Below are 121896 nucleotides of genomic sequence, written 5' to 3' on the forward strand. Positions count from 1 at the left end.
TTCAGGCACCTACTACAGGGACTGATGCTGGTATTTTGTGATTAGCTACAAAACAACGGAGGGGGCAGCAGAAAGAAAAGGTTGAAATACAACTAAGCAAGCAAGGAAAAATCAATTCTTGTATCCCTTCCAACTCTCCTCATGACCAAGTATTTGTCTGTTCAGATGTAATGAGCTGAATAATTAATGATATCAGGAAAGAATTCCAATTTTCCTGCATTCCCTGCTCCACATTCAGATCTGTGTGGCTTAAAATATACCCTGTAGAATCAACTAAAACTTTACCATTATTTCTATACGTTTGCTCCTGTAAAATATAAAAGAAAACTGAATCCAAATATTGTCTAAAAAACTGGCATATGCAGATATTGTTTGTTTGTCATGTTATATTGATTTTCAAAGAGAAGAACTTGAATTTCCATTCACCGCCTGTTTATTCTATTCTTGTTATCTTGTGAAATTAGCAGCTTGTGAGCGGCAAGGGAGTGTCTCTTATCATATAACCAACTAACCTTCCTTCCATCCACACACCTTTTTCTATGTTATCAACTGGAGATTATATTGTACTACGTGAAATACACAAATTAAATTTCTGAACTTAAACCAAACAGCATTTTCATCAACACTGAGCACCAAAGAGAGCAAAACTGGTGTGTAGAGGCGATCTGCAGCTGCCCCAGTGGTGGGTGCTTTATACCCAGTTTGTGAATTTTACCCTATATCATAGTCCATGAAAATGTTACATTTAAGAGTAATACTGGGTTTCCTTATCAATGTCTTTTTGCTTTGCAAACAAATGAGTGGGTCTCCTTACTCTAAATGCTTTTGTGTGGCATTACCTATGTCAAACATTCCATTATACAAGCACTGCCATAAATCCACAGGGTGAGGCATGGAGCACCTAATAAAATGCAGCCTTAGCTTATATCATCTGAGACCCTCAGAGGTGATTCGAACCTGCTGAAAATGACCTGTGGGAGTCCCTTCGAAGTTACCCACTCCTCTGTATATTTCTCCCACAGACCCAGTGTATCTATGCTAAACTGGAACTCATTGAGAACTACAGTAAGGCCCAGACTGGCAATTTGTGGATTCTGGCAAATGCCAGAGGGGCTGCTGTAGGAAGCGATAGTAAGTCATTATGAGTGTGCTGGGGGGCTGTTTGGGCCTCTTATGGTAATTAATTTAAAATGTGGATTTGAAAGCTAGAAGGATGTAAAAGATGCAGGCAAATTATTTAAAACTAATAAAAAAATTGAGACCAATTGCAAAGTTGCTAGGAATAGCACATTCTGTAACATATTTACAGTTAACCTAACCTCCCCCCCCTTATGGGTGCATTATTCTCTGAAATATGAACAAAATATAAACATTTAATATCGGGCAGATTTAAGTCAATGAGAAAAATATACTTTTATTGAGATGAACCATGAGAAAAGTTTGTCACGTCATACTGATTCTGGCCGAAATTTTTTTTTTACAAAGAAAATAGCGCAAGTCTGAAAAATGCTATTATCCAGGCTGCTTAGCACTTGGGATTTTACTGATTTTTTTGCCATGCCTTCAGTAAATAATAAAACATATGAATCAATATAGTTTTATGCAAGCTTAGTTATTATCAAGTACAAGGTACAGTCTAATTATTACAGAGTTAGGAAGTGCTTTGTGTGGGGGAAATGGACTTTGTGGGAAATGGTAATGTCTTTTGGAGTTTTCTGGATAATGGGTTTCCAGTAGTGATGAGCGAATGTCTCCCATTCGCTCATCATTTTTGCAAAAAATTAGCAAACTGTGAAAAAAACAACAAAAAATTGTCGCCTGCAGCAAATTTTGTCACCCATTTCCCAAAACAATCTGCCAACGGTGAAATGCGGAAATTCGCCTCAAATCCATGCCAGCCAAATTATTTCACCCATCACTAGTTTCCAGATAATGGACCAGATTTAATTAAATGAGAAAAGATTATCTTAAGGTTATTAAGTGAAAACTTAGTTCAAGTTATGGCCGATACCACTTGGGGCTGATGTTTGGCCTGCAGAAAACCGTAAGCCCCTCCATTGGCATCAGCCTCCTACCTTGCCTGCACCGGGACCATTGTGCTGGCCCAGGGGCAGGCACACCCAGCAGATATCAGAGAAGAAATGCGTGCCCTTGTGTTTCTTCAGCAATATATGCCGATAATCTTTGCCAGTATCCGTTGTGTGTGCCTGCACCCAGGCCAACACAATATTTCTGGGTGCAGACAAGGTAGGAGGAGGCTGATACCTGCATTTTCCCACAGCCCACGCACCCTATGAGGAACCTGAAACTGAATTAGAAGGTTTTTTTCCCCCTAACTGGATCAAATGAATTAGGAGGTTAGAAGATTTTTCCACAGCATGCTTTATTACATCACATGGAAAGATTTTCAATCTTTCAATGACCAACAATGGAACAAGTGCTGGCTTTTAGCAACTACTTTTGGTTTTTAGTACCTTGGGGAACAACAGGAGGATGGTATGAAAGAAATTGTACATTAAACCCACCTCTAGCCATGCAGTAACCAGGAACATAATGGCAATAAGTATGAGATATTTATTAACTACCTCGGACCTTTGATCTCCCAAAATATATTTGTGAGAAGACACAGGAGAATTTGATAAAGATCTGCTAGAGAAAGGGTTATATTAGTTGAGACCAAGGTAAGGAGAAATCTGAATCCCTGATAAATTATCCCCTGGTTTTCCTTAATCATTATTGTCTCTTTCTGTGCTTTTCAACCTTTTTTTTTTATTTGCTACAGTTGTAGCTAAGTGAGCAGCCATAACAATTTAAGAGGTGATTATTGGGAGGCTTTGATAGCTGTAGATTTGCTTTATGACTTTTAAATAATTAAAATTCCCTTGGGTTTGCTTCTTTAGGATTGACAGGAATGATCATCTATAAAAATAGGGAAGGCGCTGGGAAATGAAGATATTCCCCACAGTGTGAAAAAATTAAAAGAATGCTAAGTAGCAATTTAAACTGAGTGAAGCGTTATGAGAAAGTTAATCCTACAGGGGATAACTGTATCAGAAAGGCTGGGGTTTGGCACAGATTTTAACTAAAGTCTGCATACAGAAAGTCTCTATGTAAATTGAAGCAGGAAAAAGAAGATAAATGAGTTCTGACAAGATACTGCATGCTGGTAACAGGCAATTATCAATAGCAATATCACTTTACAGCCATCATTAAAATAAGGTTGCAAAATGGTGGTGAAATTATACAACACTACATTTTAATATAATTAGATTCCCCACTTAGTAAATAAAATGCAAACTACAAATGTATTAGGCTGCAGGCAATCCTACATTTGTATAGATATGATGTATGTATGTATATCTTTATTTATTTATGATGTATCCCAAATGTTCAGAGAAAAACATTAAACTATATCAAAGGGTGCTTAGCTCATTTTAGCCTTGAACGCTTGGGTACAAATCATTGAAAGTCCAAAAGTTTGCACTGTCTAGTTACCCATAGCAGCCAATTAGATGTTTGCTTTTTGCTGATTGGTAACATAGTTACCGTGGATTTCAGTTTAATTATAATAATAATATATTATAATTATAATATGCATTTTTGATATCTGTAGGTGGAAAAATATCTGGAAATTTTGTTTAGAGATCATATGAGGGAATATATTTGGCATAAATCTACTGCATGTTTAATAAGTTGTATGCAGTTAGCCTTTAAACAAGTCTTGAGATGCAGGATGCAGTGTTTTTTCCCAGAATGCTAGCGTTACTGTGGTCTCAAGGGGGCAGTGTATCAATTGCATCCAATTCGCCAAAGTTAACGCAACTTCAAGCACAATTAGATGCAGTTGCGCAGAATTTTGTCTGGCATTATGTCCAGTGTTTGGCATGCAAGGGGTGTCTGAGCACTATTCTTTTTTCTTAAGTACAAGGGGAGCCTAGGGCTACTGCCTGGTCAGGAGGTTAAAGTAGCTACAGGCTTCCCCTGCATCAATGGGCACAACAGCAATCGTTTTGGAATGGAAGGCAGGAAAGACTGAGCAGAACTAAGTGCAACTAAATGGTGCAAAGAATGCATTTTGACTCAAGTTTCCTTAAAGGAAAAATAAAGTCAAAGTCACTTGGGGGTGCCAAAATGTTAGGCACCCCCAAGTGACTTTGACCGCCTACCTTTTACCCCGGGCTGGTGCCCCTGTGAGGAAGGAACAGCACCAGCCCGGGGTAGCTGCCGGCGCTTCCTTTTCCTGATTCGCTGCGCGCGCATGCGCAGTAGAGTGAAAAGCCGAACTTTAAATGTTAAAGTCGGCTTTTCACTCTACTGCGCATGCGCCCACCGCTGGCACTCAGGAAAAGGAAGCGAGGAAGACGGAAGCGCTGCGCTCCAGGTGCCCCGGGCTGGTGCTGTTTTCTCCTAACAGGGGCACCAGCCCGGGGTACGAGGTAAGCGGTTAAAGTCACTTGGGGGTGCCTAACATTTTGGCACCCCCAAGTGACTTTGACTTTCGTTTCCCTTTAATGAATGGGGTCGCACACGCACAACTTTCTGCAAAGTACAGAAACAAAGCTGTGTTTGTGGTCATAAATGACCCCTAACTAATCTTCTAATTCAATTAAACATTTTCCTATAGACTACAGTGGAGTTTTCACGTTAAAAAACATGGTGTACGTCTTTCTCTCCAAATTGAACCTAGCCCATGTCATCAACTCTTTCCCCGTGTGTAATAAAAGATACTAAGTTTTTCCAGGGGAAGTAACCAATAGCAGGTAACCAGTAAATTCTACCTGCTGATTGGTTGCTATGAGTAATTGCTCCTGGGCAAACATAGGGGATGATTTATCAAAGTCCGAATTTTGGACTTTAAAAAGTACAAGGGGGGAAAAATCGTATTAGATCCAAAAATTTCAGATCGCATTGTGGTCGTATGAAAATATTGTGGTACGATCCGAAAGTTCCGAAATTTTTGTATCAGAACGATCGTAAACGGCGCAAAAACCTTTCTGGCTTTGATCCTTCAGTGCATGATTTTGGAAGCCTCCCATAGGGCTCAATGGCACTCTGCAGCTCCAACCTGGCCCAAGGAAAGTCTCCCATAGGGCTCAATGGCACTCTGCAGCTCCAACCTGGCCCAAGGAAAGTCTCCCATAGGACTCAATGGCACTCTGCAGCTCCAACCCGGCCCAAGGAAAGTCTCCCATAGGGCTCAATGGCACCCTGCAGCTCCAACCTGGCCCAAGGAAAGTCTCCCATAGGACTCAATGGCACTCTGCAGCTCCAACCTGGCCCAAGGAAAGTCTCCCATAGGACTCAATGGCACTCTGCAGCTCCAACCTGGCCCAAGGGAAGTCTCCCATAGGATTCAATGGCACTCTGCAGCTCCAACCTGGCCCAAGGAAAGTCTCCCATAGGACTCAATGGCACCCTGCAGCTCCAACCTGGCCCAAGGAAAGTCTCCCATAGGATTCAATGGCACTCTGCAGCTCCAACCTGGCCCAAGGAAAGTCTCCCATAGGACTCAATGGCACTCTGCAGCTCCAACCTGGCCCAAGGAAAGTCTCCCATAGGACTCAATGGCACTCTGCAGCTCCAACCTGGCCCAAGGAAAGTCACGATACCGAAGCTTGAATGAATCCGAAACATTCGTACTCGGCGCAACAAATACGATTTTGTTGCACAAATTGTCGCACGACAAGTACGAAACAGTTGCGCAAATTAACAAAATATTGTAGAAAACATGCACAGTTCTAAAACTTTTAGAATATTTAGTATTTGGACTCAATCGTACATTGATGAATAGGCCCCTTAGTGTCTTTTATTACATAACCCATTTTAATCCTCTTACCGGGCTATTAATGTTCTGTAACGGTGCCATATAAATTTATTTACTAACTGCATACAAAGAAATACGAAGCAATATCCATGCTGACACAGAGACTACAACAGAGACTACGACAGCTTTTGAATTCTTCGGGTAAATTTCTTTGTAAAGGAATTTACATGTTTTGAAAGAAAAATGTAACCAACAGATAATTTATATTGTAAATATTGGTAATTGGTTTATACTTTTGGAGGAAAAGACATGAGTCTGGCCAGTCATAGCATGAATGTATATCTTTGCATGTGAGCATGGTGTCTCATATGTTTTTAAAATTCCATTGGCAATCTGCACTGCCTTATATACATCATTCAGCAAGGGAATAATATTTCTTTATCAGAAATGTACTGTTTATAAAGTTTTGTATTAAAAACTGGCTATTTTAACACATTTTTTATTACAAAATCTTTTGTGCATTGTTTTCAAATAAAATTAAGTTTGTATTGAAAATGTAAAGGTATCCATGAGACATCCAAATTGCACAATCTTTTGCCATGAAATGTATTATTTTGTGCTACGGGTGGGTTGATGGTTCTTACTGTGACTTAATTAAGTTAAAAAATTGTGTTAAATTATTGTTCAAATAAAAGTAGCAAGCACCTTCTTATATTTAATCATCATCAGTCTGAGAGATAGCACTATGGCATACATTCATTAATTCTATGAATCAGGCAGCAAGTAAAGGGAAAGTATCAAACATAATTCTCTTTTATCTTTCTTGCTCTTTCTGTTTTTTACTGGGTTCTTTATTCTTTTTACTACTGTATACTAAATTATAATAAAACATAGTCTTGATTCACTGAACATCACAGAAATCTGCTATAAAAAATAACAATCAAATCCAAGTCCAATAAAGTAATTCTGGTTGTCTGTCGTATCCTAACATCTTCAAAGTGAAGTACCCTCTGCAAAGAGCAAAAAAATCCAGCACAAACTGTCATGTTTTAGTCACTTAGCACCCTGCCCGTGCTTAGCACCTATAGGTGAAGGCCTTTGGAATCTCAAAAACCTGCAACAAATACAACGCTGCATGTGTTTGGCAGAAGTGTATTTATAAGGCCAGGTGGCACATAGGCATCCCCGGGAGCACCCATGGGCATAAGACGTAGCTGGGAATTGTACTTACTGTCAAGGCAGGTGTTAAATACAGGGCTGTGTTGCGCCACACTGCTGCACCTTGCACTGGGTTCAGCGCATGGAGCACAGCACATGCTGCATTTAAATTCCTGCTACAAGTGCTCTGTAAATTAACAATTAGTAGATTTTATCAAAATGTGAGTTTAGAGCTTAACATGAAAACTCACCCACATACTATTCATTCCTATGGGATTTTAAGCGTATTTATCAATGGGTGAATGTTAGAGTTCACCATTTGATAATACACTTCTAAAAATCCCATAGGAATGAACAGAACGTGGGTAAGTTTTTATGTATTAAGCTCTAAACAAATTTTGACAAATGTGCCCCTATGGCTATTGCCACACGTGGGTGATTCTATCTGACCCTATGCTCAGGGTGAAGGCCAATGGAGCAGATATCAGCACAGAACTGCTCTAGTATGCAGTTTCACGCCAAAATCCACTCTGTGCCTGCACTCCGGCCAACACAATGGCTCCAGGTGCAGGCACATAAAGAAACTTTTAGGAGCATAGGGATGATTTGGCAGCTCTTAGTGCACTAGCACTTAGGGCAGAGGATTTAATAAAACGTCCCTAAAATGTCCATTTAAGATAGCACTAACTAGACTGGACTGCATTGTGGCTCAGCTCTAAGACAAAGGGCAGCACTTTTATACATAACATTAGTGCAGGGATTTATTTATACTGCACCCCTCAGATTAATGATCCTTGAATACAATGTTAAATTGCCTATCAAGTACTTATTGTATATCTGAAACTCAACATAGTGTTCTTTCTTTAAACAGTAAAAATCCACATGAATTTCTTGTCAATCCTCCACATGTACTCCACAAGTACTGTAACTTAAAATTATAAAGTATCTGCTTTGTCAGATACATAAAGAAATATGTGACTAGCCTTCTGAATTCCAGATCATTTTCATTGAAATGTGTGATCTTCTACTAAACTCACATGATTGAGGAAAACCTAAATAGGCTCTTATTTTATTATCCAGTTAACTTGAGATTTCTGTAAGGGCCCTTAACTCATAAATATGCCATTTGGCACAGAGAACTGATCATTGTCCCTTTGTTGATACAGTATAATACATTCTGATTACAGCACAGCCTCATACAGATCAGAAGGCAGTAAGACATAGTAAAGGTGGCCATACACAGGAAGATTCACTCATTTGGTGAGGTTGCCAAGCGAGCAGATCTTCTCCCGATATGCCCAGCTAAAGGTGGGTGATATCAGGCTAGGGCTAAACGATCAAATTACAATGACGTGCATAGGTGCTGTTGGATCAAGGACCGCATCAACGAGCCAATGTGATCCCCGATCTGACGGAAAATCAAACCTGCCCAATCAAAATCTCAGTAGGGTAGGCCTGTCGGGGGTGACCATACACGGGCAGATAAAATCAGCACGTGTATGGCCACCTTTATTCTGGCGTGCTTGCTCACTGCATGCACAAAACATTGCTTCTCGATTGGTCCTTTTTGGCTTGAGCAGTCATTAAGGAAACTCCGTGTGAGTTAACGAACTTAACAAAGTTAACCTGATACACCAAAACATAACCTCTAACTCCTCTTGTGCCATTCTATCTATTAATACTAAGTTCCCTCAAGCATCATTTTATTCCTTCCTCACTTTCAGTGAACATGGAGTGTTAAACATGCTCTCTTCCTTCTAAGCCACCACTTGCTCTCTCGACCCCAATCCATCACACGCTCTAAAAAAACTGTAATGCACTGTTGTTCCTACAGTAACTCACATATTCAATTTATCCCTCTTAGCTAGTATATTTCAGTCCAATTTCAAGCATTCCCTTGTCACATCAATACTTAAAAAAACCTTCTTTCAATCCAATTTTCCTCAATAACTATAGGCCTTTTTTACTCCTGCCCTTCACAACCATTTACTGGACTTCCTGCACACCAACCATCTTTTTGACCCCTTACAGTCAGGTTTTGCACAGATCCCTGAAATGGCTCTAACTGAAGTCTATTATGATATTCATGCTGCTAGGGAAAGGTACACTATTCCATACTTAATCTCTCAGCAGCATTTGATACCTGCAAATGCTTGGTACCAGTGGTTCTTCTTTGCCATGATTCTCATTATATCTATCTATGTGCACCTTCAGTGTAACAGTTTCACAGAGTAACAGGACCTCTTCACCTGCTGATCTCTGTGTCAGTGCCATTTCTTTTGTCTCTTTAAATTCTCTCTCTTGGTGACCTCATTGCATCCTTTAGTATCTATCACTTTTATGCAGATGACACACAGATCCTCCTTTCCTGCCCTGATCTTAACCCTGCTATTTGTGGAAAATCACACAATGCTTCACTGCCATAGCATCTTGAATGGCTGCTTGCTACCTGAACTTAATGTGTCCAAGACTGAACTGCTCATATTCCCACCTAAACCAGAACCCCCCCCCCCCAACCGTACAGTCAACAATGTGACCCTACATACAGTTTCCCAATTCTATTCCATAGACTTAAGTCAGTGACTAAAATAAGTTGTGACCTCATTGCCCCCGTGTCAGATGGTACTAACAGTTGGAGGGGTCGAAATCACAATTTACACATTCTGCACAATTGGATCCAACCCCTAACAAACTGCTAAATATGCCCCTACAAATGCTGATGACTGCATTTTGTTAAGGTGAGAAATGTTTTTTCCTTCCAGTGTAATGTATGTATGTATGTATATTTTTATTTATAAAGCGCTACTTATGTACACAGCACTGTACAGTAGAATACATTAATACAAACAGGGGGTTAATAAGATAATAGATAAATACAAAGTATAACAATAAATACAAATAATTACAAGATACAGTAACAGTTGTAATAAGTTAAGAGTCAAAGACACAAGAGGATGGAGGTCCCTGCCCCGTAGAGCTTACAAATGTCAAAACAGTGTATCTACAGTAGAAAGTATTTTGGAAAATTGTTGGTATTTATCAGAAAAAATCATTGTATTGCTTTAAATTAGATAGACCTGCGAGGCCAAAGAGACAAGGGCAAGAGGTCATCTGCACTCTCCCAATATTTTAAGTTAATAAAAAAATACCCCCCCCCCCAAACAAAACAAATAATGGTTTGTTCATGTATTACAATTTACTTACTAAGCTGGCCAACTATGTCAGAGTCATCCTTGGTCTGGCCAGTCGGCTACTTCATTATACATTTTTTACAGGGACTGGGTTTTACCTGCAGAATTATGTAACCCCTATTTGGCTATAAAAGACAAAAGTCCAGCTAGTGATAGAGCACAGGGTACACAAAACTCTCTTTCCACAGGATGGGCCTTCGCTAGGTGGAAGCAACTTGATGGAGGGTGTTGTTCAACTACACCTCCCACTGCCAACTGTAAGTACAAAAATTAAAGAAGTAGATGGACTCCAGAAGCTCTTGCAACTAAACAACTGATTTATTTGGCAGAAATAACAAATGATGTGATTGTGCAGGGTTCAAAGAATATACTCAAAGCCAATGAGGTGATAAAACAAGGCAGACTCAATAGACAACAAAAGTAGAACAGTAAGTAGGGAAAATAGTCTCTTGCCCTTAGGATGTCCACCTTATTGGACAGAATCCCAAACAGCTAACGGTGGTTTAGGAATAAGCACTAGCCTGATACCTGTGTCTTAACTGCGGTCCCTACAAAAAGGCTGCAGTGCCTGTAAATGAAACTAATCCTCTAACCTCCTAGTTGCAGCCACAAACTGCACTTTCTAAATAAGTATAACTGACACACATTCATGAAAGTACTACAACATGAGATACAGTATGCTCACTACTACATTCTAAACCATTAGGTGAAGCTGTAACCACAAAATGAGGCTGTAACCACAAAATTCAAACAGACAGAGGCAAGAGGTCCTCTGCACTCTCCCAGGTCACAGGCCAGATTCAACCCTCCACAGGACCTTCCCCAAGTTCCACAGACCTTATTGCATGACATAATTTAATTAGAATTTAACCCCAGACATTGGGTATGTTATATATTTATCCCATTATTAGTATTTTCTATCTGTCTGGTATTTTACTGTCTTGATGCCAATGTTTTAAGTTTAATAGGGAAGGCAGTTGCAATAGATTGGATGGCCAGTATTTTTTTGCCAACCCTACACACTATAAAAAGAAATTTGGTCAGCATTGCTTCAACTGAGGGTGAATACATCTCAAAAGAGTATTTACATATTAATATATTTCCAAAACATAACTGAGCAAAACATTTATGAAACTGCAGATGTGACTGTCAGCTGGGCAGCAAAACCTGTTTTCCTAAACCATTTGTGCTGAAATGGTACATTGTGTAATGTTTAATTCTAAAAAGGTCTAGCAAAATAGTTTTTAGAGAAAAAAAAATCCAACACTGCAACTTCTCTCTTCCAAGCAATGGGCCTATTCATAAGTACAGTATTAATGAGAATGGCATAACCACTGCATTTATATACAGTAAAAGGGCTTGTAATTACTTTTTTACCATTCCATTAACAGTGTGATATAATGTGTTAGATCCTATTGAAACCTTTTAAAAAAAAATAATCAGTCATTATATTCCTTTTATTGCAAAAAAGCAATGATATTTTCTTAGAAAGGGCGTGCACGTAATGAATTCTGCATAATGAATGATGCCTTTGTGTGCAGGGAGCTGTTGGCTGGCGCAGCAGCTGTTAGTGGGTGTCCCGGGGCTGAGCAAGGCCTGAGATCTTACGGAGTTCAGCATGCTCCAATATAACAAGCACAGCATCGCTTTTAAAGTAATATACCCTAGAAACTTCAAGAGTGAATTTACTGATTTGATTGCATTATTAGAAATCAGGCTTAATAATACCATGATGTAGACAGAGACCTCAGTCACAGAATACATTTCTAATTCCCTGCTGCAGCTCAGGGGAAATAATTCTGCAAGCAGCTTTCAGGTCTTTCTCATTTCTAGATTTTTCTTTTCACATATAAAGCATGGTGGATTAGCCACCCTTGGAAATGCTTTGACAGAGTACTTTATCACACATTCCATGCATCCCTTTGCAACAGAGCCCAAAGGATCAGTATATATCATCCTTTATAGAGACAACTCCAGTAACACTTAGGCTGATGTCCAACGGAGCGGTTCAGTCGCCTGCGATAGATCTCTGGGAACTTCTCCGAAATGCCTTTCCACCGGCAACAATAGTATTCAGAAGTCAGGTAAAGTTTCCTCCTGCAGGCAAGTTTGTACAACTTCGGAAAACCGAAGCAATGCAAAGGCCTTTCCACCGGCGACTCCTATTGTTGCTGTACAATAGAAGGGCATATAAAACAAACTTACAAGTGACATACAAACACTGACCACTACAAAAAGATAAAGGTCCCTGCTTACTATTGAGCTTACTATTGGTGTGCTACATTAATGCATTAACATTTCCTTAACAAAATATAACTTCTAGGTTGCATAGAATGTGGCTGAACAGTCAAACCATTTCTATGTAATTCCAAAATTCTATGGACAAAAAATGTTATCCCAGCAGCAGAAGCAGACCAGGGAAGCACAAGTTCAGCCAGCGTTAGAAGCACAAACTACTAGTTTGTCTTAAATCAAGGAGGAAAAATAACTGCATAAAATCCTTTTCGATGTTTTGTGTTCTTGTTATAATAAGCAATTGTAAATAGAAATCCCCACCAGTTCCAGAACGGCCTGAAAATGTATCATGCAAAGGGCCATTGGTGTAGAAAAGGAGAGTATCATAACATCTGGGGAACATTTTATTTTGGTGGAACTAGTAAAAAAGGATCAAGAAACTAAAAATATAGACATGTGGTGCTTGTGTCCTTAGGTACTAACTAAAATTAGACACACACAACCCTTCTGTTAACCCTGCTGCATCTGTTTATGTGTTCTGCTTGCTCTATAAGTAGGTAGTCTTAAACAGATTGTTCTAAACAGCAATAAATCACTACTTTGGTGCTTCCAAAAGTGTCCATGTGACCCATGTCATGTGACTGGGGTTCAAAATAGCCCATAACACAAAAAGGGAAAGTTGTGCTCAACCACTAAATTGTAAACCATTAAGCGGGGGTGCAATGAGGCTGTGACCATAAAATACATATAAACAACCGCAAAAAATCCTCTGCACTCACCCATTATCAATATGTAGAAATTGGACACTAGGGCATTTCACTACTAAGAAATGCCTTCCCTCCCCACCTCAAAAAGAGGGATTGTTTGTCCGTACATTGCAATATACTTCAAGCTGGCCAACTACGTCAAAGTCATCCCTTCTGGCCAGTCCTACCCTAACTGACCTATATAAGTAATTTAAGATTAGTACTGAGCAAAGGGACTAAGTTTTACCTGCAACATGCTTGCGTATAAGGTTAAAACTCCCATATGGTTGCCCTTTTATTAGCTCCATTGGGATCACCTGACTGTAGCTGGGAATAGTGGGGGCTACAACATGGAGCTGGCCACTGCTCCTGTATAAACAATAACACAAAAAGGGAAAGTTGTGCTCAACCACTAAATTGTAAACCATTAAGCGGGGGTGCAATGAGGCTGTGACCATAAAATACATATAAACAACCGCAAAAAATCCTCTGCACTCACCCATTATCAATATGTAGAAATTGGACACTAGGGCATTTCACTACTAAGAAATGCCTTCCCTCCCCACCTCAAAAAGAGGGATTGTTTGTCCGTACATTGCAATATACTTCAAGCTGGCCAACTACGTCAAAGTCATCCCTTCTGGCCAGTCCTACCCTAACTGACCTATATAAGTAATTTAAGATTAGTACTGAGCAAAGGGACTAAGTTTTACCTGCAACATGCTTGCGTATAAGGTTAAAACTCCCATATGGTTGCCCTTTTATTAGCTCCATTGGGATCACCTGACTGTAGCTGGGAATAGTGGGGGCTACAACATGGAGCTGGCCACTGCTCCTGTATAAACAATAACACAAAAAGGGAAAGTTGTGCTCAACCACTAAATTGTAAACCATTAAGCGGGGGTGCAATGAGGCTGTGACCATAAAATACATATAAACAACCGCAAAAAATCCTCTGCACTCACCCATTATCAATATGTAGAAATTGGACACTAGGGCATTTCACTACTAAGAAATGCCTTCCCTCCCCACCTCAAAAAGAGGGATTGTTTGTCCGTACATTGCAATATACTTCAAGCTGGCCAACTACGTCAAAGTCATCCCTTCTGGCCAGTCCTACCCTAACTGACCTATATAAGTAATTTAAGATTAGTACTGAGCAAAGGGACTAAGTTTTACCTGCAACATGCTTGCGTATAAGGTTAAAACTCCCATATGGTTGCCCTTTTATTAGCTCCATTGGGATCACCTGACTGTAGCTGGGAATAGTGGGGGCTACAACATGGAGCTGGCCACTGCTCCTGTATAAACAATAACACAAAAAGGGAAAGTTGTGCTCAACCACTAAATTGTAAACCATTAAGCGGGGGTGCAATGAGGCTGTGACCATAAAATACATATAAACAACCGCAAAAAATCCTCTGCACTCACCCATTATCAATATGTAGAAATTGGACACTAGGGCATTTCACTACTAAGAAATGCCTTCCCTCCCCACCTCAAAAAGAGGGATTGTTTGTCCGTACATTGCAATATACTTCAAGCTGGCCAACTACGTCAAAGTCATCCCTTCTGGCCAGTCCTACCCTAACTGACCTATATAAGTAATTTAAGATTAGTACTGAGCAAAGGGACTAAGTTTTACCTGCAACATGCTTGCGTATAAGGTTAAAACTCCCATATGGTTGCCCTTTTATTAGCTCCATTGGGATCACCTGACTGTAGCTGGGAATAGTGGGGGCTACAACATGGAGCTGGCCACTGCTCCTGTATAAACAATAACACAAAAAGGGAAAGTTGTGCTCAACCACTAAATTGTAAACCATTAAGCGGGGGTGCAATGAGGCTGTGACCATAAAATACATATAAACAACCGCAAAAAATCCTCTGCACTCACCCATTATCAATATGTAGAAATTGGACACTAGGGCATTTCACTACTAAGAAATGCCTTCCCTCCCCACCTCAAAAAGAGGGATTGTTTGTCCGTACATTGCAATATACTTCAAGCTGGCCAACTACGTCAAAGTCATCCCTTCTGGCCAGTCCTACCCTAACTGACCTATATAAGTAATTTAAGATTAGTACTGAGCAAAGGGACTAAGTTTTACCTGCAACATGCTTGCGTATAAGGTTAAAACTCCCATATGGTTGCCCTTTTATTAGCTCCATTGGGATCACCTGACTGTAGCTGGGAATAGTGGGGGCTACAACATGGAGCTGGCCACTGCTCCTGTATAAACAATAACACAAAAAGGGAAAGTTGTGCTCAACCACTAAATTGTAAACCATTAAGCGGGGGTGCAATGAGGCTGCTATTCCCAGCTACAGTCAGGTGATCCCAATGGAGCTAATAAAAGGGCAACCATATGGGAGTTTTAACCTTATACGCAAGCATGTTGCAGGTAAAACTTAGTCCCTTTGCTCAGTACTAATCTTAAATTACTTATATAGGTCAGTTAGGGTAGGACTGGCCAGAAGGGATGACTTTGACGTAGTTGGCCAGCTTGAAGTATATTGCAATGTACGGACAAACAATCCCTCTTTTTGAGGTGGGGAGGGAAGGCATTTCTTAGTAGTGAAATGCCCTAGTGTCCAATTTCTACATATTGATAATGGGTGAGTGCAGAGGATTTTTTGCGGTTGTTCAAAATAGCCCCCCTGGCATTTCAGTGACACAGAGGCCGAAACAAGCTTAAAATCTTATTAAGCAGTTTACACTACAACCATTTTGCACGGGGCATGGATATTTAATATGATGATGAAGCTCTGGTGTCATGCCCTAGCCTAGAAAGTGCACTGTTGACAAGGATGGTATAAATCTATGATTTGTATTGGATATCTATGGGTTTGGATGACGGCTGACATTGAATGTCCATCTCCACACACACTCTCACACACATACACTTACAGTTGCTATTTATTCATTCAGTGGTGCAGCCAAACTGAGAAACACATCCCTCACCCATACAAAAATAGCTACAGGTTAAACAATTTCAGGGCACTATTTTTGTACTTGTTATTTTTTCCTTTTACACTTTAAGAACAACAGCTTAGTTATCATAGCTGAAGTATTTCCCATATAGATTTGTTCCTGCTTTTAATATATGTGGGGAAACAGATGGACCTAAGTCCAGTCTAACAAGACCTCTTATGCATTTACATTATTACACATACAGGATCTATTATCCAGAATGCTTAGAACCTGGGGTTCTCTGGATAAATGATCTTTCTGTAATTTGGATTTCCATAACTTGTCTTCGAAAAATCATTTGAACATTAAATAAACCCAGTAGGCTTGTTTTGCGTCAAATAAAAGTTAATTATATTTTAGTTAGAATCAAGTACAAGGTACTGTTTTAAATTTTTTAAAAAAAAATAGAATTATTTGTTTAAAATAAAGTCGATAGGAGATGGCCTTTCCGTAATTTGGAGCTTTCTGGATAACAGATTTCCGGATAATGGATCCTATACTTGTAGGATGTTAATCAATGCTTTCTTCCTGTTATGCTAAATATGATACCAGGGAATCAAGTGAGGACATCTATTTTTAAGTAACTAAAACTATTTCAATATCTTCACTATTAACAGCAATGTAATCAGCTTTGATGATGTCTTGTCATGCCTTTACTGCTAATGCATATTTCATAGATGTCCCCTTGAACTCACAGCACTTGTACAACTATATGGCCTGTACAGAATATATTGCCAGTAGTATTCATACAGCACTTTTTAAATCACATCAGTTGGAACACTTACTGCCAGGCCAAGACTGGGATTCAAAACAGGTCCTGATGCTTCAACTACAAAGGTCCAAAAAGCCCCCCACCAACCCAATACATAATGACTGTCTATGGCATCTTACAGCAGCCCCTTCGGCATTTCCCAGAATTCACAGATTGCTAGTCCAGGCCGGCTAACTGCCTCCAGAAGCAACATCTGCAAATAACTATTGCTTGGGGGCACAGTGTTTTTATCTGAGCAGCAGCTGGAGTGCTATAAATGTAGCTGGCTCTATAGACTGTAGGGCAGTGCAAATGCATTCACTGAAGAGCTTGCACTGCTCCATCTGGTGAAAGATATGTACAATGTACAGTGTATAATGACATACTTGACAATTCTATGGTTCCTACTCTGTGGCAGCTATTTTGGGAAGGCCCTTTACAGTGTCAGCATGATAATGCCCTTATGCACAAAGTGACATCTGAACAGAACTGATTTGCTGAATCTGGAGTGGAAGAGCACAACGAGCCTGTGCAGAGCCCTCGCCTCAACCTCCAACACTGAATTCTTGTGTCTTAATGGAATCCAGACAACAATATTCCAGCATCTAGTATAAAAAGGGTGTACCAACTTTATATTAATACCCTTGGTTTTTGTGTGCAGTAACTACTAGTTACACCATTGGAGAAGGACTGCATTTGCAGGTTATGTAGGTCCTTTCACACACTCAGGATTTAAACATTAAAGCAATTTAAATTGTTAATGACTACCCTCCCAGCAGTCACAGCTGCAAAGCACTGATGTTCTACCATCGCCTATAGCAGAAGCAGGGTTATAACTTGGATAACCTTTCAATCAATCAGGGGAGTATGGTGAAAACATTGATTTCCTCCCTCTCTGATGGCAGCAGCACGTTCCAGATATTGACCACCATTTGCAGGCAATTTAGCAATGTGCTACATCTTGCCGAGTAATGCCATTGTATAAATTGCACAATGCACAACTGCATTTACTCACATAGAGAACAAAAGAACAAAAATATGGCTGCTTTCCAACTACACTCAGTATGTATAGCTGGATCTGTGAAGCGGTTCCCAGTTGGCCTGCAATGTGCCCATAACTTATTTGTGTCATCATCAGTTCACAAGGATCTGGGGTGCAATATACTGTATTTGGCAGCACTGTTTCAAATAACACCCAAACAAAGGCTGTAGTAGAATTAAACCTATCCATTCTGCATGGAGGAGACCACCTTGGGTTTTTGCCTTTGAGACAAATGCAACCTCTATTATACTGTATGGTTGCAAAGATGAAAGAGATTTACTTATATAATAAGGTGCCTTATTACAGAGACTAAACCTTAACATTTATAAAACATTGTACAGTAATAAGATGCATATGCTTTTGTACACTGGATCAAGATCAGACAACCATAAGCACAGGCTATTTTGGGATGTCCTGTACATAGAATAGGCTGCTATTTTAAAACAGAAAAAAGATTAACATGCACCCTCTTACAAGCCTGCCCTGGACTCAGGGTCGATTTAAGGAGGCAGCAGGCCCTGGGCAAAGATTTAATTTTTGGGCCACCACCCAAATAAATGCCAACGCCCCAATAAATTTGTGATGGTACTACCCTCAAGTAGAAAAACTTTAATACAATAAGGCATGCAAAAAAGAAATGCTCTGAGTTTACCAAAGTAAAAGTATGCACTATCCTTGACCAACACTCATGGTAATGGATGAACCATAATTACAGATGGGAAAAAAACAAAACAAAAAGTGAAAAGTCTGAATTTCTTTTAAATACATCTTTCTTTTAAGTCTGGTTATGGGCTCCCTGTCTGAGTGGTCTCTGGGCAAATACCCCTTTAGCCCATTTATTAAAATCTCCAAGCCTGGGCTCTTTGCAAATTTCTTTACAAATACATAGATATTTGCTCACATAAAGGAATAATCCATAATAATACTTTGAAGGTGACCTGCATTGTGATCAGGAATTTAAAAATGATCACATGCTTTGGGGACACTGAGAGCATCTTCCAAGAGGCTGGTGAGCAACATGATGCCCCTGAGTCACTGGTTGGGGATCGCTGCTGTATATGGTGGTAGTTCCAGGGCTCCACTATGGGGCTGTGTCAGTAGTCACTAACTAATCAGTGACTAATGCTGTTACTAACACAATGTGCATCAGCTAGCCAGAAGTGACACCATCCCCAGGGCCGGATTTCTCTTCTGGGTGCCCCGAGGCCACCCCTGTTGATCGCCCCCCCTCCACCCGTGCGCAACCCCCCCAGTGCGCGACCCCCCCAGTGCGCATGCGTGAACGCGCGACAACCCCCCTGCAGCCGCGAGTGCGCATGCACTCCTTTAAACTCCCATACAGAGCAGTGGGGAGAGGTCCCGACTGCTCCGTATGGGAGCCAAATTTAAAAATTTTCTTGCGGCGGGGCGGCATGCCGCCCCTAAACTTCTGCCGCCCTAGGCCCGGGCCTTTGTGGCCTCTCCACAAATCCGGCCATGACCATCCCCACTCTGAAAATGTAGGATCCAACTAATGCATGCTAACAGGCAAACATATTGTACTTTGAACTGCGCAAACAAGTATGTTGGGAGATATGGGCCACTTGACTAGCCTAGCAATAACCCTAAATAGTATAAAACTTTCTGGATAAAAAAAAAATAAGCATACAGTTTTATACTACAGTCATGGGACCTGTTAAGCAGACTGCTCGAGACCTGGGGTTTTCTGGATAAAGGGCCTTTCCATAACTTGCCTCACCATACCTTAAGGGGGCCATTTACTAAAGGTTGGATAATTTTTATTTCCTACTCTGGTTTTTTAGTGCTAAAAGACACTGAAAAAAAAGATTTACTATGCTACAAAACTGCAAATCCGCAGAATAGTCCATCTAAAACTTGAAGAGATCATGCAGAAGTCCAAAAAGTCTTCATGACATTTCCTTGACTTTTTCCTGCACATGTTTTTTAAGTTCAGATTTTCTGATTAATGCCAGGCATTCATTGAAATGAGTTTACTCAAATGTTATTTATTTTATTTAGTAAGAAAAGTTTTAGTAAATTGTTATAAGTACAAGGTACTGTTTATTATTTGATATTATTTGATTATAATGGAGTCAATGGGAGCTTTCTGGATAGCAGGTTTCCAGATAATGGATCACATACACATGTACAGTTGTGATGTTTTATTGCTTCTGAATAAAATCCATGCCCTGTGCCCTGCCAGCCCTATAGGCCATGATGGGAGGAATCCATGGTGGGAAGGTGGGATGGCAGCAGGGATCCTGAGATGTTATAATGACCTCCTTGTAGGCCCAAAACAATTGTTTGCTCAACATATTAAGCAAGTATCTAACTGTAATAAATAGCTTATAGGCAGTAAACCATATTTAGCAGACGGATCTTCCAGGCAACATTATTTTCTAAGAATATAATGCTACCTGCATTCACAAGCTTTGCTTTTCATTGGTAATTTCTCATCTTGGTCAGCATCTCCCTGCATTTAATCAGCACCCTGGCCCAGTGGGAAATCACTCTAAAGGAGCTAATGATGGGATGTGGGATGCTGTAACAGTGCAGAAAATACAGGAGCGACCAGGAGTGTTATTTTATATGAATATGATTATGAACCACAGAAACAAGATTATTATATATATTACTTCCAGAGAAAAATATTATTTCTTTCTTTCTTTTAATAGCTTTCACCACAGGACAATGCTTAAACTGTTTTACATAAATGGCATATTGAATATTGCTTTCAGTTGTGGATCTACTCAGCCCATTAAGCTGCACAGTTTGTGTTTGTGTGCACACTTCACACTTCTTTAAAGATCTGGAGAAAAAAGCACAAGCTGGGACAGGTATCCCCTTTTTCTATTGTGAGTTATCATTGCTGTTGAATCATTATATCCTAAAAATGTTCTATTGAATTGTGTTTGTACAACGGCACATTACTGCCTCATGAAAACCGTGTCTCAGAGATGCTCAGCTCATTGGCGACTGCAAGTACAGTGTGCAAAGTGCAATTTTGCCTGCAAATGATGATTTTTTTACCCCACATTTTCAGTGTAATTGAAGCAGCATATTGGCGATGTGTAAGGCACAATTGCGCCAGTGTTCTAATATGCACAGTTGCACTGATAATCCTCGGTGTCTAAACCACATGTCAAAATGATGTCTACACTGGTTCTTTGACACAGGCTGATGTGGGAACATATTTCTATGCATATAATGAATGTGTGCAATGATAATTCATACACGTCAGAAATAATTAATGACAAAAAAAGAATTTGGTTTTCCTGAAAAAAAAGTATTGAGACATGAAAAGACCTGGTGGTAATAACTCGGTATTCACAAAACTTAATTGCCGGTAATTAGAAACTATGAGAGCAGAACTATCCCTACAGTGTCAACAACATGCAGTGAAAGTCACAATGAAAACTTGCTAATTGAGTACAATAAGTGAATAAGCTGGTTTAACTAATTATGATAAGCGAATGAATACTAGGGAAAGAGAAAATGGCAAAATAGCTAAAGCAATGGCTTCTACGAGCCTGCAAAGCATACCTTACATGGCTAGAACATAGGTAAATGAGCATATTGATAAGTAACTGACTGGCCTGTGCTACTCATTAAAGTTTGCTCCTGTGAGGATACTATGAAAGTATTTAATGTTCTGAACCCTAGGACACATTTCTAAATTACAAATAAATAGATTCCACTGGACAAGCTCATAATTATGCATTATGTATAGCGCACAACAACCCAATTCTAGCCTTTGCCAGGGATGGAATAGTGACTTCATAGCATTCATGTAATGTCTCAATATTAGCTTACTACAGTATTTGGGCCTTGCTTGGGAACCCACCTGTCCCATTTCTCAAGCTCATATTCTATCTGGCGTGATGGAGAATCCATCCACCTTTTCCCTATATAAATGCTTCCAAAGATGTTCAGTGTGGTTGAAGACTGGCAGGAAATCATGCAGGTCAGTGCACCTTGATGTTCCTTGGAATAAATGTGCTTGGTGCAGCTTTAGGACTATTGTCCTGCTAGAAAATGTATTGTGTGCTACACAACTTTAAGCTAGATAGGATGTCATGCCTCTGCAGACAGAGTGTGCTATTTTTTGCTCCCCTGTTCCCCTTTGATCCTGTGCAATTTACCAACTTCAAAATAGTAATGGTTTAGCCATTAGGAAAGGTGAGAACCTTGCCTCAGACTGCACTTTACTGGGAAGGGCAAAACGCTACCTCTGGTAATTGTAAGGGCTGTTTCTTAAAACAGAAATTCAAACCTGCCAGAAGGCACAATTTCGCCCTCTGCACTAGAGATGCAGCCCGCCCCTTAGAGTGTGGTATTAGGGCCAACCCTGCTCCAGACTGGCAAAACAGTCCCACACCTCAATAATTTCACCACCATATCTGACTGCAGGTTTCATGCAGCGGCCATCTTCTCATGAAACTGCAATCATAAGCTTTAACTTTTGATTCACAAATGTCTGTATTATATGGCACACACTAACATTTAGACTTATTTTGTTGTTGAAAAAGTGGTTTGGAAATAGCTATTTTCCCATAAAGCACTCATTTCTTGTTGTAGTATTCACTGGATGCTGTGGTCACTTTAGGTCTGCCTGGTCTTCCAGTCAGTGTATGTTGTTTCAGTTTAGCTTCAAACTGGTGCTGGGATAGATTTTTAGCACTTAGGTCCTGAGCTAATTATTGCTAAGCAACTACAACAAGGTTACATACAAACTGTAATCAGCATTTTAACGTTTTCTAGTAGCTGCAACAATAAGGCTAAGAGGGGCCATGTTAATTTAGTGAAATTAGGGAAAATGTTCAGTATTTATTGTGAAAGACCAACATAATTCATATGTTACCATTTGAAATAATCATGTGTGTAAACAACAAGTAGCGATATTTACTGAGGGATGATAATGTGTTGCCCCCTCCCACCCGGTGACCATAACAGCTAACCTTAGACTGACCTGGGGTACTATTTCTGCTGCACCCTGCCACCAGCTGTGCCAGTGCCCCAGAGACCCTCTTTGGTATCAGCACACACTTGTAGAAGAGTAAAGATACTGTGCATGCCCCATATCAGAACAGCGCAGAGAATCTCTGAGCATCAGGAAATGATTGTGGCACAGCGTAGCAGGAATAGTACCCTGGCCTGGAGCAGGGCTCTACATTTAATTATATGTACATGTAATTATATTTACTGGTACAGGGGTGCCTAACACACTGGCACCTCCTAAGAAATTATCACTTTACGTGCCCTTTAATCCTATGAACAAGCTAGATGTCTGTTTCATAAAAAAACTATGAAACAGGGTGGGTGTTAGTACATTTCATTTCTGGCTTTTTTTTTTTTTTTTTTTAAATAATGCACTCTTTTTAAAATACTTTTTGAGTCAAATTTTGCATGTTTTGTGTAGGATGTTCTTGGCAATGGAATCAGATTTTTCAACAGTGCTGTACAAACACACACATATGTATAATATATACATGATGAAGCCTAGTTCCTATACCATGTTGACGCATTAAGTTTCTTCCAGTTCTCTTAATTCTTAAGTTTCGTCCAGTTCTCTTAATCCTGCTTGACCTTTCTGCAGCTTTTGACATTGTCGATCATTCTCTCTTGCTCCATATTCTATCCTCACTGGGGATTCAAGATAAGGCTCTATCTTGGATCTCCTCCTATCTTTCCAACCAATCCTTCAGTGTCTCCCATTCGACCTCCACCTCCACTCCTCAGCCTCTCTCAGTTGGGGTACCTCAAGGCTCTGTTCTTGGACCCTTCCTATTTTCAATCTACACCACTGGTCTGGGTCAACTAATCAGCTCTTTTGGATTTCACTATCATTTATATGCAGACGATACCCAAATCTACCTCTCTTCGCCAGAACTGCCCTCCCTCCTATCTCGCATCTCCGACTGTCTAACCCCACTGACCCCACTCCAATCCATCATGAACAGTGCTGCCAGACTCATACACCTATCCTCCCGCTCCACAAGTGCCGCCCCTCGCTGCCAATCCTTGCACTGGCTACCTGTCATGTACAGGATCCAGTTAGAGATTCTCGTACTCACCTACAAAGCAATCACTGATGCCACACCTGGCATCTTGTTAGTCAAAATATCATGCTCAATCACTTGTGAAGCTCTTGTGTGATGAGCAAAAGAAGGGAAGAGGAAATGCACACAAAACAATTTGCTGGTGGAAAAAATACCTCCAAACTATTTATTGCGGAGTGCACATACACACCAAACATTTCAAGGGCTTCGTGCCCTCTTCATTAGTGGAAAAGGTACACACACGTGTGGGGCACATGTTTCTTCATACAACCTAATCTAAAAGGAAGGGATGTTCTTTAAATAAACATTAATGAAAAGAAAGCAGAATAAATAATTATCAGTATTGTTTACTATTTGTACAAGGAGATGGAATGATAACTGTTTTAAAAACAGTAAGTGGCTCTGTAATTACGATTAAGCAGTCTCTCCTTGTTGCAGTATGTAAACGACTTTAGAGAAATGCATACAAACATTCCATCTGTCATCTATCTATTGGGTCACTGTTGCTGCAATGCCACAACATTTATCATCTGCTAAACAGATGGCTGAAACTTTAAGGTTGCCAGATCAACAGACAAATCAGGGACAATTCTAATAAATGCACTTAGCAAGGCTACTGATTGCAGTGTGAATGATTTGTAGTATCCACTAGGTGTTTTTTCTAGAAATATTGCTAATTTTGCCAGATGTCCTCATAACCTTGCACTGCTTGTTCTAAAATACAGTCAAGATAAAAGTAAAGAAGAGTATTACACCCCAATGTCCCTTGTACACAAAAGTATGGTATCAGCTATTCCCCTAAATTTTATGTGCCAGGTTTTTTTATATTCTAACGAAAAATCATAATGAACTCTGTCCTGAAACTGTTACTGGGGTACAGTGTTGAGTAGGCCATGTTGCATTTTCTTTCAAGGACAATGGCACCTGTCTTTGGGTGTAATGGAAATGTACTGGCATTGCTGGTAGAGGCAGATTCTGGCCAGAAAATGCACTATACAGCTATACTAGTGGTAATGACCTAGGAACTGAACACCTTTATGGGTTTCATAGCCTGCAATGCAACAGGAGTTGACCAAGGTAACTTAATGACAGTTTATTTCAGGGCCAATAACCTACAGCAGTGCTGTCCAACTTCTGTTGTACTGAGGGCCGGAATTTTTCCGACCTACGTGGTGGAGGGCCGATAATGGAAGCCAGTTTTGACCACTCCCCTTTTTGAAACCGCACCCACTTGAAACCACACCCATGTTATCACATGACCATACCCATATTAATGGTTGTAGTACAGCAAAAACCTGCCATACTCTGCCGCCCTACCCTGCCTGTGTGTGTGCCATACTCTGCCTGCCCTACCCTGCCTTTGTGTGTGCCATACTCTGCCTCCCCTACCCTGCCTGTGTGTGCCATACTCTGCCTGCCCTACCCTGCCTGCGTGCCATACTTTCACTGTGTGTGCCATTCTTGGCTGGTTTGTGCCATACTTGGCCTGTGTGTGCCATACTCTGCCTGCCCTACCCTGCCTGTGTGTGCCATACTCTGCCTTCCCTACCCTGCCTGTGTGTGCCATACTCTGCCTTCCCTACCCTGCCTGTGTGTGCCATACTTTCACTGTGTGTGCCATTCTTGGCTGGTTTGTGCCAAACTTGGCCTGTGTGTGTCATACTCTGCCTGCCCTACTCTGCCTGTGTATGCCATACTCTGCCTTCCCTACCCTGCCTGTGTGTGCCATACTTTGCTTGCCCTATGCTGCCTGTGTGTATGGCACACACAGGCAGCCTACAGTGACACAATGCTGGCACTGCTCCTACAGTCTGCACAATAACTATATATTAAAAAACTTTTTAATTGCAGTACCACCTCAGTATATGTTCTTTTTGTAGTATGCAGGGATTATTTGTGGGTTTCTACTGCTCCTGAGGTGTGAACAGGGGAATTACAGCCTGAGGTGTGAACACTGCAGGGGGTGAACAATGCAGAGATTAAAAGGTGTGAACAGTACAGGGGATTACATATTTAATCAATACAGGGGGATTACAGCCTGAATCTGAGGTGAGAACCATGCAGGGGGGGGCAGTTAATCACAGTACTGATACCATTTAAAGCTTACACAAGAGTAAGCCATCAAAGCAGCCAGACAGGTGGGGGGCCACACAGAGGGGGGTCGCGGGCCGCCAGTTGGACAGCACTGACCTACAGTATTAAAAAAAAATAGTTATTTTACATCAAGATATTAAGAAGAGAAGCCTGGGAATTTGTTACGCTTCCCAATCATCAATAAGCTCTTTATTTTATATATGTCCATATATATATATATATATATATAAATTCTTTTGGTATTTAGTAAAAAAACTTGTTGGGTTGTTCATTTTTGCCATATAAGAGCTGTGTTGTTAAATATTTTGTGACATATCATACTTGTCTTAAATTGACAAAGTCTGAGCACTCCTCTTTATATTTTGCATGAAATGGCATTTAACATTTTAAAGGATCTTATACTGATCAATGAAAAAAATCAAAATTATATAGGCTACACTTGCTGAGTGAAACAATGGTCTTGCCATGTGTGAGTGGGGCTGAGTTCCTGGCAGTTTGGTCTCCGGAGACTCTTGTTGCACTGCTTTCTGCTTTCATGAGCAGCTGCATATTTGCTCCCACTCTTATAAACAAACAGAAATATGCAGAGAAACAACATTCCCTGGTCAGAATCAGTTATGGATATATGTTTTGCTGAACACTTATTTAAACAGATTGGTAGAGAATAGCCCTTAAATAAAGCCTCTCCTCCTATCCCCAATATGGTGCAGCCTTGGTGTCAGGTATAAGTAGGGGAGATGTCAAAAACCTCTAAAGATCTCAAAAGCAGCAGCTACTGTTATTGTGGTTTCAACACCAAAACAACTTCTTCCCACTAGCACTTAGTTCCACCTACAGGAATCATATGAACAAATGCCATTCCCTACTCCACTGAATATACAGGTAGCTGTGGTGAGCAGCAGAAGTGCACCTCCCAACTGTGATAATGACTTTAATGCAATATAACTAAGCAGAACATGGGGAAATGACCAGATATATTATTTAGCTCTTCCAGCTAATTTAACCAATTTTGAAAGGTTGGTCCAGACTCCAAGCTGGAGTTGCCAAACTGGTGATGCTACTTAAAATATAAAAGCTATAAAATAGGTTTTTAATCAAACTAAACTGGAATTCACTCTAATTAATTATCTACCAGAAATACTAGGTAAATAAATAAGTTGATTTACCTTAAAAAAAAAAAATAAATAAAATATATATATATATTGTATCACTAGGTCCGCACTCCCATTACTCACTTGACTCCATATCCAATTCAAGGGTGCTGCACATGGTTGTAGCTCATATTCATTCCAATTGACAATGCGCACTCCTCATCCTTTATAATTCATTTATTGTTGCATTAAAAGCATCAACGTTTCGGTCCAGGTCTAGGACCTTTATCAAGATGTTAAACCATGGTTTAACATCTTGATAAAGGTCCTAGACCTGGACCGAAACGTTGATGTTTTTAATGCAACAATAAATGAATTATAAAGGATGAGGAGTGCGCATTGTCAATTGGAATGTATATATATATATATATATGTATACCCAATAATTTTGCTGTTTATTTAATTCAGTGCAAACAGATTTTCTGACTAGCAGACTCAAAGCTAGGCTACCTATTCTGGCAAAAGGCCGTCTTGGCTGGTGAGCTGTCAGCTTAATGAAGTTTTAAACACAGAGACAAGCATGATTTAAATGCCTTGTGCATATGAATAGCAAACAAGTGGTAAAGAGAAAGTGCTAAACTATGAAAGGACCAGAATATAATACACGTTACCAGCAAACCATGAATCTTTATGTCCCTCGAGGCAAATTAATGCATTGACTGAACCAGAACTGCTTGTTGTTAAATTCACCCTGGATTCTTCTCCAGTACTAAGCAGAGTGACGCAGATGGATGCCTGCCAATTGCTATGTATGCAATTTATACTCAAATGTAGGAGCTTTGGTTCTAAGATATGGAATGTTATCATCCATACATTTAATAGAATGATGTTAGTTAATTTCATTTTGTATAATTGAGATAAAAATCCTTATTTACTCTATGTATAAGTATGTGAAGTGCGAGCATGCTAAAATGGCGGCAAGGTTATGTGCATATTGATGTTATTTATTAAAGGTATTTGCAGCCAAACACATGCCTTGCACTCCTGCCTGATTGCTAATCTATCTGTCCTCCCTCTTCTGAAGAATTATGGGAAAGTGAGCATATTAATGCTTGCGGACCTCTGCTGCCACCTTGAATGTTGCAGCAATTCCAGATCTCCCAACTAAGGTCGCCTCAAGAGGTTCTGCAGATTTGTGTCCAGCAAATTCTATAATAACATTGTTTTGATGCATGTACCCAATTCATGTTTCCATACGTGTTCTGTTGCCGCCAACATAAAACCATCTATTTCTCCTGCACTTCCATAGAGCGTGTAAGTGTATTGGCATCTATTTGTGTTTCCCTGCAGGGTAGGGTGCCATCCGAGATTCCAACAAATAAAAGATCATAGTCTTTAAAAATAGCATTTTTTATTTACACATATTTACATTGTAGATATTGTGTCATAAATAAAGTTAGGTTTAATAAATAGGCAAAAGGGGCATTTTCAGGATAAGGGTGGTCACAAAGCATTGCCCAGATATTGCAGACTCCTCATTTAAATCATGGGGCATAGTTGTACAACACATCTATTTATTTCTCTCCATTTTTGGAAAGATTGCATATGTTAATATCAATTTCAATTACTTACAGTTTCTGACAAATCAAATTCATCTTCTCTATCCCCCTCTCAGCAATCTGTCTCTCTTCATGCAGGAGTCAGAGTCAGAATTTGATGGACATTTAGCTCTAATACATCGTTGTATATGCTCCCTTTGCCTGGACAATGAGTTGTCTAATAAATCAAAATAACACAAAATGACACAAATCCCCCCTATAGAGAGACAGATTGCAGAGAGAGGGATAGTGAATAGAGTATCTTGGTAATTGCAGAAACAGTACTGAATGTTTTTATTTATTATTTAAAGAACGTTTTTACATGCGATAAAGCTTATATTGAATTACCATTTTCACAGTAGTTCCCCTTTAATTATAACACAGACTGATCTATAGAATATGCATTATGAAAACCTTTAAATACATGAGAGCAGCTCCTTTCTTGTCCCAGGTTGCTAGGAGAGCGCAGTAGAGAACTCTATGAGATTCCCCTTGAACTCAGCTGCTCTATCTCACTCCTGAAAAACAGAAACACAGCAGCAATTTCATCTTGCCCAATAAACCTGAGATACAAGTTGGTTCAATATGAAAATACATTCTGACCGGCTTGAAATATTCCAACTAAAGAGTTTGTTTCTTACTTTGGTACTAGACCTTTCTTGGCTAATACAGATGGTGACATTTTTGTAATCTGCAACGTTACTGCTGTGGAAACATTTTTTTTAAATGGTACAATATTTTGTTTTAATTCAACATGTACATAACATTTACTACTGAATTTTAGTATTTGAACATATTTAAGTTTTATCTGTAAGAACATGGGCTCACCTGCAGATTAGGCTGTTCCTTTACAACTTGTTGATGTCGGGGAATCAAATATCCTGATATATTCTGATGGAGATTTTCATGTGTATCTCAGGTAAGCCCAGAGTGGAAATCTGTAGATTCTGGCAAACGCCCAGGTACTGTTTGGATCTCTTTGTACTTAAAATGCCATGGTCTTTTTTGAATCTCAGTCCAGACCTGATTATAGGGTGACTTCTCCAGTCATATATTCGCCCCTTCTATTAGTTTGTAGCTCACTGAATGACTCTTGAATGACTTCTAATGTGTATATGGGGCAGGCCCAGAGTGGCAATCTGTAGATCCAGGCAAATGCCATACGGCGCTGTTTGGATCTTTATTTGTTATATGTAGAAAGTTTATGTTAAATAACCATTTTCACAGTAGTTCCCCACAGTAGTGCCTTTATGGGCATTAAGATGGTGGGCATAGGCATTCTTTTACATGTCCTTCCATTGTATGTGATGGTGCAGAATGTGACAGAATCCTGGATTTAATGTCTGGTTAACGGCAAGTATAAAGTACAGGATTCCATTGCACCATAGTGAGCTGAGATTAAATACACATGATTTAGTGATTTACACATGATTTAGCTGAGATTTAATACACATGATCTGTGTCCACTAACAGTAAATGAGTAAATGAAGCCCTAGACCCCTTATAGTCAGTCCCAGTTGCATGGACAGTTTTGATAGTGCTGCTTGATAATATAGTCCCAGTTGCATAGATAGTTTTGATAGTGCTGCTTGATCATCAGTCCCCAGAGAATATATTGAAACAGAGAAGAGAATCCCTTCAGCAGCCTTACCTTGACAGGCCCAATTATAGCACAGAGTGGCAAATAGCATGTGTCTCGGGATATACTGTTATAATCACTCCCCTGCTGGATGTATTCCCCCTGGTGGGATCTTGTTGTCCACACCAAGAAGCCACATTAACTGCCTCACTCCCATAAGCCTCAACAGTGCCCACATTTCTCATTTACATCCATCTATCAAGTTCAACCCTTCCAAGTAAACCCAGCACACACAAACCCATACTGACCTTTCTATACACTCACATACATAAACCCATACTGACCTTTCTATACACTCACATACATAAACCCATACTGACCTTTCTATACACTCACATACATAAACCCATACTGACCTAACTATATATACCAACATTAATACTAACTGTAGATATTAGTATAACAATAGCCTTGGATACTATGCTTGTTCAAGAACTCATCCAGGAAAAGTAAGATACCTTTAGTCAGGGAGAGCATTCAGTAGCAGGACAATAGATTCCTGCTGAACCAGGGAGAGCTAGAGAAATTGAGGTAAACAGGAGAGAGAATTACTGGGTCACTGGAGAGCCAGAAAGCTGGCCATACACGGGCAGATCCGCTCGCTTGGGCGATATCGGGGAGGCATGTAGGCAAATTTGATCGAATTCTACACGCGGCAATGGGGCAGTCGGTTCGGGGACCACATTAACGAGCTGATGCGGTCCCTGATCTGACTGGATTTTCTAACCTGGGCAATCGATATCTGGGCAGTTTCAGGCCAGATATCGGTCGGCCAGGCCCCTCGGTTCTGCCCCTAAACGGGCCAATAAGCTGCTGAATCGGTCCAAGGGACCGATATTGGCAGCTATAATCGGCCCGTGTATAGTGACCTTTACTGCAAGTTAGCACATTAAATATAATAAGGCAAAGTAGCAAGAGATACAAAAAACAGCATTCACCCCCCCCCATTACCAGCTCCTCATCGCTTGCAATGGCAAACACACTCATCTGTGGCACCCAGTCAGGCAGTCTGTGGGTTCTGGCAAATGCCAGAGGGGCTGTTGCAAGATGAGATGAGCCTCTGTGTACTTGAAATGCCAGGGTCTATTCTGTATCCCAGTCTGGGCCTGTATGGGAAACATAGATGGACAATATATACATTAAAGTACAGACGAGGCATTTTTTATTGATCAGTCTGTTCCAACTGTTATTTTTTTACAACTTAAAGCAGTAAGGTCTGTTGTTTGTGGTTTCTGTAAAGTGGGTCCAGTAAAAGGAAGGTTTCAGGTAAGGAACCTTATTTGCTCTATATAATTGTTAATATAAAAAGGACACAACTAAAAGGACTTACAGAATTCAATATAATGAACCACATTCCACTGCAGACAAGTGCCCTGTTCATAGGATAAATAAAACTTCTTTTGTTTTTAAAGGATTAGGGGAACAAATGACAGTAATTCATAACTTGCAAGCACTTTGATACAGATGCCCTTTATCAGCACCAACACAAATGGCTGAGATTCAAATCTGCGCTCACTTCTTCATCAAATATACAATGCTCCACTTTCAGACCATTTGCTCTGTGAAAGCATGGCACCTATTTATGTTGCTGCATTTTAATGCTATAATGATTGTTGCTGTTTGATAGGAACAGTAGCTCTTTAGAACTGCCAAATAATTAGAGAAATCTTCAGTATTATCTGCTTTGAATTTGTGCACTAAAATGATACCTACCTTAGGTTACAGAGGCCACACAAGAAGAAGAGTGGATGGTGCTTTGGGTAATTGTTACCCGTTTAATAACAATGCAGTAATAGCACAGTAAACCCACAATACAAATATGATGCACACAAAGATTATAACCTCTAAATCAGGATCCTTATTGAATGTAATGGTTAGCTTTATATGTATTTCTTCGGATTAAAAAAACAATTGAATGTAAATGACACACTTAATAGGAATACAAAACAATATATACAAAATTGCTAAGGAAATCATTGCAAATATCTTTAGCAGGGATTACGAATAAGACATGCATGCTCCAAACAACAGATGCAATGGTTTTCAAAGAGCTCTGTTATTAATAAATATGATGTAATTCCGTCAATGATCTCTAAACAATCAAATAGTTATAACAAAAAAACAATTTACATCACAATAAGACAAAGAACAATGTTACTACTTTAAAGAAAAATAATGGTTATTTATGCAAGGTTTTAGATAATGTTTCTCATAATTTAAGGATTGTGCATTTACTCCAAAACATGAGTGGCCCTACATACAGTAGATTGCTGTTCGAAAACACTTGGAATAACCAGGTTGGAAAATGTAGTAATTTTCAGACAAACTAACGGACCCCTGGCTCGTGTATAAAGGTGGCCATACACGGGCCGATTGTAGCTGCCAATATTGGTCCCTTGGACCAATTCGGCAGCTTATCCGCCCGTGTAGGGGCAGGAACGAGGGGCATGTCCGACAGATATCTGGCTTCAAATTGGCCAGATATCGATCTGGCAGGTTAAAAGATTTAGTCGGATCGGGGACCGCATCAACGAGCCGACTGCCCCATTGCCGCCATTATAACTCTACAACAAATTAGCCTACATTTTCCCCGACCTTGCCAAGCGAGTGAATCTTCACGTGTATGGCACCTTAAGGCCCCTCACAATCTGGGGTAGGCTGACAGCAATCCTGGGAACAATCTGGGCATCAGAGACCAGTGAGGGTACAGTATGCTACACTCAACAGTAATCCTTAAGAAGTACACCCCCAAATGTGAAGGGAGACTGTACTAAGGGACTGAAGGGGTAATAAAATTGCAGGTGCTACTCCAAGTTTAGAAACTCATAGCAATCAAACACCAGGCATCATCTATTGGTCTACTGCTAGAGGGTTATTAGCTTATTGCTTGCTATTTGTTATTAGACCCTGGAGCAAACTGTGACCTTGTTTAGCCTTCTGAATACTCTAATGCTGAGAATTATATAACTCATATATCCACAATGGAATCTTTGCTTCATAGATGTCCAAATGTTACTGCAATATGTCATTTACATGACCAAGTTCTTCATATGTATACCATGACTATGATTGTGATATTTTGATAATTATTACGGTGCATTTAACTTTTTCCTTGTATCATTTTAAGAGTCAAATATGTGTGTTCAATGTGTAGAGACTTGAACCTGGATACAGAAAGCTCCCCAGTGTCACCTTCCGTCTCCCCTAAACACAAGATTGCATTGGCCCGTGTGCAAAACTGCATACTGGCACAGTCTCACTTCAAAGTCTGCTCCATGTGCCTGCAGGAACAACAAAAATAAGCTTTTTGAAGTGTAAGGGAGGATTCTCAGCCTGTGTTTATCCTCAGGCTAATAATCTACCCTGCATGGCAGGAGCCTAAGAGGAGATCATTAGTAAGAAAATGTTACTAAGGGGATTACGCTAGACTGGGTCTCATATCAGACAAGGCACTTTGGCCATCTAAGCAGGGTGAACATGTTCATGACAAAAAATGCTTTCTACTGTGCTTCTGGTTGTTTTCCAATTTCATGAAATGGAGCTACAGGAGGCAGTCACAAGTACTTTTAGCAGGCATAAATATGCTGGGATCAAATGTAACTTGCCTGACATTAGCCTTAGGTTAATAGTAAATGGGGCACATTCAGCACTGTGGGGTTCTTTTATAATTAGCCCAAAAATGTTGAAGCAAAGTTACTGAAAAACACAGTGTGCAAGGCACTTGAATAGGTTTGGATGCCCTGTGTATACAGTAATTGTCTTTTACATTCTTTGTCAGTTTCTATTCTGGCTACATATTGGTGTTTCCTTCTTTGTACTTTTTAAATGTTAAGAATATGAAAGGATCAAAGTAGAATTATTAACCCCCCCCCCCTCAGGGACATTACTTAAAGTGTGCTTGGGTGCAGGCACATGTAGCCATTATCCGCAAAAAAAAGCAAGAAAATGCGAAGTTTCATGTTTTTATGTGGATATCAGCTACATGTGCCTGCACCTGAGTGTATTCAAATCATTCAAGTGCAGGCACAGGAAGGGGGATTTTTAAGTGTATGGAGTGTATTCTTGGCAATCGTTTTTTGGCTTGCCGAATATATGCTCCATACACTTCATAAAGCTCCCAGCCCGGCTCCATTCCTTTACTTTCCCTTTGCACATGTCTGCTGTTGAAAGGTGTGGCCTCATGACATGCCACAGCAAATCAGCTTTCGCTTTGTTCTGTCACTCAAGCAGAGGGTAGAGGGTGGAGGGTGGGAGGCTGCTTTAATAATTAGCCATAACTTTGTAACAGTGCAACATTTATAAAAGCTATGAATTGTCAAAATATCTGTCTAGACTTTATATTTTCAATATTATAAAAAAAAAACTTTTCACGATAGTTTCCCTTTAAGTGTGCACAGACTGCTTGGATTGGTCGCTTTCATGGGAACTGGTTACCAAAAATGGGATGCAGATTTCACATTGAACAGGTATGAGGGAAACAATATCTTTACTGTCCTGGAACTTCTGCCCCTATGGGACCACACAGCATGTCCCATCTTGCTTTACTGAAAAATTTGCAAAATTTACGAAACGCATTAAAGCTCATGGGCATTTTTTATGTAACTGCACAAAATATTGGAGTCTATGGGTATTTTTTTTTTGCAGAAAATCCTGGCAAAAAAAATCGCTCATCACTACTGCCTTTCTCTTGCCTTATAAATTCTTTTGGGGACCCTCATATCATACAGTTTAGGCTGCAGGGAAAAACGTGTTTAAACAGTTATCAATGACAGGGCAAAGAAAAGTCTGTTATAAGCTATAAAAATGGTTGTAAAATTAAATCAGGCCAGATGGGAAATAAATTGCAAAATCCAACTATCCAAAACCTTTTAGCATTCAACAGTAAAAAGATGAAGCCTGTGAGTGTAGAAAAAACCTTAAATATATTACATTTGCTACAGCAGATAATGAGAGAAATGATGTGCTTAATTCTTTTTCTTAGTCTAAATTAGGGAGAAATCTCTGTTGGTTTTTCGTGTTAAAAATCATGATTTTGAATAATGTTTACAAAAAAAAGCAATTTTCCAATATTTATTAAGCAAATAAAGAGATGAATGCCACCCAATGGGAGCTGTCCTAGGCAAAATTTGAACTATTATATTTTATATATAATATATATAAATATTTTATTTTCTATATTTTATATATATTTTCTTACATTCTTAATTTGGATTTTTTTATAAATAAGGTAATATTTGTGTTTCCAGCTTACGATATCACCTTAAATTGTTTTGTTTTTTCCTGAACTCACCCCTCTCATCCCCTGTAAACAGGTTAATTTGTTTAAAAAGAGGGCTGTCTGCTAACAGGTATTTTGTTTGTCTACTTACTGTTCCTTAAACACTGACCAAGCAGAACCAGGAAGTGAGACAGGAAGTAACGAGGTAAAGGTGGATTCAATCTCTTGTTTCCTGCAAGAAAAATAAAAAACCATGATTTTGATCAGCAAAAGTGCTATTCATTGAGATCATGCTCATAAAAGAGGGTATACTGCCTCTTTAATTCCAAACTGAATTAACTTTAAAATTAGTTGCACTGGGCCTATAAATTAAATATTTATTCATTTAATTGTCTTTTCTTTGTGCCAAGGGACTTCAGAAAATCAGATGTAACTTTATTTTCTTCAAAAAGTAACTGCAGCATCATAAAAATAATAGACCTGTTGGTCTGCCATATTGCAGCGAGGAAGATTCAGCCATTGAAGCATTGCTGGGAAATCATATTCACAACTGTGTTTTAAAGAATTATGTCATAAATCATAAGGATCCTTTGGACTGATCACATCTATGGCTAAAATAAAAGTGGCGAAGAGCTCTTTTTTTCCTTAGTTGTATGTGCAGCTCCTATTTATGATCAAAAGATTCTTAAAAGTCACATCCACAATAACCATTTCTGGAGCACTGTCAGCACTTTGCTAAAGCGCACTATAGTGCTGCGACTCCCAGCTGCATGGCCACGCCAATCATTCAACACTTTGTTGTGTTTTTTTCCTGTATGACACAATAAACACTAACACATCAATGACTTTTGGTCTGTGCTGGGCCCTTACTTTAAAAAATTTACATCATATAACATTTTTTAAAATTAGGACATTAGCAGAACCTGGCAACTATTAAAGAGATATGGCCTGTTAACTTTGTACAGACTTATACAGGATTGAATTATATGATGCTATAATAACATAAGGTATAAACATAAGGTCTTGGGAACTTATCATGTGCATGGATAGACTACAGGGCTCATTTATGTCCGTAGACATAGTGGCCTATTTGCACTTTTCCCCCAAAGTAAGTTATGGCTAAAACTACTTGCATCTAAATACCCTCCACGTGCAAACCCTAGAAGTACCATCACCTCCTGACCAGTGCCCTGTTTTATTAGACGCAGCTCACTTGTGCCTGTAGAATAGGGCACAGATGTTATTCACACAATGAACACCAGAACTGACTTCAGCAAAAACCAGAACTGACACCAGGCAGACTTATGAATATATTTGGCACAACTGCATCTGATTTATGGAGAAGCACACACACAGTTTCCCCCATTTTGGTTGCTAACGTGCCGAATGAGCAAGAGTCAGATACAGCGCAATTGCATCCAATTCAACACCCCCTTGCACACAATGACGCATTTATTTTGGGGAAAGTTCATTGTTTTAATTGTTCTACAGTTATAATCAGTGCACTGAACAAGTTTTTACTGCATATGATTTAATTGATACTTCAATTCAATAACTTACTGCAAATTTGGTTTTAAGGGCACAAAAGTAGAACTATGTCTAATGCAAAGTAAGTTGGCATTGAAGATAACACTATAGTGAAATATACAGTACAAGCTGAGCCAATGTGACTTAACCAGCATTTAGGGGCAAATATACTAAAACTCAAATGTATCTTGTTTTCATTTTTTTGAAACCACAAATAAACTCATTTCCACAAATGTCAAACATTTATGAAAAAATCCACAATAGAAAAGCACAAGCGGGAAAAACTTGCAGAAAACTCACCAAAAAGTCTAGAAAAGCGTGACTTTTCTGACTTGTCACAACTTTTTCGAATTGTCGCACATAAACCAGAGTCAAAAATCAGAAAAACTCAAAGTTCAAAGCAACGAAAAATTTTCCAGGAAAGGGAAGGGACATCTGTCATTGACTTCTACATGACCTCGACAGGTTTTAGGTGAAGAGATTTCAGATTTGGAATTGGTGTGGATAAGACGAATAATAAATCCGAGGTTAGAAAATGCTCCCTATAATCTGCATTTATGGAAAATGTTGCTGTGGAATGCATACCCTAAAAAATTCTTTTGAGAAAGAGCTGAATACCTTTTCTCATGAGATGAAGCAGATTTCAGTTGTTATTATTAGGCAAAACAGACTGTTTCCGAGTCCTTTTCTTTCGCCTGTCTGAATTAGCCAGCAGGTAAATATGCGAGCAACTGGACCATTTGGACACATCATTTTTCAAGCTCAGTAACTAAGCAACCTCTTCTTAAGTTTGTGCTATGCAGCAAATTATTCACTGATAATATGATAGCATTTGTTTGTTTTACAAATTATATTGTTCATAAAGGACTTTCTTGGCTTATCCTCTGCCCCCTTATTTAACATTCATTTAATTGTTATATCTTGAGTTAAGCAGAACTAAACATGGAAACTGAAGCTACTCCATGTTTGGTCCTTGTGAGGTAGCTAACTTGGCCTTTCCTCTGATTTCTCATTTCAATGTTGTATGATAAAAAAACCTTAAGACTTCCTTGAGAATTCCCTGGCAGATTGCAAACTACACTAAGCAGGGACAGATGACAATCTAGACACCCTAGACAAAAGAGAATTTTGGACTATCTCAACCATACTGGATAATAACCTGCTAGCTTGTTCTTTGTATGCCCATTTTTAAATCCGTTAGGTTATGAATTTTGTGACAGACTTATTTCTCTCCAAGGGTAATGATGCCATCTGGGTATTTTAGTCTTCAACTAAGCCCTGAAAACCGCAATATAAAGTAAAGTTAACTCAAAGAGAAAAAAGTGCAAATGCACACAAACAAGTTCAGAGGAAAAGAAAACTTTCTGCCAGGACTATTTTTAGCTCTTTATTGGTTTCCCCCACCTTGAGAACACAAAGTAGGGACTGAAACCGATAATCTATGCAGAAAAAAGTAATGCATACTAAAATATATGCAGAAGCCATTATAATCTTGTGTAAACAGCTCCATTCACTGATGCCTGATGTGATATTTTATATCAAGACTGTCAAGTGGTCACAAAACACCAACTCAGGGTAGGACTGATCCAGCAGGACACATCAGGAAAACATCAGGTAGGCCCTGCCCCGCCAACCAAGGCCTGCTCTCTGTCTCTGCTGTGAACTGTGTGTGGGTGCAACTGAGAGCTCCCCCCTCCATCTCCAATTGCATCAACAAAGAGGCGGGCATGCATACGCTCATGGTGGAAGGCAGTGCTGTGATTGGGGCTGATCTTTTGCATCAGAGAAGCTTGTGACTGGGGTGAGGGCCCTTAAGGTGGCAGCCCCAGTGGGCCCCACAGAACCAGTCCGACACCGCACTAACTTCTGAGTCCTAATAAAAATGAGCAAAATTCTACGTGTTCAATACTCCTATGAGACTATTATCCTTCCCAGCCTTCAAACACAGAATTGGAGAATAGAGAAGGATACTTGAGAGGATTAAAATGCGCTGTTAATTTATTTAGGAAAAAAAAATACCATTGGGTCTTGTTTCAATAAGTGATTATTATTATAATTATTATGCATATTTTTAGTGTAAACCTATTCCACAGCATTGTAAAATAGATGGGTGCATATATTAAATATGCAGGTTTACATACAAAAACAACCAATAACTGATAAAGATGGCCCTGTCCATATGAGTTTACAATCTAAAAGCAGATTCTAAAAATTGACTTTAAAAGTGACTTTTTGAAGCATAATATCCTGTTATTTTTCAGTTATTTTAAGATCCGCAGTTAGTATAAGTAGGTGTACATATAATTTGATACAGGCCTATATAGATAGATTTGTATATGTATGTGTGTATATATATTATATATATATATACACACACACGCACACATTTGGGAGCATTGAAAGGGGTTGAACATAAAAGACTTGTCTTTTTCAAATCCAAGTTATATTATGATACTGTCCCGTATTACATGTTTTACAAAGCACTGGTAGGGACCTATCCTAAATATGAAGTGCAAATGTAATATTCAGTGCTTAAATAGGATATTAATAAAATAAAGTCCAAAGAAGAGCAACTTAAACTTGGGATTCCTTGGGAATCATCAACACATTAGCAGAAAGTGAGGTTATATGTCATAGAAGCTAGTACTACAGTGATGATTATTAATTAACTTCAATGCCTAAGGCAATGTTTTCTATGCTGACAAATAATGTGAATCTGCTTTAATTACTATTCAGCCTTGTTCTGTGAATTTTCTACTGTGTGTTAATACTGCGAGTCAGTCCCTAAGCTCAGTAAGAGACAGCAGGCCAGAGCATGTGCTGGGATTAAGCAGAAAAGAAGATGGGGAGCTACAGGGGCATCTTGAAGGCACAGATCTTCATTGCTAACTGGCTGTGATGGATATGGTCTGGCACAGAAATCTCAAAACATAAAGAGTAGAATTTCTGGTCAAATGTTTTAAGGTTTAGTTCTCCTTACAATGCGAAAGTGTTTTTTTTTTTAAAGTGAAGGCTTTGAAGCCATGGAAGTGTCTTCCCAAAGCAGACACGGCGGATACAGTAGATAGTTTCAAGAAAGGGTTAGATGTGTTTTTAGAAAGTGAAAAGTACAGGGTTAGAGAAATTAACTAATACAAAATGATTTAGGAATTGGTTCAATTTCCCTTCTTGGAGAGGCTTCTAGAGTCCTTCACTGTCCTTTGGATCAACTTAGTTACATAGGTTTGCTGACAAAACAAAGTTTGAACCTGATGGACTTGAGTCTTTTTTCACATTATCTACTATGATCCTTTCCAATGTATATAAAAACAACAGCATTTTTTTCACTTTTTTTATCCCTACAGGGCCTACGTGCTGATGGCGGCCCAGTGCAAGTGACCTCTTTGACCTTAAAACCGTCCCTGACTCCAGGAATACATGATTCACCCCTTCCCCATTGCTCATCCTTGTCCAACTACAAACAAATTACCTGAGAAAAGTAATAAGCCAAATATCTTTGACCAGTCCCTCTCCTTCTCTAACCATATTAATAACACTGCCAAAAGCTGCCGCTTTTTCCTCCGCAATATTGCCAAGATACGCCCCTTTCTTTCACAAGCAACAGCTAAAACACTAATCCATGCCCTTATCCTTTCGCGCTTAGATTACTGCAATCTCCTACTAACCGGCCTCCCAGACTCCCACCTCTCTCCCCTGCAATCAATTTTAAACTCTGCTGCCAGGGTCCTCCTGCTCTCTCCTAAGAGGGTACCTGCTCAGCCTCATTTAAGCTCACTAGCATGGCTGCCTGTTAAGCAAAGGATAGCTTACAAAACCCTTCTGCTGACATTCAAAGCCCTCCACTCCTCTGCTCCTCACTACATTTCTTCACTGGTCTCCCTACATGTTCCTGGTCGTCTCCTCCGCTCCTCTCAGAGCCTCCGTCTTTTTACACCATCCACACCCACTGCGCTCTCTCGTCTTAAACCTTTCTATCTCGCTGCTCCTTACCTCTGGAACTCTATCCCTGAATCCCTTCGTAGGGATAACTCACCCACTCTCTTTAAGAAAAAACTCAGCTGTTACATTCTGGAGCACTAAAACATTATTTTGCCCAGTCCTGCGCTTAAGGGCAAATGCCCATACCTGATGCACTCTTACCTTCCAGTTTGTGCCTGTATGTTACCCAACCACTCAGATTGTAAGCTCTACGGGGCAGGGACCTCCTTCCTACTGTGTCTCATACCACATGGCACACATATATGTATTTATTTATTATATCACTTGTCCTCCCTGTGTGTAATTTTGTATTCTGTAAGACTGTACAGCGCTGCGTACCCTTGTGGCGCTTTATAAATAAAGTTATACATACATACATACATAAAACTGAAGTTTAAAGGACAATGCAAACCAGTGTCAGTGAGATTTGTGCTTATTGTGCTTACAGGCAGTCTCCATTCACATATGAATGTCAGGTCTGTAGCCTGCCTTTGGCGAGATACCCATTAAGGTAACACTTTCCTTTGGGCTGCAGTGGCACTATTAGGCTGGACTCATCCTCTCCTGGATACATGCTGCATTGGAAAATGCACCAAATACCTAACACTTGTGTTGCAGTGCAGTTGTATGTTCTTACCAGAAAATTGAGCTCAGCATCAATAGCTGCCTGGTACCGGATTACAGCCTAGTACAGTTCACATTGCAAGGCGCCACCAACCAGATGTTGGAAAGAACTTCCTTCCATAATAATACAGTGTATGTAATGAGCACAATGCTTTCCGCTGTGGATTACACTCCATATCCTGGTAGGGGTAACATTGCACTACTCTAGCAGTTTTGCACAGGTTAAACTGCACACTACTGTAGCAGCACTGTACAGAATACACATCTCAGATCAGCAGATAAAATATGAATTATATTACAAACTACCCCCAGCAGTACCATATGGGTCACACAACTTTCCTCCCAGCAGTTCCACACACACTTCACTAGCAGACTTGCAGCCCAGTACAAAGCAGTCAACTTGTTTCCCTTTATGGATTTCAGCAAAGCTAGTGTAGAGTTAAAATGTTTTTTTGGGAAAAGCGAACATCCCCTATCTGCCTATAATCCCCTGTAATGTAACATACTGTTTTTCCCATAGAAAACAACCCCAACCCTGACTGTCTAACCCAGGGATCCCCAACCTTTTATACCTGTGAGCCACATTCAAATGGAAAAAGTGTTGGGGTGCAACACAAGCATGAAAAAGATTCCTAGGGGTGCAAATAAGGGCTATAATTTGCTTTTTGGTAGCCCCTATGTGGACTGGCAGTCTACAGAAGGCTCTGTTTGGGTTTTTATGCAACCAAAACTTGCCTCCAAGCCAGAAATTCAAAAATAAGCACCTACTTTGAGGCCACTGGGAGCAACATCCAAGGGTTTGGGGAGCAACATGTTGCTTACGAACCACTGGTTGGGGATCACTGGTCAAACCTAATAGTTTAAATCAGGGATGGCCAATACGTCAATCGCGGTCCACCAGTCGATCCCCCGTGGATTTCTGGTGGACCGCGATCAAGCCGGGGATGTGGAAGTGCTCCGTGAATGCGTACATACGCTGCGATACGTACGTACTCACGCACTTGTGCATTTGGCATCAGTCCGGTCCATCGCGACCAAAGAAAGTCTGGCCACCCCCGGTTTAAATCTTCCATCCTCTTTTCCTCTGCACTCTCCATCTCATTACTGCACTGCATACTCAAGGTGAGACCTTACCAGGGACCTATAAAGGGGCAAAATTATGTTTTCATCCCTTGAGTCAATGCCCTTTTTTTATTTTTACAAGACAGCACTTTATTTACTTTAGTAGCCACAGAATGACACAAAAATCCCCAGATCCTTCTCAATTGAGGGTCCCCCCAACATACTACCATTTAGTGTATAACTTGCATTTATATTGTTCCTATCAAAGTGTAAAACTTTTCACTTGTCAACAGTGAACCTCCTTTTCCATTTTGCTTTCAATTTTGTCAAATTGCTTTGCAAACTAGCAGCATCCTGCATGGAACTTGATTTCAGAAATAGCCCAGAATTTAGGTGATTCAGTTGAGAATGTTTTATGCCCATTGTGATGAAGCACATTTCCATTTTTATTTTTGTGATCCCATTCAAGTTTTCCTTTACAGAAATGAGGAGCCCTAACCTCAAACCATTATCATTGCCCCCATCCACATTTACATCTGCCAATGGCATTATGCATTCAGGAAGGCAGTGTCCCCCTGGCAGCCGCCAAGCCACACGTATTGATCAGACTGCCAGATGGCACAGTGAAATTTCCGCAGCTCCAGGGTCCATAGGCGCTTACATGGCACAGGGTTATGTTGGGTTTGAGTGCAGCTGCTCAACCCTAATTAAATAAACCACTGTCTCCTGCGAATGTTTCCTGCACCGATGTTGTTTCCATACAGGTTGGAACTGGCCAGTGAGTCCAAACACAGGACTGTAATTTTAGAGGCGATCCTGGGATACTATTAGTTATATTACATATGTGCAACACTATATACTGTTCTACTCCAGTTGCCCTCTGTCTACATGTACATGTGCAGCACTATCGCTGCTCCTATCCATCTGCCCCGCTAAGAAAGAGCCTGCCCACCCCAAGCATTCCTACACATACACACTCCCATGCCTCCCCCCCCAAATCCCGAACAAATGAAAGGGTGCCCCGCCTCCGGCCGCACAACTGGACGCATCACACCGGCCGCTCCCTGAAGCCCTTTCTGTAGCTCCTGTAGCCGCTCGGTACGACCCTCACACCCACCCCAGTCCGTAAGCGCAGCTCCACTCGCAGCCCCTCTATCTGTACACATCTGCACCGTCCATGCCCCCTATTACTACAACCTTCACCTCAACTCCTCTCCCCGTTTCTCATGTGGCACTGTGAGGAGGCGGGCTTTTCTCTAGCAGGTACAGGCGCTGGCCACGCCCCTAAGTGACTTCAAACTGTCCCCGCCCACATTCTGGTCACGTGACTGTGACATCACGACCTCCTGAAAGCCGCTCCAGTCTGGCACCCAGTTAGAGTTTACATGTGTCGCTTGTTCCCCTCTCTTGCTAAGCTCTCTCAGCGTGACTGTACATTGCAGGCTGGAGCATCCACTGTGTGGAGCGGAGCCAGCTTGGGAGGTACCATCTACATAGCGGGGAGCGGCTGGAGAAGGACTGGGGGCCAGGCACGGCGCGCTGTGGAGAGACAGAGGTGAGTGCTGTCAGTGGCCGGGAGCGCTATGATTTGTGCCCAGTACGGCAGTGGGAGGAGGAGGAGCTGCAGACATGTGCAGCATATAGAGGCTTAGCGGCTGGACTAAGTATGTTTGCTCGGTGGGCTCCGTGTCACAGGCAGTGCTCCTGTGTCCCCTCATGTCACAAGGGAGAGCTAGCATTACTGGGAGTGCGCGGAGTGTCCATGCTGGCTTATTACCTATCAGCCTAACAAATGGCACATACTTGTCATATGGAAGGGCCCAGAGGGCAGTTGAGCCGCAAGTTCTGCTTTCAGGGAGGGCGCCCTGCGTTATGCGGCTTTTTAAGAGCGACGGTGTCTGTGCGACAGTTAAATACTATTACTGTATCAGGCAACGCGGCCCTCCGTCTGCCTATGAACTGCAACATCGGGGGGAGGCGGACACAGCAGAGGGCTTACTGCATATGTCTGTGTGGCAACTTGTGCTCCTTGCTGTAGCTATGATTTCGCAGTACGCGTCTGTGTGCCTGGATCGTGTGTGTCTTACTGATCCTGTGGCTCTATGGCTTGTCCCTTATCTAACAAGTGCACACATTTCCCCCAGCCCTATAAGCACAAATGCCTCCTGTATCTTGTACAGATAAATCACATTTATGTACAGAAGCACCGAATGCCTGTGTGGAGCCTTGTCCCTTGTGACTGTGGGTACTGTCAGGCTGAATCCGCTGCTTGCAAAAGCCACAGGCTCTGCTTTAGGTGTATAATGTGCCTGTAGCAACGGTTTCCATTAGAAATACCCCTAATACTTAGGGAAGGTATGCAGTAAATGGCATTATTGAAACTATAGTAAAATAGAAAATGATCTAATTCATTTATCTATACTATCATATGCAGTTATAATGAACATTTACTCCTGCCCCCACTTACCTAAATGGTTTATTCTCACTTTTTGTACAGCTCATAAATGTACTTTTTTTGCAACCTTTCAGTGGATATCATGGGCTCTAAAGAATCATTGGCAGCAGATATATCCACTGGAACATTGGCATAGGTCTTAGGGCAGTTAATGAAAATAATGTGGCCTTGTCTCTACTTTAATGAAGAGTAGTATTCACAAAAGCTAAAAATATATTTAGGGTGGGTATTTAAACTATCTGTGGTAAAGGATTTCAGAGCTAGCCAACTCACAGGGACTACAGCTTCTTGGCTACTGAAACTGCACTTCTAGCTTTTTACATTTGAAATAAAAATATTCATACAGAAATGCACATTCCATGCTCAGAATCTGGAAGAAAGCTTTGCAGTAAGTGCTCTGTAAGCTACTGAAGTTGCCAGTAGTTTATTTAATAAATCACTTCATTACCCTTCACCGGTACAAAAAAGCTGTGAGTGTATAACTTACAGAAGGTGTCTATAACCTGGAACAATGCAGTGAGCTTTGCTTGGTCTGTAGGACAAAAGTGCATTATAGTAGTTTTACTTGTGTTTTTTCCTTCAATTTTTATGTTTGTCTACTTTTTTAAAAATGTTGTTATACAAATGCTACAACAGGGCAGTTTTACATTTTGCAGTAAAGATGCTTGAGTAAAGATACATATTCTAACCGTATTATATTAAAAAAAAAAAAATGTGCAGTGCATTATACTCCTCTAAATGTGAAAGGAATTTGCTTTAAAAAGATTTGTTTTGGGCTGTTTTATTAAGATTAATTGAGAAATTTCCCCCAACCCCTACTAGTCCTGCCTATCTGTTCCACTTCCTGCTGCCTCCTTCCCCAGGCAGTGCAGGGGGGCCTGCACAACTCAGCACTCTCACTGAACTGTAGGATAGGAACCAATCAGCAGTCAGGTGAAGGAGCTAGAGAACTAATGCCTGCCTTTGCTTGTGTGACTGCTGGACTGTGATTGGCTCCTACTGTGCTTCCGGCAGGGACCATTAGGACACGCCCACTCCCCATTTGAAACAGGGACTATACCAGATATTTGAGGAACTTCAATAAATTACAATTTTTAAAGTTAATAATTTTTGGCTCAGAGTGAAACCTGACACATGTAAAGCAATCCTTTCCTTAATTATGTTGGATATAAAAAGGGCCCTGAATTAGACTCTGGCAGGGAAAAGTAAAAAATTTAAAGTATTCAGAATCTGCAAGCCTCACACTCATGTAAAGTCCATCAAGTCTTTACAGAACCCATTAGTTTGGGTATATAATCTGCTTTTTGGAATGCTTGGGACCTGAGGTTTTCCAGATAAAAGATATTTCCTCAACGTGGATTACTGTACTTTAAGTCTGCTAAAAATAATCGAAACAATAAATAAACCCAATGGCATTGTTTTGCCCCCAATATGAATTCATGCAGTTTAGTTACCAACAAGTATAAGCTGCTGTTTTATTATTACAGAGAAAAAGGAAATCATTTTTAAAAATAAGACTTATTTGCTTAAATTGGACTTAATGGGAAATGGCCTTCCCATAGTTCTGTGCTTCCTGGATAATGGGTTTCTGGACAAGGGATGCTATACCTGTAGTGGCTATTTAGCCATGCATAGATCATTGGTCTTTTCCTAGTTTTTATCACTCATTACTGCTTGTACTGGAACAGAACTTCATAACTTGAATTACCATTCCCTAAAGGAACCCTTCCAGTGTTTCCGGAAATACCTTTCATCTAGTCTCTATGGATGTCCTCTTGTCACCATGCTTTTGTATTGACCTTGTAAATATCTGTTCTTGTACATCTGTGCTAACATGAAATTGTATATGGTGTCACTAATTTCTCACAGCATTGCAGCACAGCATACCTACTCAGGAACGGGCACAGAGGGGTCTAACAAACAATTCATTTTACATATGCAAAATCAGCCCCCTTGTATCATCTTTTCTTTATATGTGATCTAAAACTTTGCATATATATACTATATCATAAAATGTGGTCACTTAATATATTCTCTTAAAAGTTACTGTTAATAATGGTATTTAAAATAATAATAATGCATAGTATGTTCTTTGGAGTTTTAGGGGGAAGCTTTTACTTCCCATTTAATAAAACTTTTACTTCCCATTTAATACTATAAAAGGACAATAAAAATTGCTGATCCATAATCTTTTTAGCTGTAGCTTAAATATAATATGTTCTGTTTACAGGAATTGTCTTTGTTCCCATCTAGTTTTCTAGTTAGGTGAAGTTTTCCCTTTGCTACCTTATGTGAAATGGTATCAAAGCCTTTGGAAATTCTAATCATCCCAAACCTGACTTACCATTATGGGCATGAGTGAGATCTAAACAGTTATGTCTGATATTGGACCGTCTTTATCAAGTAACGCTAAAAAGGTTAGTGTTAGAGGGGCTTTCCAAGAATGATACCCAACAGAAATAGAAAACTAATGAATAATTGTTCAGCTAAATTAAAAAAAAAAGTATATCAGATCATTCATCTGAGCATGAAATTAGAAAACAATGTGTCTTGCTTTTTTTATCTTGACAAATGTGCATGAAGTGACATTTGTTCAGTTAACTGGCACCTTAATATCTGCTATGGACTGTGTTTCAAGCAGGGTGTCATGATAGTAGCATGCAGCCTCTTGCAAGATTATTTTTCCTTAATTTCACCAGTTCCTAAATTGTCTTTAAGGGCGAAGACGCACAGAGCGATTAGTTGCTACTAATTTGCGCTATGAAAAATAGTAGCAGTTTTATTGACTGGCTGGTAATTTATATGAAGTTTGAGGGGAAACCATTAGTGATGTGTGTGCTGAGCTGCAACCTATGGGATTACCCTTAGGTGGTGGGGGGTTTGAAATATGGGCAACTATTGTGGATTTGTGTTGGGTGCTGGTCAGACTACAACAAGTATTGTAAAACAGCAATCTGGAAGGCAAAGATAGAACATGAGGAGCACATTGTGGCAGAGGCCAAGACTAACCCCAAAAAGTTTAAGTATATTAATAATAAAAAGATACAGGTTGAGGGTGTGGCCCCATTGAGTTATAGTAACAATATGGTTACAGCAGCTATAGAAAAGGCAGATGTGCTAAACCAGTTCTTTTCTCCTGTGTATACAGTAAAGGAGCCAGAGTGCCAAGTCCCACCCAATAGCTGCACTGTTGGCTCAGCTCCAACTAGTCAGTGGTTGACAAAGCATATGGTGCTTAAAAGTGTACACAAGATTAATGTGAACCAGGTACCAGGGCCAATGGAATACACCCTCAGGTTGGTCTCCAGTGTTCAAACGGGACACAGAAGGGCATCTAAGCTGGTAAAGGGTATGGAATGTCTCCGTTATGAAGAAAGACTGGCCAAGTTGGGTCTGTTTACACTGAAGAAGAGACACTTTAGAGGTGACATGATAACTAAATATATAAGGGGATCATAATAACCTCTCTAATGCTTTACTTACCAGTAGGTCCTTTAGACCTATTCAGAAAGGATTTTTTACTGTGAGAGCTGTGAAGTTGTGGAATTCCCTCCCCGAATCAGTTGTGCTGGCTGATACATTATATAACTTTAAGAAGGGGTTGGATGGCTTCTTAGCAAGTGAGGGAATACAGGGTTATGGGAGATAGCTCTTAGTACAAGGTGATCCAGGGACTGGTCCGATTGCCATCTTGGAGTCAGGAAGGAATTTTTTCCCCTCTGCGGGAAATTAGAGAGGCTTCAGATGGGTTTTTTTTTTGCCTTCCTCTGGATCAACTAGCAGTTAGGCAGGTTATATATAGGCATTATGGTTGAACGTAATGGACGTACGTCTTTTTTCAACCTAACTTACTTAATGTTACTATGTATGTTACTGGGAAAATACACTCTACCTCTGCTCCCAAAGTTTTCCTGTCGTAGAACCTTAGAGGATGCACAGAAGTACCATCCAGGCTGCAAAGGCATGGGTACCAGTAGGGTGCAGGTCCTATAGTGGCAATATTTTGTGGGTATGGGTTGGGTGGGAGTTAAGATTTTGTAGGTTAGGGTGCAGGTTGAGTTTTCCCTGACCCACATATCACTAGAAACCAAGCCTTTACTAAAAGAGCCACAGTTTCCCTGTTCTGTTACAGGAGGAACATTTTGGCATTTGTTGTGTCACTTTCTGCCTCTTCGTGCTGCTGTTTGGGTAACCTTTTACATTTCAGAAACTGAATACTATTGGCAATATAGTAGTGTTAAAAAAAAAAAAATCAATATAGAGATATATATAGATAGATATATACAGGTGTGGGACCTGTGCTCCAGACCTGGGGTTTTCCAAAATTAAGAGTTTTTTTTCATTATTTTATTATCCATACCTTAACCCCCATATGTAATAAAAGTTTGGCCAGGAGCAGTTTGCTGTAAAACAGGTAACCAGTAAATGCTGCCTATTGATTGGTTGCCATGGGTTACTGATCCAGAGCAAATTTAGTGTCTTTTATTACATAGCCCCATTCGTTTGCTAAAAAATCATTTAAACATTAATTAAACCCAACAGGATTGTTTTGCCTACAATAAGGATTAATTATATCTTAGTTGGGATCAATTATGAGGTACTGTTCTATTACAGAGGAAATCATTTACAAAAAAAAATAAAAAATTAAACAGATTAAAATGGAGTCTATAAGATATTGCCTTCCCATAATTATGAGCTTTCTAGAGAATGGGTTTTCGGATAATGGAAATGGATATTCTTCTTTTCAAGCATAAAGGTTTTTGTATGTGATTAGTAAGTAGATGATTAGTGACACATTAGTAACATACTGACATACACACTAGTGGAGTGACCCCTGCAAGCTGTTGTGTAGCAGTGCATTCTACAATTGTAACAGCAGGTGTCGCACTGAACTCTGCTGCATCTGCAATCTTGGCTTTCAGATAAGAGTACAGTTTGTCCAGCATAGCGTTTTCTCCGTTTGATTTAGCCTTCTCTTAATTGGCTAGTGGTGCATAGGCCAGGACTGCTGCACAGAATACTTTAACATCTACCTTTATTCTTAGATTGATGCAACCGCGCAGACATGCACTATAATATGTCCCTGTACAAAACAGTAGTGTTCAGTAGTTAATGTTTCTAGTTTGTGTGCATACTGTATGATTAAAAGGCTGCTTAAGTTAAAATATTCAATTTTTTATACATTATAAAGTATTTGTGTAGATATATATATATACTTTTCCAATTTGAACAAAAAAATGTTCCACCCTGTATCAACACAATAACTACTGTGTAAATCTGCAAACATTATTCATTCCCTCGCTGAGAATCCAAAACTGGTTCATCTTGGTTAGAGTGCATTCCAAAGGGATTATGTGGTGAAGGAACACTGGAGTTACACAGGAATAGCATTTATCATTATCTACAAAAAGTGCATTTTTAGACATAAAATGATTTCATGTAGTATAAAGAATAGAAGTTGGTGGATGCTAAGGCATGTTTTATAAAGGCACCATATTGGGTGTTTTTGCTGGATGGGGGTTGGAGGGTCAGTTATTATGAGTGAAAACAAGTAGGATTCATTTTAGGTAAAATTTTCCTTTTATTGAATATATAAGTATGTATGTGAAGTTGCGCGGCCCCCGTTTACCCCAGTCAATGAAAGTACTTTCATTTAAGAGACTTGTATCAAAATGCACTCCTTGCACTTCTGTATAGTTGCACTTGGTGCCTCTCAGTCCTTCCTGCCTTCCGTTAACAGGCGCAGCAGCACTCAATTTGTGACACAGGGAAACCCTGGTGCTACTGCCACCTCCAGACCAGGGGGTAGCTCCAGGGGTCCCTCTGTGCCCTGTGTCAATTGGCACAGTTCAGTAGTGCTGAAAGAATGGTGCACACACATTACTTAATCACCAAACACCAGAGTTTATCCAGCAACTGTGTCCAGTTAGCAACAAAGCACACACGCAGTTGTGTCAATTTTGCCAAATCATACTCAATATTGGGAGTTTTTATAACACATGGGCATTGTATATGTAGGGGCAAAGGAGTCGGCCATTAATATTCAGGGAACCACATATTCTGGTAGCCTATGAGTGTGTAATGTCAGTTTAGTAAAGTACACTAGCTTTTATATTGCAATTATTTATTTAGTTAGTTAGTGTTTTCAGTTTAGTGGGGTGTATAACTTAAAAAATTATGGCATATTTTGAAATATCCTATGTGTATTTGCCTTGTATTATGTATGTTCATTTGTGGCATTACGTTAAATTTTTTAATTGGGTTTTGTACTGCGTTTTTTACTGTTTAACAATCACAGAAGGCTGGTTATGTGCTTTGGAAATATTATGGGTTTTTTTCTGTAATGCGCTGCACTTGGCTCATGCTGGAATCAGCCAATGGAAAAGCTGTCAGTGATCCACAGCATGAGTGTAGTTTGGAGCGAGAAAACAATGTTAGGTTAAAGTGATACTGACACCAAAAAACTACTCTTTATAATATTAATGTACATAAAAAGTTAACTATAGGTCATGTTGATTGTTTTTTGCTGATAGGGCTGCTTTTGTAAGTAATTGTTACTTGAAGTCTTTAAACCTGACTGTTTTGCCAACCTGACTGTCCCTTCTCCACTAGTCAGTTATAGCTTCTAATGCTACTGGACTCCTGCTGCACAAATATGGCAGCCCCCTCACAGGAATTGGATAGGTAATGTAAAAGCATTTGGTAAATACTTATATGGCGAAATTCTATAGCTCATGTAAAGACAATGCTATGGTAGTTGTAAACAACATTTAATTTCTGTATGTCAGTATCTCTTTAAGGAACTGACACATAACCAACTGAAGAATACAGAATATATATAAAACAGATTTATTAGACATTCACTGGGATTTAGTGTTATTTTTTAAATAGTAACTGATCCCCCTTAAGGGTTATGGGGCACGTGGCATTTTCTCTCAGCAGAGAAAAGGCTCATCCGTCTCGTGTAAAGTGACAGGAATGAATTTGCGCCGCCTGTCACTTCACACAGAATCAGGGTTTAAGAGTCCATACACAAATCCTTCGACTCCCAACTCCTCAGTTTATTGTACCCCCATATCTGACTTAAGGCTAATGCCAGATGAGGCGTAGGGCGGATATTTTTGGCAAGTGGAAGAACGCTTGCTGAAAATACCGCCCTACGCCTCCTACATGTGCCTGCACCTGAACAAATGAGATACGCTCGGGTGCAGGCACATGTAGCCAAAATGCGCATAAAAACGTGAGACTTTCAAACTCTCGCGTTTTTATGCGTATTTCCACTACATGTGCCTGCACCCGAGTGTATTCCATTTATTCGGGTGCAGGCACAAGTAGGAGGCGTAGGGCGGAATTTTCGGCAATCATTTTTCCGCTTGACAAAAATATCCGCCCTACGCCTCATCTGGCATTAGCCTCCGGTACCAAATTGTTTGCAACTCCACAGCTCTGGGCAGACATGCATTTTGCAGCAGGATTCATAATTACACTTGCCCTTGTTTAATTAACATAGTGGTGTGCTGCCTGATCCATAGATTCCATAGGGATTGTCCCAGTCACAGCACAAAACCAAAAAGCACCACACAACACCAGCAGTTTTGCTGAGGGCTTACCAACGTTTGATGGGGACACTCGGTCCCATTAACAGGATGATGAAGGAAGGGTGCATCGGGAAAGATAGTGTCAAAGGGTGCTCACTAAGAATCTGCTTTCACCCATGGTACAAAGTCATTTATTGAATTATTTCATAAATCAGCCTGTGCACAGACCATACTCTAAGTAGCAATTACTTTTTAAGAAATAGTGGAATTCCCTCCCTGAATCAGTTGAACTGGCAGATATATTAGATAGCTTCAGATTGGATGACTTTTTAGCCAGTCAGGAAATACAGGGTTAATGAAAATATCTTTTAGCACAGCTGATCCAGGGACTGGTCTGATTACCATCTTTGAGTCAGTAAGGCTGATGCCACACGTGGCGTTTTTACGCTGCGTGTTTTCTAATTCTCTCGGCAGCTGAAAAACGCACAAAATCATCATCCATAGAAATAACTTGAAAAGACTCGAAGCAAACCACACAATGCGTAAATATGCTAGAAAACGCCTCACCACGGATTTTTCAAGCGTTTGCCGAAATACGCCAGTATTTGCACAGCAAGCTATTCCTATGTATACACAAAGGCAGCTGCCAGACCCAGCGGAAATACGCTGCGTTTTTTACTATTTCGCACCATGGAAACGGGATTTGCTACGTCACCAGTACTAGGCTGAAAAACGCCATAGTCAGGGGCTGTGTGGCTTGTGCGGCGTTTTTAGGCTGAGAAAATACGCAGCGTAAAAACGCCACGTGTGGCATCAGCCTAAGGAAGTGTTTCACTCTGTAAAGGCAAATTTGAAAAGATTCAAAAGGGGTTTTTTTTTTTTTGCCTTCCTCTGGATCAACTAGCAGTTAGGCAGGTTATATATAGACATAAAGGTTGAACTCTGTGGATATCTTTTTTTTTTTTAACCTAACTTATTGTGTTACTATATTTTATGTGGTGGTAAAGTTCTGTGGTGACCCCAGAAAACTTACAAATATTGAGTTAAAATATACTCAGGGCAAGTTACTGGGGAGCTTAGTGATTCAGAAATGTTCTTTTCCTAACACTATAAAGTTATCAGTAATTTATGCAATTGACCAACTATTCATCTTTCCATTTATTCCTTAAGTATTTAATTTCTGATGAAATTGCTGTAGCCAACTGGATTCAATTAATCATAGCAGCACATTTGGTAGATTTAAGCTCTTATGATTTCCCTTATACGGATTACATTATAAATGACAAGGGTGGATTAAAGCTGATTTCTATGTAACGATTAAGCCGAAGCCCTCCTGGATCCTCTTACATGCCAGATGCACCAGAACAATTGTTTTTTTTTTGTTTTTTTTATACGTATGTTCCCCATACGTATGTTCCCCATACGTATGTATTTTACATTTATAGACATAAAAAGCATTAATTTCCTTATTTTTCTCCTTTTCATATTTCATACTTTTATTTATTCATGATGTTTGTGAATCCGTGGTACAGTTATGGTTATGGAACCAGTTCTGGTCTTTGATCATGTGATTCATTTCATCTTACGTTAAGTTATATTGGCGATTCGTGGTTTCTCCTCCCAGAACTTGCCTTTATTTGTACATTTGCACATGGCAGATTATTACTGCAAGTATTTTGATTATAGTAAAGCAACACTTGTTATAACGGAGGTGTAAAAAAACAGCAGGTGACTGCCATGCTTAAGCTTTTAAGCGGATTTAAAATTCTGCTCTTGTGAGGATAATGCATTTTTTCATGTGGTGCATTTAGAGATTGTAATAGTATTTTGAAGTCATATATCATTGACATTGAAGCACTGGGACGTTTTGAAATAGTATATTAATTACAGTGATGTACAGCAGTGTGGAGATCATGGGGAGGGGGCACGATTTAATTACAACTTTTAAAAGTTACTTTTTTATTTCATAGGACAGTGGTAGTCAGACTTTTCAGTTCAGGCTCTAGCAACACCTTTGATCTGGGGCCCCTCGTAAATGATGATAAAGGTTAAAAATATGGAAAGCCCTGGTGTATGAGCCATCGTTCTAAGAATGTGTTTTGAGCACAGTGTAACGATATAGCGTATCAAATGCTTTCAATACAGTCTTTGCACTTACTAAGCAGCAGCTCTGCTGTACCTTATGCCAGAGATTCCAGTTATCTGTATAATAGAGCTTTCAGTTGGCACTGTCTGTAACCCATAGGTTGCATGGCTGCTGGATTGTGAACCATTAACAGGATTAGAGTGATTGAGATAAGAAAGCTTAGCCAGGCAAAGGATACTAAGTGTTAGTACATATACAGTAAATAGATATATTATTTTGAAAAAAGGAAATTTGGCTATGTTGGTACTTTTTTAAAGGCTGTGGAACACAGGACTTTGTTGCCTGCACTTAGAGGACATGTAAAGCCTACATTTTCCTACAATGTATATCAGTTGGCCGCACCCAAACCACACCACTTGCTGTTTGCCAGCACCATCACATTTTCCTAAAACAAGTAGAAGCTTTCACCCAGTGGCCATTTTCCCTCTCACACATCTTCAGTGACATTTACGTCTGCAAACAGCACAAATAAATGCTGTAAAGTTCATGGAATGAGGAATACAGGCTTACATAGGCAGAACTCACAATTCCTGCATGGACTAAGCACTGTGATGGTTATACTGAGCTCAGGAGAGGAGGTTAGGAGAAAAAACACATTTCTCCAGCAGAGTGCAGAGCTATAGCATAGTTTCTATGGAAACCAGCAGTGCCATCTCTTCATTGACTGCTAGACAGAAGGGTGTGTAGCTACCTTTGTAGCTGCAGCTGGAATCTGTTCAGCAGTTTCTCTTTGTTAAAAAAAAAAAAAAAAACAGGCTGCTTACCACATTTGTGTGGCCTTTACCAGAACAATGTTGTCCAACCTATTACATGTAGCAGTCCAGTTATGTCATACAGCATGTTGGAGGGCCAGATTGAATTAAATGGTGATGTCATATAGTGAAGTCTACAGAACCTCTGAGCAGACTGGGTGGCCATAAAAATCTTTTGGAGTTCCACATCCAGCCCATGGGCATCCAGTTGGACAGACTTGTGCTAGAACATCAGATAGTTCTGAGTTTGCAATATTAAATGCAATAGCTCTTCATTTTGTAACTATGAATTATTATTTGTTTGTGATTCTAGTCGCTGGCCTGTGTGCTTCTCCTGTTCAAAAAGTGTACTGCATGCAAAGCACCGTGCCGCCATCTTCTTTCTTCTCCTAGGCACCCCCTTCAGCCTTATGGAACAAAAGGGGGCACCCAAAGAAGCAGAAAAAGGTTGTGGCACTACTCCAACAAATTACTCTAACCAGGAGGCCTAACACCTCAGAACAGGGGCTGAGTTAGTTCTCCTTTAAAATAATGATTACATCCTAATTATGTTTGAATTGGTTTTATTGCATTAATAAGCAATTTTAAGAAAGGCATTATTTGCTGTCCTAAGCAGTGAGTGAGTTTATTACCCCAAACAGGCACTTATGCTACACACAAGGCAGCACTGATTAAAAATAATTATCATGTCTGTTTTTTTTGTTGAACACTATGATTAAGTGATCTCCTAAATAAATTGTTTTCTATTTTTACTTGTTCTGTCATGAAGTTTTGCTAGATAGGGTGTTCCATTTACAAGGAATGAGTGTTTATGTTCCACTGTGTTTTGGCACTCAGCAAATGATTTTCTTCTTTGCTTCATTATTTTACTTAAAGGAGATGTAAGCTTTAGAATCGCAAAATAGCTAAAAGTTAATGAACCTTTACTATATATTAGGGCTACCTAATATGCTCAATTATCTTCTTTATTGGCTCTCCTCAGCATCTCTCCAGGTGCTGTTTCCCCTAAAAAAAAAGCACCTTGTTTAAATCTAGCTCACTGCGCCAATTTCCCCGCCTCCCCGTTAGTGATGTCAGCAGGCACAGGTCTATGTGCACTTTCTATAAGGAGTGATTGTTTCCATTCAGGCACGCACAAAACAATATTAGATTGAATGCACATAGAAAGGTATATCATTCCAGGGACTATTTAAAGTCATTTTAGAGAAAAGAAAAAAGGTTTACTTATCCTTTAATATTATCCTAAACATTTTAGACTTGGATGAGCAAGATCTTATAGGCAAGCAAATATTTTATTTCCTCCCAGAAACATTGTATCCACATAGATTGTACCAATAAATTATGTATATTAAGTATTGATGGATTCAACATAATTAGCGTTGCCCACTGTGTTTGATCATCTTAAAGGAGTAGTATGGCTGTGGTTGGATGCCCACAGTTAACGAAAATGCTAAAATTAGAAAATGTTACACAGTGTTTACACAAGCCAAAAGCATATACAAGGGATCCCTGAGAACAGACATAAGATAGCAGTGCAGTACCTGTATAGGCAGTTTTGTTTTTGACAGTGACATTTTTATTTTCCGCAAAAAGAACCGAGGAATTTTATTCTGTAGGGAGGGAGACTAACATTTGGCAGCCTTTCCTTGTCCTTTTAAAGGTGTGGTTCACCTCTAATTTTTAGTATGTTATATAACGGCTGGTTCTTAGCAACTTTTCAAATCGCCTTCAGTTTTTATTTTTTATCATTCTTGAATTACTTGTTTTCTCTTCTGACACATTGCAGCTTTTAAAGGCCAGCAGCCAAAAGCCTATTGTTCTTTGAGGCTGCAATTTCATTGTTTATTGTTACTTTTTATTACTTATCTATGTATCTATGTATCCACTCTTCTTCAAATTCCAGTTTCTCATTTGAAACCACTGCCTGGTTGTGGGGTAATTTGAACCCTAGCAACCACATAGCTGCTAAATTTTCAAACAAGAGAGTTGCTGTATATAAAGCTAAATAATTCAAAAACCACATATAATAAAAAAAAAATGAAAACCAATTGCAAAAATGCTTTAGAATAACACTCTCTACAACATACTACAACAAAGTTAATTTAAATGTGAACTGCCCCTTTACTAGTTAGCTCTGAGCTGATCCCACACATGTACTGTACTGTCTGAAGACAGAAAAGGATTATTATTGAAGCTAGGCTTAAAACATAGTTAAAGCCAATATTTAGTATTTATGTTGTTAATTCTGTTGTTTTTTTTGTTCCAGCAATGCAGCAAGTTTTGGACAACCTGACAGACCTGCCAACTTCAACTGGTGCTGAAGAAATTGATATTATTTTCCTTAAAGGATTAATGGAAGACCCAATTGTAAGATCTCTTGCAAAGGTATTTTGTTTCCCAGGCATATGCTGGGGTGTCATGAGAGTGCATTTGCTGATATTCATATATGATCTAATCAGTGATGTTTTACTGTGTTTCTAACTCTAGTCCAATAAGCTTGTTCTTACTAACCAGGCAGTAATTACACTTAGAACAAGGTCTGACCTTCACATGTACAACAAAAAAGCCTTAGCATGGCCACATCATTAAACATAAAACATATTAATATTAAAAGAGCAGGAAAGTTACAATGACTGGGGGTGCCAAATGCCCCCCCCTCAATGATTGTAATCATTTACTTGGTACCCAGGTCTGGTGCTCCCTGCACCTGCCCGGGGTTCATGCAACGGCACGTTCTCTCATCTGTCTTCTGAATCCCAGGGCCAGCACATGCGCAGTAGAGTGAAAAAAAGGTTTTCTTGTTTAAGTTCAGGTTTTCAGTCTACTGTACATGTGCAAGCAGCGTGAAGGCAGAAGAAGGAAGAGAAACGATCGCTTGTAGGTACCCCGGCCGGTGTGGTTTTCTGCTAACTTCTGCACCAGCCCAGGGTATCAGGTAAGTGATGACAGTCACTGGGGGGTGGCCTAACATTTTGGCACCCCCCAGTAATTAGACCTCTCCTTCTCCCTTAACTAACATAATTTGTAAATTAGCAGTGAGTCAGATCAGTCATAAATTAACTATCAGATCCTCTTATGGCTGAAAACAGAACGGCCAATACGAACCTGTGTTAGAAAAGTACTGACCGCAATTATTTCTTAGTGCATATCTGGTGCAGACTAAGTACATTTTAGATGCATGCTCTAACAAGCAGGGCCCTCTTTACCATCTGTATGTATGATGGATACACTCTTCTGTTGTGCAGTGCTGTGAAACACTATGGGGCCTATTTTTATGCTGCATAAAATGAAATTCCCCGAAAAAATAGTGTGTTAAATAAATGGTGAATTTATCAAGGTATGTTTTATTTTATGCCATCTGAACGCCAGATTTGACACTGTTATTTCCAGTGGAAGCTGCTCTAAGAAAAAATTATGGCGTTTTTTTAGGCACTGAAGCCTGGCGATGTGTGGCAAATTTTGTTTTGCCATTTTTTACGCCATATAATAAATCTTCCCCTTTTGTGTTTTTATAACAACTTGTTAATTATAATAATGCTACTGCATACTATTAGTAAGGGCAAAGGCATCTTGTGCCAAACTAGCACTGCAGCATAGTTTGTCTGTGCATGGTACCTAAAAGACAGTGCTACAGCATACCTTGTGCCCATTCTAGGATTTCCCCCCAGATAGGTTGGCGAGAGACCTCGCTGCAGCATACTTTCAGTCACTTCTCAATGGAGCAAGCTCCCTTGTACATCCTACCTCCTGGAAGCAGTATGGCAAAGAGGAGGAGGGGTTAATGCAGGGAAAGGGGGGTGGGGGTGGGAAACCTCACATCTCGCACCCCTGGTAGCCCAATGCCAGTTGGCTTTATGTTGCAGCAAAGCTCAGGTGCCTTTTTTATTGTACCTGTGGCATTGGCTGGATTTTACATGTATTACTTAGTTTTTTCTGCTAAACACTTTATGTTTTTCTGAAACTTGAAGATGCTTTTGCCATCAAAATAAATTTATTGTACTTACATGTAATATTATATAACAGCTATTATGTTGAAAAAATACATTTAATTCATGTGACTGTACCAGCTTTCTTTCTGGAGGGAAACCCAGCAGGCTGCCATGCTATTGGGGATAGTGGAATAACAAAACCTTCACCACAGGGTCATGCTCCTCTATGTGAAAGACTAAGGGTGGTCTTATGTTAAATAAACCCCACCAACTTTTTACAATCCATTACATATGTTTTCAAAAGTTTGAATTCTTCTGTGGTTATTTTACATGACATGGCAGCTGATTCTAATATTGTTCAGTGCTTTTGGATTGGTGAATGGCCCATTAGCAGTAAAACACTCACTGTGCTTACTCCTGGGCATCACCCAGCTGTGCAAGGAGGACCATCTTGCTTCTCATCCCCAGTAAATCTAAGCACCTTGCCTCAATGCAGTGACCCATTTAGTCTAATCCTGTGCTTGGTATCTACATTCTAGGGCTAACATTGTTCTTGGCCTTTGTGTTTTCAGTGCACTGGTGTTTGTGCCATTGTTTGTAAAATGTAGTTTACTTCATTTTCCCTTTTAAATTCAAAATTTATGACAGGCTGACCTCAGTTCATCATCCTAGGTTTCCTCCTTAATATTCAAGTAACCAATGTTTTACCTTAATGTGGGCAGCACTTGCAACTCTGAAGGTTCTGAGCCCAACTCCACCTTGTATGTTCTCCCCATGTCTACATGGGTTTCTCTGGGTACTTGAGTTTGCTCCCACACAGGCAGGATAATTGGCTTCTGATAAATTGGCCTTATTGTGTGTAAATGCAATGGGGACCTTAGCCGGTAAGCTCCTCTGGGGACTGATGTGAATAACTTATCTCTGTAAAGTGTGGTGGAATATGTTGTTGTTACTAAAATAACAGATGATGATGATAATCTTCACTAATGAATTAAATAACTGATTTCTCATTTGCATATATATTTATCAGTTCAGTTTAGTAGTCTGCTAAATGCACTCAGTGTACATAGTAAGTATCTTACCATTGCTGGTTTTCCCATAATTTTTTGTATTTTATTATTACATATTTATAAAGCACCAACATATTCCACATGGCTGTACAATAAATGGGTGTATACATACACATACAGAATTACATAGAAAGCAACCGATAACCAATAGAAGAGGTAAAGAGGAGTCAAAGAGGCCCCAAAAGATCTTACAATCTATAAGGAGAAGGGATTAAAACACAAGGTGGGATTTGCAGATTATAATGTCCGTGTAACCATGCTTAATGTTTACATGTGAACTAACTGTAGATGCTTTGGTAAGACATGCATGGCTACAGACTGTTTCTTTAATTAATTGCAGGCACATGAACGCCTCGAAGATACAAAGCTCGAAGCTGTCAGTGAAAACAACGTTGAGCTATTAAATGACATTATTAAGGATATTAGTCCTTTAGAACATGAAGATACAAATGTGCAAGAATTAATTGGCATACTTAAGGAACCACACTTTCAGGTATATGAAATATTCTGAAACTAATATTGAAATGGTCATTCTGATTCATATGTAGAGAGAGAATATATTGTTGGGCTCTTCCAATACATTTGTCTCTTTATTTAAAAACAGAAGTTCAACATATTGAGTAATGGAGGGGTGCGTGAGAGAGCACCTTAACCAGAGATGCATTGAAACTGGTTAATCAGTTGGCCACATCACTCACCCCCTTATTTTGGTGCTCCTCCTCCTCCAGTTGGCTCCTCTTTCTTATATGCATATAGTCACAGCTGCCTGTACTGCTGCCCCCAGTTCTTTTGCATTACATGCATTTAGACCTAGGCACTTGAGCTTAAGTACTGCTTGCCTTTCCTGACGCCCACTGTCACATTGTTATGGGCCAAGGGGGGCCCTGTCAGAGGATGAACCTCAAAGGGAGCTTAGACTGAAAATGAGAGTCCCACAGTCACTGATTGTCTACCAACAAAACAGTCTAAGGGCAGCTGAATGGAAATAAGAAATGAGAATGGTGTGTAAATGAGCAGATACATTTCAGTCTGTCTTCATATAACAGAGTCTTAGCCATGTAATCGCAGCTCAGAGATGAAGCACTGAAGGGACTTGTTCATACCTCGCTAGACCTTCAGTTGCAACATTTAGATTTAGGGTTATGTTATGGCACACATTAGCCCTCCCCCCCATAAACCTGCTCTACCACAGGTGACTATTCTCCCGAAAATGCTTTCCTGCTGGCAATAATGTAAATTGCCAGTGGGAAAACGTGTCACTTTAATTTTCCTAGTTGATTAGTGAGGAAATTTCAAGTGATTTTTGAAAAACAAAGCGCCACATTTGTTTTCTCACTGGCGAGTTACATTGTTGCTGGTAGGAAAGCATTTTTGGAAGATCTGTTGCCCACTGTAGTGTGGATTTATTGTGGGCTACATCTCCCCTTGTGCCTTGGCCCTTACGGAACAGTACACTGGGGAATAAATGTAGTTTCCCTTATGTCTGACAAGGAAAGTTAGTGCTGCGGGACACTTATGTGTCTAAAATATTATATCTTTGTGACTAATATTAATATGATGTGATACTATCTACTATCAGGCACCTAATAATCTGTTTTCTTTCAGTCTCTTTTAGAGGCCCATGATGTCGTAGCATCAAAATGCTATGACTCTCCCCCATCTAGTCCAGAAGTTAATTCTTTGGGAAACCATCAGATTGCACCGGTGGATGCCATTCGTATGGTTGGAATTCACAAAAGAGCAGGAGAACCATTGGTGAGTTGTTCATAGCAGCGTGTCACAAATTGTCACAACAATTCCAACAACTGGAATGCATGGGAGCATTTCAGGAACTGTGTGGCTTATATGTGCTGAAGGTTTGGGATTAGGTGACTGGTCTGGTCTTGATAACCAGAATATTAGTTTAAGGTGAACATGCCATTGTCTACCTGTTGGGTATACCAAAAGTGATGCACTCCTCTCAATATGACAGAGGATGCCCTGGTGCTTCTACAGATAACGATAATGATAATAAGGAAGCACTTGTGTTAATTTAATGTGTCAGTATTTTAGTTCACCTGAGGGGGAGTTTCTCAAGACATACAGACATTTTCACAGCTTTGCTCTATAGAGGAAAAATTATTGTTAGGACTTTTTAGTTCAACCCTGTTCCAGTGTATATGACATACAGAAAATCCTCTCTGTGCCTAAGGTTCATTCTTTATATCTAATTTAAAAATAAAGTTATTCTGTTTGTTGTTTCAAAAGCAAAACACTATACTGGATGTGCACCTATTGTGCTTGCCGGCATACAATTGCATTTTAGCTAAACACGCACAGTGTTATTGATGCTGCATCTGTACTTTATTTTCTTAGGGTGTAACATTTAAGGTTGAAAATAATAACTTGGTTATAGCTCGAATTCTCCACGGTGGAATGATCGACCGGCAGGGTCTTCTTCATGTGGGCGATATCATTAAGGAAATCAATGGCCATGAAGTTGGAAACAACCCCAAAGAATTACAGGAACTGCTAAAGAGTATAAGTGGCAGCGTTACTCTCAAAATACTCCCGAGCTACAAAGATACAGTCAGCCCTCAACAGGTCAGTCTCTTGTTTATCCTCCTACACTCAGTCCTACATACATATATATATATATATATATATATATATATATAATATTGTTATTGAGCATATTATCTGTATTTGTAGTCATGCTCATGAAGCTTGCCCAAAAACACAAGGCACACAAATATAGGAACTATTTGCTTTAGTAGTGCCGGTGCAGGAGATTTTTGAGGTAATAAAAGCTGCTTGGTTTGCCCAGAAGCAGTAACCCATAACGACCAATCCGAACACGTGGGCTTAGAATGTAGTGACTCCATATTAAAGGAAAACTATTCCCCCAAACATTGTAGGTCTCTATAAAATTATATTGCATAAACAAGCTCATATTTAAAACCCTGCTTCATCTAAATAAACCATTTTCATAAAAATATACTTTTTTAGTAGTATGTGCTATTGGGTAATCCTAAGTAGAAAATTGCCATTTTAAGAATTAAGGGCTGCCTCCTGGGATCATTAATGCTAGGCCATATCAGCCAATTAATGGACAGAGTTCTGCCTTTTGCTCCCACACTTCCTGTTACAGTTAGAGCCGCATTATTTCTGGTCATATGATCTCTGAGGGAGCACACAGCCCATCACTAACAGGTCACTTAACATAATATAAACTATCTGTTGGTTAAGTATTCACTCTGGGGGTATAGTTTTTTAATATCAGGCTCAATTGTGTTTTCTTTGTTTAAGGTATATGTGAAGTGCCACTTTGATTACAATCCATTCAGCGATAACCTAATCCCATGCAAAGAAGCAGGATTGAAATTCTCCAAAGGAGAGATCCTTCACATAGTTAACAGAGAAGATCCAAACTGGTGGCAGGTGGGTACTAAGCGCATCTGCCACAACTTGTGCATGCATGTGCAGCAGGAGGGTGAGTGACATCCTAGCAGGGAGATTTGTGATTGTGGGGCTGTGTCTGCAAACACCCTTAAAAACTCTCACTAAATCTGCCTTTGCTGCTAGAGCTTTTTTGTCTTTCAGTGGGGACAATTTTCGTAAAGCATTCAAATACAGACCTAGACGACTTAATTTTAATGTTCTACAGTATATATGAATGTGCATTATATTATCCATGAAAATATGAGAAAATTAGTCCCACGCTGAGTGCTCTACTGCCTGGTGTACTGTCCTTTGCATAATGAGCAAGCCAGGGTCCCAACATGGCTGCCCGCGACCATGTGACTGACGTGACCTTTTTTTATTGCAAGTTGCTAGCTTAGTTATGTTTCTGCTATATCTGTACAGCAATGCACTGTTACCGATACCACCTTTTTATCTGGAATGGCAGAAACCGCGCTACAGTAAATTCTGTCTTGATGGAATGTTTGTAAATATTGAAAGTACACATTGCCACAAAGTTATTCTGGGCACACAGTGCAAATCCATATGGGTATTCGCTCTATTCATTGTAGCAGTACTACTGTTTTGGGCTCTGTTTATTCATACACTAGTCACCCTCCTGTCACCAATCTGACCTGCTGTGCTTAAAGGAACAGTAACACCAAAAAATGAAAGTGTATAAAAGTAACTAAAATATAATGTGCTGCTGCCCTGCACTGGTAAAAGTTGTGTGTTTACTTCAGAAAGTCTACAATAATTTATATAAATAAGCTGCTATGTAGCCATGGAGGCAGCCATTCAAAGGAGAAAAGGCACAGGCACATAGCAGATAACACACTATTGTACTCTACAGAGCTCATCTGTTATCTGCTATGTAACCTGTGCCTTTTCTCCTTTTTTCCAGTTTGAATGGCTGCCCCCGTGGCTACACAGCAGCTTATTATATAAATTATAGTAGTGTTACTGTAGCAAACACACCAGTTTTACCAGTGCAGGGCAACTGCATTATATTTTTATTACTTTAAAGCTCTTTCATTTTTTAGTGTTACTGTTCCTTTAAGATAATAATGCACTTGAGTGAACAAATAAGGTTCCTGATAAAAGATAAGCTCCATTTTAATTTCAGTGTAATGGAAATTGATTTGCAAAATCTAATCTGCTTGCGTTTTTCTAAAAGTAGCTTTCATTACTGCTCTTACAAAAATTATCTCTGCCCCTGTGTGTTCTGGGCCACTTGAGGTGGTGGCCTCGGTGGGTCACGGACTGTTAATGACACACTGTGTGTGTGTGTTCCATGACCATATAATGGCAGCTGCTATATTGTGTGCAAGCCAATGTGTTACCAAGCCAAACAGTATGTCCATCTCCACTGCAGAATATATGGTGCACCTTAGCATTATTTTGACTATATGTATGTAGGTATAATGCAAGCTGTGCATCCTGTTTGCAGGCAAGCCACGTGAAGGAAGGGGGAAGTGCCGGACTTATTCCCAGTCAGTTTTTGGAAGAAAAGAGAAAAGCATTTGTTAGGAGAGATTGGGATGGATCAGGTACTATCATTACTCCACATATTCTAATGTTTTATTCTGCATACACACTTTTAGAACCGTGTATTACTGCTTGTATGTAAAGGGTTAAAAAGGCTACATTTTCATGCAATAGTAATGGGTAAAGTTACTCGTTTGCCCAAGTCAAGTCATAGGACAAGTCAAAGTATTTGGCTTTGCTTATAAGTTGAAATATTTCATTGGTATCTGACTAGAAGACTTGTATGTATGTATGTATGTATGTAGGAACAGGTGAAAACAGGCACTCACGTATAATGAAGTAATAATTTGCCTGGGTGCAGTATAAAGTGAGCATACAAAATTAGAAAGAATATGCCGCACACTCAGGTCTTAGATGCAAAAAACAAAAAAATTTTTATTTGGATCAAGGACTGACGTTTCGGCCACACAAGCAGCCTTTCTCAAAGTGCAGATGTGGCAATCAAACCCCCCTGATAAACCCAGCAGTGGCAAGCCTTGATGACATCATAGAGTGGGTGTGTCTAAACACCAGACACTGTACAGACACAATTTGAATAAAACAATTACAAAGGAAACCAAAAATGAGTAGAAAGTGCAAGAGAAGTGAATCACCCTGTGTAAAAGGAGCGGGAAATCCCAGTGAAATAAATAAAATGCAACAAGTGTGCAAAGAAAGGGCGCTTGAATCACTGTGTGGCTGAACTGCAACTCCCAGTACCCGCTCTGATTCGAAGGACGCTGTGGTAATTTGTATATGTTTGTCCATACTGTTAAGTAATACGCTCATCCACATAGGTAGGCTGGCGGCTTGGGGCACAAGGAAGCGATAAGAGCACCGTAAGCACAATATTGTGCTGCAGAGGGTGGCAATGTATCAAGAAAGGGAACCATGTAGTTCACATAGCGCTCCTCAGAGCGTCTAAGTATACTTATACCTCGGCATATAGCGGAGTGTACTGACATGAGTGTCATAATTCGCGCTGTGAGACAGTGCTCATTAGCGGTTTGTTGAGGTGCCTGCGGCTAGCTGCGTGCATGACCAGGAATCCGATGTTGGGGGACCCTATTGTCAATGCGACGCAGCAGCAGATACCGACAGGCTAGGAGCGTGTAGTGCTGGTAAAAGCATAAAGCAGACTGTATAGTTATAGCGCCCAGTGATCTGGGTTAGCACCCAACTTATTGTCAGTGAGCCTCCAATAGCCAGCCAGGGGTACCAAATACTGGACCTGATATATACAGAGTAATTGAGCTGGGTAGTATAAGGGAGAAAGTGCCTACAGTCACAGGATAGCGATGTTTGAAGAAACTCCCAAGGTAGAGGGAAAAGCAGACTAGAGAGACTATAAGTCTAGTTTCAAGACAATAGTATATACATCCGAGGCACAGTGTGAAATAGAAAACAGAGTATATAACACAGAAACACATTCGTAACAGACAGAGATGCTTAATAGTAGTAGGATACAAAATTGCAACATAGATATTATGACATTGTATTGCACAGCATATAAGGCAAAGTAAATAGCATCAAATTGATACTTAATAGTAGTAAGTACACAATTGTTATTTTAGAAGTTAGAACACTGTGTTGTACAGTGTATAAGGCAATATAGAGCATGTTGATTATTGTACACGCATAGTGAATAAAACACATCATCTATTGGTAAAGGGGAAGTCAAAATTAGATAGAAACAGTTCATACTATTCACTTTAAGTAGATCAGTTCATTCAGTCCATATGGGCTTAGAGTGTTCAGTCTGTGTATCCATTTAAGTTCACAGCGTAGGAGCAGTTTTTCCCGATCACCACCCCTAATTGGTGGGGGAATGAAATCAATCACCATACATCTGAGGCTCGCAAGGGAGTGTCCTTGGGACAAGAAATGAGCGGCCACAGGGGTGTCAGCTTCACCGGTGGCCAATGCTGCCCGTATTGCCGACCTATGGTTCGCCATTCGGTCACGAAATGACGTGATTGTTTTACCGATGTACAACAAGCCACAGGGACATTTAATAAAATATATGATGTACTTAGAGGTGCAGGTAAGCCTGTGCTGCAGCAGTATTCTCCGCCCTGTGTGAGGATGGTTAAATGTAGTACCCGTAATGAGCGAGCTGCAAGTGGTACAATTGGGGCATCTGTAGCACCCTGGTCTCGCAGTTGGAAGCCACGTGTTGGGTGTAACAGATTGATAGCAGTGGGCCGGGTCGGTTTTAACCAGCATGTCACGTAAACTCCTGCCCCGTCTATAGGCAATTCTTGGTGGTGTCCTAAAGATAGGAGGTAGTGTCCGGTCCTTTTCTAGCACCGACCAATGATATAAAATAGAGTCTGTTAGGGGTTTTTTGTCAGGAGTGAACGTAGTGATGAACGTAAGTCTGTTTCCTTGTGCCATTTGTGGTGAGGGGGCTTTTGTCCCCATAGTATGCTCACGTGGTAGCTGTAGTGCTCTTTCCTTACATTGGAGTAAGTGCTGGAGATGGTATCCTCTCTGTAGAAAACGCTGTATGAGGTCATCTAGCTGTGAGTGTAAAAGGTTATGGTCTGAATTGTTGCGTACCATCCTCACCATCTGAGAGTAGGGGATGCTCCTAAGAAGATGTGGTGGATGGCAGGATGCGTGGTGTAGGAGTGTGTTCCGATCCGTACTCTTTCTGTAGGTGGTAGTCATCATGGTGCAGCCCTTAATAGTCAGTGTCAGGTCCAGGAATGCCACAGATAGTGGGTCAATGTGTGCTGTAAAGCGTATAGTGGTAGGTAGGTCATTCAATTCCTGGATCATGGACATGAATTGTTCCTGTGTGCCAGTCCACAATAACAGCAGGTCATCAATAAAGCGAAACATCTTAAAAATGTGTAGTCCATATTTAGGGAGGATGTACGTGTTTTCATAGTGGGACATGTAGATGTTAGCAAATGAAGGGGCAACATTAGACCCCATACTTGTGCCACTGGTTTGTAGGTAATAAGAAAATTCAAACTTAAAGTAATTTAGGGACAGGCAGTGGGTCAGTAGTGACAACAAAAATTCAATCGGCGGACGATCTCTGGCCTTAAAGTTCTGTAGGTACTTCTTAACCACCTCAATCCCGTCTGAGGTTGGAATAACAGTATAAAGTGAAGAAACGTCCATAGTCGCCAGTAGTAGTCCACTTGGTAGTGGATATAGGGCTTGTAATTTGGTGAGTAAGTCCCCTGTGTCCCTAATATAAGTCCCAGATGTTTGTACAATAGGTTGTAAGAAGTAGTCTACATAGATGGAAAGGGGTTGCAGAAGAGAGTCGCAAGCACTTACAATGGGGCGACCCGGTGGAGCAGACAAACTTTTGTGGATTTTGGGGAGTGTGTAGAATATGGGACATATCGGGTATTTCTTAGTAAGGAAATTAAAGACATCAGTTGTGATCAGGCCCCCTGTCAAGCCTATTTGTAGTGTATTGTCAATTATCTTCTTGAAAGTCCACCCAGGGTCCCTATCAAGTTTGCGGTAGACAGTGGTGTCTGCCAGTTGTTGTAAAATTTCCTGCCTATAGTAGGAGTAGTCTAGCACCACTACAGAGCCCCCCTTGTCTGCTGGACGAATAATGATGTTGGCATTCTGTGAGAGACTATTGATGGCATCCCTTTCGCTCCTAGTTAAATTCGGGTACACCTGTGTAGTGTCTGTGTGTTTACGGGCCTCATCTACAAGTAATCTAGTGAAGGCTTCAATAGATTTTGGGGTGTTGGGGGGCTCAAACTGACTCGGAGCTTTAAAGCGTGAAACCTTGTCAGATGAGGTGCGAAAATGATCTTTTAATTTCATATTACGCTGAAATCTATGAATGTCAATCATCATGTCTAGTGCGTGTATTCTTGATGTGGGGACAAAGGATAAACCCTTGGAGAGGAGTGACAGTTCAGAATCAGTCAGTGTATGGGTACTCAGATTAAACACTACTTGTTCCGTGTTCTCAGGTTTCTTACGGAACGGGTGTTGGTGCCCCCCTCTCCTCTGATGGGGGCGCCCCCTACCGGAGGGCGGGTGTTTAGCCCTAAAAAACCAGCCTCAGAGGAGGCTTGTGTATTAGATGGTAGTTGATGGACTGGTGCACGGAGCGGTCTCCCTCTGCGTGGACCTTGTTCCCTCACGGGGGTGTCTGAGTCAGAGGAGGTGTTAGTGTAGGGGGAGGAATCAATTCTATCTGAGTGTGTGAACCTGTTATACGGGGCCCTCCTATCTCTGGACACAGTCTCCCCCCCAGTCAACCACCTGTAAACCCGTCTATTCTGGTAATCTGTGTTAACAGTAGTCACTTTCTGTTTCTTAAATTTATGTAATTCTGCTGTATAATGAGTGATCTGGTTTTGTAGTTTATCCAGCCACTTATGTTCTTTATCATTCGTCAGTATGGAAAGATGTGCAAAAAAATTTTAAACCATTAGGCGGGGGTGCAATGAGGTTGTGACCACAAAATACATAGAAACAACAACAAGAAGAGATCCTCTGCACTCACCCATTATCAATATATAGAACATTAAGACATTCGGTGCATTTAAGCTACTAAGAAATGCCCTTCCCTTTAAACAAAACAGGGATTGTTTGTCCATATATTGCAATATACTTCAAGCTGGCCAACTGCGTCAAAGTCATCCCTTTTGACCAGTTCCTACACTGACTTATGTGATTCATTAAGAATTCTACTGCTTCAATATACATTTAGCCAAGGGACTAAGTTTTACCTGCAACTTTCTTGCTTTCAAGGTTAAAACCCCCATATGGTTGCCCTTTTATTGGCTCCACTGGGATCACCTGACTGTTTCTATATATATATATATATATGGTTGCCCTTTTATTGGCTCCACTGGGATCACCTGACTGTTTCTATATATATATATATATATATGGTTGCCCTTTTATTGGCTCCACTGGGATCACCTGACTGTTTCTATATATATATATATATATATGGTTGCCCTTTTATTGGCTCCACTGGGATCACCTGACTGTTTCTCTATATATATATATATATATATATATATATATATATATATATATATATATATATATATCTATATATATATCTATATATATCTATATATATCTAAGTATACAGAGTCCAGAATGGGAAGCACACCAGAAAAAGTTGCTATACCTTGGTGCTAGAGCAAAAAAATCTTTAAATGAAGAAAGTGTTCGCACTCTTAGGATTTTCATACAAAGTCAAAGAAGTCATCAAGGCTATTATGATGCAAACTTTGCCTTCTGCTTGAGCTGCTTTTGTTTTATTGACTTGATGGTCTTAGCCTACTCTACACTGTCTGTTCCACCTCTCCATTCTTTCCCTATATTCATCCTGCCCCTGGCTCTCTACACCTTTACCTAATCGGCACAAATATACAACTGTGCCAGTTCATTTCAGGCAAACTGATATAATATCCTGTGACTTCAGTTCAGTGATAGAAATAGAAGGAAAGTGCAGGACCACAGCCAACTCATTTTAGGGCCCTGAAACATTTTGGGTGATGGACATTCAAGGAATCCACAAATAAACTATTTTATTTATAACATCATCTCAAAAGCCTAACAAGTTTGTGCCCAGAAGGCACTTAATCACAGGCTCTGCTAAACATATTAATCAGTGCCTCATTCCCTATATCCTCCCCGCTGAGCTCCTCAGTGAGAACTGCCTGTGCACGTGTCTGTGTGTATATATAAAAGTATGCAATCATACCAAAGACCACATTATCCATTGCTTACAAATGTCTATACTTTGCTTTCAGGTCAGTTTTGTGGCACTGTAACAAGCAAGAAAAAGAAAAAGATGATGTATCTTACTACAAGAAATGCTGGTAATTAATCACTGTAAATAAAACATGACGGGGCACTTTCAAATAATGATATTGCTAATATGAACCATTATTGTTTTTGGGTTTAAGATGCCCTTTTAATATGTGCTTAATTAATAGCCTTGCCTTTTAAGCTGCTTACATTTTCAGTATCCTGTCTTGGTGTAACCCAATAAAGGTTACCTTCAAACTCTGCATGTATCCACAGAATTTGACCGTCACGAGATTCAGATTTATGAAGAAGTAGCTCGGATGCCTCCATTTCAGCGGAAAACCCTAGTTTTAATTGGTGCCCAAGGAGTAGGTCGGAGAAGCTTAAAGAACAGACTGATTGTACTGAATCCTACACAGTTTGGAACAACTGTGCCATGTAGGTTTTTGTTTTTTTAATACATAAATGTATGCATTCAAGGATATACGTTATTGGTGTGCACCCTACAACCCATGGAGCATGCGGGTTTCTTTTAACGCTTTGGCCTCTGCCAGCCCGGAAAACCCAGAAAAAATAGAATCTATGGCGCCGGCAGTCATATACTTGACAGCCAGGATGATAGAGCCTACAATCTATAGCAGTTCAGTGATTAATCATTTTATCATTTATCATACAGAGGACACTCTGATTCCCCTTTTTCATTAATTCATTAATCCTGTGCAGTCACTTCACGAAAGCCAAGAGAAGAAGAAAAGGACGGTCACGCATACCGATTTGTATCAAGAACAGAAATGGAAGCTGATATAAAGGCTGGAAGATATTTGGAACATGGAGAATATGAGGGAAATCTCTACGGGACCAAGATAGACTCCATACATGAAGTGGTTATGGCTGGGCGAACTTGTATATTGGATGTTAACCCGCAGGTAAGTTTATTTAAAAGATCATATAGTACAACAAGGAAGCCGGCACTCACGTCTAAATCGAGATATCACGCCTGGGTGCAGTCCCGGAGTAAGGAATATACAGAATGTTGCAGGAAGGAACCGCTCACGCAGGACTTAGTGATCCATTAAAGAACTTTATTTAGATAGGCACGACAACTGACGTTTCAGCTGTACCACCAGCCTTTGTCAAAGTTACACTGAGGGGTATACACATACCTTATAAACTGTGCATATTCTCTATTTCACCTTTTCAGACCCTCGTGTTGAAGGGGTAGCCTCTGTCTTCTGTGTAGTGGCATCAACCTAAAACCATACCAACACGTAATAGGGATATCTGCGGCACGGTCTGTTGATATATTATCCCCTTAAATATCTAAACGGGTATACACATCACAGCCGTCACCTAGTCCCTCTGCGTATTAATCCTGGTGAGTAAAGCAGCGCTTGGACCCACCCTCCTCCAGCAGCCCTTCTGGGCACATTGCCACACGGACAGTGCCCCTTACTAACGTGGCGGCTATTAGCTGTGATTCTTCTTGCTTTGTCACAGTCCCCGAGCCGTCCACTGCCACGCCAATATGTGGTTACACGAGTGACGCCCCCCCTGTTGATTCTAATGAGCGCTATTATTACATTCCTGTCCCCTTATAGTGAATTATATCCCTCAGGGGTTCCGTATCTGTTAAGGACCGACAAGGCTCTGTGACTTAGAATATCGCACACACTTTCTATTTGACTTCTAGATCGGTGCAACTTTCCCCACGGGTTCAACAGGTACTTTTACTTGAATATCTTTAGCACTATTGACTTTTCACTTCTTCCCATTTAGAGCAGTAGAAAGTCCTGTAGCTTACCTGGTCCCTACACCCCAGATTCGTAGTATCTCCCCGCAACTGCAGTTAGTCTATTAGGCACTAATCAGATCGGTCCTGGGGCACAGTACTGACTCTATGAGCGCTCTTGAATAAGAAATGACTTACCCTTGGTACAAGCTCAATCCGTTACTTTTATAAATGTTTGATCAACTACCAGTTTTTCACGAAAGGCTGGTGGTACAGCCGAAACGTCAGTTGTCGTGCCTATCTAAATAAAGTTCTTTAATGGATCACTAAGTCCTGCGTGAGCGGTTCCTTCCTGCAACATTTTATATATATATATATATATATATATATATATATATATATATATATATATATATATATATATATATATATATATATATATATATATATATATATATATATATATATGCTATATAATATTATGCTACCTTTTTTTTTAAGCTCTTTGTTTGAACCAAGCAACCCATCCTATGGAACTGTGTCTAGCACAAATCCAACTGAAGAAGCAGCAAGGTTATAAGGAGATGAACTAGAAATGGACAAAACTAGAAAAAGCCTACTGTTAAATGCAATTAAAGCATTTTTAATGCACATGACCCCCTTTCCCAGATTACTACTGGACCACAAGAGTAACAAAGCATATAAAAATATTCATATAAGAAATTTGCTTGTAAAGCCACTGAGAGAGCACCACAACTGCAGAACCTTTTGCTGAAAAGGTGCAATTGTTTTACCCTATTTTGTGGGTCATATGTGTAACATAGTCTTAAACAATTTCTTTTAGGATTAGGATCTAGGATTTCAAATTAGTGATGTGAATGGGCCAGACTAGTTTGGGCAGAAGACTCCTCCTTTACATAGGGGTGCAGGTCACTATAGAGCAGATGCAGGGCACAGACGCCTTTAGCTGTGTTTGTTTAGCTCTTGCCCCTGTCCCTCTAACTGCGCTTGCTGGGATAGTTTTATGCTGAGCTTGCCCCCTCTGACATCATCTCCGATGTCACTATAGTGGGTGGGCTGGGCGTGGTTAAATCCCTGCTTAACTTCAGGCTTGGTTAAGAAAGGTTGGGCTTGGGACTTGCAGGGTATGAAATTCCAGGAGCATCTCCAGACTCTAATTAGAAAGGAGATCTGCTGTGGGCCCTGGCTTCATAGCCCTCGTGGTAGGCAGTAAATTGTAGTAGTGATTGTAGTAAGTGGCTGTGGCACATACAAAAGCTGCACCCAAAAGTATGAGAGTGGAGAGCATACCAAGGAAGTGAACACTATCCACCAATGAAGACTTAAAGGAGAACTAAACCCTGAAAATGAGAACTATATTTTATATACTGAACTTACTGCACCAGCCTAAAGGTTCAGCATCTCTATAGCGTAGTGATCCAGGCATTCATAGTGCAAAGGGGGGTCTCCATCTTGGATTTTGTTAAGTGTGTCATTTACACTGCACATACTTAGTGTGCTCTTGGCAGCTGTTGATAAGCTAAGCTTTAGGGGTCTTTGCAAATGATCAAGCAGAAAATTATATTCCTCTGTCATATAAGCTGATGCTACAGAGCTGAGTATTCATTTCTGATGTTGGATGCACTGGTTTCAAAACTTACATTGTATATATACAGTATATTGTGAGTGGGTCCCTAAGCTCAGTAAGTGACAGCAGCACAGAGCATGAGCAGTGAATCAGCAGAAAAGAAGATGGGGAGCTACTGGGACATCTTTGGGGGCACAGATCTTCCCTGCTAAAGGGCTGCGGTTGCCTTGGGCTGGTGCAGAAACACAAAACATAATGTACAACATTTCTGCTCTGCTTTCTTTGTTAAGGTTTACTTCCCCTTTAAAGGAAACATGAGCATATTGAGCAGTATGAAAGCAGAAGAAGCCATACCATTCCCAGATTGTAAATGTATTCTGCATTTTAGAATATAAATGAAAACTTTCATTAGAAACCAAACTGCTCCTGTAATTTTGCAATCAGTCATCCCTGAGCCGGCAGCTTCCCCTGGCAGGCCTCGCCCCACTGGGGCACCTTACAGTTATAGGCAGAAAATGAAGATCTAGATTTGTAACCAGTAAAGTACAGATAATGACAGGCAAGGAGTCCCACAGCTGCTGGGATTATAAACTGTGCACTAATATACTAATGACATTACTAGTGGTACAAATATATGGATGGGAACTTTTTGTAAAACAAAAAAAGCTAATGTTACTCTTAATTTGGTTTTCTTGCTTGCCTGTAGTTATGCTTTCTAAGCTAATAATAGCAGCAAGCTGATCTTTTTGTCTTAAATTCTTGTATATTTCCCCTGTAATGCTTAAGTCAATATGAAATATTTAACACTTTTTTGTTCTTTATTTTCCTTTCTTTCAGGCTTTAAAAGTGCTAAGAACAGCGGAATTTATGCCCTATGTGGTTTTCATTGCTGCGCCAGAGTTTGAGACACTTCGAGCCATGCACAAAGCTGTAGTCGATGCTGGAATCACAACAAAGCTTTTAACAGTAAGTCACTGCCATTTCTTTCTATGTTTATTCCTATGGTATTCTAGCAAACAGGGGACTTGTATTAGCAGCAAGGTTACTGGATTATACAGGAGGATTAAAGGGCCCTGCCTGTAGGAACTAAAGGATGGGGGGCGGGATATAAGGGCTCATTCACAGTGCCCCACTGCAAACTCACAACCTCACACGTGCTAAATCCAGGGTTCTGTTTGGGACAAACTCCAGCACTTTTTGCAGGATATGGTTTTAGCTGAATCCAAACCCGTAGGGGGTGATTTTTGAATTCAAAATAATTTAAAAGTTTCCATTTTTTTTTTTTTTTGCATCACAATTTACAAACTCTAATGTTTGATATTTATTAAGTGCAAAAACCTGAAAACTTGAATGTAAAACTTAGGCATCTAAAAGTTTAGGTGAGTTTATGTAGAAGTCAATGGGAGTTGTTGTGGTCGAGTTATGTTTTCAATTGAAATTTGAGTTTTTTTCAAGTTTCTAAACTTAAATTTTCCATATTAATAAATAATCAAAAGTTTGAGGTTTGTTTGTTTTTTTTGAATGGTTACTTGAAAATTGATAGATAAGCCCATTAGAGTCATTTAACTGAACAACTGATCGCAATGAGTTGTTGCCCAAATTGATGTGAATACCTTTACAGTTGTGTAGCCTTTCTGTAAGCGCCGTTCAGCTGCCCAGGGTGCAAGCACAATTTTCCTTACAGACTGCTAGAGATATGCCGTGTATGTTCTGCTGGGCCCTACAGATATAAATCTCTCCGGCTTTGTCTTCCCATAGGATTCCGATTTGAAAAAAACAGTCGACGAAAGCGCTCGGATCACGAGAGCCTATAACCACTACTTTGATGTGACAATAGTGAACGATAATTTAGACAAAGCCTTTGAGAAACTGCAGGCTGCTGTGCACAGACTGAGGACAGAACAGCAATGGGTTCCAATCAGCTGGGTCTATTGATGGGAGCAGTTGGGCGCTACTGTGGGGAAGCGAGAATATACAGAGCAAGGCCAAACAGAGGGCACACAGACCTGCGGCACTCGTGGCTTTTTTCCTGAGAGGATTTCAAGGATCATACACTGTTGGGAATTTTTATATAACATTTTGAAGGGAAGGTGTGCTTAAATATGTAATTTATTTTAATTTTTATAACTTTTACAGATAATCTTTCTATTCATTTTACATGAAGGAAATGCGTTCAAGCATTTTATGTGAACTCTGTGTACATTTGCCTTTTTCCTTCAAGAAAATTTGTCATTTACATAGCCGTTCGGTCTTACATTTTCACTGTGATATAAAGGATACTTGAAATTTTGTAAGCCTCTCCTGTTAAATGCTTATATAGGTACATTTGTAGGTGTAAGGGCAGTGCTGCCCAGTGTTTACCATGCAGTGTGCAGAGTATTTCATATACTACATATCAGAGGGCCAAATCTTATTCATCTGGTGATGTATCATACACAGAAGTCTGAGCTCTTGCCCAGTTTGGGCTCCATATCTGGCCCACAGGCCTCCGGGTAACATTACCTGCTGTGAGGGGTGAGATACAAAGCCCAGTGTTGCCTCAGATTCACTTGAATGGGAAGCAGCTGACTGCAAAGCGCAGTTTTAGTTGATGGAAGGTATCAGGAGGCCATTTTTGGGAGTTTTTTTTTTTACAGATAAACCAGCACATTTGTCTGTAGTCACGCACAGAGCTTTGCCACTAGGTTTTACAAGAATAACTGACTGAATTGTAAAGGGGATAACTTGGAATCTCCGGGCCCCCTGCCTCATAAATAGTTCCAATGCATACATAAATATAATTGCATTTGTATATTGTAGGGCAGTGCTGTCCAAGTTTTTCCATGCAGTGGGCAGTTTAGTTGATATACAGGCATATGGGATCAATTATCCAGAATGCTCGGGACCAGAGGTTTTCCAGAAAGGAGGGGGGGGGGGGGGGGGTCCTTAACTTGGTTCTGCATACCTTAAGTCTGCTCAAACTCATTGAAACATTATATAAACCCAATAGGATTGTTTTACCTCCAATATGGATTCATGCAACTTAGTTACCATCAAGTACAAGGTACTGTTTTATTAATACAAAAAAAGGAAATCATTTTTAAAAATGTGAATTATTTGCTTAAAGAGGAGTCTATGGGAGATGGCTTCCTGTAACTGTGAGCTTTCTAAAACAGGTTTCCTGAAAGGGGATCCCATACCTGTACTGCATGTCCGTGGGCCAAATTATGTTAAAGATCCCAGGCAGGGCTCTGTTTGAGTTTATATGCTCTCTTGCGCCTGCTTGGGTTTCTTCTGGGTAATGCAGTTTCCTCTCTCTTACTCCAAATACAAACAGGCAGGTTAATTGGCTCCTGATAAATTGTTTCTACTGTGTGTGTGAATGTAATGGGGACCTTAGCCTGGAAGCTCCGCTGGGGCAGGGACTGATGGGAATGATTTATCAGCAGAAGTGTCAACCCTCTATAGATACCAGAAAATAAATAATTAATTGTATGTAATGTCATTGCTTTTAAGCAGTCTGGGGCCCATATTCCTCCCACAGGTCTCCAGTTGGTAAGTCCTGCTTTGTTCATTTTAAAGTGCACCTATCACAATGAAATTGCTTCTCCCACCAGGGTTTATAATGCTGCTCTCCAGTTGGGGGAAAAAATCCCTGTCAACCCTAGGCCGGGAGCTGCCGGCGGCCATGTTGCTTAGTGTGAAAGCGCATAATGAGCAAGACTCCCCTGCTCGTGTAGAAGCAGTGATGCAACTCACCTACACACATGCACATAATGAGGGGCTCACTCACAACATGGCTGCCCACCCCAGGAGCTCCCAACCTAAAAAATATATATATATGGTCTACCCCAAATGGAGTGCAAGCTCTATTAGCCAGCACGTTTAGTGGGGGAAGTAATTTAAGGGTGATACAGTTAACTTAAAGGGCACCTATCTTTTTTCAGGGGGTAGGGGTGTGATTCAATATTTCCTGCTGGGTCAAATTGACTTGAATGGGAAGCACCTGACAGGGCCGATATGAAGAACTTTTGGGCTGAAAAACCTGAGTTTAAGTTGAGGAAAGCTGTCAGAAGACGCTTTGGAGAGTTTTTTAGTCGGCTTAACAAGCGCACAGATTTTTTTCACTACAGGTTATACAAGGACGACTGGGGAGACAAAATACCTAGAATTGTAGGGATAACTTGGGATCTCTGGCCCCCACATACACTCACCAAAAGGATTATTAGGAACACCTGTTCAATTTCTCATTAATGCAATTATCTAATCAACCAATCACATGCCAGTTGCTTCAATGCATTTAGGGGGTGTGGTCCTGGTCAAGACAATCTCCTGAACTCCAAACTGAATGTCAGAATGGGAAAGAAAGGTGATTTAAGCAATTTTGAGCGTGGCATGGTTGTTGGTGCCAGACGGGCCGGTCTGAGTATTTCACAATCTGCTCAGTTACTGGGATTTTCACACACAACCATTTCTAGGGTTTACAAAGAATGGTGTGAAAAGGGAAAAACATCCAGTATGCGGCAGTCCTGTGGGCGAAAATGCCTTGTTCATGCTAGAGGTCAGAGGAGAATGGGCCGACTGATTCAAGCTGATAGAAGAGCAACTTTGACTGAAATAACCACTCGTTACAACCGAGGTATGCAGCAAAGCATTTGTGAAGCCACAACACGCACAACCTTGAGGCGGATGGGCTACAACAGCAGAAGACCCCACCGGGTACCACTCATCTCCACTACAAATAGGAAAAAGAGGCTACAATTTGCACGAGCTCACCAAAATTGGACAGTTGAAGACTGGAAAAATGTTGCCTGGTCTGATGAGTCTCGATTTCTGTTCAGACATTCAAATGGTAGAGTCAGAATTTGGCGTAAACAGAATGAGAACATGGATCCATCATGCATTGTTACCACTGTGCAGGCTGGTGGTGGTGTAATGGCGTGGGGGATGTTTTCTTGGCACACGTTAGGCCCCTTAGTGCAAATTGGGCATCGTTAAAATGCCACGGCCTACCTGAGCATTGTTTCTGACCATGTCCATCCATTTATGACCACCATGTACCCATCCTCTGATGGCTACTTCCACCAGGATAATGCACCATGTCACAAAGCTCGAATCATTTCAAATTGGTTTCTTGAACATGACAATGAGTTCACTGTACTAAAATGGCCCCCACAGTCACCAGATCTCAACCCAATAGAGCATCTTTGGGATGTGGTGGAACGGGAGCTTCGTGCCCTGGATGTGCATCCCACAAATCTCCATCAACTGCAAAATGCTATCCTATCAATATGGGCCAACATTTCTAAAGAATGCGTTCAGCACCTTGTTGAATCAATGCCACGTAGAATTAAGGCAGTTCTGAAAGCGAAAGGGGGTCAAACACCGTATTAGTATGGTGTTCCTAATAATCCTTTTGGTGTGTGTATTTAGGGATAAATAGACATTATTACATTTGTATTTGTTAGTGTTGTCCAACTGTTTCCCTGCAGTGGGCAGATTATTTACTTCTAAGGAACACTTACTATAATCTATTTATTGGCGAGCCTCCTGCTGCATACGGATGGAGAGCCCTGCTTTAGCTTTACTGCAGCTGAATTTATATATAATATCTATAATGAGAGGGGTGTAAGCTGGGATACCCTGCCCGCTGGCACCAAAGTTACAGGCCGTTAGGTGAAAGAGGGTTCATCTTTATCACTTTGTTTTTGGGTCTCCTCACTAACAAAGCAATCTGTCGATATATATTTTCTAAAATGTGACGTTCTAGTAATTTTGTAAAATATGTGTATTGTATATTTCCTAAATCATGTAGATATTTGTCATACGCTGTACAATAGCAGTTTTGTAAAATCATGGCTTTGGGGTCCGTTCATTGTTTCCATTAATGTTATTATATTGACCGTTTTGTATTGGGGAGGCAGCACTTGCTACTGCAGAGTTACAGCATATTATCCCCCAAACCTAATGAAATCCCCACTAGAAAGTGCCAAACAAACACAAGTGGAGCAGATGTAGCTGTAAGATACCTGCTGCTATTGTAACCATGCCTCAACTAACTGGAAATGTTTCATGCGTAATATTTAACATCAGTTTCTAAATGATTAGTAGAAAAGTTCTAGCTGTGACCCAATATAGTCAGTGACTGACTCCTGGCACCAAAGTAAAGACTGCAGGGTGGGAGTAACTAAATATTCCTATGAAAGATATCAATAGTAACTTATTCCAAAGGATACACTGCCTATTTACTGAGAGATTCTATTTCAGTTTAACTGGGTTCAAGATATTTAACAGTTATGACTTTATATTGATGAAATGACAGCCAAAATGAGAAAACATTAAAATAATAATTCAATATGTTGCACGTGTCTTTTGCATTTTTCTTGATTGTTTCTGCAGACTTTTGTGATCATTCTAATGCTCCATCAATGTCAATTGGTTCATCCCAGCCCAACTCACAGTTGGTTTCACACAGACAAAAGGAAGTGCTTGCACCCGAAAATGTGGCTGAGCATGTAAGGCCGCTCTTAGCTCACAGCGAGGTTCCATATACCGTATATACTTGAGTATAAGCCGATCCGAATATAAGCCGAGGTACCTAATTTTATCTAAGAAAACTGGAAAAACTTATTCACTCGAGTATAAGCCTAGGGTGGGAAATGCAGCCGCTACTGCTAAGTTTCAATAATCAAATAATTAATATAGGACACTCAGTGTGACCCCATGTGAACTCTTCATAAAGAGAGAGATAAGAAAATGGGGAGCCGCTGTGAATGACTTTGAAGGCATGTTGCCGTTTTGGGGCTGCTCCACCCATGACCTGGTACAACAAGCTCAATATAAAATCCTACGTAAGACTTTAGTTCATCTTTTCGCTGCCTACTTAGAGACACAATATGGATATCAGGGTGCTTATGGAAAGCCAGCCAGTGGAATACTATAGAATTTTGAGGAAGCAGTGCTTATTATCAGTTGCACAACCTTACTAGATGAACTCTGCTATCTCCTGTTGCCCATGGGGACGGCTGTCAGGTTATACTAAGAGCTGTACATGGATAACAGATGAAGGACTGATGTTTTGCCACCCCCATCCATGAGTTGATATACTCTGCGCTGACATTCGTCTCCCTTGTGTCATCTAATGTTATAGCAAAACGCAGCTGCAACACTAGGTACATAGGTGGAGAAAAACTGAGAGCACCAGGGAGCCCATTCTGGCTATTAGGCAGAATATTCCTGATAAAAAAGAATTAGGATTAGGCCTCAGGATTAGTAAGGAAAATATTAGAGGGGATAGATAGGTAGATCCTCCTTGATCTATTACATATAAGATATCCTCCACTGAGAGCCTACAGGTACAGTAAAAACCAGAGAGTCCTTGAGTTACTTACTGAACCGAAACCACTCCCATGACACTTTCGACACATTCGTCTCCCCCCGTGTCTGCCCGCCAGCGTCCGCATGTGTGCGCAGAGTATATCGACTCATGGATGGGGGTGGCAAAACATCAGTCCTTCATCTGTTATCCATGTACAGCTCTTAGCATAACCTGACAGCCGTCCCCATGGGCAACAGGAGATAGCAGAGTTCATCTAGTAAGGTTGCGCACATGCGAACGCGGACAGACACAGGGGAGATGAATGTCAGCGCAGTGTATATCGACTCGAGTATAAGCCGAGGCACATTTTTTTTGGCGAAAACCTCGGCTTATACTCGAGTATATATAGGGAATAATCTATCCAAATTGTAAAATATAAGGCTATTTGAGGTCACAGCAGTTCCATGACCATAGGAGGCTGCAGGTCATGGATCTTTAAGGTGACTTCTAATATCCTCATATTCTATACAGGGTAACCACCGATTCTAATGGATGACATCACTAAGCTGTTTATAAGAATATAAACAGTGTATTGATGGCTCCTGTGTATTATAAGGAATAAGTCACGGAGGAGTTCCATGTATATATATAAAGTCATGAGACCACAGGGCAAGTCACTAAAGCCCTTGGCTACTTTTCTACTGCTCCCAGGATATCCAGTCTAGCAGAGAAGCATTCTACCCCAAATCTCATCCTATCAGTCTGGAGTCATGTTCCCTATCCATTGCTATGAGCCATGCAAGCGCCACAGTTCAGTTTGAGAAGTAAATCAGATTGTACTCAAGCAGTGGTGGGTAGGGCAATACTGCAACACTTAATAGTTTTTATGGCAAAATTGCCTGTTAATTTACACAGCTAAGCCCCAGTTATCTACTAACCATTCCTACAATAATAAATCATTCATAAAACCCCATTTTATAATTAGATGTGAAACGCTGAATGTCTGAAGTAATCAACTTTTATGAACTCCATTAACCAAACCAAGTCAATAATATAAAATATAAATAACCAGTTTAAAAAGCGCAAATTCATCAAGATTAAGGGCAGCACATACTGTAATTCCCAAGTTCATTTCATACAAATTCACCAGTTCATTACACATAATGTTACTTCCCGTAAGTATCTAGTATTCCAGCGAGTATCTTTGCACTGTAAGCACTGGCTGTGTTTTTGCTGATGATACTACGTTGCTACGTTACTAATAGGGATGCACCAAATCCAGGATTTGGTTCGGTATTCTGCTTTTTTCTGCAGGGTTCTGATCCGGCTGAACCCACGGTTCTGGCTGAACCAAACCCTAATATTCATATGCTAATTAGGATTCGGAAGGGTTAAACATTACTGCGTGCGTGACGAAAACATTTTTATTTCAGTGTTCTCATAGACATTTAACCCTTCCAAAGCCGAATCCGAACCCTGCCAAATACCGAACCGAATCCTGGATTCAATGCATCCCTAGTGATTTTGGTAAACAAGTTAAAATTATAACTAAATAAATAACTATATTATATATACAGTGGTGTGAAAAACTATTTGCCCCCTTCCTGATTTCTTATTCTTTTGCATGTTTGTCACACTTAAATGTTTCTGCTCATCAAAAAACGTTAACTATTAGTCAAAGATAACATAATTGAACACAAAATGCAGTTTTTAAATGAAGGTTTACGTTATTAAGGGAGAAAAAAAACTCCAAATCTACATGGCCCTGTGTGAAAAAGTGATTGCCCCCCTTGTTAAAAAATAACTTAACTGTGGTTTATCAATTCAATGTTCAATTTCTGTAGTCACCCCCAGGCCTGATTACTGCCACACCTGTTTCAATCAAGAAATCACTTAAATAGGAGCTACCTGACACAGAGAAGTAGACCAAAAGCACCTCAAAAGCTAGAGATCATGCCAAGATCCAAAGAAATTCAGGAACAAATGAGAACAAAAGTAATTGAGATCTATCAGTCTGGTAAAGGTTATAAAGCCATTTCTAAAGCTTTGGGACTCCAGCGAACCACAGTGAGAGCCATTATCCACAAATGGTGAACCTTCCCAGGAGTGGCCGGCCAACCAAAATTACCCCAAGAGCGCAGAGACAACTCATCTGAGAGGCCACAAAAGACCCCAGGACAACATCTAAAGAACTGCAGGCCTCACTTGCCTCAATTAAGGTCAGTGTTCACGACTCCACCATAAGAAAGAGACTGGGCAAAAACGGCCTGCATGGCAGATTTCCAAGGCGCAAACCACTTTTAAGCAAAAAGAACATTATGGCTCGTCTCAATTTTGCTAAAAAACATCTCAATGATTGCCAAGACTTTTGGGAAAATACCTTGTGGATCGACGAGACAAAAGTTGAACTTTTTGGAAGGTGCGTGTCCCGTTACATCTGGCGTAAAAGTAACACAGCATTTCAGAAAAAGAACATCATACCAACAGTAAAATATGGTGGTGGTAGTGTGATGGTCTGGGGTTGTTTTGCTGCTTCAGGACCTGGAAGGCTTGCTGTGATAGATGGAACCATGAATTCTACTGTCTACCAAAAAATCCTGAAGGAGAATGTCCGGCCATCTGTTCGTCAACTCAAGCTGAAGCGATCTTGGGTGCTGCAGCAGGACAATGACCCAAAACACACCAGCAAATCCACCTCTGAATGGCTGAAGAAAAACAAAATGAAGACTTTGGAGTGGCCTAGTCAAAGTCCTGACCTGAATCCTATTGAGATGTTGTGGCATGACCTTAAAAAGGCGGTTCATGCTAGAAAACCCTCAAATAAAGCTGAATTACAACAATTCTGCAAAGATGAGTGGGCCAATATTCCTCCAGAGCGCTGTAAAAGACTCGTTGCAAGTTATCGCAAACGCTTGATTGCAGTTATTGCTGCTAAGGGTGGCCCAACCAGTTATTAGGTTCAGGGGGCAATTACTTTTTCACACAGGGCCATGTAGGTTTGGATTTTTTTTCTCCCTAAATAATAAAAACCCTCATTTAAAAACTGCATTTTGTGTTTACTTGTGTTATCTTTGACTAATAGTTAAATGTGTTTGATGATCAGAAACATTTTGTGTGACAAACATGCAAAAGAATAAGAAATCAGGAAGGGGGCAAATAGTTTTTCACACCACTGTATGTATATATTTATAAACCCAATAGGAGTGTTCTGCCCCCAATAAGGATTAATTATATCTTAGTTGGGATCTGTTACAAGGTACTGTTTTATTATTACAGAGAAAAGGGAATTAATTTTTTATTGGATTAAAATAGAGTCTATGGGAGATGGCCTTTTTGCAGTTTTCTGGATAACAGGTTTCTCTAAAATGGATCCCATACCTGTATTCAATAAATTTACTGATTTTACAAGCCTGGTGTGGGGGCAGGTAATTGTAGTGTCTGAAACAATTTGTATCCACTAAATTTAGGTTCTCACCTTTATGCATTCAATTGATTTGTCAACATTTGTCTGAAATACTAATAGTATTAAATGTAGGGATGCACCGATTCCCGGATTTGGTTCAGGATTCGGGCCGAATCCAGGCTTTTTTCTGCAGGGTTCGGTTTCGGCCGAATCCACAGTCCTGGCCGAACTGTGTCCAAATCCTAAGAGCTTTTTAGACCATGCCCACATTAATGGTGGTAGCGCAGCAAAAAATGCTTGGTGCTCACTGTAGGGATATCACCCTTCATTCATATCTGAAAGAATTATATTATGTCATATTACGACACACCCTTAAATCCATATGCCTCCTCCTCCCCTGTGGATAGCACAGCAACCCCAGCACATAATTACACACCTTAGGGACCATTTAAGGGCTATTTTCAAATGCTAACAAACCCCTGCCTGTGTGCCATACCCACAGCCACACAGGGCAGGCAGTACATACAGTAACACAATGCTGGCACTGCCCCTACAGTCTGAGGTGTGTACAGGGGAACAATGTGGGAGCTTAAAGTCTGAGCCTGAGGTGTGAGCAATGCAGGGGGTGAGGTGAAAGAGAAGTGAATGTTTATTGGAGTAAATGCTCAGCAGTGTGGGAGAGGGGAGGAGGCCACAAAGCAGACTCTGGCCATTGCATATGTAAGTGTTTGTAAGGAGTGTGATTGTGCAGAGGTGTGATATTTACAGTACATGGATACATGTTATTTTAGGGGAAGGGCTGCCTCCAACGGGTGAGCTCAGCCTGAAACCTTAAGTCTTCATATGATCTAAGGCAGTGATCCCAAACCAGGGGCTCACCCATGTACCTATGTGTTAAACCATATGGAGAACATTATCCTTTATATGTACCAAGGTATTTACATTTAGGAATTTTAATATATATACAGCTCAGAAAGCAACCATAAACCTTTAGTTTAAAATATATATTTTATCAAAAAATTTCAAATATTCCTTTTACATTACTGTGGCAATAAAACTCCAAGTTGCCGCACCATACATTTAGAAATGCTGAACACAAGGAGAAACCTTATTTACGATAACAAGGGCACTGTTGGAAATGCAGTTTCACCATCATTTTTTTACCCACAATGCAGTGTTTTCCCCCACATTTTCAGTCTCGTTGTGGCAGAAAACAGAAGTGCATTCTTTGCAATTGTGTCCAATACTTTAAAACAAATTTCTAGCGTCGAAAAAGTATCGCATGCGACGGAAAATTCATCGAAAATACACTCGGAGCATTCGTGTCTTAGTAAATCTGCCCCTAGGTCTCAGGGATCCTGTACTATATTATACTCTGTAGAGAACAATTCATTATTGTTGCATTATTGGTTCTATATTTTTATTACAATAAAGTTTATCCAATATCAACATGATCTGCATTTTAATATTTATTGAAAAAAAGACAAAATGAGAAAATGGTGACCCTAATCATGAGATTCTGTGGGATCTAGATAAAAACAGAGAATAGCTGTGGTTGTTATTGGGCAGCTGACTGTGCTGCTAGGGAGAAGCCTGCTAACCCGGGCCTACAGTCAGTTTTTATTTGAAGTGCTGTTTCATAGCAGTTATACCAATACAGATCCACACAAACATCAATAATATTTCAACTGAGCTCCTCAGCATTAGTAAAAGGGGTTGTTCGCCTTCTAGTTACCTTTTAGTATATTAGAGAATGGGCAATTTTTATCAACTCTTTAATTAGTCTTCATTATTTATTTTAAATTCAATTATTTGCCTTCTTCTGACTCTTTCACGCTTGCAAAATGGGGGTCACTGACCCCAGCATCCAAGAAACTATTGCTCTGTGAAGCTACAATTTTATCATTATTGCCATTTCTTATTACTTATTTTTTTATTTAGGTGTTCATATTCTAGTCTTTCATTCAAGCCACTGCCTGGTTGCTAGGATAATTCAGGCCCTAGTAACCAGATAGCTGCCATAATTCCAAACTGGAGAGCTGCAGAACAAAAAGCTAAACAATTCATAAACTATACATAATACAAAACAAAGACCAATTGCAAATTGTTCAGAAAATCACCCTCTACTTCATACTAAGGGGCTGATTTACTAACCCACGAATCCGACCCGAATTGGAAAAGTTCCGACTTGAAAACGAACATTTTGCGACTTTATCGTATGTTTTGCGATTTTTTCGGATTCTTTACGAATTTTTCGTTACCAATACGATTTTTGCGTAAAAACGCGAGTTTTTCGTATCCATTACTAAAGTTGCGTAAAAAGTTGCGCATTTTTCGTAGCGTTAAAACTTCCGCGAAAAGTTGCGCATTTTTCGTAGCGTTAAGTTTTAACGCTACGAAAAATGCGCAACTTTTCGCGGAAGTTTTAACGCTACGAAAAATGCGCAACTTTTTACGCAACTTTCGTAATGGATACGAAAACTCGCGTTTTTACGCAAAAATCGTATTGGTAACGAAAAATTCGTAAAGAATCCGAAAAAATCGCAAAACATACGAAAAAATCGCAATATACCGATCATTACGAAAAAAACGCAATCGGACTCCATTCGACCCGTTCGTGGGTAAGTAAATCAGCCCCTAAAAGTTAATTCAAAGGTGAACAAAAAATGCACACACAAGCACTTTTCTGGCCGAATTCTAACCGTTTCCTTCCTGTAACTCATTGCACATACATAGGGTGGAATTGGCCGGTAGTTTCTCCACCAGAGGAGAAGCCCCTTAGGGTACCAAACAGCAATACAATTTACATTTAAAGGACAAATCAACCCAAAATAAAATGTTTTGCCTAATAAAAGAAAACATAACTCTAAGCATCTCTGAAATATCCATTCATTACAAATTTGCAATGGTTTTTGAAATTATTTGTATATATAACTGCTATTAGAAGTAGTGTAGTTTTCTATTCTGTGCCCCGGTGGCTCTGCATTAGAAACAATGTAACACAGGGCAGCAGACTGACAGACCTGTATGGCTGGAGGAAACTGACCTTTGCAACATTGTTTAACAAGTAACAACCAGGAGTTCAGCAAATGCTGCTTTCAATAGCAATTACATTTACAAATAACGTTTAAAGCGCTGACATTTTTTAATAAATTCACATTGGAAAGTTGCTTGGAATTATGTTTTACTTTATTAGGGATAAACTATAATGGCACACAGTTTATTTTCTCACGCTCCAGCGTTGACAACAAAGCATCCAAAAATACCTGTCTATTGGTGTCAGTGAAAATTGCTGCCAGAAATATATTTCCATTGCCTAACTGCCAGAAATGGTCTGCTCCTGTGTGTTACGTTATGGGATTGAAGTGATTTACGGACAACAAGTCACAGTGACAACAATAAAAGGTATTTTCAGATATTTGGGCAGAAAACATCCTTTTTGGCTTTGATAAAGAGTTCCTCAGGTCACTTCTCAAGATCAGTAAATTAGTTGGGTTTTAACATAAAAGAAGATTGGGGAGATTGTTAAAATGTACAAGACGCAAAAAATGACAAAGTACATTGGAAACAAAACAGCGGATCCCGAACTGTGGGGCTGAGCCTGAAGGCTGTGACATTTGGGGAGAAAGTTTGTTTGCTCCATTAGTTACAGCTGAAACCCCAGCTTGAAAGTAAATTTGCGTAAAATTTCAGGTAAAAGTGTATTTATTCTTGGAATCATGGCTGAATGACTGATAATTAAATGTTTCTCTTATGTTTGTATCCTTGGCATTATTAAATGAGGGACTAACGCATGGTTGGACCTGCAAGAGGGTCTAGATCTGTTAAAGTCCCTAGTACATCCCACCATGTATATATATAATGATAAACAGAAACAAGAGGCGGTGAGAGGCTGATTAAGGAGCTGGTGATGAGAATCTTTAACAGTCTTGAAAAAGCAAAAAGAGTGCTTTGTAGTAAAGTAGGGGATCCATTATATGTTATTACACAGTCCTGGAGTAACAAGGATTAGAACCCCCTCCAATAGTTTCCATCAGTCTCTCTTCAATAACTGCAGACCCGTGATTACGATAAAAAGAATAAGTGGTAAAAAGCCAGGATCCTCTGCCGTTGCTGCATATATGAAATCCTCCTTTATTTCAAGCTCAATGTTGAATAAAGCAAATAGTTTTTGTGAAACATAAAATCTTTCTTGGTCAAGGAAATCCATCAGAGCTGGTTCTGTTGTTGAACAAAGTCCTTCATCTGATGACATATTCATCTAAACAAAACATGAAAGTATTTTGTAAGATCTTAAAAAGCAACACTTTTCTATTGGGAATATTTCTCTACATAAATACAGCATATGTATATATACTTATAATTATTTATTTCTCTAGTTTTCCAGTTAAGAACATCAACTGGGAATTACCTATTGCAGCTCTAAATGCAAGATTTATTTTTATTAAATGAGGGGTATAGTGTATAAAGAGTTTATATTGCTCTGGTCCATTCAGAGAGAACTGTGACAATCAATAACTGTAAGTAATTTGGTTAAGCGTGGGGTATTCAGGCCAACCCAGTGGGTTTTGGGCTGCACACTTTTATTATAAATTTGTAGACAGTAATACCCATCTGAGCAATTGGCTTTGGATACAGACAGGAAGCAGTTTATTTGGAGTTTAGCCTGAAGCTTGGTAGTTTGTTTTACAAAGTGAACCTGAAATTATATATTATAACTAATGGGCAATGTAACTGTTTGTTTTAATTCAAGAATGTACATTGCACCCTTTTCAAGTAACAATTTTAATTTATTAATTACACAGTACATATTAATCTGGGTTATAATAATAGAATTTAAATACCCATTATTTATTTTTATCACTGTGATAGGATCTGATAGGTTAACATTTCCATATTACAAAATGCAATTTGTGGTACAGCTATGGGACCTGTTATCCAGAATGCTCAGGACCTTGGGTTCTCCAGATGAGGGGTTTCCCCATGATTTGGATTTCCATAATCCAGTCTACTAAAAAATCATCTGAACACTAAATAAACCCAATAGGATTGTTTTGCCCCCATTAAGGATTAATTATATCTTAGTTGGGAAATAATTGAAAAAAATTAGAATTATTTAATTCAGAAAAAACTATGGGAAATGGCTTTTCTGTAATGCAGAGCTTTCTGGATAAAGGGTTTCTGGATAACAGATCCCGTTCCTGTAATTAATAAACCACGATAACTAAAGAAACCACTCACCAAAGCAGAGAATACGGGTAAAAGCTGAAGCTCACAGCAAGTGCCAAGAACTGCCAAAGCCGAGTCTGATAACTCTGTCATGAAAATGGGTTGTTATTGGGTTCCAAAGCTTAGTTACGCACAGTCATTTCCCTATCAACAAAGTAACTCAAAGTAACACCAGTGATACTGAAAGCAGAACTGAAATCCTGTTCTACTGGGCATCACCATATTCATTGTGAGATTCACCTTCACCAGGGCTTTCCAACCTAAGGTACATACCTTAGGTTGGAAAGCCCTGGTGAAGGTGAATCTTCAAAGAAGAGGCCCCAAAAATACTTCTAGGGCCTCTTCTGTTATAACTTATTGTAAATGATTGTGTAATCTGCTGGTGCTACATATAGCAAGTAATGTACTCCCTATTGTAAAAATCTGAGGCAATGGAACTTAAGGTGACTCGACTACTTAATATAAAGTGGTTATGGAATGAATGTGCATATATTTATTTATATATAAACACATTCATTTGGTGATCCGTCTTAACTGCAGGAAAATGTGGTAGAATGAAATTTCCCACTATTATGAGGTTAAAACCACATTTTATTTCATTACGCAAAAACAATTTTTGACTGGAAGACCCCTTTAAACCACGGTGAGTACCCCAAACATTTGTAAAGAACAAAGTTTGAATGTTTAATATGCTTAAAAAGTGTTTGCTTGTGGCTCTTTTAAGTACAGTAAATTCACTGTAAATTAAAATGTCTGTTACCTATCTGCTAACAGCTTGTAATTTAGGAAAACATTTATATTTTAGCACCGTTTTATGTTAATCCTTGGATGATCTAATGGCAGTGTCAGAATACTGCTATTAAAACACCTTTGAAGAACATATTCAAATACATTTATGGAATGAAATATAGTTTTCTAGGGCAATACAAGCAAATAATGATGATGTAAAATCATTTGTTTAAGAAGCTAATGAGAGAATATCAATCACCATTAAGAGCGCTTGTGAGGATGTGCAGTGCCACGAGCAGTTCCCGATTAGCTGCATGTAGAAACTTTCCATTTGGCATATCATATCCAGAAAGGTACAGAATGTTCTCTGCTATTATCCTCTGGGAAGGCATTAACTCATCAAAAGCTGCCTGAGTGGGCTTCCGTTTTGAACACAGATCTTCTACCTGCCAAAAGGAAAAAATAAAAAAAGGCACTTACTGACTGATCATTAGCGAGCGGGCAAAAAATCTGTCCCTGTGAACTGTGAGTGAACTGTGAGACTTCATAGCCGCTATACAGTTTATATTTGTAGTCAATTTCCTTCTGTGGGCAGTTTAAATATAAGATTACACATCAATGGTTAAACTATATTTCTCTGTGTTACCTAAACAGCCATATGCATTATACAAACAAAATATTTACAACAGTACCTCAGTTCCATGTCTTAAAGATCACAATATGCAGTACTGCGTTCATCATTTGCCCTTAACAAAGACTTGAAAGCCAATGACTTCAACAAATATGACTCAGTTTAGTGACTGTCTGCTACATGCAAACTGCAAAAGGCAGCACACAAAGAGATTTCCATGTATTGCTCTTACCACAGCATGTAGCTTAGACAGTGCTTGACCATCATAAAGGATTTGACACAGCAGTGTATACAGCTCTAGACACTGGACATCCGGAAGCTGTTTCCATGCAGAAAAGTGTTTCTCATGTGCTGCAATTCCTTTTGGGAGACCGAAAAATAAATGATCAGGTTGCTTTGAAGAGAACAAAGAAAATCCCACGCATAAATCTGATATTAACAGCTCACAGCATATAGAAGCCATTTATCTAGTAGAATATTGTTAATGGGTATCTGAGACATAGGAATGTTTGTCCAGCTTCTTTGTGCTTTTTTCTCTTTTCAAGAAAAATACTTTGAAATATTGGCTGTAGTTGGAAAAAATATTGTATAATGGGAGATCAAGGTGTATTGTTTGAGCTATGAACAATGAAAGAATCGCCCAAAAAATGTAGCAGTATATCTTTATCAATCAACTGGTTATTCTGAAGTTTTCTATATAAAAAAAAAATAGTGGGGTATCCAAATATCTGGCATAAAAAGATTATTCAGTATTAGGGTAAGCCTTACAGGGAGAATAAAAGAATAAAGCTGCTGGCAACCACTTGCCATATTATTATACGGAAAGGGAACTGCATAATAAGAGAGAATTTAATTATGTTGTACGATTGAATAAGGTAAGTGGGAGCGGCACGGAATGGACACGTTAACTGAGAACAACTGTGCCAGTCGAGATGAGTGAATGAGTGAATTCAGTAGATTAATTCTGCGGGAAATCAGGCAACATTTCCATGTGGCGCTAAGTCTCCAAAATCTTTCGCTTATGTTTTAATCTTATGTTCCCGTTTCTCTGGGGTGGATCAGCCTGTGAGGCCAATGCTTTGGTCAGGAGATACTTTACCCATAATAATGCAACTAAATACAAATTTAAAGTCAAATCTTTGGTTTTGCTTGAATGAGCCAAATCTGTCCTTTTTTTTCTTATGCAAAGCATAATGTGCCCAAGGATTTAAGGAGCACTTTCTGCAAAAGCCTTAAACGTGATCAGATTGTATATAAGCCAGATCTCTATAGTACATTCTCTAGCACTTTGGGCCTTGCTGCCATTAAATCTCTCTTACTTTATCCCTATATGCAACTATTTTTAGTGGCAGAATTTCCAGACTCAAGCTAAAAAAGGATTACATTCTACTTAGAGGAACCTATGAGTTGGTTTATATATATAGAATGCATTATCCTTATGCTTGGGAGTAGGTTTTGGGTTAAATTATTGTTTTGCCACCAATATGAACTCATGCAGCTGAGTTAGGATCAAACACAAGGTCCATTCATTTTTAAAATAGCTTTTTAAAAATTAGAATTATTTGGTTAAAATGGACTCCATGAGAGATTACTCCCTCCATGGACAGCCCAGAATAACTGTATTCTGAGCTTTCTGGATAACCGGTTACCAGAGTAGGGAACCCATATTCAGACACACACATACAGGTACACACATTGACTGGGATTAAGAGACTAGGTTTGCAGACACAGCTGTCTTTCCCTGTTAAGCAGACAAGAGAGTATTCTTTTGCTTCGGTAACCAGTGACCAGATGACATTTCATTACTGTTCTTCCTGCGGGAAATGTATTATGCTTCTAATGACTAAATGGAATTAATCTGCTTTTCTAACTGGGGTAGCTATAATGCATCAGGTTCTTCTATGCCATTCCCACATCCTACCTAACTACAAGACTAGACTATACAAAATAAGTTATGCAACCCAGTGGACTAGGTAGGTAATGGGCATTTTTTGGTGGTATGATGACCATTGTGTCACATAAGTCTGCTTTTATCAGTTGTGTTGTATGTGCAATAATTTTTTATTAATAACAAACTAATAATACACTGTTTACTGCTATCTCTTTAGTCACTTAACATTTTAAAAACATGTGCATCAAATGTGCATTAACACTGCATAGTGGGTCTCAGTACAAAAGATCCACAAAAAACTGTGAACAGAAGGCAACTCTCATGTTTAAAAGAGAACAAAACTGCCCCCCAGCCACAGGCCCTCTCCACATGCACCCTGCCCCACACTACCCGCTACTGTCTGAAGAGTCCCTATCTTTGCAACTCAGCAGCATTATATTTTCAGACACTTTTGATGATAACAGGTGCTGCAGGGAGCGGGGTAATGGAAGCTGTGTTATTTAATAAAATTCTACTCCTAGGGCTGTTTGTCCAGGGCAGCACACCTGGGGATCATGTCTACTTCCCTTAGCACAGACCATTTCTTCGCTGCCTGCCTTACTGTATGGAACGTACATGAGGGTGCTTGAGGGTTACTCTAACACAAATTTCTTGGGGTAGAGGGGGGCCCACCAATGAATTTTGCCAAGGGCCTTCTGGTACCTTAAAGCAGCCCTGGATGGAAGGGGCCTGCTGTTGGGGGAGGGTTTTGTTCTAAGGTAATAGATACTTTTTATTCCAAGCAAGCTTATTACCACTTGATTATATCCCCCAAGGACAGCCCAGATTAACTGTATTCATTAAAGTAGAAGGAAAGGTAAAAACCACTGGGGGGGTGCAAAATGTTAGGCACCCCAAGTGATTGTAATTGCTTACCTTTTACTCCTGTTAGGAGAAAACAGCACCAGCCTGGGGTAGCTTTTCACTACGGTGCATGCACAAGCAGCGCAAAGAAAGAAGATGGAAGAGGATCACTAGCCAAACTTAACACAAAGTGCTCTACTGCGCATGCGCGGGCCCCAGGATTCTGTAGAGAGAAGGAAGAGGATCACTCTCTCGCAGCTACCCCAGGCTGGTGCGTTTTTTTCCTAACAGGAGCACCAGCCCACGTGGCAGGTAAGCGATTACAATCACAAGCACCACCCAGTGATTTTTAACTTTCCTTCTCCTTTAAAGATATTACAGTTCAGGTCAACAGAATAAATGAAATGCAGTTTACACACAAACACTAATTCACTTGTATATACAGAACATCTTCTGAAGTGTTTCACTAAACATTTAGCAAAAAAAATAAAAAAATAAATTCCACATAGACACATAGGTATCTTTCTTTTTTAAAGGGTAAATTACCATTGTACTGACAAATTCCTATAACTGAGAACATCATGTCAATATTACTTGTAAATAAGGGGAACCTTATTTAAAATTGTGTTGTAATTGTGACACACAGAGGGTAAGTTATGCAGGTCTGAAGGGGCACTGTTATTACTGCATAAAAGGTTAGAGCAGGGATCCCCACCCTTTTATAACCGTGAGCCACATTCAAATGGAAAAATTTTTGGAGAGCAACACAACCATGAAAAAAGTTCCTGGAGGTGAACCACTGGTTGGGGATCACTGGGTTAGCTTTAGATGCCCAATTTCATTTCACATTATACATTGAGTATATAAGTTCAAAGCAAGTTACTTGCTCGACAAATTGAAAAATGGCTCAGTAATATCAGTTTACTTATGTACATTTAACATAACATACCTTCCCTCAACAAACATAATGGAGCACTGCGCAGAATACATTTTCTGACAAACGCTTCCTTGCTCCCATCAACAACATCCCAGTCGAATAAAACTAACTGGTCACTTGGAAGTGGATTACTATGTTGGTGCTTCTCCAGGTTTTCTTTCTCAAATCCTCCTTTTTTTTCCGATAACAAACAGAAATCTATTACAACAAGTTTGGGAAAAATAACACAATGTAAAGAAGAGAATATTTTTGGTTACATTGCATATATAAATTAATGTGTAAATGGGACGTTTTTCACCTTTAGCGTTGGGATATGCTAGCAATGATAATGGAGTAGTGCTGGTATAGCATTGCAACTTGCTTTAATGAAAAGGCTCAAGTAAATTACACCCTTTTGGATATCATGCTGTTATCACAAGAATCTCTCTGCAGGCAAAGACATAATGGCATCCCAGCGACACTTGTACAGTGAAGAGATGCACAAAAATAAACATGGCGCCTTGCAGAGAAAACCAGAGGGTTTATCACATTGACTCATATATATTGGTTCTGATGCGGACGTTTTTCTCTTTTTCACTCCACTCATCCCAGACACAACTGTGACAACTGAGTCACTAGGTACAAAGCAAAAAATAAAGAAAAATAGTTCTGAGAAGAACATTTAGTAACATATATTCAGGCAACTATAATTATAATAAAGACATTAGGGCTGATTTAGAAAAAAGAACCGAGTGCAAAAATCACCAGGTTTATTGCCTACAATGCACAATTTCACTTGTAATTTTGCTTCTTGGGGTACGGTGCAGCTCTTTGCACTGGTTGCAGGAGAGGCAAACATTGAGCCTGACTAATTTGTTTCATGGTCAGGTGCAAAGTTGTTCCCACTGGACAACAGTTGGTCAGTATGTCACCCCCATCCACCTACCCACTGCAGGACAGCATTCTACTCACCAAATGTACCATTGTGCTTTATGTACAGTTCCACCACACCATAAGCAATGGCTGTAGGGGGAGGAATTTCCAGAATTGTGTTCTCATCTTTGAGATAGTTTCCATTTTCACTAACTGATACCTAAGAAATAGAAAATAACGAAATATTATTTTCCTCCATATAGAAGGAACCTACAAAATAAGTGGCTCCAGGATTCAGATTTAGAAGAGTTAATAATAATGATGATGTATGAAAGAGGTAGAGAATCCAGTATAAAAGCTAGACAAATAGTGAACTTAATTGGCTACAAATCTATTTTAAAGGAAGATCTCAAGGTGAAAGTAGAGTGGAAGCAAAGAAACATTATTTCTCTTGGTATAAAAAGATGATTCACTTCTGAGCACTTGCAGGGAAATGACCATATTCTCTGCCCTTATAACTCATAATAATACAACACTGCCTAATGCCCAACAACAATAAAAAGAGAAAAAAGAAGAAACTGGAAAACTGTGGCAATTTCTTTTATTAAACCAACAAATCAAACCTCTTTCTCCCTTTTATCTTGTCTAAAATGTCCAATAATTTTGTTACTTCTAAAAGACACTTTATTCCACTCTATTAGGCTGAAAATTGGAGAACCAGTATTAAACTATACTGAACACACACAAACATACATCAGGGAAAATATCTTCCCACTAGGATTGAGGCATTTCAGCATCCTATCAATAAGTGAGCTTGTACATACAAATTACACATGGATAAACAGTTGTTAGAAAGCCCCCTAGCCTTCTGCGTGGCAGGGCAGATCAGCCATTGGTCCCAAATTGTATGAAATTTACATGGGCTCCTTCTTTTAAGATATATTAATTGTTCTAATTTGCACATCTGTCACTAAATGTTCCCAGGCATGCACTTTTGAGGGGACACTACTTTTTAAGTGTTTTAGCTACAAAAGAGTGTTTCATGGTAAAATATACGTTGGCATTGATTAGTAACAACGTTGCCAAGGATATTTAGCAAGCATGCCTTAGGAGTCCTGGGTAGGGCAATCTACATGATGGAGTCAAGTTTGTCTAATATAATGGGCCAGTACAGTTTGATGTTAACACATTCCCAGAGCATATGTACCAGCGAGCCTTTTTCCAGATACACCTGGTACACATATTAGATATGGCAGGGTTCATAAGATTGCAGTATAAAATGCTCTATGCAGAACATACGATTGGCAAATACAAAGCCTGTAACATAAAGAGACCATTTGAGGCGACTCCTGGGCCTCCTGCCATTCCTTGTCTAAAATCTGCATCACTAGTCTCATTTAGTGTGGAGATTGTCTAATGGAGCTGCTCTGCTTTATTGGACAATTTGAAGGCTTATTAAGGTAGGATAGCAAACAAATTCCTACTTACCACTATGGCCTCTTTTTTATGGACAGACCGGAGGGCATTCTTTATTCTGATATAGTGAAGCCACTAGATATTCAGTATGCCCTTCATTTGTCTCAATTCCCTTAATACAGAAATACCATCATCTGCCCATATACCACATATAGGGGCCGATTCACTAAAGGTCGATAATGCTTATCGCATGATTTTTTGCTTTAAAAAGTGCGCAATAATTAAAGATAATTAAAGTATCGCATGTGCAAAAAAACGCACTATCGCAAAGCGTGATTTCGATCACATTGCGTTAATTAGCGAATAGAAATAATACTAACGCATGATTCACAAACACATATGAAGCGTTAAATGCGCAAAATATCGCTTTAATCTGCGTGAATATTAACACTTACTTGGGGCAGGCGGTACTTAAACAACATTGCGGTTCATGAGGGTTTGGCAACACAACATGGAGTTTGCAGTCAGATTTTTTCAAGTATGTGATCGTCCTAGAGCAGGAGTGTCAAACTCAATCACATAAGGGGGCTGAAATCTAAAACACAGGCTGAGTTGCGGGCCAAATTTTTTATTAATATACTTAGTAAGATACTAAGGGGTATATTTATCACAATGTGTAAAAAGTGGAGTAAGACATTACTGGTGATGTTGCTCATAGCAGCCAATCAGATGCTTTGCTACTGTTGAAATCTGATTACTGATTGGATGCCTTGGGCAACATTACTGGTAATGCTTCACTCCACTTTTTACAAAGCATGATAAATATACCCCTTAGTCTTAGTTACTATGTGAGGAAAATGGAAATTGATCAGGCTGGATGTTCAGACACACTCACCAAGGGCCACATAAAACAGCCAGGTGGGCCGGATTCGGTCCCCGGGCCTTGTGTTTGACATATATGTCCTAGAGTGATACATCCTCCAGTTTTCAGGGAAATGGTAATTTTCAGAACAGTAGTTTTCAGAAAGTAACTGCTACGTGCGTAATATCGTGCGCTAATATCACATGCAGCGAAAAATAATGAACGCGGCGGAAAATAACGCTTGAAAGCGGTCATCGCCAGATAAAAAACACAAAGAACATCGCTTCTTAATTATGACAAGTGTCCTTTTAGTGAATCGATCACTAAGTCGCAACAAAATAACAAATGATAACATTTTTAACACGTGCCATAATTAGCACTCGTTTTGTCGGCCTTTAGTGAATCGGCCCATAGTCTCAACACGTGTATGGGACCATAGTTTCATATGACCCATACTTGCTAGCAGAGGGTAAGTTAGGTTATTCCAAATGTGGGTACGAGGATCTGTGTTTTTATCAATAATTATTTGTGATGCAACCTTCCAAATGGCAGTACTCCACAAATAGGTGGAGTACCTCCTTAGAACCAGGTTGAATGGACCCCTTTAGAGTTGTTTAGTAGGTTTGCGTAATAGTCACCCTCAAAGCTGTAAGATTGGCAGCAGTTTCAACTAGAAAGGAAAGTTTGAGAACAAACTTCATGTTGGATTGAAAAACATGAAGTCACTGAATGGGCTCTGCCCACTTTCTCTAATCTTGGACCACAGTTATACAGTAAAAACCACTGTACAAACTTTGGGGACCCTGGTTTTAATAGTGTCTGAATGGCAGCAACATAAATTTCCCCACTGAAAGTCAACGACATCTGATTGGCGGTTGGTGGCTCCACCCCCTTTTTCTAACCTGGAACTGCAGTTACCCAGTGACTAACTCTGTGAAGTTTAGGGGCCCTGGGATTAATAGTTAAAGAATGGCAGCAATTAAAATTTAAACCAATAAAAGTCAATAGGTGAATTGTTATTGGTGGTTGGTGGCCCCGCCCACTTTTTCTAATCTTGAGTCGAAGTCACCCAGTGACAAACAGTGGGCACCCTTGCATAAATAGTTTGAGAATGACAGCATTTTAAATTTAAACCAATAAAATTCAATGGATGAAATCTGATTGGCTGTTAGTGGCCCAACCTACTTTTCCAATTTTTGAACTGCAGTCCCCCAGTGATCAACTTTGAAAATTTTGGGGACTCAGGCATAACTTTGAATGGCAAATACCCAGTGACTAACTCTGGAAACTTGAACAACCCTGGAATTAATATTTAAATAATGGCATCAGTTTAAATATAAACCAATGAAATCTAATGGGAGGAAATGGATTGGCTGTTGGTGGCTCCTCCCACTTGTTTGGGAACCCTGACATAAAAAGTGTGAGCAAAGCAACATTTTGAATATAAACCAAAAAAATTCAATAGATGAAGTCTGTTGGTGGCTCCAGCCACTTTTTAAAACCTAAAAATGCAGTTCCCTAGTGACCCTGGTGTTAATACTGTGAGAATGGCAGCAGGTTGAATTTCCCATTGAAAATCAATAGGTAAAATCTGATTGGCTGTTGTTGGCTCCACCCACATTTTCTAACTCTGAACTGCAGTTACCAGGTGACTAGCTCTGCAAAGTTTGGAGACCTTAGTATTAATATTTAAAGAATTACTGCAGTTTAAATTTAAACATATGAAGTCTATAGGTGAAATCTAATTAGTTGTTGTCGGCCCTACCCACTTTTCTAAACTTGGAACATAGTCACCTAGTGACAAACTGTGCAAAGTTTGGGGACCCTGACATTAAACATGTGAGAAAATTTTCCCACTGAAAACAATGAAAGAAATGTGATTGGCTTATGGCGGCCCCGCCCACTTTTTCAAAACTAAAACTGTAGTCCTCTAGTGACCAACTGTGAAAAGTTTGGGGACCCTGGTGTTAATACTGCGAGAAAGGCAGCAGGTTGAATTTCCCCATTTAGAGTCAATAGGTAAAATCTGATTGGCTGTTGGTGGCTCCACCCACTTACAAAAATACAAAAAACCTTAAATGCGTAGTCACCTAGTGTCTGACTATGCAAAGTTTGGGAACCCTGGCAACAAACCAATAAAAATCAATAGGTGAAATCTGATTGGTTGTTGGTGGCTCCGCCCACTTTTCAAAACTAAAATTGCAGTCCCCTAGTGACCAACTGTGAAAAGTTTGGGGACCCTGGTGTTAGTACTGTGAGAATGACAGCAGGTTGGATTTCCCCATTGAAAGTCAATAGGTAAACTCTGATTGGCTGTTGGTGGCTCTGCCCACTTTTTTTTACCTTGAACCACAGTTACCTGGTGCCTAACTCTGCAAAGTTTGGGGCCCCGGTGTTATTACTGTGAGAATGGCAGCAGGTTGGATTCTGCCAAGTCAATAGGTAAAATCTGATTGGCTGTTCACATCTCCGCCCACTTTTGGGCATCCAGCAATCATCATATTTTCATTCAGGCTGATCCCATGACGGTGTGATTCAAGGTTGGGGAGTGTAGCCTCAAAGCTGTAAGATTGGCAGCAGTTTCAATTTCCCCATAAAAGTCAATGGGTACAATATGATTGACCGTTGTTGTCCCCTCCCACTTTGCGGTTTTTAAAAAAAAAACAAAAAAACCTGAATGCGTAGTCACCCAGTGACTGAAAAATCTGGCATCAAACCAATAAAAATCAATAGGTGAAATTTGATTGGCTGTTGGTGGCTCCGCCCACTTATCAAAACTAAAACTGCAGTCACCTAGTGACCAAGGGTAAAAAGTTTGGGGACCCCGGCGTTATAACTGTGAGAATGGCAGCAGGTTGAATTTCCGCCAAATCAATAGGTAAAATCTGATTGGCGGTTCACAGCTCCGCCCACTTTTGGGCATCCAATAATCATCCTATTTTCATTCAGACTGACCCCATGACTGTGTGATTCAAGTTTGGGGAGTGTCGCCTCAAAGCTGTAAGATTGGCAGCAGTTTCAATTTCCCCATTAAAGTCAATGATTAAAATTTGATTGGCTGTTGTTGGCCCCTCCCACTTTGGGGTCATCCAACAAATGTTGCTGCTTCATTCGGGGTGACCCCATGATTATGTTATTCAAGTTTGGGGGCTGTAGCTTCAAAGCTGTAAGTGTGGCAGCAGTTTGAAAATCTTCCCTGTCAAAGTCAATGGGAAAATTGGGGCGTTCGGAGCAGCGCCACAAAAAGACGGGGGGCAGGATCGCTTAGAAAAGCACAAGCAACCTGCTCCGCTATAGGGCGAAGAAGTGTGGGGAGTTTGGGTATCATACCCCTAAAACTGTAGGAGGAGTAGCGTTTAGAAAATGGGGGGCGCTTTTAGAATAAGAAGAAGCGGAAGAAGCCAAAGTCGAAGAATAGTATGTTGGGGTTTTCAACCCAACATAATTTCCCCATAAAAGTCAATAGGTGAAATTTGATTGGCTGTTGTTGGCCCCTCCCACTTTGAGGTCATCCAACAAATATCGCTGTTTCATTCGGGGTGACCCCATTATTATGTTATTCAAGTTTGGGGGGTGTATCTTCAAAGCTGTAAGTGTGGCAGCAGTTTGAAAATCTTCCCTGTCAAAGTCAATGGGAAAATTGGGGGGTTTGGAGCGGCGCCCCAAAAAGACTGGGGGCGGGATCGCTTAGAAAAGCACAAGCAACCTGCTCCGCTATAGGGTGAAGAAGTGTGGGGAGTTTGGATGTTGCACCTCTAAAACTGTAGGAGGAGTAGCGTTTAGAAAATGGGGGGCGCTAAGAAGAAGAAGAAAAAGTGGAAAAATAAGCAGAAGTCAAAGGACAGTAGATTGGGTATTTCAACCCAACATAATGATATCGTTTCTTGACAGCCCCTATAACTAAAGATCAGACCGTACCATTTTGGCGGACGGGGGGAGTTGGACTGTGCCATTTTTTTGACGGTGGGGGATTGGGCTGTACCATTTTATTGTAAAGGGGGTTGGACTGTACCATTTTATTGGAGGGGGGGGGATCGGACCGTACCATTTTATTGGGGGGGTCGGACCGTACCATTTTGTTGGAGGGGAGGTTGAACCGTACCATTTTTTTGGAGGGGGTTAGACCGTACCATTTTATTTGAGGGTGGTCGGACCGTACCATTTTATTTAAGGGGGGGGGTCGGACCGCACCACTTTATTTGGGGGGGTGGACCGTACCATTTTATTTGAGGGGGCGGACCATACCATTTAGGGGGGGGTCGGACCGTACCATTTTTTGGGGGGGGTCGGACCGTACCATTTTGTTGTGGGGGGGGGGGTCGGACCGTACCATTTTGTTGGGGGGGGTCAGACCATACCATTTTTTGAAGGGGGGTTAGACCGTACCATTTTATTTGAGGGGGGGTTGGACTGTACCATTTTATTTGAGGGGGGGGCAGACAGTACCATTTTATTTGAGGGGGGTCGGACCGCACCACTTTATTTGGGGGGGCGGACCGTACCATTTTATTTGAGGGGGTCGGACCATACCATTTTGTTGGGGGTGTCAGACCATACCATTTTTTTGGAGGGGAGGGGTTAGACCGTACCATTTTGTTGGGGGGGGGGGGGTCGGACCGAACCATTTTGTTGGAGGGGGTGGTCAGACCGTACCATTTTGTTGGAGGGGGGGTCGGGCCGTACCATTTTGGTGGACGGGGGGAGCAAGTTGGACTGTACCATTCTGTTGGCGGGGGGATCGGGCCATACCATTTTATTGGAAAAGGGGTTGGACAGTACCATTTTATTGGAGGGGGGGTCGGACCGCACCATTTTATTTGAGGGGGGGTCGGACCGCACCATTTTATTTGAGGGGGGGTCGGACCATACCATTTTGTTGGGGGGGGTCGGACCGTAATATCTTTTTTTGGAGGGGGGGCGGACTGTACCATTTTATTTGAGGGGGGGGGTCGGACCATATCATCTTTTGAGGGGGTGGGTCGGACCGTACCATTTTTATGGGGGGAGGTCGGACTGTACCATTTTGTTGGAGGGGGGGGGGGTCGGACCGTACCATTTTGTTGGGGTGTCGGACTGTACCATTTTGTTGGAGGGGGTGGCCGGACCGAACCATTTTGTTGGAGGGGGTGGTCGTACTGTACCATTTTGTTGGAGGGGGGATTGGACCGTACCATTTTTTTTGAAGGGGGGTTAGACCGTACCATTTTATTTGAGGGTGGTCAGACCGTACCATTTTATTTAAGGGGGGGGTCGGACCGCACCACTTTATTTGGGGGGTGGACCGTACCATTTTATTTGAGGGGGCGGACCATACCATTTAGGGGGGGTCGGACCGTACCATTTTTTTGGGGGGGGGGGGGTCGGACCGTACCATTTTGTTGTGGGGGGGGGTCGGACCGTACCATTTTGTTGGGGGGGGGTCAGACCATACCATTTTTTTGGAGGGGGGTTAGACCGTACCATTTTATTTGAGGGGGGGTTGGACTGTACCATTTTATTTGAGGGGGGGCAGACCGTACCATTTTATTTGAGGGGGGGTTGGACTGTACCATTTTATTTGAGGGGGGGCAGACAGTACCATTTTATTTGAGGGGGGTCGGACCGCACCACTTTATTTGGGGGGGCGGACCGTACCATTTTTTTGGAGGGGGGGGGGGTTAGACCGTACCATTTTGTTGGGGGGGGGGGTCGGACCGAACCATTTTGTTGGAGGGGGTGGTCAGACCGTACCATTTTGTTGGAGGGGGGGTCGGGCCGTACCATTTTGGTGGACGGGGGAGGAAGTTGGACTGTACCATTCTGTTGGCGGGGGGATCGGGCCATACCATTTTATTGGAAAAAGGGTTGGACAGTACCATTTTATTGGAGGGGGGGTCGGACCGCACCATTTTATTTGAGGGGGGGTCGGACCATACCATTTTGTTGGGGGGGTCGGACCGTAATATCGGACTGTACCATTTTATTTGAGGGGGGGGTCGGACCATATCATCTTTTGAGGGGGTAGGTCGGACCGTACCATTTTTATGGGGGGAGGTCGGACCGTACCATTTTGTTGGAGGGGGGGGTCGGACCGTACCATTTTGTTGGGGGTGTCGGACTGTACCATTTTGTTGGAGGGGGTGGTCGTACTGTACCATTTTGTTGGAGGGGGGATTGGACCGTACCATTTTTTTGGAGGAGGGGGTCAGGCCGTACCAATTTTTGGAGGGAGGGGGATCGGGCCATACCATTTTTTTGGAGGGGGGGTCAGACCGTACCATTTTGTTATATAGTAAAAACCACTGTGCAAAGTTTGGGAACCCTGGTTTTAATAGTGTCTGAATGGCTGCAATTTAGATTTCCCCACTGAAAGTCAACGAGTGACATCTGATTGGCGGTTGGTGGCTCCACCCCGGTGTTATTTCTGTGAGAATGGCAGCAGGTTGAATTTCGGCCAAGTCAATTGGAAAAATCTGATTGGCTGTTCACAGCTCCGCCCACTTTTGGGCATCCAACAATCATCATATTTTCATTCACCCCCATGGCTATGTGATTCAAGTTTGGGGAGTGTGGCCTCAAAGCTGTAAGATTGGCAGCAGTTTCAGTTTCCTCATAAAAGTCAATGGGTGAAATTTGATTGGCTGTTGTTGGCCCCTCCCACTTTGGGGACATCCAAAAAATGTTGCTGTTTCATTCGGGGTGACCCCATGATTATGTTATTCAAGTTTGGGGGTGTAGCTTCAAAGCTGTAAAAGTGTCGCAGCAGTTTGAAAATCTTCCCTGTCAATGGGAAAATTGGGGGGTTCGGAGCAGCGCCACAAAAAGATGGGGGGCGGGATCGCTTAGTAAAGCACAAGCAACATGCTCCGCTATAGGGTGAAGAAGGGTTGAGAGTTTGGGTGTTGCACCCCTAAAACTGTAGGAGGAGTAGCGTTTAGAAAATGGGGGGCGCTAAGAAGAAGAAAAAGTGGAAGACTAAGAAGTCAAAGAACAGTAGATTGGGTTTTTCAACCCAACATAATTACCTACAAAATACCAGTTTTGTGATATTTTGATGCATCTTAACAGGTGGGAATATCACTCTGGTCTAAGATTTTTTTTCACTTAAGAAATTACAAAAACGTATATTAAAACAACAGTTAAAAATTATGTTCTGCGCAAGACCTTCTGAATAAACTCGTGTTGAAAAGGGGGTATACTGCACCTTTAAACATCTAGTGAAGCGGCATTCCCTTATTCTTCAATTTGCACAAGGGCATAGCGCTCATTAAGTACCATGAAACGTGTGCAGTTGCAGACTGGGGTACTTACTTACTGCAAGAAAACCCATGCCCTGAATTTCACATTATGAGGTTGGCAAAACCTTGGATTTTTCTGGGGTTCTATACCCCCTTGTTCAACATGAGCTTGATGAATAGGGCTTGTAATGAGCATGCTTTTTGCCTATTATTTTAATTACAATAAATGTATGTTGTGCATAGGAGGATCAGGAAATAACAGAGCAGCTCCGTATCTAGAAGCCTTATGGCCGTGACAGACAGGGAGATTAGTCACCGTGCAACAAATCCCCCATTAGTCGCGGGCGACTAATCTCCCCGAAATGCCACTGAAATAGCCAAAATGTCCTCTCAAACTTGGGCAAATCACCATGCCACGTAAGCCATCCCACCAGCGATTTACATTCTAGCCAGTGGGATAGCCAGTGTCGCTGCGCGACAAATCTCCCCGTCTGTCACAGCCCTAAAAAGACTACAGCTAGGGTTTGTTTATGCAAGGTTTTTATCACTATTTGAACAAATTACCTTGCCTATTAAGGGAGAGTAACTTCAGTGAAAAACAAAACAATTTTCCATTAGTGGAAAAAAATATGGATTTTTTTTTTTTTTTTTTTTAAATAGGCAGAATAAATTATTACCCCATGGTCTATTTACTGTGCTGTACAGCTGGCATATATTGGCCTGGCCTTACAGACAAGCAATGTCAACAAACACTGCATAAGTGTTTATCCATGCAGACAAACATGGACACAATTTACTTTCACTCTGTAAAAACCAATACTGACAATAATTTTAGAAAATAATGTTTTTCCTTACCTTTACGATTTTTGCTTTCATGCTGACTTTTCCTTTGAAAGTTTCCTCTGTTTGTGTGTGCTCTGTTATAATACACTTCTGTGTGGTCACAATCTTTTCTTTCAAAATGCACAGCACATCATTTTTATTCTCCTGCAGTTGTTTTATAAAAGGATGGTGCAAATTTATCCGTCTTTAAATAAAGAGAACAAATGGCACAGTAGGTAAGACTAGGTAAGTGCTGGGTAGAAGACAAACAGCATACATAAATATATATTTCAGGATCAAACACAGCTGCTAGGGGGGCAATTAATTTACACACGATACAACACCATCAGGTGACTATTACAAATATACTCTGCCTTTTAAGTGCATTTTTAAAGCAATTGAATTCTGTAATGTTACACAGAAAGGTCAATGCAAACCAAACTTTGGGAAATTACGTTCGCCATCTACTGGCTAAAAACCTGTACTACAACAAATACGGAAAGCTACACCATAAAAAATACCACAAATTATAAATTTTCTATTTAAAGTCACTGTAGCAAAGCAAATCAACTATGATTTTCAATATAGAAAATATGTTCTGCAAAACAATCACTGAGAAGATTTTGTGAACAAATATCTTACAGATAAATCTATGTAGTGTGTAGGCAGAACCTCTTCTTAGTGGGTTGCTTTTTTTTTTTGTTTGTTTTTCTTTTTTCTGCTGATTTGCAATGGCACTGGGTAAAAAGGGGCACATTTAAACATTACTAAGTGTAGCTGGGTAGCTCAAGAGCATTACATATTTAAACAAGGATTTTTTGTTTAATTAGGGCTCCATTCTACTTGACTAGCGGAGTGTCAGCCTTAAGAGAAAAGGCTGATCTGCTTCCAACTGTCCCATCTACAATATGTAGGACTGATTTCAGGACAAAAGTGCCAGTGGTTGTCAAGGTGCCAGATTGTGTGAGGATATGGACACAGGGCAGGAATTACACACCCAACTCCTTTAGGGAATTAAACTCTTTATTGTAGCTTCAACCAGGTCACTGGAATATGTGGGTACAGTGTTGGTGGTTTACAGCTGGGTAGTCTCTTTGATCTTCCCTATGTATAAAAAAGACTAACAATCTGTAATCTTGGCCACCTTTGTAAGCCAGAAAGGAAACAGCCCCTGTCCTAAATATTAACCCTTTAAGTGCCAGCAGAATTTCACATTTTGGTTCCCCTCAGTGCCAGACGTTTTGTAAACATTCTGTGCTTTTGTGTATTTCCACTTGTGGAACAAGATTTAGAGCTGGAAATACAAAAAAAAAAAAAGAAAAATCGATATTTTTCATGATATAGGGATTTATACCAGAAATGGACAAAAATTCAACTGATTTGGAAAGCCTCATGTCTCCCGAATGTGCCAATACCTGATATGTATAGTTTTATGGAGATTTCTCACTTCTATAGATCAAAAACTCCCAGCAGTAAATTACCAAATTTTCAAAGCATTACAGCAGAATACGGCATACTTTAGATTCCAAAGCCAAAAATCCTGGAACATTAGGTTTGCCCCAGGAAATCATACATTTTTGAAAAGTACACATTCTGACAAATCCGAAATGGGTAACTATGTCTTCCAACTCCTAAACGGCAATGCCTTACTAAATTTAGCAATTTCTATAAATAATTATGAAAATTCAAAAAAATCGCCTCAAATCTTCCACTTTCATGCATCATATCTCCCACATAACATTAGGTACCAAGAAAATAAGAGCAAATAAGTTTTACAGACAAAGTCAAGCCAACAACAACTATGCATAACTCAAAATGCAATAAAATGGCTAAAAATGCAATAAAATACCTAAAAATGCACCAAAATCACAGAAAATCTAGTAAAAACACTGAAATAATACACAAAAGGTATTGCGCATGTGCGCAATACACTATCTGCAATGGCAATAAAACATTTTTTTCAGGCAAGAATAAAAATGATGTGATAAAAAAAAAATTACAAAATTACGTAAGTGTGTACACATGGCAAAATGTGTTTTGTGTGCAAGTGTGTGAGTGTGTGCAAGTAAGTGAGAGTGCTGTAAGTGCTGTAAATGTGTGAAACCCCCCCAACCCCCTCCAAAATGTATGTGTGTGTATGTAAGTGTGAGTATAAGTGTGTATTAGTGTATTATGTCTACGTCCTGTGGCACTTAGGTTCTTTTATACACAGGATGTAGATTCTACAACCTGTGGCACTTAAAGGGTTAAACAGCGTGACCAATGGGGTGCCATTTTTGGGAACAAGCCAAGTTTAGTCTGCTTGTAGGATTAAGACAGTACACAGCTTTTACAGGGGAACTTGGGGGTAACTATGTGTATTGTGTTACAGTGGGCCCTGGCTTTGTTTGCCCTTACAGTAGGAGGCAATTACATTGGAAGGACCAGAGAAAGCAAACTGGCTACACAACATTAAAACACTTAGATCAAAGGTTATCATACACATAGGTGCATATATAAATATGTAAAAGCTAAATTCTGCTAACCTTCTCTTCTTGTTCCATGCTCTGCTTTTCCTTACCTTGTATTTTCTTTTATTTCTCTGTCTTGCTTTTCCTCTACTATTGTCTTTTTTTCCCAGCATTTATGTACTGCTTACATTTTTACATATTGCTCTACCTTTTCCTGTTCTTCGGCTAGGTCTCTTCTTTTCATTGTATCTTCTATTTATTCTATCTTCGCCATTTTGTTTCTTTTCTTTCCATTCCTAATTCTTAATGATACTCCCAAACTTCCATTCCTCACTCTCCAAATACCCTTTTCTCTTCAGAATGCTACTCCTGCCTCTTGAGTCTTTTGGTGCCACTCTCCCTTTTTTCCTGTGCCCTTTTCACATTTGTTGACTGCACTGCACCTCAACACCTGCCCTGACCTTTCCCAGTGTGAGAGGATTGGAGTACAGGAGCTCATGCAGTCCGATCCTCCTACACACTGTATTGGGAAAAGTGTGCTCTCTTATGGAAAACTTTACTGACATTGTGACAGGGGGTTTTGATATAACTGCTGGTTATGTTGCAATTAATTTTACCAGAAGCAAAGGCAGGTTTAGCATGCATATTGACTTAATTTTGCTGAAATCAGTAAGGAGTCTGCTCCCACTAACCACCAGGGCATTCCAATAAAGATCTTTAAAAGGGGTATAAAAATTTAGGGGGGAGGGGGGGGTTCTGACACCTATGCATAACAGTATTTGCCCAAAGCAAACTTTCTGAGAATCTGAGATCCCTTCTTCAGGCTATTCATTTAAGAAAAGCACTCTGGTGTCATCATTGCCCTAAGCCATGAAAAAGTATATTGTAAAGAAACTAACAGCACCAAGACTAAACTAGCAATCTGTACATTCAATGGAACTAACCTGGCTCCATTAAGTGAAACCCACTACAATAGGATTTAGCAAAATGTGAGATTAGAACTCACCACAGGAAAATTCACCCACTTTCTACTCATTCCTATTTTTTCGAAGTGTATTTATTAAACTGTGAACTTTAATTTTCACACAATGATAAACTGGCTTTTAAAAATCCCATAGAAATGAATAGAAAGTGGGGGAATTCTTCTGCAGTGAACTCTAAACTAGCATTATGGTAAATGATAAATCTGCCCCTAAGACTTAGGACACCAAAGCAAACATTCACATGGTTTTTTTCCCTCTCTTTTTGGTGCTACTGAAGCTTGAAGACCTGATCATAATACATACTGTATTGTGAAGGAAAATATTATAGGCTGGAATACAGACAGATCACTTGACTGAAAGCAAACTGGTAACAAAGCTTTCTAACAAGTCAAGCTAACTGTAAAATGGCCAACAAAAACCTATATAAAGCATTTTTGTAATTTGTAGGTTTAATTATATAAATGTGTATGTTTCTGGCTTGCGTGGTTGAAGACTGAATCATTAAAAAAAATCCCAAATAAATGAAAGCGCAGTGAGCATTTGCTAAAAACATATGGCTGATGCCCACAGAATGTGAGCAGACTAATATTTATACTGGGCACATTTCCATAGCTGTAGTGTCCAAACAAGATTTCAGTTCAGCCTTATAAACAGTTTTCAACGTTCCAGAAAACAGTCATCTTCTCTTCATTAACATTAATCTATGATGAACAGAACAAATACAACCAATTTAACACAAAATTAGATGCATCTAAGCCAACTAAGCCTAAACCTATTTGAATCACTGGGGGTGTCTAACATTTTTGCACCCCCACCAGTGATTTAAACTTTAGTTCTCTTTTAAGATATATTTTCAGTATAATTACTTATTAACTACTAAGGGTTGCCATCTGGCTTGCATTTCACTGGCCTACAGTACAATAGGTGGTATTAATATTGAAATTTAAATTGGCAGTAAATTTAGACATTGCTGTTGTTACACCCCAGGCCAATACAGTTGTCCTCATCCCTCATCCCCAATCAGACAGTCCACACACAATCTGCTCCCAAACTCTTTATGTGACAGTTCCTGCACAAAAATGCACCCCTTTGGGCTGGTGGCAGGGCTGGATTAAAAATCTGACATAAATTTCAGAGTGCACCTCTGATGGGCACAAAGAAGCCCTGTCCTTTCTGCAGTAAGTACACGGTTCCATTTTGGCCTCCCCAGCCCACCACTTTTAAGATTCAGAGATGCCAAACGCTGAAGCATTATAGTCAGTGGTTAATACAGGTCTCAGTGCAGGGCAGGGCAAATAGTGCAGAATCCACATACTGGATTACCCATATCGTGTTGGAGAAACATACCATTATACAATAGTACAATATATATTTTATACATATACTAAAAATATACTAAAGGCTAAAAAAATGGCAATACCTGTCATGCACATCCTTCATGAGATGCTGCATATCAACTTCTTGTTTTCTTAGTGTGCCAAAAGATGACTGGCTTTCTACATATCCACATCCAGAGGCATTCATCTGTAGGGCTCCAACTTCTGCTCCAATATTGCCTTTTATAACATCGCCAAATGTCCCTTCATATTTAACAAATTCTGATTCCACGACAACTGAAGGGAAAATTTATATTTACAAATACAGAAAATATATATTTATAGAACACAGCATCTCTACCCCTCACCAAAAGGGGGTTTTGAAGAAAAAAACTACTAGGACCATGTCTTACAAGCCAGATTTCAATACTTCTGCTAATACAGGACATTTTATGGAGCCTTGTTAAGGTTAAATAAGCTCTGCTCTGTCTGTGAATCAGGCTCCTCATACATTCCTAACTTCCCAGCAGAGGTGCAATTAGCATTCACTTGCTAGGAAATAGGCTGCATATAGAGAAATAGGTATGAACTGGCAAACGCTGAATTACCTGTAGGGGGTTGTATGTGAATCGGTGAGGGATAGGGAAGGAGAATGAGCTTTGTGACCCAGTTTGGGGGTAGGCTTAAACAAGTGGAAAAAAGAAAGTGTTTTGTGGCAGGAGGGTGAAAGGTGAACATGCCTGTAACTGGAATAATGGCCTAAAACTTATTCTTGTGGTAGTCTCCATATTATAATCACTGACCTACAGATGTAAAGCCTTGACATCAATTTTTGCAAAAACGTAGGGCTATTACTAGCCATTACACCCTGGTTCCTGGATAGTTGCACTGGGAGAGAAAGGGACACTACAAGAAGAGTAACTTCTGAGAAATAAAATGAAATTACTGGCTTCCCAATTTTTATCATAATAGTAAAGACTTAGTAGCACACCTGAGCATGATGAAACTTGTGTATGGAATGTATTTTTAACCTTACAATATGCTACAGAGGCCAGACTGGTACTATTGCCAGCAGAGCTAGCCTCTCAGTAAGCAAAATACATATTCATGTCAGGTTTACCAGGCTCTTTAGAAAACAGCTTGTCCAATCTATTCATTCCTCTAATAACTTGCCTTATCAATTAATGATTTGGAGGGGAGTTATTGCTCAGCACAGCCGAACACATTCTGATAAACTGACATATCGATCTGTTTTGATAAATGTACCTAGTCATTAAACACTAGGTTTTTTAAACAGTAAGATTTAAGGGGAACTTCACTCGAACAAAGCTTAAGCTTTTTGAAAAGTAAACATAATTTCAAGAATCTTTGTAATAAACATCAATTAAAAATATGCAGCCTTTTCATGATTTTTAATATATTAATATGGTTTGGAACATTTACCTTAGCCTGACCCCTTGTTCTCCTGCTAAACTGGCTGACTACTTTGAGACTCAAATAAAATGTAACAGTAGTCGACTGTCCAGTCTTCCTTCAGCCTGCATTCTCCAAATCCCACAATTCCCTGCACACATGATGTCAATAAGGAAAGGAACAGCAAAGTGCATTGAATTGTGGGTTATGTAGTTCCAGTGTGATGTCTGTAAGCTGTGGAAAAGATGTTACAATTGTAACATCAGTGTTTAAGTCTCTCCTCCTCTGTTAGCATTTCAAATGATGCAGAAAGAGAAGAAAATGTTTTACAGCTGGATTTCAGCATATAAAAATATTTATTCATACTTTTTGAAGGTTCCCCTTTAAATCACACTGCAGTCCATTGCAGGTAAACTGAGCTAGCAGGGGGTTGAGTTGTGGACACTTTCTTTACTCTCTACTTGCTAACCCTAAAGGCTGGTCTGTTGGATAGATAGGGTAGCCAAAGCTTTTTAACCATTTGGCGCTCTGAACTCTGGTCTGCCTGCCTTCTATCCCAAAAAGTTTGGTGGATCCAGACTTTGTGGGACAGTACTGATTGAAAATTGATTAATACTGTAAAAGTATGTAGACTTAAAAGTTAAAAAAAAAAAAAAATATTCCTAAATAGTCCATTGCTACCCCTTCCAGCTGCAGTGATGTATAATAGTAAGGACAGTCAGCAGTGTAAAACTTCCTGGAAATTCTATTAGGGAACAGCTTCCCCAGCAACGCCCAACCTGTGAATCATCAGCTGCTTCTCAAACTACGACACAACTACAGCTGCTATCTGAACACTGGCCCCAAGAGCCTCATTTCACCTCAGACGTGTTGGCAGCTGATAGTATAATAGTTTATATTGCTCGTACAAAGGTCATCTGTAGCATGGCTTTATGGCTAGTTTAGTTCATTACCATTACCAGCATGTCTTCCATTTTCTGTACTGAATAAAAGTTTCATTTGGTTTTTCCACTGACCCTCACCTGGTTTTATTTCCTTGTCCTCGGTCATTATGTCGCTCAATGTGCACGAACATGATGAAAAGTGGTACTTTGGTTTTTGCCAGCACCAAAATCTCCTGGTTTTTGCCACCACACCGAGAAGATGTGCCTTATCAGAATCATTCAGGCTGTATACAGGTATTAGATCACCTCCAGCGTCAATATCTTTCAGGAAATTCTTTGTTGCTTTTGCAAACATTTTTATCCTAAACAAAAGGATGACAAAATAAAGTGGTTGATATTAGATTTCAACAGTCTAAGCTTATTTTTAGACAGGCTATTGGCCCAATTATGTATTCATTTGTTTTGGGATCAACACACGCATGGGTAGTAAGTTAAAAGCAGGAAACAGACTCCAAATAACAAATCAAAGAAATTTCACAAGAACACCTCTATGCTACGAAAAACATCTAGGCAGTTTAATTGGCACCTGATAAATGTGTCCCTTCTGTGCATGTGAATATTATAGGGACCTCAGATAGTAAGCTACACAGTGGCAGGGACTGATGTCAGTCATTCACCATATCTGTAAAGTGTTGTCAATGCATTGGCTCTATATGAATAAATGATAATAATAATAATACAATAATACCTCATATTATTATAAGTAATAAAAAAAAAATAATACATGACTTCCAGTAAGTTATATTCTCCTTTTCCTACTTACCAAAACTACAATAAACTGAAGTCGCTCACCTTAGGAAGCCAAGTCTACAAGTGCAGAAAAGGCCACAGAAGAGAAATGAGCTTTTGTGTTTTGGGTGCACCTTGCCAACACCCAGTTACGCCCTGACCATGTTCCTGGTCTTGCCCCAAGCTCTGCCCTACGCTGCCTGTTTCTCAGGTAATTCAGGTGTATTTTAGGCCTTTTTAATGGGGTTAACTTAAATTCAGGTGCAATTACAGAGAGCTGGTTAATGTAGGTGACAGGGTGGGTGGGGGACTTAGAGGGGTTGTTCACCTTCAATGCCCAAATCTTATTAAACCACCAACAATGCTCTCAGTGTATTAAAAAATAATTTTTCCATAAACAAATAAGTAAAAAGGCCACTGTAAAAGCTACTTTTTATACCCGTTAAGTCAGTCCTTCTTCTGTCTCTCTGATCAGTTTTCTGAAGGGATGGGAGTGGCCTATTTTGAACCTGATAAACTGAGAACTTCCTATATGCTTACATCATCACGCCCAGGCTTTGCCCTTACTTGTTTCCTATTGGACGAATTCATTGGTTGCTTGTGCACTCTAACCAGTTGCATAAATTAAAATGCCATTGGTTAATTTCTCCCTTGCAATGGCATAGGCAAACAGACTTAGCATAGCACAAATATAACATAGTGTTATGCACAGGATGCAGTGTCAGACTGACAGGAGACACAGCCAATAGGAGTTAAGTCTGCTGCCAGGACTATGCATGACATCATATAAAGAAGTAAAAAAGTGACTTTAGTGTTACTAGGGGTCACTGACCCCCCAGCACAGGGTCTGGGCAGAAGGCTCAGCAGAGGGATAATTCTGAGGTGAATAACTCTTCAGCTGCACTTATTTTGTTTACTATTTATATGGCAAAGATTGCTCCATTAATGTTATCAGTTAGATTTTGTGAATGTTGTACAAAGGTGAACAGCCCCTTTAAATCAGGGTGCCTCCCGAGAAATCCATGTAAGATGAAATTCCTTCAATTGCCGGCCTTTAAAGTCCTGGCAGTTGAGATTTGTTAAAGGCGAATCAAGCTTAACTAAAGCAGGCTAGAAATGATGAACATTATGGTTTAAGGTTCTGTACCAGCCCAAGGCAACCACAGAACTTTATAACAACAGATCTGTGCCTTTTAATATACCCCCAGTAGCTCCACAATTAGTCATTATTACAGATAATTACTAAATGGCAGCTCTAAAACGAGTGCAATTACCATAAGAATTTAATATTCAGCCCTGTAGCATTGGCTTATATGACAGATGAACCTCACTTTCTTCTTGAAAATTTGCAACAACCCTAAACTTGGCTTCACAACAGCTGCCCAGAGCACACTGAGCATGTGAGCGTCACTGACACTTTCATCAAAATCCAAGATGGGGAGCTCCTTTGATGACTGTAAAGGCCTGGATCATTAATGCTAAAGAGATGTTAAATAGATAAAATATGGCATTTCAAACCATGTTAAAGGACTTCAACCTGCTTGAAGAAGCTATGTATAATGTATACAAGAACAAGAGCTGTTGTATGGTGGCATTCACAAAGGGGCAACCAACAGACCATCACAGGACTGATCTGGAAAACACAGGGAACATTATACACGCTTGTATTCCTGCTGCAACACTTTTATTATTTAAATTTGGCTTCTGTAGGACTCTCCAACTTTTGCATGTGAATGTGCCCCATGGGAAGTCAGATGTGTGCAGCACTGCATGCTCAAACATGCACATAGCTAGAGTTCTGCCTTCTGCAATCAGATATGGTAAGGCTACCATTGGCTCCAACTCTGAGCAGACAGAAAATGAGCAAAGCCAAGGCCAGGCGAATACAAACTGCTAATATGTACTTGCATAGTGCTACTATTTATGGAATACAAATAGGTTTAACCCTGCACTATAGTCTATCACCTAGGTGCACTCGTATATGTTTAGTTATTCATGAGCGTATAAGAGACAAGAACACACCTGTAACAAGGCACACCAGCTTAGAACCATAAAATTCACATTTTAAAATTCTAAAATGTGAATTTTATGGTTCTAAGCTGGTGTGCCTTGTTACAGGTGTGTTCTTGTCTCTTATACACTATTTATGGAATACACAGCCCTGTACAGGAATAGTCGTGTAACACTCTGTTTGGGCTTTACTTTCCAATTATTAAGGGTTGTTTGCACACACACAGTTACAATTAACCCACCAGAGAATTGCGCTCATTATTCTACCAGATGCTCATTGCTAATTGGCTGCTCTGGGGAACTGCAAAGAGAAAATTCCTCTCATGTTAATAAGGATTTTATAGCTAGACCTGTTTTATCAGTTAATTTTCATGGCAAAATAAGGTCTTGTAATTCTTTATGATAAGCTTATGCTCATGGCACAAGTAGTGTTTCTCCAATTATGTATTTCGCCAGGCAGAGAGAAGGCAGCTGCAGTTATGTGTCACCTGCTGGTGACAGGGCAGATTTCGACCTGAAATGTCATTTGCAAGAGCGGTGAGCAGTTCCCATTCAAGGCTATGGGAAAGGTGCCCCATGAGCCAAATATGTAACACATTTTATTTGAAAATTTACCACAAAAACTGAAAGCTTAGCAAGTAGCACTGTTCCCTTACCTTCATAGCTATGGGGCAGCAAACTAAAACAGGCCTTACAATGCAACTGAAATGCAGAAATTGAGCACTGCGGGAACCCTGGAGACACTGATCGGCACCGAGTGCAACATTGCATTTTGATGCAATGACTTTTAATGAAAGTGGGGACAGCATCTGTGCTGCTGATGTACATGAGCCCTATAGTCTAATGGGCTACACACCTGCTTCATGGCAATACTACGGCAGAATTCATTGATTGCATGAAGAATAAAGCAGTATGGGGGTTATGTAATATAGGTGACATTAGCATTTACTGGTCAACTGCAAACAAACAAATCAAACATCTTTACTTCATATGGTTGATAGTACAGGTATGGGATCCATTATCTGTAACCCCATTATCCAGAAAGCTGAGAATTATGGAAAGGTCATCTTCTTTTTCATTATAATAATAAAACAGTACCTTGTAATTGATCACAGCTAAGATATAATTAATCCTTACTGGAGGCAAAAACAATCCTATGGGGTTTATTTAGTGTTAAAATGATTTCTTCATGGACAGAAGTATGGAAAGACCCCTTATCTGGAATACCATCATTTTGGATTCAGCAGAATGTCTACTTTTCAAAAATATGTGGTTTCCTAGGGTAAACTTACTGTTCATTGGCTTTGGTTAAGTATACTAATTTCTGATGTAAAGTTTTCACAATTTTGTACTGCTGAGACGTCTTTTTGGTCTATAGAAATTAGAAATCTCTGTAAAAACATACATATCTGGTATTAGCATGTTTAAAGGAACAGTAACACCAAAAATTAAAGTATATTATGTACTACTGACCTGCACTGGTAAAAGTTGATTGTTTGCTAAAGAAAACATACTATAGTTTATATAAATACCCTGCTGTGTAGCCATGGGGGCAGCCATTCAAACTGAAAGGAGAAATAGCACAGGTTATATAGCACATAACAGATAAGCTGTGTAGATTCCCATCGTATTCTACAGAGCTTATCTGTTATCTGCTATGTAACATGTGCCTTTTCTCCTTTTTAACAGGTTGAACACTTTACATTTTTTGGTGTTACTGTGGAGGACTTTTAAATCAGTTAAAATAAATTATCTTTCTGGTACCATGAACAATTTCCAGTTTAGAATTTTGAGTTCTTAATTTTGTTCCAAAGGTGGAAATACACGAAAAAAAAGTACACAGAAACAATGTAGTTTTCTGAAGCTAAAATGTAAGATGCCAGTCACTATTTATGGGCTGGGGGGCTGCTTGGGCCTCTCTGTACCTGGAATACCAGGGCACATTTTGAGCTTTAAACCCCTCCAGCTGCTCCCACAGGGCAATGCTTCTCAGACAGGCCATACAAACTATTGCTATTAAAGGACACTTTCCACGTTTTTTTACATAGTGCAAGTATCATCCTAAAGACCTTTCCAAAACAAAATTATTTCTAAAGTGGAACAAGCAACAATTACATAACACAATATCGAGATTATTTTGCCACTAGGGGGCGGGTTTTACTGATGAACGGACGCATCACTTTAGCCCACCAAACCATGCAGCATGGCAACTCCACCACATCAATAAATACTTGTATAAAAACAATACTCTCCGTGTGTAACGAACACATCCCCACATAACAGGCACAGTTAAATATATACAAATACACCATGCAGCGGAATATAATGCATTACACTTCATACAAGGGCGAGCAGGTTGACAAAACTCCCAGCATTCCCCGCCAGAAGCGCAGCTGGGTGGAGACGTTGCTCCGCGCCCCGCAGCTGGAGGGTTACACAGACACACAGCGCAGCCTTCAGTCTAAGCTCCACCCCCTCTCTGCCATTGCGCCTGTTACTTGTGCGGAAACAAGGAAGAGACCCGTTCAGACGAGACAATCCCAGTGACATCCCGCCCGAGCACCAACTCTACCAACTACTCAACCAACACAAACCCCAGCAGAAGCCTCTCCCCCATTGGCCCGAGCACTCACCTGATTCCAAATCCCGAGAACCAATGTGTCCGATGTACTCACTCAGTGGGGACAAGATCTCTCTCTGTCACCCCAGTCCCCTTTCTCTCCCCTTTACTTCGCTCTTTCGGTGATAGGAATCTCTCATTGGCTGGCAGCCATACGAAGCTAGCTTGTCATTGGATGTCAGAGCTGTCGATTAAAATAAATGATTAAAAAAAAAGCAGCGTTACAGAGTCGGTGTTTGAAGAGCCAGTTGGTATCGAGAGAGTGTGAATGGTGCGCCCAGGGATAAGGGAAGTGCGCAGAACACCAAATTAGCAATATCTCCCAGCATTTTGTGCTTGAGTTTCCTATAAGGGCTATCTAACTAGGCATATCTACATGGGCGTAAACAGTGAGACAGAAATATTGGTTGCTAGGGGGCCCTAAGTGAGTAACCCTGTCTTGGCTCTAATGTACTAAAGAGAAGGTGTTGTAAATAAACAAATAAGATGCTAGAGCTTTTCAAACTCAAAATAAAGGGTATAAACTTAGTATCAGTTGAGGTAGATATATATATGTGCTCAGATACAGTCACAGCAGAGCAATGTGACTCCCTTGTGTAGACACCTTTAGGTTACCAGCTAGTAGTCCAGGTCCCCTCCAGTGAAATGGCTCAGGGAGTAGAACACTAAGGGGCAGATTAATTAGCATCAAAATTCGCCCCACATCACCAGGCTTCGCTGTGTAAAATCTGTGTAATTTTTTTACGCATTTTTTCTTCCACCAGAATAAAACAATGGTGTAAAATCTGGCATTCAGAAGGCGAACTTCTCAATTTACAGATTTTTACATTTTTTTTTGACTAATTTCATTTTACACAGCATAATAAATAGGACCCTCAGCCTGAATCTGTTCAGCACTGCGGTCTCTTTATACATTAGGCCAGTGATGCCCAAGGGAGCGCTACCTCCAGCTATCAATCCTTTGGTGGAGTACAAGCTGCTCTTTCTAGCTATGCCTTTCTATCTTACGTTCCTACAACATAACTAGTCCTACATCTGACTAAACCTCGTTCACAGGGTTTTCCCTCTCAGGCAGGTCTCTTTAATGGGCCTTGTTGACACCAGGATCCCCAGAGGCATCTACCTATGTCAGAGGATGATGGCTTAAGAGGAAGAACCACCCCTTTCCAATCACTATTTCAAATTGTGACAGGAAGTGGTCACAGACTCTATGGACCAGTACAAAGACATCAAACCAAGGTAACCCTAGGTACAAAAGCTTTGCCTAGCAACTGGAGGATTGTCAGCTTGTAAGGGATTTACAGCCATAGGCACTGTTACCCTATGGGTTCCTACAAAATAACCACACACCAAAAACTGAGCTGCTGCCCCACTTGCCCTAGGTTTTCTATTAGGGCTGCCTATCTAGGGGTGTTCTGACTTACATGGGTGAAAACAGCAGGGAAGAAAGAAGTATTAGTCATTAGGAGCCCTTAAGTGTGTACCATTCATTTTACCTTGTTAGGATATGGGGGGCCAGTGGTGTTGTAAAGGACCCACAGGAAGGGAGGCATATGCAGCTCATTATCCCAAGGTTTTGGAGCCCTAAAGTTTTTGCTGGGGACACGGGAATTTAGTATTTTACCATTTTATTATTTAGTATTTTACCATTGTATATTACCATTGTGGGGGTCCCAGCAAATCTGGGCCAAGTTCAGGGGATGTTAGACTTTCATTTCCACAAGTCAGTGTAATAATTATGCTCTTAAGGGGAAACCCACATATCTTAAGTTTGCAGGGGTGTCGTAGGGTTATGGCAGGACCACAGCCCTACAGGTATGCCCCTGTTGGAGTAAATCCCAAGACTCCCAGGAGTGTGAGACAGCACAATGCTCTCAGTGCCCTTCCCTCAGGTAAGTACTGTAGTGAGAGGTTTCTCCCATCTGTTATGAGGGGGCCTGGAAAATGTACAACACTGCTGTCTGCGCCCCCAAGCTTACATTTAAAGTACAAGTCTGTGCAGTTGGTCAGTTTCTGAAAACCTGGGGCATACAGAGCCAACTCGATATCCTGCCTGGAAATTAGGGACAGCTGGTGATTCTGTGTTAAACCCCAGAATACATTTACAAATCGATTGCAGCACCTTAGGAAATATGACAATCTACATAGAAATCAGAACAAATTTTCATGGAAATAATTAACTCCTTTTGTAAAGTATAAGAAATAAGAACTTACCATGGACTTTTGGGTTTTTCGTTCATACAGGCCAGGAGATATTCAAGTGTAACTGAGCAGACAATGCAAAATAATCCTGAGAATGTCTCAGCAGTCATGTGAGTGGATTCTCAGTTCAACTGGGTGATGAAACATTGTTGAGATTACTCAGTAAATCCTCAGTTAGTTACTCAGTAAGTCCTAAGCCACCTGAGTTCCCTGATGAGTAATGACACAGTTGCCTTCTGAGATGGGACATTATTTCATATGATACACAAGTTCCCAAGAGTCATGTGACATGTTATACCTAAGAACCACTGTTTTATTTTTGGATTATTTCTATTATATTTATTACAAATATATAAATAAATAAAGAGAGATTTATATTTGGCTGTTTTCTCTGGCACTATCTCTTTCCAT

General features: G+C 40.2%; 2 protein-coding genes across 5 annotated transcripts; one reads left to right on the top strand and one right to left on the bottom strand.

The window, feature by feature from the left end:
• The first annotated feature begins 44059 nt into the window (after positions 1 to 44059).
• On the top strand, positions 44060 to 76979 carry mpp6 (membrane protein, palmitoylated 6). Of its 2 annotated transcripts, none has more exons than XM_012964770.3 (12): positions 44060 to 44306; positions 57909 to 58009; positions 60982 to 61134; positions 62247 to 62396; positions 62997 to 63224; positions 63930 to 64061; positions 65533 to 65632; positions 71375 to 71443; positions 71649 to 71810; positions 72096 to 72298; positions 75527 to 75655; positions 76448 to 76979. In XM_012964770.3, exons 2-12 carry the CDS (start codon positions 57911 to 57913, stop codon positions 76622 to 76624), a joined length of 1602 nt encoding a protein of 533 aa, XP_012820224.1. In that variant the 5' UTR covers positions 44060 to 44306; positions 57909 to 57910; the 3' UTR covers positions 76625 to 76979.
• An 11581-nt stretch (positions 76980 to 88560) lies between these two features.
• Positions 88561 to 121604, bottom strand: gsdme (gasdermin E). 3 transcript variants are annotated; one of them, XM_012965576.3, is made up of 11 exons: positions 121498 to 121604; positions 119297 to 119467; positions 114003 to 114226; positions 111672 to 111864; positions 106852 to 107023; positions 96601 to 96721; positions 95662 to 95847; positions 92211 to 92338; positions 91607 to 91793; positions 90631 to 90704; positions 88561 to 89650 (listed from the first exon to the last, which is right to left on the bottom strand). In XM_012965576.3, the coding sequence occupies exons 3-11, from the start codon at positions 114217 to 114219 to the stop codon at positions 89423 to 89425; spliced, it is 1506 nt and encodes a 501-aa protein (XP_012821030.1). In that variant the 5' UTR covers positions 114220 to 114226; positions 119297 to 119467; positions 121498 to 121604; the 3' UTR covers positions 88561 to 89422. The 3 variants fall into 3 exon arrangements, with proteins under 3 accessions (XP_012821030.1, XP_002933445.2, XP_031759965.1); XM_002933399.5 differs by lacking the exons at positions 119297 to 119467; positions 121498 to 121604 and adding an exon at positions 119007 to 119194; XM_031904105.1 differs by lacking the exons at positions 119297 to 119467; positions 121498 to 121604 and adding an exon at positions 117956 to 118054.
• Positions 121605 to 121896: the final 292 nt, after the last annotated feature.

The sequence above is a fragment of the Xenopus tropicalis genome, chromosome 6 (genome assembly GCF_000004195.4).
Source record: "Xenopus tropicalis strain Nigerian chromosome 6, UCB_Xtro_10.0, whole genome shotgun sequence".
NCBI lineage: Eukaryota > Metazoa > Chordata > Amphibia > Anura > Pipidae > Xenopus > Xenopus tropicalis.

Excerpts from the sequence above, each read along its gene's own strand:
- gsdme (XM_002933399.5), bottom strand. The coding sequence starts at position 119,038 with ATGCTGGGAGTTTTGTCAACCTGCTCGCCCTT. Across the intron at positions 96,722-106,851 it reads TGAAAGCAAAAATCGTAAAG|GTATCAGTTAGTGAAAATGG; the intron begins GTAAGGAAAAAC and ends TCTATTTCTTAG. Across the intron at positions 90,705-91,606 it reads CCTCACAAGCGCTCTTAATG|AGTTATCAGACTCGGCTTTG; the intron begins GTGATTGATATT and ends TTTTCATGACAG.
- mpp6 (XM_012964770.3), top strand. The coding sequence starts at position 57,911 with ATGCAGCAAGTTTTGGACAACCTGACAGACCTGCCAACTTCAACTGGT. Across the intron at positions 62,397-62,996 it reads AAAGAGCAGGAGAACCATTG|GGTGTAACATTTAAGGTTGA; the intron begins GTGAGTTGTTCA and ends TTATTTTCTTAG. Across the intron at positions 71,444-71,648 it reads TCTTACTACAAGAAATGCTG|AATTTGACCGTCACGAGATT; the intron begins GTAATTAATCAC and ends ATGTATCCACAG.